Source organism: Rissa tridactyla, chromosome 5 (assembly GCF_028500815.1).
Source record: "Rissa tridactyla isolate bRisTri1 chromosome 5, bRisTri1.patW.cur.20221130, whole genome shotgun sequence".
Classification (NCBI taxonomy): Eukaryota; Metazoa; Chordata; class Aves; order Charadriiformes; family Laridae; genus Rissa; species Rissa tridactyla.
Window position 1 is genome coordinate 32853481 of NC_071470.1, and position 144179 is coordinate 32997659.

Consider the following 144179-nt stretch of genomic DNA (forward strand, 5'->3'; position numbering starts at 1 on the left):
CACCCTTCCTCTGAAACGGAGGTTACTTGATAGCCATTTACAACACTCAGTGCATTGACGTGCAAGAGTGCAGAGCATCGGTCACAGATTTCTGGAAGCGTACCCTCAGCCAAATCACAAACAAACTCCTGAGTAAATGTCTATCAGCCTTTTTCTCTTATAAGCTTCACCTAAAAATCATCTGAGATTGTGAAATGCTGCATTAAAGCTTACAGTTCCAGGCAGAGCCTCCTGCCGTTACAGCATTGAACTGTGTCACGGGAAAGGCTCATTTTTCACCCAGCCAATCTACCTTAGAGCACAAATGACAGACGTGGACTGATGGTGGCTACCTTGAATTTCTACATTGGTAGGTAATGTTGCTACTATGTGCACGTTTTATGACACCTCCTCCGGGCAGCAGTGTTTCGACTTCAAAGACAAAGTGTTTTTTTATATTTAAAGGTGCAGCTTTAAAGTCTTTCTTCTTAGGGGCTTTTTCTTGCGAGTTCCTTTCTCTTGTGACTCATTTCCACCTCCCCCAGAAGAAATTAATTGTTCTTCAGATGTACCTCCCCAATGTTTGTGGGGGCTGTTTTGCTAAAATCTCCTGTGTTTAACAACAGTGCCCTTAAAAAGAGCAAGAGAGGTTACTTCTAACCTATACGCACTAATAAGTGTACAACAAGAGCCAAAAGGATGAGGAGAGGTGGCATGTGAGTGGGAGTGAGTATTAATGCCTTTATTTTTTGTCAGCCTCCTTGTTTTCATTATAAGAGAGCCTTATGGACGTTTTTAGCTTTTTTCAGTGCTGTTATGCAGAAAATAAAGCAGCAATCATCTGGGCGCCAAATCCTGGGAGCGGTACTGAAGTTGGAAACCCACTGAACTGGATGGGAGAGTTTCTGCAGAAGACAGTGGAAGCTGCTGATATGGAGAGGGAGGGAATTATCTGTTACCTGTGTCAATGCCTGATAGAAAAAGGATAGGCTTAAAGTGCAAAGGTCCAGGTTAAACTTCCTTTCCCTCCGTCTCGGTGAAGCCAGTCACCTAGCGAGGCAATGGTGTTCCCATTGCTTGAGCATCAACTATCAGTGTCATCATCTACTTCACTGCAGCTGTCTCCTTCCACAGTAGTAAAGTTTCAGTACCAAGAAAGCAGCTAAAATGTCCCTTTAGGCAGGATACAAGAGAAGACTGAATTTTAGGAGTTACTGCCTGTTTTGCCAAGGCCCAGAGAAGGATTGGTGAGTACACAGCTACAGACTTGCACCAAACTGCACCAAGCTGGTTCTGCCGCTTTTGAGAAATTCCTGACTTTTTTCTCAGCCCTGTTCTTCTGGATTCACTCCATTCAAACTCTGACAGTTCCCTTTAGCTCTTTGCAGTTCCTCCCCCTCTTTTTTGCATTCACCTATCATCTCTCACTGCTTGAAACTTTTAACTCTTGTACTAGCGATGCAACCATACCCTTGTTGGACCATCACTACAAATCAGTCACCTGCAGACTTTCACTGCACTGTGATTTGTACCTTGCCCCTTAAACAAAAACCTGAAATGGCATTCTCCTCAGAAAAGAAAAAAAAAAGTCTTTCTTAGGCTCCTTGGAGAAAATTTGAAAACTTAAACTGAACAGGCACTTGCAGTTGGAGGACATGTTCTCCAGCTATATGGTCCAATCTCAGAGCACACCGGGTCCCTGAACTAAGAGCTGGGAACAGGGTGTCTGGATTGGGAACCCACAGGAGATGGCAATGCATGGCTTACCCTGCTGCCACCAAGCTGGAGAGCCTTGAGGACCATGGGAGCATGGGAATAGGTCTCTATTTTGGAGTCGTTGCTCCTTGAGGCTGTTGATAGCTAAGGTGCAAGAAGAGAATGGCTCGTCACACAGCAGTACCAGACCTGAGGAAGAAAAACCACTTAGCAGAGGATTAAAATTTTCTTTGAACATTTTTTCTCGAGAAAATTGCTCAGAGGCACAGGAAGCTAATGGCAGCAGACCCTGAGATGGCATCTTGGGCCAGTCCCTTAAACACTGCACAGACCTTCCTCAGGCCTTACATTCAGGGAAAATGATCTTCTCTAGACTTACCTAACAGTGAGCCAATACAGCGGGAGTCACAAATGGAAATGGCATTAAAAACCAATAATGAATAAAAACATTGAAAAACGTTCTTTAAAAAGATGCCAATTGCTTTCAATGATTAAATAAATAGCTGCAGTGCTATTATCTCTGCAGAAAAGGCATTTTGTATGGTAGTAATGGCAAATGCAAGGAATTAATGCAGGTACTAAAGTAGCTTTATTTACAGAGGTGAAACAGCCAGCTCTTAAAGGAGCGCTGCTATATAGATTGTGAAAAAAAGTCTGCTGCTAGAAGGAAGCACAAAATTGCATCCTGAAAATGAGAAGCACTCTGAAGGAGAAATTCATAGTAATGTAAACTGGAACTTTTCTTCAGAGAAACACTTAAAATGAAGCTGCTCCCTTCTCCTTCTTCTTCCCAAGCTGCTGACACACATAAAGAAGTGTGTTTGACCAGCAGTTTATTTGGAATGTTTTCTCCTTCCCTAACGAAAATGTGTTATTTCTCTAAACAATATGCCACTTAATACCAACAGAAGCCTCCTTAGCAGATAGGACATAGTTGCAAGGCTTCAATCCGTGCCAGGGTTTGGATCTAGGAAGAAAATCCTGCTAGACTCAAGTATTTACTTATTTAGTGATTCTTTCCAAGGTCATATTTTTAAGCTGTAGGGGAAACCATCCTGAAGAGTAAACTGAGTGACTGGGAAATTGAAGTACAGAAGCTTGCTGTGACCGAGTTAGTAATGCTCTCTTTAAACAGTGGCCCCACTGAAGAATTGAACTTAAGTGCCTCGGCACAGTAAAGCCTATGTGTTGTCTTTGGGAAGCATTTCCAGCTTAATAGGGACGAAGTTTCCTTTATGCCTGATGCAGCAGCACATTTCGTTTCACAAATTTCCTTTTCCACCCATTTAAGCAATTAACTTGGAATGAATGAGATGCCAGATGAATATTACTGCCTTAAGAATCAATAGCTGCTTCTGAGGTGGCTCTGGAGAAAAGAAGGGTCTATATTAGCCAGCTGTGCATTTTGCTGTCTTGCCAAAGCGACGCCACCTCAGCAATTACCTCAGAAGCACTGTACCCATACCCCTGTGTGCCCCATTTCAGCAGCAATTTGTACCCTCTTATTTTCCTCCTGCTCTGGCTCACGGGAGAGGAATGGTGACCTTTTGGGATGAGGGAGCAGAGTGGGGGCTGTGCTGGCTCTGTGCCTTGCCCCCTGCCCAGGGACGGGAGGCCCCAGGGGACATGCAGTGTGCAGCCCGGGCACTCGCACCCCGGGCATGGGCAGATAGCATGAGTTAAGATGGTGTTAATTACTCCCAGTGCCACCATCCAGCTTACAAGTCCTAGTGGCATCTTCTTACCTGGTAAAGCTGTCCCATGTGTAGTCACCAGCCATTTTGCTGCTTCCCACAGCTGGCGCGAAAAGGAAAGAGATAAAAAGTCCATTGTGGGTAAAGAAAAACCTAATGTCCCCTGGGATAACACAGGTACGCTTCCAGGTGCCTTGTTCAGCTCCCTGTCCTCATGCAGATTAACTTCTGATTCAATGAGTTGCCCCCTGCTCTTCAAAGGAAAAGAGCCAAACGGTGGTCCCCCTCTATGGTGCCTTCTAGCAATAGTGAGGGGCAGAACTGAATAAGGAATGATGTTTTGGTGCTAACAGCTCACTAAGCATGTCTAAAACACACTGATGAAAACAAGCGTAGAAAATTGTTGGCCCTAATAAAGCAATTCTGAGGCATGGAGCTGGAAACTCTTCCAGACCATCCGTCCCCAAAAGCCTTGTTAAATATCTTCCAATTGCAGAATATTTACTTCTGGAGATGCCTGACCTGGAAAGACAGGATCAGGTTAAACATGAGGCACTTGGAACAAGGGGCTTCACTCCAAGGCACCATCCCCACCCAGGCAATAAGGGACAGATTGGAAGGAGACGCTTACTTGCCAGATGAATATTTGCCAGCTGAATAGTTAAGGTCACGAGATGCTGTGATAAAACAGCAAATCTCCCCCTGCAATCTGTCAAGGTTGTTTTCAGCACGGGTCAGCACTGTCAGGCTGAATTTTCAAATGTGGGTTCTTACATTGCTCTTGCAAGACATTTGCTCGCCCGACTCAGGAAGCAGGTACTTCATCGCTGCGGTTATGTGATCTGCATGAGCAAAGCCTTGTATGTGCAGGAAAAGGGAACCTGTGCACTTCTGACAGTCCATCTTATGCAATGGGAACAATTCCCTTCCAGGCTGAAGAATATCCCCCTGTTCTTAAAAACTGGCCAAAGTGGTGAATGGGGTCAAGAGAGAGGGAAATCTGCAGCGAGGCTCAGCTGGGGTGGCTGCCTGCCACAGCGTAGCTGCACGGTGCTCCAAAGCAGGGCCTAGATGTACATCACTGGGCAAGTTCATGCAGGTCTGTGTCCCTTTGGGGAAGAAAGCAGGGACAATACCACTAGAAATGTTGCCACTGCAGCATTGTTGAATGCGGCCTAATTTATGGTGAAATGGGTGGCTGATTGAGCCCAGGGATTTTGGATTCATAAACTATCAGACAATAGTTGCTTAACCCAGGGCACAGTGATAGAAATGGGAATTGTGCGGATTTCAATTTAAGCATAAATCTATTTTTGCATTGGCTTCTTATTTTGACCTCTTAGGTTTGGCCGTCTGTCAGAAAGCACCACATCCGATCCTGCTAATTCCTTTCTTTAGGTCCTTCCTGTCAGAGAGCTGATGTGGTCTTGCTGAATTCTTGCACAAATTCACAATGTACAGTTTGCCCCTCTGGTATTAACAATAAGTTTCCTCCCTAACAAGGAAAACAGCAGCATTATAAACGTATGCCTTCATTTGCAAACAGGTATGCTGACACCTAGAAGTCTGGATTTTCGTTCCTACATGAAAGCAGTTGAGGTTTTTGGAGGTGTTGGGAACACAGGCTCTTATGAAGAGGCTTGACTTCAGGCATATAAGATAGAAAAAGTTGGCATATTGAACAAGAATAACATTTCATCGTAGAAAGTGAGAGCCCTGAAACTCCATGGAAATAACCTTAAAGCCCTTGTTGCTTAAAAACACTCCCTTCATGTGGAGTTTTTCTTCTGGTACTGTTTGAAATACCCTTAGTCTGGACTGAATTGTTTTCCCGCTTGAGGTTCAGGCTTTTTTTGGTTTTCTCCTGAAGGGAATTATTCCAGCACCAGGGCTGAATAAAATACAAGTGTGCCAGGTTGGCTTCAGTTTTGTTTTAACAAACACTTAAGTTATGCTTAATTTTATGTTTTTTACTTTGTAACTGTGATTTCTCAAACACTACAAAGCTATATTCATTTTAAACGAGCACTAAAGCAAAGCGATCCAACAAGGATATACAGATGTGTTTATGACAGAAGCGATGGCGTAAAATCAAGACTGACACAGCACCAAGAAATATCTAGGTGGTACTGGATGCAAGATCCTCTCCCACTCCCTCAGCCTGTAACTTATTGCTGCCACATCACTTCTGAGCAAGCTCAGACTGACAGAAGAGGAGTTGAGATGTTGAAACCTGGGTACCTTTTAGGTCAAAGTATCTTTTGTATCAAAGTATAAAATACATGCTAACAATTTTTTTCATATCCATAAGGAAAGTAAATGCATGCCTTGCTCTTGAGCTATGGGTTTAGGAACTAAAAAACTAATCCGAGAGGTACAAAACCAAAAACTATTAGAAAGGGTATGACATGATGTCTGGCAGTGTGAAGGCAGGCAGGAGCACAATTTCATACCCCGTTCAGCAGCACTTCTATTATTAAATCCTGACCTTCTTTTGAGTACAGGTTGCCAGCCTCCCCAAACCAACAGCTAAGGTGGGAATTCACTGAAGAGAGCAAACATTATTTCATGATTGGAGCTGTTAAAGACCTAGCATGTGAACTTGCAGGATCTTGAGTCTGTCCCATACCACCAGCTGTCCTTCGCAGAGGACAACCCTTCCACTTCCAGTCTGGACCCTGGACCCCATGCATGGGTGCTGACTTTGCTCCCAGTTTGCAAATATGTGTGCACATTTCTCGTGAATGATCAATGTTTTTTTCCTGAAAACCACTCCTAATTTGACCCTTTCTCAGGTAGAAATGTCAGGTGACACTACTCTTTCTGCCAAGGAGGCTTGTTATAAAGTGAAGATTTTCAAAAGCAGCTCTGATGGGGAAGAGGTATCATGGAGGAGCAATATTTTAATTCATAAGCAGCCATGGAATTCTATTTTCATAGCATGGGGATCCATACATCCATGTTGCATGATTCAAACTGTGAGACAATGGCCTTCACTGAAGATTTTAAAAATATGAATGACTTTTTTGTGACTCACAAATGTTCAGCAAGTTTTTCTTAAATCTCAGAACTGGTACTGAAAAATGGAGATCCCTAAAATATTTTCCATCTTCCCCCTTTTTTTTGAAAAAGAACTACTGCATACATTTTATTCATGACACAAATAATGCCCTGCTTCTCGTACAGACCATTGGTTTAGAAAGGTTTTATAAAACAATAAAATACACAGTCCATTTCTACCAATTGTGTGAGACACTGCAAAATGACCAGACAGCTTGTTTTACAAATGTGTAGGTTGATTAACATCTGTGCTAAAGCGTAGTAAACATATAATTTTAGTCATGAGTATGAAAACCAGATGTCCACATCTGTATTTCCAATTCTTTCCGAAACTTGTTATCTCCTAGCACTCATCATTTTGTATCTCACAGCTCCTATGCTTCATCCAACACAACAGATCTGAGTATCTTCACCCAACAGAGCTAACACCTGTTGAAGGAACATAAACTTTCACATCAGAGTTTGTGCTCCTAAAACACTTAATAAAGCTCAGCTGAAACATAAATCCAGACTTTGGACAGATGGCTGCTTCACATTAAAGTTTATTTTCCAGGAGTTTGCTGTACACTTTCCACGGATACTCAAAAGAGTAATTTCTTGATATTATGATGTTAGCCTGTCAGTGATCTTCAGAGTTTCCATCTCACTTGCCAAACCCTATGAATCCATTTAGCCTCCTGTTGACCTATGTTTGTGAACATTGCAGGGTGAATTTCATCACATTGCAGGGATTTACTATCCCCTGAGTTGCCAGTAGTAGTCTCTTGAGTTGTCCTATTTTAAAGCTACAAGGTTCACTCACAGTAAGAATAAACTGGGCTGAAAAACCTTATAAGTAATTTCTTCAAAACTCTTGAGAAAAGCATCCACCTTCCCAAGTCACTTGTTAACAAGATTGCTAGCCAGAATGCTTTTGATAGACAAAAATATTTTCTTTCCATTTGAAAATGAAAAAAGATTTGAAACTTTCCAATGTAAGTTCCAGCTATGGTTTTTCAGGATGGAATTTCTGACTGAATGACAAGACCAGCCCCTGCCTCCCCATCACGTCCCAGCACTGACAATAGCACAAAAGCAGGGAAAGACCTCACTTGCAACGACAGAGACCCAGGCCTTCAATCTGCCTAATTCAGATCAGGGTGTTAAGTCTAGATCATCTGCTTATCAGCTGACTATCAGCATTTCCTCCTCAATCCTTCCTGTTGAAATTGTTCCACTTTCTAAGATATAATTGAATTCTCATTGAGTGGAGAGATACAGACAAAGGGACCCAGGAAAAACAGAGAAACAAAGAAATTAATTTTTTTGGCACCAAACACGGCTAACTTTTGCCCCAGTGCCAACCTTGGGCCTTATTGCCTTTGCCTGAACATTTCTTTATATGGCATTTGGAAATAGAACGGATTCAAATGTTCTCTTAGATTTATTTATGTGGTGGTGTGGCATCATGGTACTGTCCGGAGGCACCAACAGAAGTGCATGGACTTGAGCCATCCTGGTGATTGACATCTCTGAGTAGATGTCTATTCAAACCTGCTGAGACCTTACCTGGATTTCAGAGGATTTGTCAGAAGCAGAGCTAAATGTCAAGGTAAGACTCACCAGGAATACAAGTCCTCACAGGTAGCTGAGTAGCTGAAGGAACTCAAATAAAAGCAACAAAAATGTAAAGATAGGCTGACAAGTTAAGAAAAGGATTGCAAAAGTTGCATTGGCTAGGAGACAACTGATGAGGGACATGCTTGTTCCAGTTTATTTGAGGCATGAAACACCAGCTAGCAAAAAGATTATTTGAAGATGAAAGAATTGTGAGGATTCCTTCTTACTGACAGCTCAGATCAAATGCATACTACCTATCAAAATGAAGTGTATAGAGACCAAAGAAACAAACAAAGTACGGGACAGCTAAGCAACAGAATAAGGAAGGCTGTTAGAAGAAAGAAGGCATATTCCTAAAAAGGTGAAGCTCTTCAAATGAGGAAAAAAGTAAAGAACAATCTCCAGTAGATTAAATATGGAGATGCAAAAAGACAAATCTAAAAAGGAGTTTGGGATCGACTTAAAATAGGCATTAAAATTATAAATAATTAATTACCTAATTATACTATGGATGCCTGGAACAGAATATGCAGACCAGTAGACAGTGAAGGTGTTAAAGTAGCAGTGGGAGAAGGTAACAGTGTAAAAGAGAAATAACTTTTTATTTTCCATTTTTATTCACCATGAGGCCTTAATGCATTCTTTGGCTACCTCAACTTCAAGTGTCAGAAATAGAACAAATTAAGAAATATCAGGAGAAACAAATTGGCAGCATCACATACTGTTCATCGAAGGGTTCTAAAGAAAGACAAGTTTGAAATAATGGATCTCCTGGCTGTGGTGTGTGATCTCTCATTTAGACCTGCTTTTGTATTAGAGAAAGGGAAAGTTGAGAAGCTGATGCCAATTTTTAATATAATTCTCCAAGCAGAAACACACAAGTTACAAATGTGTGCCAAGCAAGTTGGCAGAGTTTATAATAAAGAATAAGATCATGACGACACATGAATAAATAGCATTTATTCATTTATGGGGGAATAATCCAACCAGCTTTTGTGGCAGGAAGATTAAACCCACTAGTAGTCTTTGAAGGAGTCAGTGAGCACATAGAAAAGGGAGAATTGACTGATGGAGTCTAACCGGATTTCTTAAATGCAATCAGTAAAGTCCCTCACCAAAGCCTATTAGAGAACCTGCTGTGAGATAGGTAAGAATATACATACCTGACCCATAATGGTCAGTTCCTGAATGTTTGCCAGTAGACTTTCAACGTAATCTCTGCTTGTGCTCGACCTGTGCAACACATATATGAATGACCTTGATGTCTAGTGAAAGTACGAAGCTTGCTCACCAGCCTAGACAGAACCACTCAGGGTAAAAATGAAAGCTCACTATGAAGATTTGCAGAGGCAATAAATCAGCTCCACAATACTGACGAAAAAATGCCAGATGGAATTCAGCGTTGATAAATCAGAGGTAATGCACCTAAGAAAAAAAAACCCTCAATTAACATACATAATGATATGCTCTTCAGATGTGCTCTTAGCTATTACCCTTTAGGAAGGAGATCTTGGAAAGACAGTGGGCAGTTTATAAAAACTGTTCAGTAGCAGTCAAAAAAATCCCTTTTATTTGAATTTAAGAGCTATTTGGAGAGGAACAGAGAACAAAAAAGAAAATGTCCTTATGCTACTTTGTAAATCTATGGTGCAAACACATCTTGAACAGCGTATACTGTTCCAGATTCTCCATCTTGAAAAATGTGTGGTAAAAATTCTACTGTAGTTGCAAGTGAATGCAGGCAAACAAGACTTGCAGATGGACATCTCTTGTTAGACAAGCTAGAATCATAAAGAAGACATCAACACACTATTGAGCACACAAATCCTTTCTACATCTAAAATAAAAAAAGCATCAAAGAACTGTTGTGATCCAAAAGCCAGTTTAGTATTTCTAACTATAGAAGTAAATCTAATTCAAAATATTAACTATGGCTACCTAAAAACCTTGTCTTGCCTAACATGGAGCTAGAAAAGGTATAAAGAAGCTTCCAAGGTATGGTATGGAATCCATATAAGGATGGAATAAACAGCTCTGATTTATAAAATTGAGAGAGAAGTGGAGAAGGCAATTAGGAAACGACAGCTCACTCTTTTCTAATACAAGATTTAAGGAAGTCAGCCATGAAACTAGTAGGTGGCAGGTTGGAAACCAAGGGGAGGCATTTCCTTGTACAGCACTGAGTTAAGCTGTGGATCTCTTTGCCACAGGATGTGGTGGAGGCTAAAAGTCTACAAAGCTGCAAAAAGTGGCTAGACCAGATCGTAGAGGAAAAAACAACCAAATATTAACTGCAAAGACAGCAAACAGGTGCTTAGGAAATACATAGGTCACAAGTCCTAGAGCTTGAGGAACTTGCAGGGAAACACAGTGATTTTTTACTCGGTCTTTATACACACCCCCAGGCATCCATTTTTAGCCACTGGTAGGGTGACAGGATAGTGCGTACGGAAGATCGTTGCCCTGACTCATTACTGCTTGTTGTATGTTCTCAGACACCTGGGCTCAGCAGAATGTATCAAGATTAAGCTCAGGAAAGAGCCCTGACTTCACAGGTGGTGCAGTACAGGCAAAGTTCAGGCACTTCAGTGATTATGGCATGGAGGGGTATGAAGAGGAGGGGCAGTGGCCTGGTAGGTTGTAATGACCTTCATCCTGGTCCGAGCTCAGAGACAACTGCCACTGTGAGCTGAGGTGTGAAGGTGGATTAGGAAATGATGGTGGTCAGCTCAAGGGGGTCACAATGCCATTGTTAGGTAATCCAGGTGAGACGGGTGATGGCTTTCCCATGCCTGGGGTTCAGCATACAGTGCAGGTTACGGATGGTCAAAGGACTCCGTGCTGATGTCCCTGCTAACAAAACTTGTGGTTTTGAAGAGCAACACACCAACTCTGCTGCCAGACCTCTCCCATGGGGGGGATTTTATTCTTATTCAAGCACTGGTATAAAGCACAAGTGCTCTGGCTTTAGGAGGATTTCCTGATTCTCCTAATGATATATATTTTTTCAGAGGCCATTGTTCTTAAATGGAGTTCATTAAAATGAATCTGCAGGTAACTGTTCTGTTCAACTTTTTGACAAATGGCTCTAACTCAACATTTAACTCTGAAGGGGCCAGGAAATGAAAATATAGCCCCATTCCTCAATAATTATTAATTTCCTGTCACTATTTGCCTTACTTCAAGAAAGTTTGGAAAGTTCTAACAATCTTGTAAGGTTGATTAAAGAGTAATTTGGAAGCGGGGTGGGGGGAGGGAGGTGAAGGAAAAGGAGAGAAGACTATTTCTGAACACTAAAAATAGTTTCAAATTCCCGCCAAGAAATGACAAATTGTTATATACACAGTCAGACACAGAGATGTATATTTTGTTTTAAATTCCAATTTCAAAATGTGCTGCATAAAGAGAAACCACAAATTGAAACTCCATGTGCTCATATTGGCAACAACGCCAAACTTAGTTTTTTTTCTAAATATAGCCCACCCCAAATCCTACCTCAACCTTCCTCCACCTCCTGTCCCCTTTCATAAGTAAGAACACAGAGTGTTTTGGTTTCTCAGTGACTTTTTTCCTTTCCTGTGAATTACTAGTGGAGGGCCAAGCTCTCAGAACCTTAGTCAGGTAACGTTTCCATTGGTTTCAATGGGAGGTTTGCCCATGCGAGGTCTGCAGTATTTTTCCTGGTATTTATATGAAATTAAGGAATGTGTGACAGGAATGAGGAACAGTCTTGGCAAGAGAGTGAGAAGTAAACGCCATTTTGTAAAGGGACGGAGAGTAGGGAAGGAGGATAATGGTGTGAGGAGCCTATGTAAAACTTTACCCTTCCATCTTGGTAATTTCTCTCCTTTAAACAGAAAGACCTTTGAATCTGAGTCAAATATCTAAAGAAAATGAATTTTGAGGACTCATCCCAGGTCGTAGGGACCAAGCCACATCAAAAAACCCCAAATAAATCACCTCTAATTTAAGCAAAACTGTACCAGACACTAAAGACAAACCAGTCCTTTCAACTTCCAGAAGGGAAGTCAATATCAAAAGAGGAATCTGAAGTAGAAGCCTAGAAATGTAAATTTGTTGGTCTTTTCACACTCAAATTTTCTCACTTCTTACATTTCCTTTTACAAAAGAAGAATGTGGTCAGACTTGGAGGGAACGACTTAACAGCTTTTATTATCTCTTTGCCTATAGTTCTCCTATAGGTAACTGGAGAATCATTATAAAGAGAATTAAGCAGTGATGATGTGTCCCACTTTGCATGCTGTGGCTTGTAAGTTTTGACTCATGAGATGTTAATTTCTCAGCCTGATTACATGAAAATGTATACATACGAGCACTGATGAGGAAGAGAAGTGTCCTGCTGAAAGCTGAGTGGTGTTGACTTCCCTCCACTTCCGAGGAGCGTAAGAAAAAAAGGCTCCTGCCATGTTAAGTAATATTGCACATAGTAGAAAGTGTCCAATATATACAAAGGAGTCCTATCACCTCCGTTTTACTAGGTGGTGAGGTGGGACACAAAGAAATTAAATAACTTTGCTGTGAGGTTGTTTTGTGAGGATGGGTTTGGTCTCCATTTGGTCTATCCAGTGAAGGCAGCAGGGCTGAGAACGCTCAATGCTGTGTCAAAAGTTGGGTGGTGGAAGTGCCACAGTATTTGACTGTATGTAAAGACGCCATACCCATGCTCAAGAGGCCAACCTGGGTGGCTTGAGGCTTGTAGAGACTCTAATCAAAGTGAGACAGGAATCATACTGTGTTATAGGCAATTAGAGCTACTCCTCTGAAGGAAACGAGGTACTTCCTGTTATTGTCCTCAAACAAGCACCAGTGAAACACTAATTATTTGCAACAACATCACTAAGGAAAACCCCCCAAACCACTGGAACAATACAATGTAGAATAATGTGAATTAATTGTTATATTTAGTATCTCCATGAGAAATGCTTTGCTGACAGCTCTCTGAATCGCTCTGCCTGGAAACCACCTGAGCACTGCCTTATTTCTAGACATCTGTCACCACAATTATTAGCTAACAACACGCATAACATGAAAATAATTGTTCTATTTAGGGCAGGAAAAATAACTAATTGACTGACATGAAATTACATCAATATCATTATCTCCTGTTGACTTTTTGATAATCTGTTGAAGAACAGTTTGTGTTTTCCGGGGTGGAAAACTTAACTTGTTTCCTAGGAGGAACCCTACACCGAGAAGTTTTCCCTAATGGCTACCTAATTTTGCAAATTTAAGTTATAATGCTTTCCAAGCACTGTTGACATTTCATTACCTCTGTTTCTTTTTCCAAGCTTCAGTCTTCTGCAGAATGCAGACTGGTATATTCGGTATGGTAGTAGAATAACAGCTAAATACCTGAAATTCAGTTCACAGCCTTTCCAGATGAATTTTGAAGAGCTAGACTGGTTGGTACTAGATGATCTTTAAGGTCCCTTCCAACCCAAACCATTCTATGATTCTATGATTCTATAAAAATCATGTAGGACTGTGATAGCAACAGAAGCTACAAATAACTCTAAAATTCTGGCCTTTTCTGTTGTAATGCAGACTTTCTGGAGCCAGTCATTTTAATAATGTAAGTTTTTACTAAATGGTCATTTTTGTGAGAACCCTGCTACTCCCATGCTAGCTGAGGAACCCCCCAGTACAAAGAGTGTTAATGACCCAAGCATTGCTCTTCTGTGTTTGTGGGTCATTGTGAAATACCACTCCAACAATTCATGGACCTCAGAAGGTTTCCTATGTGATCAGTAGTTTGACATAGTGTAATGCCTGGGCGCCCAATCTAGGGTATTTTCTTGCCTCACTAGCCCAATTTTCAGAAATTGCCAAGTTGCTTCCCAATATCACATCTTTTTAATAATTTAAAAATACCATCCAAGCACTTTTGAAACAAATCTTTGGGAACACGGGGGCGTGTGTGAATATTTTCAAAGTTGTAGTTTGACTAACCCAGACGCTGCTTAGATCATCAAACAGGCATGCATTTGGGACACAGAGACCCTACAGTCCTGGCATATTCAGCCCAGAATCCTCATGGTTATGTGAATAATTATCCCTTCATACCGACCTAGAATTCTTGGACAGAATTAGCAATCACAGTAAGGGTGCTAAGAAATAATTTGTAGTGTACATCTGTTAGTGTCCCTTAGCCCAGCTGGAACTTACATGCATTCCTCCCTATCTTGGGTTTCTCAGATTGTGTTGATGTGTATTTAAGCTGCAGGAACATTTGAGGCAGTCAGGCAGGGGGGAGATACAAACTTCCCTGATATTTTGATTCCAAACCATGATCTCTTTTATCAGGATGGGAAGGAAAAGAAACTGTCAAATGTCATTTGGTCTCCTGTTCTCAGCTTGCCTGGCTAACTCAAGGTGTGGTGAGAGAAGTGTGTGAGAGCAATGCCACCACAAACATACAAGAACTAGTAGATCACCCAGACAAGTATTGTCCCCCAACTGGCATCCCACGCGAACACCTCATTGGGCTTATACTGATGATATCCCAACTGGATACAGCTGACACAGATTTTTTTGAACTGTGTCAGGCAAAAGAATAATTTCATGTTTTGCTTCATCTTGTCTCTGAGAATGAGAAATAAAGTCCCTAAGTCTTTTTGATTGCTAGTGCCTTCCTCTTCATTCTGCTCCTCTTTGCTGTTGCAACCCTGGGAAGAGGGTTGAGACCTGTTGAGAAGGTGTCATTCAAAGACATTAGTCATAAAGATGTAGGAAGGGGAGAGCAGGATGAAGTACCTCATATCTGGCCCTGCTTTGACCAGGAGGTTGGACTAGAGATCTCCTGATGTCCCTTCCAACCTGCAATAACCAATTATCCTGTAAGAGTGGGGAAGCCTGAACTTTCAAGCCTATTTTACTATTGAAGAAACAGTTTTCTTTTTCGGATGCGCAGCATTCAGTTTAGCCTCTTGACTTATGAGCACATCATATTTATGCTTAACATGCTTTCTCTCATTCACTCTTCCCCTCTCCTCTCCTTTACCTAAATGCCACAAACTCTTCCCACCCCATATATTTTAGTTTTACACCAGACTTATGCAGTTCAGCTGGGATTTACTTTGGACTGCTTCCAAATACACCCACACAATTCCTCTAAAAGTGATGAGGTTTAACCGAAGATGGAAGATGGACTTGGCAAGTCTGTGTTTCGAAGGGCTACTGATCCAAAATGCTTCAGGAGGAGACTTTAAGACACACAAATAAACCCATAAAGCAATAAAATATAAGTCTGTGAACAGTTTCTGTATTTAAATGTTTAGAAGAGTTGAAGCCGGTAGCTAAAACAACTTGTCTGAAAATGGCTACTTCTCCACCTGCAAACCAATATCAGTCAGTTTTATGGCAACTGACTGGCTACTCACAGGCTGTAACTATTCAGGGTTTTGTGATGTTGAAGACCTGCCATGTTTTTTCTTCAGAACAACAACATTGGAGCTGGGTTCAACAGGGTTACAGGCGGTCAAAGGAATCTTTAACACGTGGTTGACTAATTTTTTTCCATCTGTAGATGCATGCAACATCCTCTGGAGAGGCTGTGTTGTCCATAGATAAGGCTATGAGCCTAGAGACCTGGTTTTAACCTTGGCTCTCCTCTTGGCCTGCTCCACAGCCTTGACTGAGTTGTCTTTTTCCTCCATGCGTTAGTATATACCCTTCTAGAAAATCAGGGTCCACAGTACAGCCCTCCATTTTAGAAACGGTCAAAGAGGTACTGATGAGAACTGCAATGTAATGACTGGGATTTTGTTTCTGCCAGCACACTAATTCCAAAACCCACACCCAAACTCATGAAATTACCTTTTAAATGATGAGGCAGAATCATTCTTTTTTTTTTTTTTTTTTTTTTTTTCTTCTCTCCACAAAATACTCTCTGCATTTGCGTCCCTTGGGTAGCAACAGTGGAAAGTACTGGCAAGGAGAGCAACCAGTAGACAAGGCCTTATTTGCCCAAGTCTGAGGGCTTTGCCTGTGTCAGTGATGTAAAGATAGCAGTCTCCTTCGAGAGGTGTGGTTTATCAGAGGAGCTTTTGCAGTGTCTCAGATGTCAGGCTAATGGTCTCACATACAGATTCTGTAAGATTCCTTTCATTCATCCTGCCAAACAGGAGCTGTGCTTGTGATGCTTTCCCAAACTGAAGGGCATTGCTCCATGAATGCAAGCAATGTTAAAGCCTGAATAATGCACACAGTCTTCCATTTGCAAAATGCTTCCACCTCTCCCCTTGCCCTCCCCCACCATGTGGTTTAGCTTTTGGTGCTGCAATAGATACTCTGAATCAATGTTAGCTTTTTGAAAGATTAACATTGAACACTGAAAGTCTGAATCAAATCCAGCCACATTACAAGTACATTGTTTGATTTTTGGTTGTTTTGTTTGGTTTTTTTTTCCCCGGAAGTTTTATCACATATGAACCAGGTCTTTTGGCAGCATAGAGAAGCACGTCTGTTTTCTCACTTGGTGCCCCAAAGACATCCATGTACTAATCAATCCAAATAGCAAGCCAAAATCTCTATGAGAGAAGAGCATGTTGTTCAATGCATACGTTTGCCTCAGCTTTAGTGCACAAAAAGGTAAGCACTTAGAAATGGAAAGATGAAAGACACCAAAAATATCCAGGTCATACAGCTTACAGAGCTACATGAATTGTAATGACAACTTGTGGGAACTGTGAAGCACTGTCATGATCTGAGGTGTATTTCAGTTTTCAGTTCAATAAAATCCCAGCTTCTGCACAAGCAAAAACTTGTCCTTTTTACCAGGCTGTAATAAAATATTTGTGGTGGTTTTTATGGTGCAAGCCACCGTCCACTTAACACTATCTGAAGGCCATTGACCTCATTTCTTTCCTGAGTCAGACCACAACACATCTCCATACAAAGCTCCCAGAGCTCAAGACTGGTGCCAGACTGTCCACAAAGACACCCAAGGGCCAGGTTTGCTTGCTCAGAATGACCTGGTGGCATGGCATGGCATGGTCTGGAAACTACGCCATGCTATTTTCACCCCGATCAACTAGACACTTACACATCCAAATTATACGAAAGGGGAAATATAGGCGTCCAGATCGCTGAGTGTTAGCCTGGCTTCACCGAAGTTAATGTCTACATGCCCACATCTGTGAAACAGCCATCTGCAAATCTCGAAATCCACTAATCCTACCTGAAGTGTCAGCGTGAATTCATATGTCTATTGGGTGCTACTGTGAAGTTTCAATTTATATCATTCTCAGAAAGGACAGAGATTTGCTCTGGCTTCAGTTCCTTCAAGCACAGAAATGCTGAAGGCCGCAAGAACCCTTCAAAACCTCTATTGTTATCAAGACTGTCTCTCTGGCTATCTGAGAGCTGTGGTCTTGCAAACTTTGTGTGTGTGGATTAAAGAGGACCACACAAGTTTGGTCTTACCTTGCAGTGAAAGTCTGCATGATGTAGCTGTTCCCAGACCAAGCAAGTACTGGACTCATTCTTCCTCTTCTTGTCCCAGAGAGAGCCCAGAAAGATTGATCCAAGAGATGGCAGATGAAGTCAGTAGAGCCATTTTAGGGAACAGAGGGAGTTGTGGTTGATATCTTACCATGTCCGGTATTTTCTTAAACACGATAGAGCTGTATGACTCTATAGAGTCCTGCCCACATTTCTGGTGCTCATTACTTTTCATACAAACATAGGACAAGAGCATGATCTCCACAATACTGCACTTTCAGATAAAGAAATCAGGATAAATTAATCTCACACTAACTGGAGATTGCAAGGTTCTATGAAACTCACTTTGTTTTCCCTTAAGATGCTTCTTTTGCTAGTATCACGAGATGGCTGCACCCTTGGACATCTCAAATTTCCTTGCTTCTCATTTTACTGTTCAAGATCTTTTTGGATCATCTTCATGTTTAATCAATTTCAGGGACTCCCTCAAACATCCTAATCCCTCTTCACTCCATCTGTATGCTCTAATCTCTTTCTTCCCATGTATTTCCATGGAGGAAATTTCCATGGAGGCCTCTCTTTAACTTCTTTTCTTCCACAATGCCTTTATCCTTTGATCTATCCATCCATCACACAGAGTGTCAACTCCAGCAGGACCTGAGCAAAACTGGGGTGGAAGGAAAAGGAAACACTTTCAGTAGGTATAAATGGCTGTCATAAAACAGGACATTGGCCTACGGGCAACTGGAATGTGTTTATTCCATGAAGTGCCATGCAGAAATACCTGAGCTAGCTGGGAACATGCTAGTTCAGGTTACAGAAGCAAAGTGTACGCACATTAGCAGAAATACTGGAATAACTTGGGTGTGGCTTTCAGAGATTATCCTGTTCCACCCAAATAGAGAAGTACTGTGAAGCTGATGTAGCCAAAAAAGTGATCATTTCATTACACTTTTAAAGCCCAGAAGTTTTTTGAAAGTTTTGACTTGACTTTTCCTTAAAGAATTATTCATTATGAATAGTACATTTTGTACAAATGAAGTGTGTAGAGCAGCCGTGAAGATGCAACTGCTATTACTGCCCTCCATAGTGAGCCCAAGTATTCATGGTCGAGTTAGAGCAGAAGAAATAACAGTGGAAGGGCTGAGTTGAATATTTCTGCTTGTCTGGTCACCAGGAAAAGTGACTGGTGTAATTGAACAGAGGAGAATTAGGAAAAATAGTCTGCTGCTTCAAGTAGGCTACTGAGAATCAGGAGACTTCATTGCAGGACCTTACCACCGTAAATCACGGGAGCCCACTTCTCTCTCATATTCCTTTTGCATTAGCGGGGTTCCTCCCAACCTACATTCACGCTAAGAAAGTGGTGATCAGGAATTTAATCTCTTCATGCACATCCATCTGGATCTCTCTCAGAGATACTTACATAGCCCCATTACCATAGCTTTTCTCGTGAGTGTTTTTCTCACTGCCCCAGAAGGCAAATTTGATGACGTTTCCACATTCACTTTGGAAATGGCAGGAGTAGGAGACTTCACAGTTTGTCCAAGGAAGTCTGTGGAAGGTATTAAACCAAGGTCTCTCAAGTCTCAAATTAGCACTTCAGCGTCTATATGATCCTCCTTCTCTACCTCAGTTTGCCCTGGACAAAGGAAATCGGCTCCATTGAAGAACTAACATAACCACTGCAGACTCAGCTACGATAAATTAATAAAGCAATCACTCTGAAATAAGCACCTTTATTCTCAGGTAACACATTGGTCCAGGATGCTGGCCAGGAAGCATCATAGAGCACAGGTTTGTTGCTCAAAGTGTCAATGATTTCTTCCAGAGGCTGAGACATCCTCGCTGCCCGCACAAGAGACTCACCTACGGCCCATCAGCATGGAGATGCTGCATCTCCATCTTAAAAACATCGAGAAACAAGGGATACAGCTGCGATGGGGAAACGACCTCAACAGGATGAGGTTAATTTGGGTGGTGAGCTGAGATCATGAAGCCTGACCCAGCAGAAAGCTGCCTGTTAGCCATGCGGGCTGAGCTGATAGCCCCGTGCCGGGATGCAGAGCATCCATGTGCAGCAGCCGCTCAGCTCCGGACCAGGCTCACCTCCCTCCCGCAGCAGTTTGCACTTCACTGGCTGCACACACGTTAAAACTTCCTTTAGCTTCCAGAAAGAAGATAAACATGGCTTTCAATGCAGATTAAAACACACACGCACTTTTGAAACATGGTCGGTCATTACTAATTCATGGCTGCTGTCCAGCAAGCGGAGAAAAACATTTCCCCTCGTAGGTTTAGCAACAAAACCAAGGAAAAAAAAAAAATCAATGACTTATACTGTACACTAAAACAGCTTAAAACACAAACATTTCCAGAGTACAATATTTCAAGCAGTCTTGTAACCGGAGGAGCTATTTTTTAACTGGATTCCTACTTTTTACTACCAACAGCCTTGTCTTATTTGCAGAGGCTCTGCTAGCTGTCAGACATCCTGACTCCACTTAATAAACTCACTTAAAGCAGAACTTTCTTAAGTCACAGTGTAAGTACATAAATTAGTTGTTTCAGCGTTAGACCAACACACTTCTCTTTCTTCCCTCTCTCCCAAGCACTGAGCTACGACGAAGAAACTCAAGTCTCAAAAGAACCAACAGCTCATTAAGAAATGCTGCCATAACCTGACGTGCCTAATATACTGCAGCTCCCGTTGGCTTTGGTTGGAGCTTGCTTGTGGGTAAAACCGGGCAGAGTTTGGGTCCCTAGCTTTGGGTCCCCGAGTTTAGATCCCACTTTTGAAATGCTTTGTGTGCAGTGATCTCACACTGATGGAAATGCAGAGGTGACGCCAGGTCAGAGACAGATTTTGCATTAAGTGAAGCTTAATGCACCAGGAAGCTAAGAGACTCTCTAGTGTCTCACCAGATAAGCAGAAGCAGGGCATATTTCATTAGTGGGTGGATCTTAGTCTGGTTCCTTGTGAAAATGAAGCTCAAACAAACCTCATAGTCATGTCTCTGTCTCTGTCTGACCCTCCCTCATAACTCCTCCATCCATTGGCCAAATTTATTCACATTCAACAGAAAGAAATACATTGAAAAAGTAAATAAAACTGAAGGATATGGGCTGCCAAGCGGGAAAGAGATGCCAGAAGTCCTGCTGTCTCAGAAGAAGGCCACTTGACCTTTCAGTGTGTCCAAAAGGGGGAGGGATTTTAGCAATGTGGGCTCACACCTTCATAGGAAAAAAAATAAAAATGATGCAAAGCTGCAAGGCACTGGGCTCTGCTCATTTCTGTGCTTGCAATGGGTATCTGTCGCTGTTGCTACACAGAAGTCACTGCTGGGAAACCTGGAGGGACTTGCAGGGTTAGGTGACCGTGCACTTGGGTCTGCTAGTCCTTCTCTAGGGAGGGGACATGCATCATGGGAGCAACCTGCTCAATGGCCCCTTCTTGCCATGCCAGTTCCCATCCAGAGACAGGGCTGGTCTGACCTCCCAGGGCAGAGGCAAGTCAGAGGACACCCCTTTCCCAAGGCTGGCCTCTTTAACATCGGAACAGGGGGACAAGCGCCTTGCAGAGGTCCATCATGGGAGTGAGGCGGGTGTTGGGGACAGCCTCTAATCCTGTTCTCTGGTCCTTTGCCCTGCCCCGGCTGTCCCTTGGACGACCTCAGGAGCAACGCCAGGCTGGTGACGGCTGGTAGCTGGCAAAGCTTGGTGTTGCAAACACTGGGCTTCTCTCACCAGCTGCTACGTGTTGTACCTGGTGGCAGCTGCTATTTTTACATTAAAACTCATTTCTTGATAATAATCTCCGTGTTACATCTTGAAAACCAGATCTAGCCCTCTGGTAATTTGATCTTAATTAAACAATTTAGCTGTCAATCCTGTCCCTTTCTGGTAACCTGTGTATTGCAATGTTTGGTGTTAGTCAAACACAACACACATTTTATCAGCCCTGGTGTTGTAAATATAGCTCAATTTCTAGGCAGGTGCTGATAGTAAAGTTTGCCTTGCCCTTCCCTACCTCTCCCACTAAGCTGAGTCATAATAATGCACAGGGTTAGCCCAACTCCATCGCATGGTGTAATGCTCAGCAAGATTTGGCAGATAGGAGGCCTTACTAATCTTGTGAATCTCATCTTTCACGCTGAAGCAGTTGGCTGGGATACGTCTTTTTTTGTGTGTGTGTGTGTGTTTAAGTTATTGTATAATATGATCTTCCAAGTTACATAATGGTTTCTCTCTTCACTTGATGTCATCCGAGCCCTGCACAAGAATGCACACACATCACCTCTGACAGCTCATGAAGTCCTCCAGGGCCACTCTCCCCGTCCACCCAGCAGTTTCGAAAGGGCAAGGACTACAAATTCGTAGGCACGTGTTGCTTTCCAAAGAGTCAGCTTCACCTGTCTTGCATCACGTGCCATAACCTTCGGGAGAGTTCTTAGCAGGTTGTGACAAATTACAATGAGGTTATCAGCAGAAAGAGATATATTTTTTTCCCCTCCTGAATTAACTGGAGTTGCCAAAGGTATCTGGTTATGCTCTAAGATGAAAAAGCCACATTCACTGTGGGAATCAGGGTCTTGGACATGGGGAACGTCTGAGCCCAGGAGCCCAGGGGTTGTGGCCCACTCCAAAAAGGAGTTTTTTCACTCAAGACAAATTCTTGTGCTTATGGAAAAAATATGCCCCTGCAAACAGGGGGGAGCAGATGGGTGGCAGATGCTTCCTTCACTGGGTTGGTTCAGCAATACTTTGAATAAGGGCTGGGTGTAGTGGTAGCTGGAAACTCTCTGATGGTTTTTTGCTCACCAGAGTCCAGCCATTTTCCCCAAATCCGAGGTGGGTCATTGCTAAGCTCTTGCTGGACTCCAAGCAGATGGTTCCCAAGTGGCAGATGCAGATCTGGCATGGCACGGGTTGCCCATGGGGTGCGGACCACCAGTGCTTGCCCTGGCTTTGCCAGTCCATCTCTGAATGGGAGCCCCAGCCTGCCCAGCAGCAGTGCCAGCAGCCTCTCTTCAAAAACATAACAATTACTCATCACAAATAATTTTTCCAGAGACAGAGCTACAAATTACGTAGAGGGCAGTGAGAAGACTCAGTTCTATCTCAAATATTTTGTTTTTCCCTTTTTTGCCTCTATTTATTTTTCATTCTTTGCTGCAGTATTTCACTACTTTTTTTTTTGCAGTGGATGTTTCCTCTCCTCCCCTGCCTGCTTTCTTTCTCACAGTCTCTCCTAACCCAGTGACATTTGTGTTCAAATGTTCAAACCTACCATGCTCAAGAGGGCTCAGGAGCAGGGTAAACAAGTTTGCCTGTGTGTTTAGCATACAGCTCAATTATACATTTACAGTAGATATTCTGCTTTAATTTGCTTTTAAACAGCCCCTTCAAACAGCTCAGAGCTCTGGACATTGTTCTCTTAGGTGCATTACAAAACCATAATTAATTAGCTGGGCTCCCCTGTGGATTTTCTCAGATTTTACCCAATCTTCCCGCCAATTTTAATGACCTTCCCAGTCAGGGGCTTTACATCTGTAAATGCTGAGTGCCATTCAGCACTTAGTAAACAAGGGGTATCTGAGCAAAATAGCCAGAGCTTGAAATCAAACAGTTTACTTGTTTATACTACAGGAGACACTGTCGGTCTGGGTGGTTCTGAGCACCTGCCGTGCCATTTGATGACTGAATTTTGGCTTTCTGTCCCGTATCAAGAGAACTCAAGATTGATCTGTGTTACCCTTCCATAACGTTGGGATCGTGGGGAAATTCACACCGCAGGGCCCTGCTGTCCCACCCCCCCCTTCTCTGCCTTTTTAAAGCAAGAAACGGCACTTTGTTCATTGTCCATGTAAAACTTGCCGAGAGCTTTCCATAGAGAAATCAGCCAAGCAACTTTCAGCTGCTCCCTCTTCCTGCTGGCTTCAGGCCAACATTCCCCAGCAGGTGTCATATACCAGCAGATAAGAAGGAAGAGAAAGGAAAGAAAGAAAAATGGGCAACAAGAAAAGATTTGTTGGTCTATCGTGTGGGCAGGGCCCATGTACCACCTCACAGCACTCAATAACTCTTCAGATTTTTGCACACATGCTGCAAATGCAACTTGGATCTTCTCTCCATCTCGGAAGCCCACCTCATGTGGCTGCAAGGCAGTGAGTGCTGCCCATCCAGTGGAGGGCATCTTCGTATGGAAAGCAGCAGCCAGCTGGTGGCTGCACAGGACGGATGGAACCACTGGTTTTGTTTTGGTCAAAGTTGGATTTTAGGTGCTTCTTTTTCAGGCAGAAGGGGGGCCCAGTGTGTTGTGTACACAGCTGGAATAGAGCAGCTCAGGATCCAACTGTATTTTTTTGATGGATGTAGTACATGAGCAGAGGACAGGCACAGTTGCTTGGATGAAGGTTTGGTGTGAGCTGCACCAGAAAGAACTAGGCTGAAGAACCAGGAGGGCTGGGTTAGAGCACTGGCTTCACATGAGTGTAAAAGCCATGCCATGGAAATGTAAACAGAAGAGATGATTTTCTATGTGATGTCAAAGTTACATGCCATAACATGGCAAGCAGATTTTCTGTGTATTCTGAAATTCTACACACGTTTTCATAAAATAAGAAACTGTAGCAAGAATTTCCCTGTCTGGGGAACAGAGGGTGCACAACCAAAAGAAGTGCTTTTTAGTACTAATTAGAGGAGTCAGCGTAGAGCATGAAATAAAATTATCTCCCTGAGGTGTACAACCTGTTCTCACCAATATTAATTACAATTGCTCATGAATAAAGTGAACCAACGTCTGGTTTTAAGCGGACTGGTTTTAGATTAGTGTACAGTTCTTGCATGTTCAGGGTGCCTGTAGGTGCAGCTATATTAGTACAGCAAGAACAGTAGTGATGCAACCAGCCAGACTTCTTGGTCTGCTGCTTCTGTGGCAACTCGACAGCCTTCATGAGCCTTCATGTAAGAGCAGCTGTTCAAAGGGCTGAAAGCTGACTAAGACATAACCAGGCACCGCCGGACGTAAACTCACTAATAAAAGAAAAGTGATGAGGCAACAGTGCTCTGCCTGTGCCCCGGCTCTCCATCTGTAAAACAAGGATGATGGTATCTCCCTTATCTTGCAGGGGAGTTGTGAAGATACATCATATTAAAGGTGATTTAAGAGGTGCTTAGAGACTGGTGGGGAGAGGAGCAACGTAATTGCCTCAAAGAGCAAGGTTTTCTTGCTGCAGCTTTTAACTTTCAGATTAGAGCAGGGCAAAACCTCGTATAAACTGCTCCTTCAGGACTTTCCAACAGGAGAGGCTTTGGGCCCCTGCGCTCCTCCCAGGGTTGATATTAAGCCCATTGTTCATGTTTGTTGAGGCTGGAGTACCTTCTGGGAGATGTCACGCACCCCAGGTAGCTGGGTAAAGTGGTGGCCAACTAAAGGCACTGCTGGGACAGACAAGGCAACAATCCCTGGGGAGTGGGAGTACGGAGCCGTGCTCCTTAGCCCTTCGCTCGGCTGGAAATGAACTGGAGCATGCCAGGGAAGAGCCCGTGTCAGCACCATGATGGGCACAGTGGCTGACCATCATGCAAGTGCCATGCCATGGTCCAGGGGAAAGCACAGCTCTGTCTGGGGGAAGGTCACCCGTGTTTCAGATCAGCCCTCACCTTCAAAAAGGAGAGCATGAGGAGGAGAAACAAGTGATGAAAATTACTGGAGGTATTGAATGCTATTGCATAGCCTGTGGTGTTTTCAAAAGAAGCCTCACAGTCTTTCAACAGCAATAGACAATTAAAAAAATGTAAAGAAGAGTGCTTTAACCTGTGCTTTCTCAGACTAACTAGACAAAGTCAATACCTATGTCACAACCAACATATGGAAAGTCTGTTATTACATAGTGCATAGCTGACTTGTGGAACTGCTTGCTGAAGGATGCTAGTGCAGCCAAAAGCTGAGCAAGATTCAAACGAAAGCTGGGGGCCTCCAAGAGCAAGTCCCCTATCCAGGCATGAAACAGGAGGCGCTGGTGGTGGGAGCTGTCAGCAATCTGGCTGTGAACAGGTGAGGAGCCAAGATAAGGCTAGAACTATACATGCGTATGGGAGAACAGACTGGTCTCCTAAAGCCAAAAAGTTGTCTTAGTTATCCAAGAAGAGGTAGATTTGTTGTTTTACAGAACACCACCTCCCAGAACAGGGTTTTCTATGTCCATCTTCTCTGAGGTTCAATGCACCTTCCTCTGAAGATTTTGAGCCGAGAAAGCATCCTGTGGTGTGCCCAATACTTTTTCTCTGAAGCAACTCCTACTTGATGCTTCCATGCAAACCTCATGAAGTTCAAATGAGACACAGTGTGAAATGAAGCGTCTTTTAGAGTACCTGAGAAGATACAGTGGGGGGAAAAATGCAGAGATTAGTAGATTATTTTGCCCACTTCTGTTCTCTGTATCCAAAGAGCAATTGTTTTCTCTCTGTGATCTAAATTATTGATTTTGAATTATGAAGATATAATCAAAGATTAATAACAGACTGGCTTTAAGCAGTTATTTTCTTAATCAGTTGATATGGTGATTAAAACTCATTGGCTGCCAGAGGATTGCTGTCTGAGGTCAGTCCATTCACAGTCTGCAGCTAATGAAGAGCTAATAAAGACACTTTTCAGCAGCTCTCAAATGCCAGAACACCAAGGGTCTCTGCCGTGTGGGATTATTTTGCCAATGGTCACTTTTTCCCAGCCAGCCTGAGTGGTAGCCCCTTCACAACAACCATATTTATTGTTTTACCTTAGGACTGAGAAGGAGCAAAATCTGCAGATATTTTAGGTGACTGGAAACCTTAGTCGAGTCAGCATTTCAGAAACAGGTAAGAGCTGTCTGGTGGGGAGAGAAAATAGTTGCTGGGCCAGCCCAGGGTGCTGCAGCAATGCTGACCAAAGGGGCATGCACTGCATGCCCACAGTACTAGCACTCACAGTACCTGCAGTATACTAAACCCCACGTTTTTTATGATGTAAAGGTAACAGGGCAGGGTTGAGCTGTCTGTGCACAACCACATTAACCCTGCTAATGTCAGTGGAAGCAGGCCAGAGCCTGGTGTGGGAATTGGCCCATGCCAATGCTAACCAGAGCAGAATTTGGCCCAAGGAGAGACAGAGTTGCCCCATAAAGTTATGCAGATGTTTCCAGAATGGGATTTTTAAAATGAAGACAGCAGGTTTTTGAAGTTTTAAAAAGTCATTTCAGAGTGGTTAGGGCATTAACAAAGAGGGACCAGAGGATGGCACGAGTTTGCAGGTCAGGCAACTGGAGAGCCCTTCATGCCTGCTGTGAGCCATCTTCTTCCTGCTAAACTCAGCTCAGCCTTGATGGTCTGGCAGACCTGCCAGGTGCCCATTTCCACAGCCCTGGCAGGTCTAACCCTGGCTAAGCCTGAGTGGGTTCAGGCTCGTTTTTCCCTTGATATTCATCCACATGTGGGGTCTTGCATGAGGCAGATTTGACCACTGGTTCAGAAAACAGCTGCCACTCACAAGAGTTTGCTATGGATATAGCTCATCTCTTCAGAGTGAGCCAATAGCAGGCCTCTCTGCTGTTTAAGTCCCTTTCAGATGTGAAATTTTGCCGTGCAATTCTAGCAAATGGACACATGGAGTCTATTTTTAATTCTAAATAGCCTTACTTTGGGGTTGTTGCTTTTTTCCTCTATTTCCTTTCATCACAGCAAGGCGCTTATTAAGAACTTGTTTCTGCAGCAGGGCAGACTCATACAATTTAGATTTTATTTGTTGAAGAATAACCATCTGTCAACTACTGAGAAGGAGGAAAAGAATCTATCCCTGAAGATTTGGAGATCTGTGAGTCTTTAACTAAATTTCTGAACATGCCATATCTCAGAACAGGAACTGAAGTACCCTGGGAAATCAAACAGGAAAGTCAAGTAATAAAATGTTCAGAGAGGCGGCGTGTAAACGTGCAGCATGAGGGTGGAAGCACTTGCCCATAGAAAGCAAAGGGCTCGGGTTAATAATCAAAATGACCTCACAGTAATAAATTAGGCAAGAAAAGTGAAAGATGGAAAGGAAACTGCTCTTTAAATGCTCATTGTCAGAGAGCTGTTTAGCAGCTCTCAATGCAATCAGCAAGCACTCCCCGGTGCAGGTCTCTGGTTACCTGTTATGTTTGCGGCAAGCTCGCTGAAGGCTGTGCTGCAGAAACCACCAGAAAGGTCACCGTCTGTACACATATGGTGTGGTGGATATGTGAACTGCTCTGCATAATTACTCACCTTTTTTAATAAACTTCCCAGTCTCTGCTGAGACCTCCAGTGGCAGCACAAGAGGGACCTGCATCAATGTACACCAGGAACGGTGGCTGCTTTTACAGGCTCAGAAGGCTCCTTTGCTGATGTGTAACAGAGCTGCAGAGCCAAACGTGCATTTGCACTGGTCGTTGGGCTTGAGCCAATCCCACAGGCTGTCACGATCCACCCCTGCTGTTTGCAAAATTAGTCCTGTCCCACACATGGCTGGGAGGTGACGGGAGGTGGTAGGATGCAGCTTTAAATGCTGCTCTGTGGTTCCCCCAGAGTGTATGGCACGGGTCTGCAGACCCCATGTGCCTGCAGTTAGGAAAAGCTGAAGACAATTTTGAGAAGCTCTTTGATACCTGGGTGCCTGCAGTTTGACAGCTGCCAATGGAGGCAATGCAAACTCCCTCAGAAGCTCTTGCTTGTCCACAGGGGCTCCTGGGTCAGTGTCATTTGTTTGGCTTCCTATTGCTACAACAGATACACTAGCCTGAACGAAAAGAGCTCTACTCATGGAGAAATGGCGATGTTCCTCTTGCCCAGACTGAGGCCTATTACTCTAGAATCACAGAATAATAGAATCATGGAATCATGGAATGGTTTGGGTTAGAAGGGACCTTTAAAGATCATCTAGTTCTAACCCTCCTGCCCTGGGCAGGGACACCTCCCACTAAATGAGGTTGCTCAAAGCCCCATCCAGCCTGGCCTTGAACACTTCATATCCACAACTTCTCTGGGCAACCTGTTCCAGTGTCTCACTACCCTCACAGCAAAGAATTTCTTCCTAAATCCAAATCTGCCCTCTTTCAGTTTAAAATCGCTAGCCCTTGTCCTGTCACTACACTCCCTGATAAAGAGTTCCTCCCCATCTTTCCTGTAGTCCCCTGTTTAAGTACTGAAAGGCTGCTATAGGGTGTCCCTGGAGCCTTCTCTTCTCTAGGCTGAACAATCCCAACTCTCTCAGCCCTCCACAGGAGAGGTGTTACATCCTCTAATCATTTTTGTGGCCCTCCTCTGGATCGCCTCGAGCAGGTCCATGTCTTCCCTGTGCTGAGGGCTCTAGAGCTGGATGCAGTGCTCCAGGCAGGGTTTAACCTGAGGGGAGTAGAGAAGCAGAATCACCTCCACCAAACCGCTGGCCATGCTTCTTTGGATGCAGCCCAAGATATAGTTGGCTTTCTGGGCTCCTAGCGCACATTGCTGGTTCATATACAGTTTTCCATTCACCAATACCCGCAAGTCTTCCTCTGCAGGGCTGCTCTCAATCCACTCATCACCCAGCCTGTATTCGTGTTTGCGATTGCCCCAACCCAGACACAGGACCTTGCACTTAGCCTTGTTAAACTTCATCAAACTATCTTCAAACTATCAGTTTGAAGAGTTAGACATCCCTGCACCTGCTGTGCACTCTCCATCCTGATGTCTTCTGAGTCTTATCCACAGCCTTCGCTAGACACATAGGTGCTGTGTTACTGCCCAGTTCACATCCCAACCAATGCAACCCAAATGTGCCCATTTCCTGCTTTGGCGCCCTGAGCCCTGACCTGAGCCAATTCCTGGCTCTTGACCTTGGAGTACCTCAAGTCATTTGTGGGGGAATTGTCAAGCACACACAGTTGGAGGGTCAGCATCTGCTGCAGAAGCATTTCTGCTCTGGTCTCCAGGGTACTTGGTCCCTCTCCTCCAGCCACTCCTGTTTTCCTCTGGGAAGGCCTTTTCACTCCTCACCTCCCAGCTCAACATACTGTGGGTAGAGACAGCTGGAGGAGGAGGCAACGCCAGATGGTTTAGCAGATTATCCACAAGCGCACTCAGTGTCACACTTGCCCTGTGCACCATCCTTACTCACAGCTTCTTGCAAACCCTCAGGCATTGACCCTTCTTGGTGCTTGATTCAAAGATCACAAAATCTGTTCCCACCACACTTGGATCTTGAGGCAAGACCAGAGATCAAGCCAGATCAATGCTGTGTACGCTTACGCAGTTTCTAGGAAGTCTGAAGCCTCTGTAGGAAATCCATCTCCTCAGCGGCTGCTGAAATGTTGGAGTTCTCCCTTGTGGAAAGTCAACTTCTGTCTGCCCTTGGGTCTCACCATAAGAATAGCAATTGGCCTGTCTCACTTGCTCCAAACTCTCTACCACAAAGAAGTTCAAACATTTAGAGAGAGTCAGAGCTGGGCAGGCTTGCCCGCCCTCTTCTGCCTATGCAGCCCATCACTGATTATTTGCCAAGCACAGATGGGCTCAGAGGTTGTTCCCTTATAATCCAAATGGTATAGACAAAGGAGGGATTGCAATTTGGGGAACAACCGGTGCACCCAAGTCTGAGTAAGAGAGAACTATGAAAAAGATCATGGGCTTCTAAGAAGCAAAAAAAAATATCATGCCACACAAAGCTGAGTACCGGAAGCTGGGAAAGTACAGAAAAGGAAACATTGATATAGGCTTATCTCCCTCCCACTCCCCTCCCCTTACGAATGTCCCATGTGGCTACTGGGCTACATGGACCTTTGTCTGCTCTTATGTACCAACTGTGTTGGTGCCCCTCAAGAGTGAAATACATCCCCTTGGATTAAATGCCAGTGATGACATTCAGCTTCCTACTGAAAGCCAATGCAAGCTGCAAACCCAAGATTTCCTGCAGAAACAGGGGAGAGAACACTCCAGCCCGTGTGATTTGCAGTAGCTATGTGATTTCATTTTTAATTTCCTCTTCTCCATCCCATCTGAATTGTGTCTACAGCAAGCCTAAGGAGGCTCAACAAACCCTGAACTTGGAAAAGGAGGGAGATTAAGAGGATCAGGCACCTGGCTCAGAAGTGGTGGAGAAGCCTTGTGATGGGAGAGAAGGAGCCACTAGGGAAATTTTGATAAGAAACGGGATTAAATTACATCGGTTTGCATAGCTGGCCTGTGTCAGAACCTTGTCCTACGTAACACAGGGTAGACTACAGAGCAATGCAAAGAGCTGCTACGTCACCGCTCTTTTCTTCTTCCCACAGCAAGTCTCACCTGTCAGTCACCATAAATTGCCCGATTAGACATTTATTATCTGTTGGGGTTAAATGTGTTACTTTCATGCGCTAGCTGGAAGCTCATAATTAGCTCACACCTTCTTATCAGAGACCAGCTTCGTTTTCCTGTTGTTCTTACTTTTATAGCTGTTTTGCCTGCTGTAAATCTGTCTCCGCTGGGGATGCCTCATTTACATCCATTTATTGCAAGAAAGACTAAACTAAATTAACGTTAATTGACTCCAGTTCTGAGAAGTTTTAGTCACCATTTCCCATACAGGGCAGGAGAGTTTCTGACCATGCAGTTGCATGAACTTTAAAGACACTGGGCTAAATTCTGTCCTTTAGTAAGGCCATATCCACACAGAGTAATTTTTGTGCTTTAAAGTGCAGTTGCTTCAGTGTAAATTAGGGCAGAATCTACTCCACCACTAAGTTTTTCCAACATCTAATTAGAAAGCTACATGCTAAAACAATTCCCTCCTGCTAGGAAACTTTGGATCCATTTGAAGTTTGGAAAATATCTTGCTTTTATGTCTGGACTCTCTAGGGCTGTTAACATGTCCTGGGGCTGCCGAAATGACTTTTCAATTCCATACAATTGCACTGATGAAGTTAAGTTGTAATTATCTGCCTTATTTTCCATTTTCATGTTGCTTGCTCAATTTCTCACCATCCCTGCTGCTTTATATTCTGAAAATGTTGAAACAGAGGAGGGGAGAACTGGGCATGGCTCATTACTTGGATAACTCAGGTCTAGTCCAGAGTTATCTGCAAGAGATGCTAAGGGGTTTGGTCTTTTTTTTTTTTTTAGCTTTTCAAACAGGCTGTCGAGGGAACAGATTTTAGCCAATGTGTTTGTGCATCTTCCAAGCGTATTGGATGGGGGGATGCTTGAGGAATCGCTGTTGGTAGCGTCTGACTCCTCTCTCGAGGTATAGAGCAGCGCCCTGCATCTTGCCAAGCACGCTTACTCATGTCTCTGGGCTGCATTTTCCAATGCTCCTGCCATCCTCCCTCGCAGACATTTGCTGTCACCAACTGTTTAGTAAACCTCAGCATGGGCTTTGTTCTAGTAGATCTTGTAGGAGCCTAGAAAAGTCTCTCTTCATGTTTGGTTAGCACCAACAGTACCCTGAAGCCCACAGCATGCAGAGGTCATATTTCTAGGGAAGACAGCAAGATGTGAATCTTGCCATATCCACTTCACTGCCGACAAGAGGCCAACAGTTCCAGGTGCTCTGAGCACCTACAAGGTGAGTGAGCCATGGCGCTAATTGCCCAGTTAAGGAAGAGCATGATGGACACTGATGGGTGCATAGAGAACACCAATATGGCCAGATCCTGCACAGGGACAGATCTCATGTTTTGAAGACTGCAAAGACTAGGGCACAAGAAGACTTTTTAACCTGCTCCAGTTTTATTTTAACGAGGGACTTTCCTATCATGGAAAGAGCCTTCAGAGCCTGTGTACAGGATCTTCATGACTCTTCTTGAAAGCCTTGTAATGAATGATTGTGGCCATGGATATTTTGTTGAGCGGGCAGATCCTGGCAATAGATAGAGTTTTCAGAGTAAATGTGACCTTGGGTTTTGGGGGTGTTTGCTATAAAGAGTAGAGAGGTGTCAGATCATGCTATGAATACACCCCAGATTTTTAAATCAAGGTCTTTCTCAATAGCAAAGACAGGAATACCCAGTAACACGCTCAGCCAAACACACAAGCTAACAGACCCACCAACCTTTCATTGGGAGGGACTCTCCTGCAGAAAGATGATGCTTCAGTAAAAGTGAAAGCAACACTTTCCCATGGTAAAAAAACCAATTATTCACATTTAGGTAGAGAGCTGGAAATTGAGTGCTGGAGCGGTTTGGGTGCTCTTGGCAGTTTTTTTTTCTAAATGACTCAGCTGGCGTCTCTTCTCTTAAATCAGGCAAATTGCTTGGAATTCACTTTCTTTCATTTTTTGTCAAAGATATGTTTTAATCGGGAGTTTTCAGTTGCCCCATTTCTGGCAAAAAAAAAAAAATGTAGGGCAATAAACAAAGTTTCTTTATATTTTTCTGCAAGTTATCCATACTTTCCAAAGTTTCTCAACTTTGGAAAAATTACAGCTGCCAATAGGAAGGAAGAAGACAGAAAAAATGCTCAAAATTACTTATACTCTAGTGGACTATTTAAAACTGTGAAAAATACAAGGCATTTTTAAGACCTTTTCATTTCAAAGTATTCTGTTGGTATCCTGTGGGCCAGATTTTATTTTGCAAAACTGCTTATTCATTTTTTCACCATCTCCCTGTCTATAAGCCTTCTTTAAGTATTGAAAGGCCGCAATAAGCCCTCCTTGGAGCCTTCCCTTCTCCAGGGGGAACAATCCCAACTCTCTCAAACTTTCTTCACGGAAGAGGTGTTCCAGATGTCTGATCATTTTTGTGGCACTCCTCTGGACTCCTCTGTCTGCTAAAGGAGCATGGGAAAAGCAGCTTAATTAAGTCGTGCACATCTTTCAGGGCAACTGAAGTGGGAATAACATCAAGGGGGCACTCATGTCTCCTCACCTCTATGCACTCTGAGTAACTTGAAATGATGCCTTAACTCCCAAACATCTGAAGTGAACATTTTGCTTTCATCCCAAATATAAAAAGGCAGAGAATATAAATTTCCCAAAGAAGAAAGAGCTTTTGAAAATTAAAAATGAGATTTGTTTGGGCCAATAAAAATATGTTATTGTTTCCAAATCATTGAGAAAGAGCCCCTCCTGACAACATAAGATCATTTTTGACAAATCAAAATTTTCAGATAAACATATTAAATAAACTTCCCACACCGTCCGTCTGGTTCGTCTACCTACACCGTAAATTCTCCAGTGCTGTTCATGTCTTTCAGGATCTAGTAGAACCGGGCTATACCCTTCAAGCACTGCCAGAAATACCACTCCCAGATTGCTGGTGTAGCTATGGATGTGTTACAGCATGATGACCAGGCATTTGCTGTCAATCAGAAAGGAACAAGCTGGATTTATCAGGACATAGACAACTTAAGGACCTGACGCATGTGAGGTCACTGGAGGTCCATCCACACATACACGTTACAAGGGTGCAATCTGCAGCTTCTCTGCCTTTTCCCTGGAATGGCGGGACAGGAATTGCCCTGGATTTGAAGTGGCGTTTCTAGGAGTGGAGACTACTAATTCCCTTGAATGTCAAATATAACCATTCCCCACTCAACCCCAGAACACAAAGCTGATTCCCTTTGCACCAGAGGAAATGCATTTTTGCCTCACAAAAGGAAGAAGAATTGGCTTCCCAAGTTATAAGTATTTTGGACACTTGTTAACTATTCTCCCCAAAGAACTGATGCCAAGATTTTTTTTATTTTTTTTTTTAGGAGGAGAACAGCAGCCTTTTACACTCTTATGAACAGCTGTACAAAAATATAATTAACTGTTCCCTGAGCTGTTGACAGCTGGCAGCACCATTTCATGGTGAAACATCAAAACTATAGTAATTCTGTCTCCTAAAGGGCAGGTAAACTGTAACAATTAGGAGCTTTTAAAAAAGTTGTTCTCCTTTTTGGATAGAGTGAGCGTACATTTTAATTTACCCTTGCAGACTTTGCCTTGTCCCCTCCTGAAATAAGAAGGAAGATCAGGAACAGCACACTACTTTCTAGAGTAATCACTGCCTGCAGCCCATTGTGGGATATCATGGGACGGTAGTGGATTTCACAGCCAGCAAAAAGCTGAAGGACACTGCTTTTATTATCAGTTAGGGAGAACATCTGTCCCAGTCCTTTGCCTTGTCAGGGTAATTATTCCAATCATACAGGAAAAACAAACTCCCCCATTGAAAACAACTGGATAAGAAACTAAGAGGCAAAACAGAATTCTTTGTCTGCCACGTAGGACATCTGATATCCTGCTGCCTGAGAAGAGTCTCTCATGAAAAACAAAAAAGAAGAGGGAGAAAAGAGCAACTTGGATTCTCCTCTCCTTTAGACTGGGTTGGCTGGGAGATGTTCTGGTGCAATCTTTCTCAGCAACTCTTTAAAAGAAAAGATTTTCTGCTAGATATCAAAAAAGACAGATTTCTTTTCAAACCAGCCTCTGAAACTGTGAAAACATGTGTTTTCCCATGTGCAAACAGCAAACATACCTTGCAACGTTCAAATCAGGTGGCTGAATGTACACTTGCCCAGTGTGTGCATAGAAATTCCTGCCTGAAGAATGTCTCCAGGTGGCTCATCTAAGGTTACGTACAGAAAACATGGTCCTTACTTCATTCATTTTATAGGTATGGATAATCTCCACCCTCAGCCAGAAAGTAGTATTGTCTGAAGACAAGGGCTGTGCACAACGCACTACCACCATTGCTCCAGCTGGGATGTTCCAGGTCCTTGGATAGGGAAAATTTGTAATGCCTGACAGGGACCAGAGAAAGGGAAAGGTCATTTGAGGGAATCCCTGGAATTACCCCATATCAGGTAAATCCAAGAAATGACTCATACAAGACCTTTTCATCCTTTTCTCATTGCTACTTCTGTTCTCCAGAAAGAAGCTGGACTCTAGACAGGAAACCACTGAAGGCTTCTCATACCCTCTGCTCCCCAGTTACATAACTGAAGAGATTTACAAGCAATAAAACCTTTTATCATCATAGGTGCATCCATGAGTTCCTTCCCAAGCATACAAAGCTTGCTTATGACCATCTGCAACTTTACACCTGTAGGAAAGGACAATTTTTCTGGAACAGGAGGGGAAAAGCCCGACGGAGGCCAAACCAAGCCAAATGCTTAGGATGACACTTATTTCCTATTAGTGAGGAAATCCACCAAGCTTTGTTAGCTAGAAAGATCCAGGTCCCTAGATGCTGCGTGCAAGAGTTTCCACATCTGTGCAGAGCAATGGGATAGAGGCCAGGAGGGTCCAGGGATTAGCGCCGGAGGATCTGGAAGACACAGGCTGTGTGTCCTCTGCTGTTGTGGGCTGCCTGCCTCCCCTCTGACCAGCACCTCATCTTCATCTCCCCTCAACAGCCTCACCATGCATTGCTGGTGTCAAACAGGTATCCACAAATGCTTGTTCCAGTGCAACAGAGCTCTTTGTAGCTTAGCTTGAGCCAAACTGGAAAAAAAGAAACTATTTGAGACAGAAGGGAAGTGTGCTCGTGGGGAGGCTGTAACCTTGTGTGACTTTCTTGTGCAGAGAAGCCTTTGGATATTGTCACTCTTCTCCTCAGAGTGGGGCCAGTCAGGTTGCTTTAGCACACCAAAAGGAATACATTTGAGACTGATGAAATGTGATGTATACTCAGACCATCATGGCTCTAAGATGAGACTGTAAGGGAGATATCAGCTTTTCTGTAAGCTCACAAACCCTTCCGCAGGGCACTAATGATGGTCCTGAATCCATATAGTGCTGATTGGACCATAGAAGTATCCTCAAAATATTTTCATACTTGCCTTTCCCCTTCTCCTTCCTCAGATAAATTTAATCCCACGACCTTTCAGGAGACATTGCTGATCTCAGGCACTGTTCAGCAGTTTAAAAAGTGTTGAGCCATCATGTCTTCTGCACACCAGGACTTCCTTCTAGCAGGGTGCTGCCAATTGCTGGTGCAGTTTCCTGGTTGAGTTTTAGATCATAAAAGCAGGTATTTATTTTTTTGGAAATGCCATTAAAAAACTTTACCTTCACACCAGGCAAGCAAAGGTTGAAATCAGGTTAGACTGTGCATAATTTCATACTTATGTTCCTAATTGTGTTTTTGCAATGTTTCACATTACAGTTTTTCCTTGTGTCCTAAGCCTCTTTCACTTGATAAATATACTTGTATTATGAAACTGCCCACTTTGTACATTCTTTTTCACTTTCTTCTCTCACATCAAAGCCAATATAAATAAAGAATAAATTGTTGAGCTAACAAAACTCTTAAGAGAATACACTTTTTCCCCTAGAGCTGTAAAGATTTCCAATACCCTAGCAGAAATGTCTTAGATCAGTAACTGTTAATGGAATAAAACAGTGTCAAAAGGTAAACGTAATTGTTTGATAAGTCAGGTTGACTGTGCCTTTCTGGACCGTGTCTCTTGCCTGTCTGCTTTTGTTTTGTTAAGATTAGCTGTTCTCAGTTCAAGGGAGTAGCCAGAAAATGAATTTTGTATACACAGCTCTGTTTGCAACTTCCAACCCCTGCACTTTTTCACTTTAGCACGGCTAGCACGTATCCTGCTTCCCAGCAGCTTTCACAATGTGCCCTTGCACAATCTCTAAATCAGTTCTTGCGGGTGCCACACTGAGTGAACCTCAAAAGATGAGCCAGTGAAAGCCATGCAGCCAAAACACTTGAAAAGCATCAAAAATTAGCAGCTCAACAACTCCAGCAGGTTGGACAACAGTCTGACCTTTGTCATAAGGAAAACCAGGGAGTTATCAAGCAAACTTTTATGATGGTTTCTGTAATAGTCCTTGTGATACCTATTTTCTCCCAGGAGCAGTTTGTGGCCTGCTAGGGCTGAGGACTGCAATCCTGAGTCTCAGGATTTTATGTCTGAGCTCCAAATAATCTAGCTGTCTCATTTTAAACACAGATTGGTGACAACCAAAATTTTTTGGGAAAAGCCAGTCTCACAAGATATTAACCCTAGGCTAGGGAAGGACCCTGAGTGCAGTTTTTGCCTTTCCCAGTGTTCAAGAAGACAGGTCTCACGGGATGACCTGTGAGGGTGGATTTTCTCCAACTGGAATGGATGCTTTGCCAACACAATACCTTTGCAGACCAACATTTCACACAGCCTGTAGATACCTTGGTGTTGAGAAAGATCTAGATTCATAAATGGGCAGAAAAACATTAGGTATATCAACAGTTAAATGGGAACTAACAGACTTTTGAAGATCTAAGTTTTGGCTCTGGGCACCTAAAATGCCTGTTGTGTTAAAGTCTCTGCAGATTTTTCCATTTTTCCACCTCTGTCTGATGTAGCTGCTGGACAAATATGACGTTCAGTTGTTGGCACCAGTCAGGCTGCTGTTATCGTGCACCACTGCTGGGGTGGAGAGTGGTCGGAGGGAAGCAATCAGGACCTCTGCGAGGGAGGCACAGGCAGAGTACTGTATGTAAGGAGAAGTCGGTAAACAAATACTTATTTTGTTGTGAAACAAACTCCAATTAAAGACGCATGGGTAAGCAGTCAGAGGGTTCACACAGGAGAATCAATATTCTTGATTCCCCAAGAAAACACTGAAAGAATGGGATAAAGTTAAACAGGGGGAATTGCAGAGGTCGGTTTGGAAAGGTTTGCTGACTGTGAAGTCTGTATTATAATCTGTGCGGAGCTTGCACAAATCTAATCTACTGTCAAATATCCCTGTGCGCATAGTTACACAGCACTGCTAGGGCTAGAAAACTCTCTAACCATGTTCAACCCACATGGTTAAATCTTGGTTAAGTACTCCAAGTTAAACACAGGCTCTGAATAGGGGTCTATGTGCTTGTGCTGTGCTCCTGTCTGTAAAAATTCACAGAGCTGCTGCTACATGCAAAAATGCCTGTAGCAGAAGGGGGACCTTTCACAAGGAAATCCTGAAAAAAATGAAGAACGTGTCTAGGTGTTACACATATGATGCTTCTCTGGTTCTAGAACTTTTACTATCTCAAGAAAAACCTAAACAATACTGGAATACAAGTATTGAGAGGATTCCCAGCCAACAATATCAGAGCTTGCTCACCCAAATCTCGGGGGTCTCCATTGCTAAAGTCATCCACTTCATTAAGGGAGGTCTGCGAGTGAGCACACGACATCTTTTACATTCCCTTTGCCTGACAATCTCTAGCTCTCTATCAGAAGTTTTCTTTCTTTATGAATACATGCTACTTCAGCTGTGCCTGATGAAACCCTTCAATATCCCACGAAATCTGCACTCATTTTGTGGTTTGTAGGGTTTTTTTTTTGGTCCAGTTCTTCATCAGCTTTTGAAACAGCCAGAGAGAGTGTTTACATTTTAAAGGCATTTACTTCTCTGTCACAATCAGTTAGAAGTTTGTTAGAATCATAGAATTGCCTAGGTTGGAAGGGACCTTTCAGGTCATCTAGTCCAACCATCAACCTAACTCTGACAGAAACCATATCTCCAAGCACTATGTCTACCTCCAGGGGTGGTGCCTCAACCACTTCCCTGGGCAGCCTGTTTACTACTTTCCTTTGATGGTGTGTCCTCTTGTTTGCGGGCCGTTCATGTGTTTGCAAGAGCCACAGCATCCCTGTGTGGAGCAGAGACCGGCATGTGAAGGCAGTTCTCAGCTTGTGCAACACAAAGGCAATGGTTGCCTGGGTTGGGACTTTTTGGTATTGCAGAAAGAAGCTGCTATTGTGCTCTATGTAATCATGCCCTGTTGGGTGAATGCATGCCAGTCCTCATTAATGATGTTACTGTTACATTACGCTAATTGTATCTTTGAAGCTCTGTAATTCTGATTTTGCTGAACAGCTCAATAAAAAAGTTAATTAAAAAAAGCTGTTCTCTGAAAAGGGCAAGAGACTTGCTCTCTCAGGAGCTAGGGAAAGTAACAAAGGAAAAGCTTCATCTGTACTTTCTAATTGATCTTAGACATAAAGACAAGTTATTAATTAATTAATGCTGCTTCAGATGATCTGAGAGTACATGAGCAGGAGCTAGGCTGTGGACAACAGGAGGTAGGAGCAAGAAGGAGCAGAATTTCCCTCTTGGCTTCACCCTCCACAGTAATCCTTTAATTAGGAAAAATTATGGTTGTATACTCCCCAAGATTGCTTAGAGAGCAGATTTTATAGGTTTCAAGAAGGTGATGACTTGAAGCTGTTGCAAGATGTGACAGAAAGATGTCCAACACAGACATGCTCTGCAGAGGTAAGGGAACACTGGGAGACTTCCGCTTTCTTCTGGATGGGGACTCTCAGGGGGAGTTCAGCCTTACCGCAGATTTCTTGTGCAAGAGCAGCCAAGTCTTTAAAGCCTATTTCTAGAAGGATATTTAGTCACACAAATAAGTTCTCTGGTCTAGGTTTCAGTGTCTCCCACTGTCTCAAAACTCTGTAAAATGAGGCTTTTCCACCCCATTTATCTCATCGCATCTATTTTGGCAACAATCTCTGGAGGGCAGGAATGGCCTTTCTACATGTATAACTGACTACTGAAGTAAGAAATAATAACTTGATGGGAAAGTTAAGAAGTTACATAGAATACACTCTTTCCATTGTAAGACTTCTGAAACCTTTCCAAATTTTGCTTTTTGTTGGTTTTTTTTTTTTTTTTGTGTTGAGAAACGTTCTTCTTCCCACACGTTCAGTTTAGTTCTTGGTCTGCAGCTCTGAGCGCTGCTATGAAGTTCGAATGGCTCTTGCTGGTCAGAGCCTTTGGGGCTTCTGTCTTTCTGTCATTTCATGTGTCATGCAGACAACTGAAACCCGCAGCAATAAAAACTTCACAGTACAACAAAACCCCCATGTGGCTGATGTATGCCACATGGTGTATTCTGTTTGTTACTGGTCACACTTGGAAATTATTCAGTTTCTTTTTGCCACCCAGTCCCATTGTATAAAGCAACATTTTCCTGTTTGAAGTCCAGTGTGTTTTTTGGAAAAAATGAGGCATTTATCTTGGGTGAGGTAACAAACGTCATTGGAGAATATAACTAATTTTGCAGAGACATAGCTGTTATCTGCATCTGTGATTTTCCTCCTTTTTTTCAGGCATTGGACCCATAATGTTTGTGGCCATACAGACACATAAAATAAGTAAAGCCAATCAACAGATATTGGTTGTCTTTAAGAATATTTTAAAACCTTCAATTAAAATCCAGTGACGTGCATGATATTTTTCCATGACCTAAGGGTCCACCACATACAAAAATATTTATCATGTCTTTTGCACAAACTATCCTACATGGAATAGCTTGTGCTGCTAACAATGGAGAATGCGTGTAAGAATAAAATGTAGCTACTAGCTAACAAGTCTCAGGAGACAGGCCAAAATGTTTTCTGTTTTTCGGGGTTTGTTGTGTTTTTTTTTTTTAGTTTTGACACAAACAGCAATTTTAGTGAGCTGAGTCCAAATGTATTCTCAGATGGGAAGAAAGGACTGATTGATGGTGGTAAAATATTAAACTGTTCAAGGTCCCTGCTTCACAGTATACAAAATCAGTCACATCAGCTCATGTTTCACTTTTTATGTCTTTTCTATGAAAAAGACACAAAAAAATCCGATGAGCATAGGCCAAAGCTCCACCAAGCTGACAGATCAACTAGCTTCCTCAACGTGCAATTACTTACACGTTTATCATAAGAAAAAGACACTTTTAGATAACATGTAAGGGGTCAGAATGGAAATTGGGTGTGAGTTTGTTCTAATGGTGTGAAGCACAGCTCCTGCACAGCTCCACACATTAAGGCAACGGGCACTGATGTCTAATTGCGTTACCTTGCTTATGGCTTCTAGAGGCCAATTTAGTCATCAAAAGTCACCAGGGGCTGTGTAACTTCAAGCCTTATTGACATGGACACACTTTGTGTTTACAGGTGAAGATGTGTACAAAGGTGTTGATTAAGAGCTAGAGAGGTAGCTGAGGCGGTGCTGAGGATTGTAACGGAATTAAGGTTTAAATAACAATACTCCACGTTCCTGACACCTACTGCAGCTTTATGTTAGACTGGCTGCTCTTGTTACTGAGAGACATTAGGGGTATAAGCAGGATCCCTGGCTACAGTCTTACCTGGGTAAGCTGGGCTCAGGAAACCGTGTGCATTGACCACTAGATTGTATGTGGTAACTTTGGTCCTGAGGACGCATTCATGTCACAGATTTGTGCTTTGCAAACTCCGCTGAGCTAAGCTCAGACATACTCATTTCTCCTTTCCTTCCCTATTAACCCAGGTGTATTTTGAAGGCCAAGACAATAAAAGCATTCCTACTGTTGCAAAGATCCATATGGGAAGGAAATTTCTCCCAGGCTGAGTGTGATCAGACTGTTTGCCTGGCTTGTGTCAACAATGTTTCTGTGCTTGGGCCTGGCAGCCTGAGCAGCAAGCGATGCCAAAACAGTTTTGACCACTACACTCAAAAACTCCAAAGGACAATTCTTCTCCACTGAGAACAATGGCCAGAGCTTGACAGCCATTACTCACAAAAGCTCCTGGGCTCTGGTATATCCAGAACTTGTTGGCATTTTGCAGTATTGCGGAGGCATCAAGTTGCCCTCTGGTTTTTAGGGTTACAGTGAATTTAAGAAACCACAAATGAAGACGAACTCATAGAGGCCGATACCAAAATACTCGCCAGCAGCATTCCAGACAGCGTTTTTCATGTGCTGTGTTTAATACAACCTCGCAGCGTCTTGGAAGCTATGGGGAGGGCACAGGCACTGCTGTGTTAAGTTGCTCTTAGATGGGAACAGTCTAGTTCCCATCTACGGTCTAGAACAGTCTAGTCTTCTCAGCCATGGCTCAGTAGTCCTGGAAGGCAGGTGGGGGCGTGTGCAGCACTTCTTTTGTTGATGAGGACATTTGTAATTGGAGAGAGTGAGATTAAGGTTACAAGGTGCAAACACAGAATAATGACAAGATGAAGTTCTCCAGCACACACTGCCTGAGTTGTTATGAATTACAGGCTAGAAGGGTAGCTTCTAGAAGGGCAGCTCGATAGCTGCAAATTGACAGTTGGCTAGAAAAAGTGATGCTGGGATGTCACACATATCTGATAAAATGCACTCAACTTTGTCTTCCCCTTTAGAAGACTGATAAGGGCTCATGACTTATTGTAACATACTACTTGAATTACCATAATTTTATCCACAAATCAGGATCCAATTGTGAAAGGCACAATTTGAGACCTATAATACAAGAGCTGTTCTTCTTCTCAAACGAGTCACACTGGGTGTGTGAGGTTGACACAGATGGAAGAAGACGGGCAAGGACAAAACCTCAGCGGGATCAGGAATGGTCTCTACCTTCCAGTAGCTCAACTGTAAAGAGCTACTGCAAAGTAGCTCAACTGCAAAGCTGCGCGTGGCAGCCCCATGAATGTTTGTGGATCCCTTCTCCCAGGTAGGACAAAGTAAGGGGCCTCTTGGAAAAGTGTAGGTAGAGGTATTGGAAAGTGTAGTCAAGCCTGGAAGCTCACAAAAAAGAAGCTGAACACCGTCGCACTGTAGCATCCTCACTCAAAATGGTGCTCTCTTGTAAAAGGATGCAGGTAATCACTTGCAACTACCACCCATTCAAGCTGAAATCACTTTTTTCCCCTCAGCACTAAATGAGAATTAGGTTTTTTTTTTTTATTTTATTTTTATTTTCTATTTATAAATTCAGGCCAAAATTAATAGGTCAGATTAGAGCCAGAAATGAAACACAGTCAGTCAGGTGGTCAGGCTGCCATGGCAATCCATTAAAGACTTGTGTCCCTGCTCTACCAGAAATGCAGTTTTGCAGGGGATGCAGGGATCAAGAAAAATTGCATGTTCCTGACTGAAAAGCTTTGCTAATTATCCCCCTCTGTAAAGAGGAAAGAATATTAAAAAGGCCGCTAACCAGGTTCATGTACCTAGCTTGTATAAGCTATGTTGTTTAGAAATGGCAATATCCAATTTCAGAAAACATAGAAAGGAAAGAACAGAAAACAACTGCTGTTTATAAAGCTGGAAAGGATGACACAGCCCATGGACATGTCTGTGTTGGAGCAGGGGCACAGAGGGCAATGTAATCCTTGCGGATGGGTGCTGAAGGGAATCATACCTGCCTGCCCCCTGCATAAGCACAAACCTGCTTCTGTTTGCCCTGGTTAGCAATTTTATCTGGAACACCAGAGAACTGTAATGGCGTAGAGTCATTTCTCCCCAGGCATTTAGGGCAGATATTAGGAAAAGTTTAAATACACTTAAAATTAGAAGAAACAGGCTTGTGACATCTCCTTCTCTGGAACAGGTTGTATTTGTCAGGGATACAGGAAGATTTCACAGTGTTTCATTCTTCCCTCAATTTCTAGGATCCCGTGATTTCAATAGTCATTCAAGTTTTGTAATGTCGTCTGAAGTAGCCAACTGTTTTGAAAGTTTCCAATACAGAAATCACTTATGATTACAAAAGGACTGAAGGCTAGGAGAGAATTGCATCATCAGGGCTTGGAGTGCAACCATCGCACTGAGTCCTTACCAAAGAGCGGCGTTCTCCTAGACAGCCTTAAATGGCCTGTGCTCATAGCCAAATTCGAGCTGACACCTTGGGCCAGAGCCTGCCCTGCCGCTTGATAGCAATAACCCAGTGGCGAGCTGGATTCTCTGCCATAGGGGAGTCGAAGCACCCATGCCCGCTAAGCGCCAACCAGCAGTGTAGGAAAGAATATTCTTCCATTCATTAACTGTTCCTAAATTTTCCAGTGCAGTGTTTCTTGTTCCTTTCTCCAAAGCCCCAGTGAAACGCAGGCTGTTGGGAAGAAGAGACACCTGGGCTGGCATAACAGGGCATCTCCTGCGTACTTCTACCATGTTGCTTGAAAGACATTTGGTACATGGAGATGATGCAGACACATGGAAAGGGTTCAGATGACTCACAGGCCATTTAAAAAAGTTTTGCAACCCACATGTGTTCCTGTTGCTGAAAGACACCGCGTGCCAGCAAATAAGTACCCCAAAATGGAGACCACAGATAAAATAAATCCTGCTCACGAGTGAGATGGCACAGGCATGGGGCAGTTGGAACTTTGGAAGTGCTGCACCAATGCTGTCCTCTGAGAGCTGCTTTCTTTAACAGAGGTTTCAGAGCAGCTCATGGACCACCTCTCAAAGCAGCATCTCCAGTGCAGGCTCTGGTACCTGCAGACTCTCCCCAGCACAGTCTCCAGAAAGTTTTCCTCTATAATAGACGGATTTTAAGCACAGACACCTCTGGGTCAGTCACCTTGAGCAGAAAAGCCAATTGCTGTCCTTGATCTTGAATTTCATTCCCATCTTCAATGCAAGATACACGTGTAGTAAGGATACAAGCTACCTTTCCCACTTTCTTTCAGGAGACAGAGGAAAATGTATTTTCTCTCTCCTCAGACCCCATCCCCTCCTTTTCTTTTGCTTCAGCTGCTCTTGGTTTTCTTTAATAGCTTCACTTTGTTATAAACTCAGCTGCCAAGCTGGTTTGGAGCACTGTAACCTCTTGTAGGCCAGGTCAGAGCAGAAGGTCTGCCCTGCTTCATGACATAAACATTGTAGTCTGGTTTTGTTGTTGTTGTTTGTTCCCCCCCCCACCAAGATTGCGTTTTGTGGGTTTTTCTTTTCTTAAGCAATGAAGAAAACTATTCCCAGAGGTGGTGGTGACAGCTAGCTTGAAAACTGCCTGGTCATCACTTTAGTGCCCAGTTGATAGAAGAGCACATCACCTCAGCTTTGTAAGGGCAAGAGCTCATTGCATGTCCTCAGGTGGTGGCCCTTTTCTCTGCCTGTCTGTCATCTTCCAGTGACAGATCTGACATACATGGCCACAGGCAGCCAAACTGCAGTCTTCAGCACATGTTTGGTCTGGCAATCACAAGGCTAGTCAGGTGAAGGAGTCTCGCTCTCTCACGCTTTCCTGTGTCACAGGTGAATTCATGTTCTGTGATCACACAGAAGTGTTTGTTATCTGAGCAAAGGTTTGGGGCCTCTGCCAGAGGTGGTCACCTAAATGCGCAAAACACCTTTGTTCTGCAAGAAGTTCTTTGAAGTAGGGTTGTTCGCCACATGTGTGGTGCAAATGGGTGCCTTAGCATCCACACAGGCTTCCTCCTGGACTGGGCAGGACCTGCTTCCAAATTGAGCGGGTTCCCGATTTGCTATCTGGCATGGAGGTGAGCTCCAGCTTGATAGCTGGAAGAGGGTAGATGTATGCAATTGTGGTGCCCTACTTTTTGTATGCAGTCTTTATGTGAGCAAATAAGGAATTTTATTTGCTGTGCCTAGTCAGTCCTCTATCTATTTGTGATTCAGACTCTCACTCAGAAAGAATCCCATCGAGACATCCAACTCCCCTGAAACGGGACGTACGCAGGGTCCACTTAACTGTTCAGATAGATAAAACCCAGGCTGCACAAGTGCAAATTCAGGGATAGCTTTCCAATTCTCAGCAACCCAGCTTAGAGGAACTTTTCAGAAGAGATCTGCACCCCTTATTATGACAATTCGGGCCAGGTTTTCAGCAGAGATCAGGCTCTGGTTTGCTGGCTCTCAACTCTGGCCAGTTGTTTTGCTGCTTAGATGAGAACTGAACAGATCTGAAGATCTGATCTTCAGCAAAATACCACGTTTTAGGGATTGCACATTGTAGGCATCGCAGTCATCTGGTGCTTGCCAGACTGTAAGTAATCATGCCAGCAGCTAGCAAGCTGTCAGTTACTAGCGTACGCTGCAAATCCATCAGGAATTGTTTATATTTCACAAAGGGATGGATAGAGAGAAGATTCATTTTATTTCCTTTTAAAAAGTGTGTGTGTGTGTGTGTGCACGCGTGCATATGGCAGAGGGTCAAGATAATTTTAGAGACAGATTTCTCAACGGGATCCTTTATGGAGGTAGTCCTGTTGGAGTTAACAGCCCCTTGCCTTGGCACGGCCCCTGCTCATGTGGCTGGAGCTGCAGAGGAGGGCTCCTTCCCCAGGCTGAACCTCGCAGTGGGTGCTCTGAGCTCTGCTCAAGCTACACAAACCTACTTCCCAGCGCCGGGAACACTGCTGAGGCCTTATCTTCATCCCTCTGACATTTATGTGGCTCTGTTGTGCTTCTGGAAAACATGATTCCTTTCCCATACCCCAAATCATAAGCCTGGGATACAGGTCCCATAAATATTAATCCAACCAAGGAACGCCAGGGCTAGATCATATCCTTATCCAGCACTGTTTTCACTGGATCTGATGCCTGGGCATTAGTCTGTGTCATGAACTCAGACGCAAACTCACTTCCAAAGTGTTGTCAACCAGAGGGGAAGGGCTCTGTGGGGAGTCTGGTGCTCAGGATCTGCACTGTCTCTCTCTCATTAGGTATGTATGGACAGGCACAGGCTGGATCCAGGCGCACACATCAGTAACACAGCGGGAGAGCATTTCAGAAACTGAGGAGTCAAAATGATAATTTTCAGAGAACCACAGAATCATGAAATGGTTTGGGTTGGAAGGGACCTTTAAAGATCATCTCGTTATAATCCCCCTGCCATGGGCAGGGACACCTCCCACTAGACCAGGCTGCTCAAAGCCCCATCCAGCCTGGTCTTGGACTCTTCCAGGGATGGGGCATCCACAGCTTCTCTGGGAAACCTGTTCCAGTGCCTCACCACCCTCATAGTGAAGAATTTCTTCCTAATATCTAATCTAAATCTCCCCTCTTTCAGTTTAAAACCATTACCCCTTGTCCTAGCACTACATGCACTTGTAAAAAGTCCCTCCCCAGCTTTCCTGTAGGCCCCCTTCAGGGACTGGAAGGCTGCTATAAGGACTCCCCAGAGCCTTCACTTCTTCAGGCTGAACAACCCCAACTCTCTCAGCCTGTTCTCATAGGAGAGGTGCTCCAGCCCTCTGGTCATCTTCATGACCCTCCTCTGGACCCCCTCGAGTAGGTTCATGTCTTTCCCGTGCTGAGGGCTCCAAAGCTGGACTAAGTACTCCAGGTGGGGTCTCACCAGAGTGTAGTAGAGGGGCAGAATCACCGCCCTCAACCTGTTCGCCACGCTTGTTTTGATGCAGCCCAGGATGCGGTTGGCTTTCTGGGCTGCAAGCATTACACAACACAGCTTTTCATCCACCAGTATCCTCAAGTCCTTCTCAGCAGGGCTGTTCTCAGTCCCTTCATCCCTCAGCCTCTATTGATACCGAGGCTTGCCCAGACCCAGGCACCGGACCCTGCGCTTGGCCTTGTTGAACCTCATGAGGTTCACACGGGCCCGCCTCTCAAGCCTGTCCAGGTCCCTCTGGATGGCATCGCTCCCCTCTACCATGTCAACCGCACCACACAGCTTGGTGTTGTCAGCAAACTTGCTGAGGGTGCACTCAATCCCACTGTCTATGTTGCTGACAAACATGTTAAATAATGCTGGTCTGAGACCCCTGAGAAATGCCACTTGTCATTGTCACCACTTGTCATTGTCTCCGCTTGGACATCGAGCAATTGACCACAACTCTTTGAGTGTGACCGTCCAGCCACATCCTTATCCACTGAGTGGTCCATCCATCAAATTCATGTCTCTCTAACTTAGAGATAAGTATGTCATGCTGGACAGTGTCAAATGCTTTGCAGAAGTCCATTTTTGTCATTCCTTCAGTGGTCAAGATCATGGGCAAGGATTCAGGTGTCTCATCAGTTCTTTGCTGCTGTGTGGTGAGCTTAAAAAAATGCAAAGATGTACAATACACCTGGGCCAAAGTATTGAAGCTTCTAGAACTGTAGGTGATGATCTTTGCACACTTCCTCCTTCTTTCCAGGGCCAGGGGAAAAAGGTATTTTGGAAAAAATATGAAAATCTCACAAGAAATAATAGAGCAGGTAACAAGAGCCACATGGTCTGTTGATGACTGAGATTTTTGGTTAGAGCTGCTCTTATCACTGCACACTGTTGCGCTGAGAAAGTTAAATCCGTGGAGCTGGAGGGGCTGCTGGGAGAGTCAGCAGTTTATTTTTGGCACTCTCTAGGAAAGTGAATTTGCAGCTTTTTACTTCTTCAGGACGCAACTGAGCAAACAAAGTGGAACTTGAACCACTTTTAGGCCTTTTAAAATCATACAGAGAGGTGCTTTTCAAATCGGGCACTGCACATTACTTAAGGCAGATTAGCCGGTTTTGGGTGAATCGGGGGGGTTTACGCAAGCTTACATTTTCAACAGAGTACAGGAGATTTTGTACTGATTCCTCCTTCCATTAAGGATCTAGTTTTCAGCAGAGGAAAGGGAGGAGGGGAAGAAAACCAACACACCCATAAAGCAAAAGCTTTTACCTCACGCCTGATGCTGCAGCTGCAACCAGCAACGTTTTTCCCCAGATTGCTGTCAGGACGCCCCGTGGGAGTTGTAGGTCAGGTGTTTCAGACCACCTTTCTTCACCTTGGCCCAGGCTGCGGCTCCCCTTGCACACTTCAGCATCCAGCCCTCCCCTTGCCCAGAGGCATCCTGCTCCTGCCAGCTGTTCATAACCCTTTTTCTGAGCTCCAGACCCAGCTCTGATTTACACTGGGGTTGCTCCACGCCAGGCTTGCAGAGGGCAACACAGAGCAATAACTGGGAAAGGCAGCTGGCAGGCAAAATCAGGTCAATAATTAAGACTGGAGAAACCCCCACTTGCTGAAGTTGGTTGTGCTACACAAACACCAACTGCCTGGCCTCGGGGCTCTCCTGTACAATGGCAGGCCAACAGGAGTCAATGAGGCCGGCTCCTTTGATCCCAATTTCTCAGCAGCTGTGCAAGTCATGGCCTTTACATGGCTTGCTGCTGACTCACGGTAACTCGCTGCACACTGGTACTATAAAGCCTTGGAGGGCAGAAATTAAGTTTGCACTCACTTTAAGACCCTATTATGCCCTGGGAGCAGTGTGAAGAGGCTTTTGTACAACCTGGAGTCAGGTTCATTATATTTGCATCCTACTATAATATAAATTAGCACTATTTTAGCATAGTCATTGTTTACATGAAATGACAATAAATTTAGGTACTAAATTTATAATTAAGGGCCAGCAAGCTAGTTAATTAATCTTATATCTAATTAGCCAACAATAAATTACCCAAGCAGGACTACAAATCTATTCATCAAGCTCCAACAACTGCGTGCATAAAGACCTGTCCCGTGTTGTTGGGAGCTCTTGATGCCATTTGGCTGCCCTTTGTCTCCCCGGCCGCCCCAATGCCCCACCTTCGGGGCTTCTGTCTGGTTGAAAGCTCCTTTGGGCAGAGATCACGTCTTTGAAGTGGCTTAGATCCTCCTAGTACAAAGTTTGGGGCCTTCATGAAAGTCATCAATTTTACTGAAATTTAATGCAGGATGAATAGTGTGTTTAACCCCATCACTGGTCTCAGTAAGGAGCTTTAAAGTGCCTTTTTTTACAGGGTGGTTAGTAATGTCATGTGCTAAAGAGCTGTGCACATGACAAGGATGACCAGCTACTGGTATACAGGCAGATTACACTCAGAAAATCACTGTGGAGTTGGTTTTTAACAGGTTGATGCCTCTTTCATTGGAATTACAGGCTCCACAGTATGCTACATAATGTGGATTGCAAGTTCTGAAATGTTTTTGGATTTTTTTTAAGGCAAGCTAAGCAGGGCTACACTTAGCAGGCAGACAAGACCAGGCAACGCAGCTAAACGTCACAGAGGTACAGTTCTTTCAAGTAGCTCCTAAAGCTTACTTTCACAGGAGCTGCCAATACAAAGAGGGATTTGTGACTACAGTTGAGTTAAGGAGCATAAAAAGTACATGATGTCTCTATGAAAATTACAGTGTCTTAGCTGTGGTTGGCTTAAGGGTTGGCTTAATACAAAACGCTGTACCAAAGCCAAGCTGTGTCCTGAGGCTCTGTGTTAAAACACACAGAGCAAACAATGAGAAGAGATAAAGCCTGTCCCAAGAGCTGCATGCATGACCACAAATGTGTTTTGTGGCAGCTCAAGGATGGTGCTTTTGTTAACCTACTAAAGGCTGCAAGGGTACATGTGGCCCTAAAAGGAGGGCACGTACCCACTTGGGCAAAGTCTTGGCTCTAAGAAAGCCAATGGGAGATTTGCCACTGGCTCCCACAAAGCCCTTCTTGTCCGTTACTGCATCCCTCTTTGGATGACCATGGGCCAGTGTCTCAGCTGGTACAAAAGCTTCCCTGCATTTACCGACTTTCACTGACTGATTCCAGTTGAGCATATGGTCTGCTGAACACCATCTTCCCTGGGCAAAAATGCATACGTGCACTAGCAAAACTCATGGGTACAACCCTTAAAGTCTCCTCAAATAAGGCCCCCAGAAGCCAATAAATGATGTGGTTTATTAGGCAACTTTAGAAAAACCCAGACAAAGGGAGATTGCCTTTAGTTGGCCCATCCTCTGAGCATCTGAGGGAAGACTTAGTAACTGCATCAACAGGCCGGTCTCCTGGATGCTATTAATGATGCACCTCCACTAACTTCAATTTTCTCTGGCAGAGAACCGGGAACCGTACACCAAATGCACTTGAGGGCATTATCCATCTTGCAATTTGCAAAGGTGTTCATGATTATTTATTTTACAAATCTTCGTTATCATGGAAGTCATGTATAGAAGCGGAGCTTTGCCAATGCTTAGCAAATCCCTGCACCGAAGTAAATTTGCACAAGAGTAGCATAATACAGAGTAAACAAAGCATGGCATGAAGCCATGGGGCTGAATGTTTCCAAAAGAGGTATCTTTGTGGGCAGACATGGAATAAGATGACATGAAAGAAGACATAAAACTGGAGCAGAATAAGGAAGAGCCAAAATTCCGCCTCAATTTAGCCTCATTATTTCAAGCAGACATTTGGAAATGATGGAGTCAGTTTGAAGATCATGAGATTAAAAATAATCCAGGTTCTTCATCTTTCCGAGATGGCATTTTCTGTTTGTCTTTAGCCTGCTTTGAAACAAAACCTGTCTTGCACAATGACGTGACTTCAGGGCAGACCTTTGAGAACATGAGATATCATGAAATGAGACAGAGCGTGGTGAAAACGTGGAGTACCTGCACGTGGCTCCGAGGAGAGTGAGTCACAGCAGAGAGGTTGGGAAGAAGCTGCAAAAGGAAGCCAAAGAGGGAGCAAAAAGCTTCAGAGCTTCCAAATGGAGAAAAACTGAAAAACATTTGTATTTTAGGCAGAAGTAAGGGCGGGTCGAGCCCAATGGAGACCTGTATTGCCACTGTCCTCTTCTAGGTCCTCTTACTGTACCTGTCCTTAGCAATAGGAGTGATCAGAAAGCTTCTACTATGTTTTCAGGAGTAAATTCAAAGAAATGTACTTTACAACAACGCATTTTGTGAGTAGCTCTCTTCACCTGTTGAATTAAAATCTGATTCCACCAACTATCAACAAAAAATGAAGGCCAAAGTTCACCACTCTGGGACCCAACTGATAAACAAAGACTCCTTGAGGCCATCGGCTGTTCAGAGTTTGTGAGAGTATCCTTTTCCCAAAGTAACCGTATCACATCTTTGCCTGTTCTTAAAATCGTATTTGAACCAGCCCTTTTGGAAATTCTTGAGATGCTTGGTTATGCTTTGTTTACTCTCAATTTGGAAGAAAAAACAGTGCAATACAAGTGGAGTTCTAGCTGAGTCAAAAACACAGGGAGCAGACTGCCCCATTCATGGTTTTCAACCCGATTTGGCAGATTCAGGGCATTCAGATAAATCTCTGGAAAAAAAATCTGATATGAAAGCAAAGCTGCAATGAATTCAGTACTGAATCTCTTCTCAGCCTCATGGGCCCAGCACTTCAGGCCTGGGTTTCTGTTTTTAGGGTGAACCCTAATTCCTCCACTTTCAGAGTCAGCCCATTCCAATTCTGGCTCTCCATCTAAGCACTTCAACCCTCCTTGGAAACATCATACTTTCTCTCAGGGGCATGCATTGCTTACGGAGATTTTCTCTGACTAGTTATAGGACGGTAACAAATGGAAACCTACATGTCGTTTTACTCTTTTAGGAGGCACAATTTATTTGCTTCCTTAAGAAAACAAATGCTGACATATCACTTCATTTATCCAGAGTTTGGAACACTGAAATCTGCGGTAACCATTTTTTTTGCCCACTTTCAGAAATATTTTGCAATACATACACCTACTCATTAGATTTCAAAAAATTTCGCCAAACTCACCCACTCGCTAGATTAAAAAAAAAGTCCATTTCAACCCAAATCCACAACATGATAACAGGCTTTTAAACAAATAAGCACATTTCTTAAAAGAATCCGTATCTGCTAAATCACTTGTACAGCAGTGCGGTAAATCAGCCCACAGACTAAGTGATACTTGATAGAATAGACTAGCTGGATATAAAAGCTTAAGTTTCTCATATGCAGCCAGCACTAATGTTTGCAAAGCCAAGATTTGCTGTTTAACATTTTGAATGTGCTCTCCAGTTTGACTTTCTCGCTGTTGCAAGCACCTCATGTCAGCATTCCTTGGAGTCTGCATAATGTACATATACGCTGATCTTTAACCTCTGTGTCATCACCCAGACCAAAATCAATAGGGGGATATGACACTGGTGGGACCATTTGCCCATAGTAGTTCAAACAGACAGATGGGCTGTTGTACGAGCATGGGGCCAAAGAAATCTGGAGTCGGTCGAGGGGGTTTTATTTTTTCAGAGCGTGAAATGAAGGTCTCAGAAACTGGATGCAGAAGGAGATGTACTGTAATCTTTGCACCTTGAGGTACGGCAAGAGGGTTGCCTGCCTTTGGGCTTTGCTGTTTTCTGTCTTTTTATTGTACGAATTCCCCCATGATTCACATAAATATCACGTTCTCTCTTGGACTAAACTAGCTCATGAATAATAAAAGAAAACAGCAGTTACCCTCCATGGTGCCTGTAAAATTCTTTGTCCTCGTCCTAAGGGACTGTAACCGTTTTCTCCCAGCTTTCCCCCCCAGGGTATGAAATGTGGTTAGACATTCAGAGCCTGGCTGCTGCTCGCTTGCCAGCCTTGCAGAGGGATTGGGCAGCTATACACTGGATTAACTCTGATGGTAGGTGGGTGGAGGTGACATTAAAATGGGGCTCCCAATGACACAGCTGCACGTGAGGCCATGCACCAGCGCGTCGCTGCAGAAGGCACCCACTTGCCAAAATTCAAGTCTTTGAGTTCCTCAAGCATTGTGAGAGATGCACAGGGTGAAGTTGGGAGCCCCAGTGTTTGGGGGAGCGGAGGTGCTTGGAAGGACCGGCAGAGCCCATGCAATGCCAGCCCTAGGGAAAGGCAGCTTCACTCCTCCTTGTACCTGGACAGTGCTGCAAAACATGGTGCCTTCCTATGCTGTCGTTGTCCTGGCTCTGAGTTTCTGCTGGGTCTGAGCTCCTGGTTTGCAGCAGTGCGTTTCCCCTCCTCTGAGCGGGGCTGTAGGGACCAAAGCACAAAGGTGCACAAAGCAGCCCGGTGCATTAACGCCTGAAATGTTGTACAGTTGGAGAGCTACTGCCATTTCCCTCTCTCTGTATTTCTTTCATGCCCATAGTAGTCCATGACTGAAAATCAGGCAGACGTGTTCAACTGTAAAAATAAAAATATTTTTAGTTCACATTTTTGCAAATGCCTTTTTTCCCCCAAAACCAGTGTATAAATCTCTGTAATGCAGCCTACTAAGTATTTCCCTTTCATTCTATACTATCACAACACCTTAGAAAGATGGGATGAAAATGACAGACTGCACTTTAGGAATAGGCCGCTATTCCCAGGCAAACTGATCTTTAAAAAAATATCATAATGAAATCAATATGTATTATTACACATAATGAAGCAAAATGTATATTTTTACATATTAACTCTATTTGCTTTTACTCTTTATATGTAGTCATAAAAATATTTATTTTTGTGCTTAGAATAACAAAATGAAAGCTCAGTGTTCAGGCTTTATCTGGCTGGCACTTATTATTCCCATATGTTAGGGCAACAACCAGATTGCTCTGCCAGTTAATTCTGTGACTCTTTCTCCGCCTTTTCATCTGATCCAGCAAAGATTATTTTCTTTTGCAGATATTATTGCAAAGAGGTGACCGATTGCCACTGGGCACAGTTTTAAAAAAGAAAGGATCAATTAAGTTTATTCTTCTTGTGAGAAAAAATGCACATTTTCTCAGAACATTAAATTCCATCTGAGGACCAGAGATGAGGAATAAAGATGCTTTCAATATTTTACACAAGACTCCCTGTTTTCAATAGCAATGCTGTATTTGGATTTTTACTCTGGCAAGAAGTCCCACTCCCAGCTCTGCTCACTGAAAGTGATGGCAAAATATCCTATTGACTCTGATGGAGCAGGGATCAGAGACAACAGGGCAAACCTGGAAGATGAACCTGATCTAGCTGAAGATGTCACTGCTTGTTGCAGTGGGGATTGGACCAGATGACCTTTAAAGGTCCCTTCCAACCCAAACTATTCTATGATTCTACGATTTTGTGAGTTGATAAGATCAATCTTTTTATCCCTGATATGTCTGAATCATCTACCATTTATGTGTGCAAGGCGTTTTTGCACTGTGGTTTGTCTGAATGCACCACTAATCTGTCTGTAGTGAGCTTTTGGAGGTGCACCACCACCACTCTCGCTATGTTCAGTTAGAGGCAGAGAGCAGGTTCTGCAGAGCAATTTAAGGAAGGAGGAACATACGGTCATGATCTGAATTAAAGACTGCACTCCTTCTCCTCCCAAGGCACAGTATATCACAATGTGTCTTTGTCTGCATGCCTGCAACATGTCAGGAACGTACAACTGATACACTACCCATAAAAATGAGTAAGTGAGGGAATGGTTCTTCATCAGCCCTTCAGGGGCAGCTGACTACATCAAATAAGACCTACAGAAGTATGTCTGTAGCTCAGTCACAAACCTCTTCCTGGCAGGGTTAGTTAGTTTGCACTGAGCTCCATGACAATTTGCTTGGACATTTACTATGCCTCATCCTGCCAGTGCAAGCCAGACAGCCACCCGTTATCACCATGCCAGTGCTAGTGTAGCCCTGAACAATATTTGAGTCTGAAGACTGAAACCTGTATTTTTTCTCTTGAGACCTCTGAGATGTCCCTTCAGCAGGACCTGAAAACACTTCTCAGCTTCCATGACCAGCAGCGCCCACACTTGTCTTACTTACTGGTGGGACAAGGCGTGGCCATGCACTGGTGCCCACCATCATACTTTGGTCTATCCATGGGGATGGAAGGAGTCTTGGTGTACGCTGGCCAATTCCCTGAGCTGGCATTTGGGGGTCATGGCTATGGGACGCATAGCAATGGCATCCATGGCTACAGGATAATACCTTACCCTTATCTCAGCCATCATCCCGGGGAGTCTGCTGGAGAGTTGGAGCAGGAAAATCACCAGTGTCAATGTCTTGTGTATATAGTTATGCACCAAGGGGAAACACCAAGGTCAGATTTCCCAGACAACCACGGACCCGGCCATGGAGCCCCCCTCTCAACATGTGCAGGTGGGCAGGAGCGGGGCAATGCAGTAGAGCTCCGATGCACACACCAGCTACAAGCAGAAATTGCCTCTTCATTTTCAGCAGTGCCTCCACAACACAAATACTGAGGACATGCGGAGCAAGCTGGAGTCAGTGGGTGAGAAAAGGACAGAGAGGGGAGGGAGTTCATGGGAAACAGAGTAAGCAAAATGCTTCCCTTGGAAAGGCATCGTAACTGCTATGATAACGAAGATATGATACTTCAGATATCAACAGGCTACCACAGGATCCTGGAAAAACTGCACAGCTTCTCTGCTGCAGAACTGTTCATTCACAAAATAGTGTTTCTTCCTCATTATCAGGTTTACAGATAGTTTCCGTACTGTTAGAACTCCACTAACCAGCAGTGTGAGACTTTCACAGCTGCAGCTGCTCAGGCAGAATCAGGTATCCCAACATAAAGGGACCTTATGTACATATTTCATTCCCTTCCCCTGATGGAGTAACTAGAGCAATATAAGCAACTTTATATTGACATAATTCATCCCCGTTGGGGGTGTTATATCATGTTAGAGAGATTTAGATGGTTAATGTGATAAAACTTATGAATAGAGAAGCTAGTAGGATCTTGAATTAGTTTTTTTACTCCTTGCACTCTACATGACTCACAGTAACTCAAGCTTGTAAGAATAACAGAGTATAAATTGGCCAAGACTAAGCCTCTTTGCTGGTACAGATCAGTTTTTAACTACCTGCGTGCACAAACCTTCCACAACCACAAAATTCCTATACAAGGATAACAGTTTTGCTCCTAAGTAATGTATCATCTACTGCGAGCACCACATATATGTCAAACTTTCCAAAGGAAACCAGTGATTCTGGATTCTTTTATACCTAAATGCCTGTCCGGAGAAAACTTATAAGGTATCTTAAATGGGAACTACTATTTGTAAGGAAAAGAGTGATAAGGATGCAATCTCTGAAAGATTGTTCTGCAGAGGGTCATTCTCTTATCTTTAGGACATTCTTGTGAAAGAGAAAGGGGTAAAAAAAAGTGCCAAGGAAGAAGGAAAGAGATCTAACAGCCAATAGGGAATGATGAACAGAAAGGGTGAGAAAGGACAGTCTTGGAAAGGGGCTAGAAAGTAAAAGACAACAAAGGGGGGAAAAAACAGAGGAAGGCGAGGGGGAGGGGATGGGGAGAGGAGAATGTGTGAAACAAAGGTGAAAGAAAGGAAAGACGAAATGAAAGTGAGAAGGCAAGAAAAGCCACGGTCGAGTGCTGAGATGAGTACGTTCAGTTCCTATTTTTTTTATACATTTATATTCCAGCCAGTGTTTAGTAAGTGTTTCTAAAGGCTGTGATTTATTATAATTTTTCCTTTTCAGTCCTGCAGAGGAAGGGGCAAAGGCCAGGAGGGGGCTGGATTCTTTGCCTAGGGCATGGCTGCTCCTCAGGCTGGCCCTGAATTCAGAAAAGTGCTAATGCTCCCTGGAGCTGGAATGCAATTAATTTTCTATGGCACAATGTTCCAAACAGAGCATATTTGGGGAGGCTCAGGTTTGTGATTCTAGGCTACCCTTAGCCTATCTGTGCAAATTGGAGCTGCGACACCAGCTCTCCACATCGGGTTATTATTTTACACTTGGGAAACCAGCACATCTGGGATTTTTGACCTGAAAATGTTTGTTTGCATGACATTTCTTTAAGTGAAGAGGGCGAGCATCTCATTTTACCCACGTAAGTACTCCACTTGTCAGCCTGGCCAGAGTCCACTCAAGTCGGCAGCAAAAATCTCCTCTGACTTATCTCCCACTACTTTTTTTTTTTAATTTTTATTTAAACTTTGTAAAGGTCAACTTTGCGGGATCTTTTTTTCACAAACACTGAGCAGAGACACTGGATGATTTAGAATAATCAGTTTAAAACCACATGTGACACGTAGCTGTAGCAGCATACTTTTTCCATGACAGCTTGTTGTGTGTCACAGGAACATTTGTCACTGATCACTCAATTATCCACAAATTACAGCTTAACTTCATTTACACTATTTCCTGCTAAAAATCAGGACAGCCTCCTGAAGCCAATAGGCCCCATCTCCTGTTGTGCCATTGCAATCTGTAGATTATTGATAACTGAGGAGAATTTAACCCACGCTTATAAATATCTTTGCTTTAAGACACTTTGCTCCTATCTCGCAGTAATGCCAATGCTTTTTGACTGCTACACACTTCAGAAAGCTTCAGGATTTTCTAGTTAGAAACTTGTTTTTTTCATCAGTGGCCAGAATTTTGAAAAGGGAATTTTCAAAAGAATTCCATTTTTCTCTTGCCATGTTTACACCCTCTCTCTGAAGCTGGAAATCTGGTCCTTGCACACATCTCCCACCTGCACTGCTGGTGCAGCTATTCCCTGTCTGCTGGGGGATGCATGGGGGCATGGGAGGGTGACAGGGTTGTCCTGGATAGTGCAGGGGTTACACACAGCTTATATGTGGCAACACTTACAGGAAAGCTAGAGTTACCAGACTCACAGATGGGTTCGGGCTTTGCTTTGTGCTCCGGTTAGAGCTTGCTTTGAGGTTCCTGGGAACCTCAAGTAGATAGGCTGATGTTTCCAAAGCCTTTCTGTATCCTTTTTGACCACCTCATGTTACAAATGAAATAGAACAACTCAGATTTAAAATATTTTAAAAGTACAAACATACATCTTTTGCCCAGGGTAAGAGGGCAAGCAGAGCCTCATGTCTGCTACTTTTAGCGAGGGTAATGCCTCTGAAGAAGGAGCAATGCTCTCATTTTGGGAACCTGGTCTAAAACCTTTCCGAAGCAGTAGCCAGTACCAAAGAATTAGTTGTTACCTCTGGACACCTATGCCACCTTTTGCTGACTCAATTAGAAAAAGAAGAAATGATTGACCGTAGCAGGACTCAGCCCATTCCAACCCCCATTGTTTAATAAATAATTGAAAATGGTTGTACCAGGGAAGTATGACTTCATGGTATTTGAATAAGATATGTTACCCAGTGGAGGCTGATGGAAAAAAGATAAAATATGCTGAATACTATATATTTAGACTATTGTTTGGTAGGTGAAATAATATTTCCTTGTGAGTCACTGACTTTGCTTGTGGATCAATGCTGCTGTACAGAGGCAATAACTTTGCGTGTAGCGCAGCTTCCCCTTGGTTGACTCCTCAGGAGAGAGGATTTGAATAATCTCTTTGCTGGCACGAACACGCTGGCAAAAGCAGGAGCTCCCAAACTGAGCTCCCTGATTCACCGGTGATGCAAACATTGCTTTGAGAGGATGTAGCAGAAGCCAGGGTTTTAGTTTGGGGAAGGGGCTGTGCGCAGGGAGGATGGGAAGACCAGCCTCATCTGGGAAGCTGGAGGGTCCCTGTTCTCTGCTAAGGGACCCAGAAGTGCACTTGGTGCTCACAGGGACACTCTCTGCTCCTTCTGCCACCAACTGTTACCCAGGCACATGCAGGGCTGAAGCCCCAGTCTGGACAGTTGCCCTCTGCTATCCCTACCAGAGCTGCTTAAATGGGGAACAGCAGAAATTGTCCCTCAAATCCAACTGGTGGGAGGCTTTGCAACTTGGGAAATCCAGCTTGGATTCTTCCTACCACCACTGCACTGCGAGAAGGCTAGGTGTTGGATGGAGATACCTTCCTATCTTCTCCCAGGCAATGTGTTACAGCTGCCCAGGTTGCAAAACCCTTTAGAAGGCTGCTGGACCAGCAAACTTTTTTCTTTTTTCTTCCTTAAACCTAGAAGATTGAGGTCAAAAGGCCAGTAGGTGAGCCAGCCCCAGCCCTCACCGTTCTCCTTATGGAGGAACAGCTTTTCCACCCTGGCTTGTGGATGACACTATACACTCTTCAAGTCCAGGGAAGGGGGTCAGCACCTTCCCTCTGTTTTGACTGCGGGTGGCAGTGGGAGCATTGGCAGCCTGGCGATGCTCATCACTGCACCTGAGGAGGTCTGAGCTGTTGCTGATCTAACGTGACCACTCTGCTGAAAGCAAGTGACCCAGAACAGAGGTTCGGGGCTGGCTGTGGGGACAGTGGGTGGCTAATTGTTGACACACAGCCCTTTTCTCTGGCTCAGCTTGGGCTTTGGGCCTGAAGGTGCACAGTGCGTGGTATCAGCTGAAGGGTGAGTGCAAAAGCTTTGAAAGGAGCAAAGGAAGTCAGGCAGGGAGCCTCCATAAATCTATCAGAAAGTTAAATACTGTAAAATCTCCATGTTGTTTACCAGCTGTGCCTACGATGAAGACAAAAATAATCCTGGTGAAATACGACCTTTGATGAGCAAGGTGGAGAAATTAGGCCAAGCAGGTTTTTGCTTGGCTGAAACCATAAGCTGGGGATGGACAGAAATAAAATTATCTTCCAAAAATATATTGGTCCGAGGACTCTGCAGAAAGCTGCTGTTCAGCAGCCTGCAGCCAACTTGCTGCACTTGCAAACCTTCCTTGCATTGAGAGAGGAACGCGCAGCGCGCAAGCACAGAATAGGAGCAATTGCCTGCTCCACGAGCTGGGTTTTGATGCTTAAATTACATTACAGGGCATGCTTTGGCAGGGCTTTCCTCTGTGACCTTGGGGAAGCCCTTCCGTCGGTTCAGACTCAGTTATCTCCACCTGCAAAACAGGGCACAGTCACTTCTATGCTGCGGGTGTGATACCCGGCATGCCCTGTTCGCGTTTTGCAGATGGCGGGGTGTTTCAGGGTGTCCCTACTGGCACACGCAGCTGCACACCCAGGTCAGCGTGCACTTGTCGTCTCTGCCTTTGCACGAGGGGTCACGGGATTGCAGTGGGACTCCCGAGCATCATCTGTGCACCTCAACGGTGTCGGGGCAAAGCACAGAGCCAGGGCTCGCCGCGTAGGCAGTGGGGGTGGGCACCCTGTGCTTTGGAGGGGAAGAGAGGTTAGATCTATGAAAACAAACCCTGGCTCTATTTATTTACAGCAGCAATGTGTCCTCCTGAGACTGGCATCAGCCCATGTGTCCCGTGGTGTCCCACGAGGATCCTGCGCTCAGCCTGAGGTCACAGTGCTGGGTCTTGGTGCCTCCAAACCCCGTATTAGCGCTGCTGAAGCTCAGGCTGGCCTGAGGGGGAACCGAGGCTGAGTGTGTTCGTCTATAATTAATGGGTAAAAGGATCCTCAGAAGAACTTGTAATAAGGAAAAAATGCCACCACAGAAAATATGCATAAATAGCTAGTCAGCAATTTTGGATGGGAAAGGCAGTCCCTGCCTTCTCTAAGCCCATTTGTGGGGGCCACTGACCTTAGCAAAGGTGTCCCAGTCTGAAACAGGTGAAGAAGAGATCACACGCTCTCTGGATACTATTTCATGTTTGACAACAAAATTCCCCGGACACCAGGCTTTGCTGCAAGCAGCAGTTTCGCAGGGTCTGGAGATAAGAGAGCATTCGGAGGGTTAAATCATCCAAAGGGTCACATGATTTTATGCCTGTGGGCGGTTTGTTCCAAAGATCAGCTGTTCTCAAAGCAAAAGTAAACTCCCAGTGTTTATTATGAGTCACTTAAGCAAGCAAATTATTAGTAGAATCTCATCTGTGGTTATGCGAGTTGGGACCTGAGGTGAAGGTTAATTATTTTTTTCCCCTTAAAAAAAAAATAAATAAAAGAGAAAAAGAACTGGTTGCCAACCTCTGAGGTGCTTTAGCAACCATCACAGGAAGATGATGCCTGCACCTATCCCAGAGACGCTCAGCCTGGGCCTCTCTGGGTGCTCCCGGAGCTCTCGGTGATGCTGAGTTACAGACGACATGGAGCTGGTTTTGCACGCCGGGGGCTCAGCCCAAAGCCCACTGACAGCCCAAAGAGTCTTTTCATTCCCTTCAAGGGGCCCCGAGTTGGGCTGCGTGTGAATGGCCGAGGTCCGCAGCGGGCAGCAAGGGCCGGTGCACAATGCCTGCCCTCCCGCTGCCCCTGACCTCCCGCCGGAGCTGGGCCACCACCGCCCTGCCGCTTTCAGAGTCCCCTCGCCTGGCAGGGTGGTTCACCGGTAATTGCTGCCAGTTCTTTCTCAGGGCAGCACCTCGTACGTAACCGGGGCTGGGATGCCGGGGTCTGCTCGAGGACCAAGAGCACGAAAGCAGACTAGGAGCTGAGAGGGGATGGGGGGGCATTTCCTTCCCTCCCCCCCACCGTGAGTGTATTTCATTCCGTGAGAGGGTCCTCTCCATTGAAAAGGAAGAAACAACCCCCTGGGGACCTAGCCTTTTCCCAACTGGTGCCTGATGAGGTTGGCGCTGCTGGGGTCCCTCCTGTCACGAGGCCTTCCCTGCCTCCAGCCCTGAGCCACAGCTCATTTGGGTATCTCCGGCATCATTGCAGACCCCAGCATGGCAGCATCCCGGTTCCTTTGATTTGCTGGGGCAACCAACAGCTATTAAACTTGTCCTAATGCTGGCCTCATGCGTGGGTGCTACACAGACTCGAAACATCTGGAGGGAGGCTCTTGTGGGGTGGAGATGGCACTGAGAGCAACCCCAGGGTTGCTGTGAGGTACTGAGGGCCTCTCAGCCCTTAGCGTGACCAACATGGGTGGGAGGAGGATGTAGACAGGCAAAGATGCTCTAAAGAGTCTGGACACCCCTCCAAGGGCCAGAGGGGACCTGGGTCTCATCAGCTGGTTTGCTGGAGAGGCAGAGAGATTGTGGGGTTGGGATGAGTTATGGTACCATAATAGAGGGAAGAAGGAAGAGGCCACATGGGCACATCCCATGCAGGAGACGTGAAGTTTGACAGATCTGTCCAGACTGTGCAAGTTTGCCCGGCGCAGTGCTTACCCTCAGTGCTCAATAAATAAACAACAATAAAACAATGTAGATGTTTTCTGCATAAGGTAATAGAGTATAGGTCTCTTGAGTCAAATCTGGAGGCAGTTTAACAAGGCTCTTTGGAGCAGTGGCTCTGTGTTGCTCTCTGTTTGTAGAGCACCATGGTGCTATTCACATGATTTTTAATGCAATAAAATTACACAATAATGCAATACAATAATAATAAATTAGAACAGAGACAGTTCTCAGCCATACCAAATGAGGAAAGGCAAGGTTTCACTCTTGCAATCCCAACTCATTCCATAACCCTAGGCAAATTGGTAGATTTTTAAAAGCAGCCTTGCTTTTTTTTTTTTTTTTTTTAAACTTTCAGTGTGCCTTTTTAAGGCACTCTGGAGTCACAGCGCTCTTTGGGAAAACAGCATCTTAGCATCCTTGTGCTTTGCTTCCCTCACTACTGAAGGCTGCAGAGAGAATTCTAACTCCACCAATGCACATGGGAGGTGTGGAGTGGAGTGTTAAATTGAGGCTTTGCAATTCATTTTCCTGAGGTCCAGCAGGAACCACTCAGCAGGAAATAGGCGCCAGGTCTGTCCTGGGAGACAAGGTAAGGAACATGAGTTCCCGGGAGCACAAAGCTGGTGAGGAGCAGGCAAAATGTCCTTGCAGCCCAGCTATGGAGCAGCATGCAGCCCTTTGAGCAGCCCTCTCCTCAGTGTCCCAGGGAGTTACAGCTCTTTACTTTTCCTGATCGCTTTCTGCCAGCAGCGTAAATTCCTCGCTGCGATTGCCGGGAGCAGTGGGGAACCTGTCAGCTCCCGGCCCGCATACCGTGGCCTTCACATTCAGAGAGACGCTCCCCGCCCTCCCTCCTCTCCGGCTCCCTAAAATGTCTCTATCTCAAGGAAAGGCAGTTTAGCACATCGGCAGTCATGTTCAAATTCCAAGGCTAAGCACGCAGCCTGGGAGAGAGAGAGGGGGGCAAAAAAAAAAAAATCAGGTGCTTCTCAAAAACAATCAACCTGATTCACATGCAGCTCAGCAGCTTTTTTGATGGCTCAATTCCAGATTTCACAGCTATTCAATAGTTCTCTTGTGTAGCTGATCCTTGTCTTAGAATTCAGCACAACTCAATCCATTTTCCCTTTTCTTTCTATAAACACCCCCCTCCTCCTCTTCCCCTCCCTTCATTTTCTTGATTTACATCTCTAGGGAGATGGGAATGTGAGGGAGAAGCTTGTAGCCTTCCTTCCTGGGGGGCCTTGAACTGGTGTCCCCTGTCTCAGGTTCCCATTATCCTCGCTGCGCAAGCCGCAGCCCCTCTGCACTCCAGCCCTACTCAATTGGAATTTAAATGCTTCATGATTGTTGTCTCACAGAATAGGAAAGTGCTGCATTAAAGAGTAAATTACAGCAGACAAGTAACTGCCTTGGGAAGGAGTGTGAAAGGAGAGATGAGCCCAGCACAATGACAGTTTGCAAAAGAGTTTTTTTCCAAAGATGAAACAATCTTCCTGGGACAGTCTCATAAGGGTAAATATGACGCGGACAGCATGGATACGGGCTTTGTCTTGGAGGAGAAGTGAAGAGTGCTCAGCCTGGAGCAGGCCCACAATATGCAGCTTGGACACAGATATGAATTGTGTCCCAGAGCCAAGAGCGTGGCTGGATCTGGGCTTGACGTTCGGTCTCATATGTGGGCTGGATCTGGATAGTTTCGCTGGGATCCAAACTACTAGGCAGCTTCTAAGGAAGTGAGCAGAAGAGGTTTCCTCATCTCCTTGATTTTGCTGTTTTCTAAGCACAATCAGAGTTTAGAGTTTACTTGTGGTATCTCCCATCCTTGCTGAGACCACCCAGAGACCATCATGCTCTCTTTATCCACTCTGTGGTGATGATCATTCATTGTCTAAACAATCTAGTTGCTCCATTAGGACCCTTGCCCCTTTCCTGCACCGTGAACTGTAGGAAATCAGAATGGAAAATAAATTGCCAAGATGTCTTATTGGTTCTAGAGATGTTTCTATACACTTTTACATGATTTTATATGCTTTAGGTCCAGGCCTGTATTTTTTTCCACTCAAAATAGACCCACTAGCATCAGCCCCAAAGCCCAAACGTTCTTGTGCTCTCCAAGAGCAGGCATTTGCTCCTCTTCCCTCGTGTTGTATGGCACTGGATATGTCTCATGTTGGGGCAAAGAGAAACAAGCCGCTTTCTCCAATCCTAAGGCCAGGTATCTGCACCAGACCTATTTCTGCCTAATCCTGCCTCTATGTTAGTCATCACTCGGCCAGACACAGCAGATTCCGAGATAGTTTTTCAGGTGAGATCTCTATGAGAACAAGATGCTGAGCTGACTCAACATGGAGGTACCTATACCCTTAGGAAAGATCTATTTTCTCCCCTGAAGGGCAAAATGTGCTCTGCTGGTGGTGGAAAGCGTCCTGTGACTTCCTATGAGTGATAAGGACTCTGACAGATACATCACTCAGCTGTGCGAGGTGGGGTTTCTCCAGCAGGAAAGACAGAAGAGAAAGGCTTTGACATTTGAGGAAAACACAGGAAACTGTTAAAATTATGGTTAACGTTCATCCAGAGCATCTAAGGGAGGAGCAAAAATGAATTAGTCTCAGTGACTCAGCCACAGTGCCAAGATCTGGGACAGACACCAGCCACACAAAAAGGGAGCAAACTTCAAGTATGTACCCTTGAGAGATACCGACAGCATCTGTCTCCTTCACATTTAGGTCACCTTTGCAGAGCCTGTCACATTAATAGAAGATTCATGAATTAAACCAGCCAGGTGGTGTAAAGCATAGGTCACAGAAGCCCCAGGAAAAGCATAAAAAATGGCATGTTCACTGAGATAAGAGAAAAAAGATCAGGACAGTTTCTCTCCCCTTTGCTCAGCAGCATATGCCTTTCAAACTGTTCGTTGAAGTAAGGTGCCATGGACACATAGGAAAATAATGCACAAATATGACTAAAAAAAATTAAAAAAACCCAACGTGCACACACACGTATGCACGCAGGCACACAGTCCTTTCCCCTCCGAGATTGCAGGCATACACTTTTCCCTGAGCTGGCTCCGAGTGACTGCTGTTTAATTACTCCTCTGGAACCACTGTAGCAAATGCTGGCCAACATTTTTTTTTTTCTTTTTCATTTGAAACAACATGTGAGAGATGCCCCTTGGCTCAGTGTTGACAATTAATGTCTCACGCTGAAATACATTTTTGTAAGGTCGCTGTATTATTTTTTTTAGTGGCCATTCTGAAATGAGGCTTTTCAAATGGCCTCCATCAGGACTCTGTTACCTCCCCATACCTTTGCATGTTGTGAACCCCAGTATCCCAATAAAACTGGTTCAAGGAATGAACGCAGTCTGTTGTTACCAGTGAGAACATTCTGTATTTCATTTATAAGAGGGTCTACTTTTAGAGCCCGCAACCAGGGGCTCTGCAATGCACATCAGGATTTGATGAAGTCCCATGGAAATGACAGTGTTTTGTCCTTCTAAACCCAAGTCTGCTTTTCACATAAGTCCCCAGGGAGAGAATAATTAAAAAAAAAAAAAAAGCCTTGTCCTAATCAGGTGCTCTATATCTTTGACTTGCCAGGCTCAGCACTGTGTTGATTCAGGGCCTTGTGGCCCAAACCAAATGCCACTGAAAACAATAGGAAAACTGGGCTTTGGATCAACACATGCACAATGCAAAATACTTTGGTCTGAGGGCCTTTGAGGACACCCAGCATGGTGCCATCAGAGCGCTGGCATCATAGCAGAAGCCTTCAGCTGGCTTGGGGGGTGCCAGCAGCCCTCCACAGCCACCCCGCAGACCTGCTCCCTTGTCCCACAGCACACGGGGCTCTGGTGCGAGGCCACAGGTGAAGAACGTCCTGTAGGGCTTTGGTGAGCCACGCATCTCCCAAGGAGACATGGGTCATGAGAGGCACCAGCCAGGAGAACGTCGAGGGATGGGGACACACTAGACAAGTCCTCTTCTCATTCTCTTCAGACATTTTCTCCTGGCATCTGCCAGACAAGAAACCAGCTTTAGGGGTTACCCTGAGTGGCTGGTCATGTTTTTTCAGCAGACCTGTGGCTGTATCCTTTGAGTAGGTGAGCCCTGGCTGTGGGTCATGAGAGGACAGCTGATGGTGCACAGAGCTGGGGCAGAGAGGGAACAGAAGCAGGATTATGAGCACCAAAATCCCTCTTCCCCACATAAAACAAGGGCCAAACTCCTCTGCTAACAGAGTCTCCAGCTCCCATGCACCCCTTCTCCTCCCTCAGTGCATGCAAGTGGTCCCTAAACTTCCCTCACCACCATAAAAAGTGCCACGTCCTTTTAGGTGTGCCCTGACTTCAGCACTTGCCCAGTTGCTTCCGTACTGCAGGACTTCTGCTTGCTAAGGGCAAGCAATTAGCACAGGTGTCAATTAAAACTGTCTCTGCCTCCAGATCCCCACTAGCACCGAGAACATTGGCAAAGACGTGCCACATCTTCAGTTGTGTCTGCTTCTCCCTTGCAGGCAAATGCAAACACCAGGCTCCCAAGCACCAGCCCTCACTTTGAATTTCTCTGCTTTGGCTGCTTGTCTTCCAGCTCTTTAGCATGTCTTGAATGTGGCTTATTGTCTACTAATAAAGAAAAGAGAGTTGCTCTCCAGCAATGGCAAGGTCCCAGCTTTCGTGCCCTGCTGCAGAGCCAATTCCTGTCAGGGAAAGCAGCTATCACTGGAGGTTTTAAATAAACCGGTGCTCCCCCCAAACACCCTTCTGTTATATAATGCTCTCCTTCCCCTCCTCTTAATGAAAACAACCAAGTAACTGTCTATTTTTACCATGGTAGGGATGGATCCAGGAGCCCTAACTTGTACATGTCCGTCTGGAAACCAGTGGGAGTTCTGCCTGCATGGGAAAGCGCGGCAGGACCACGATCAGCAGTGACGGACACGGTATAGCGCTCCCTGCTTCAGTCTAAGGCCAGAAAAACACGGTCCACAATGTAGTACACATTTCACAAGTGACATTTGGTGTTAGCCAAAATATACATCAATATGACGGAGGCGTATAGTAAAAGGCACATTCCTTTACCACACTATTACTGTAATATCTCAATGCCTCCACATTAATTTGTTCCCAGGAAATTCCATCATCACTATTTCAAGCCTGTGGCTGTTCAAGCCACTTAGGATGATGGGAAATTACCCTACTCAGGAAAATAGAATAATAAAAAGAGTGATTAAATTTGCCTTCATCCTTAGTCTGCACACCATTATCAGTTTCTGGCAAAATATTTTTCAGTGTACAAGGATTCCAATTATGCTCTTAATAAAGTACGAAAAATCAGCTGAAAGGGAAGGTTTTCCTACAAAGTCCAAAATAAGAGTAATACCGCCCCCCAAGAAATTCCCACAATAAAATATTTAGAAAAAAGTTTATTAAAAGGGACATTTTTCTCCACAAGGCCTGGCAGTGGAAACATTCAGGTCATCTGGCCATTGGGTCCAACAGCAACCAGCACTGACTGCTCCTAAAGAAAGCAATTGTGGACTGATCTGCTGTGGAAAAAATGTCCTTCTCAGCTTCGTAATTGGAGAATGTGTTATCTTAAACCTTGATTCATGAAGGTTCCCAGCTCTTCCAAGATGCCTTGTGCGTCCAGCCCTTACTGCTCCAGGAGTTATGGATGACAACAGTCCTGTCCAATACATCCGTAAACATACATAAATAGATTTAAACTTAACGCGGCATAGATCTTGCTGCCAGTGATTTTATATGCCAGTAGTTTCATAGTCAAATAAATATCTCATTCTGTAATACCTTTATTGACCAGCAATCATGCTACTAAAAATCTCAAGCATATCTGAAAGTTAAAAGATTTATTCTGCCACATCTATTTGAGTTTAGAACCAGAGGAAAACAGGTTTGGCTTGGGTTTTGGGATGCAGCACCAAAATGTGCAATGTTTTTGCTCAAATTCCCCAGTACTGAAGTCTTTGCTGCGTGTGAGTAGGCTTGCTGTTCCCAAGGAGTCAGGGTCTCCATCTTTTCTGCCCACCCTTGGGTGTGATGGGGACCCGCAGCTTGGTATACAGCTGCCCAAATTCTGACAACACTTTTTGTGCCATTTTTTGAAACTGGTCCATGGCAGTGGGCAGCAATCTGCATCACCATGGGGCAGAGCTGTAGAGGTAATCATGTTTGTGGTTGAGCTATGGAGGTCTGGGATGGAGTACCGTCGACCAGGCAAGGCTGGCTCACAGTGAAAATCCTACAGCGCTCCCAGGCCACAGCTCCCATCATTCATATCAGGCAGAGCCTTCCCATACAGAGGCTTACCAGTTGGGAATGTCCCCATGAGCCAAACAGCTTTGAGTAACTTGCTGCCCATTTTAGGATTCACCTTAGACTAGTCTGAGCCACCTCTGGAAGTGTCTTCTTTCACTATCTGCCAAGAGAAGAAGCCACCACAACTAGTTTAGATTAGGCGTGAACTTGTAGGTGGACACATTTCATGGGAGATAGGGCCCATGCATGACACTGCAGCCTTGTGCTAGCATCCTATCCCAGCACGTGCCTTGGAACATCCTGCTGTCCCACCTATGTCTCACCCACCTGCTGGGAAGATGTGTAATGGAGATTACCAAAGAGTCTGTTCTCACATTCCCTGTGTCAATGTGCCTATCTTCTATTTTTTAAAAGCATGGCTATTTTTACATGGAAAAATGGGGCTGAAAACACATTCTGCCTTTGCCAGTGACTCTGACCCTTCATGGGCACTATTATTGGTGCATTTGCTGGGGTCCTGCCTTCACATGGAGCATCACAGACGCAGGAGGTAACTCTGAATGAAGGTGCCCAATGCGCTCATCAGTACCGCTGATTACTGGGCACAGAAAACCTTTGTACGCACACTAGGAGACTGGGGATGAGTACAGGAAAATAAGGTTTCCAGTCAGTGGCATCTTTTTGCCTTCTAGGATTTGTGTGTGTATCAGCATGTTAATATAAACCCTGAAAGAAGCAGTGGGCAGCTGGGAAATGAGAGGCTGTAGTTAGATATTAAGAAGTTTTAAATAAGAATGTGCATATGAATCTGCTCAGTTAGTGTTTCTTTGGCTTTTGCTTTGCGCCTGGAGTGAGCTATGTGCGTTGTATCTCCCAAACTCCCTGTGTCCTGCTCTGTACTGTCGTGCTGCTCCTATATTCCATTATAATGACATTTGGGAAAACAGCGGAGGAGCAGAAGAAATGGATATATGGAGGGAACGTTAAATAAATCTGAAAATCTGAAATACAGAGCACTTTCTTCCTACTGTACTGCCAGTCAATACAGTCCAAAAAATTACCTGCTCAGTATTGACACTGAGATGACTACAGTTACATTTATAATTAAGATCATCTGAATAGCTGCCTTTCTAGTGTGGTCACAGAACTAAAAACTCAAAATACAAAAATATAAGTTGGTGTTTTCCTGAAACAGAACTGGCTTTGTTGTTTTCAGAATGAAATGAAACACTGGAAAAAAAAATTTTGGATGAAATTCACTCAAAGCAGAGTCAAACGTATTCAAAATCCCAACCCAAACTAAATGTTCATTTCCTGACATTATATTTAACCTTTAAAATAAAGAAAACACAGGTAGTCATCCAAATGAAATTTTTCAAATGAGACATTTTATTTTGAACTTATCTGAACAACTATTTTTCAAATTTCTTTTTTCCAGCCAAGCTATTCATTGACTCTTAACACACTGTGTTGACCTGACGTTGCAAATTCGGTCACCTAAGGCAGTCAGCAACAGTTATCTGCCCTCTTAACAAATTCCTTTGTTTAGCCATGTATGACCTTCCCTCTCTCATCCAGTGGTGTGTGAAGGATGACACCATTCCTGGTTGGGGGATGCTCTAAATGGAGAAGTAAAAGGGCACTGTGAACATGACATTTTTATGATTTAAGCCAAATGCTGCTGAATATAGTGGGAGTCTTTCCACTGATTTTTCGTGCACTCTGCATCAGGCTGTTATTTTGGACGCGGCACCTTTGCTTTGTTAATAACCATGATGGTAGCAGGGTGAGTCTCTGCAGTTCCTGCAAACACACCTCCACGCAAACACTGCTCTCTAGCACGGGGGTTCAGACCTTTGATTTGTTTATTTTTTACAATGTACCTGCCTTTTTACCTTTCTTAGCAATCGCTCCTTGAACAGAGGCTATATGAACAGTCGGCAGCAGAACCAGCCTCCTGGGTGGTGGGCTCCCATCTTGCCCAGCCATGGCCATGGCTGCAGCTCTCCTCCCAGCTCAGGTGAGACAAGCGGTCCCATACCTGGTAAAGCTTCCCTGGACTTGGACCATGCTTTTGCCACCTCTCAGATTTCACACTGGTGAAGCAGAGTCTGGATTAAAACACCATTATTGCCATGGGTGCACAACATAAGAGGAAATTGAGGTGCAGAGGCTGCATGACTTCTCCAGGCTGATGAACGAAGTTGCAATCAGACACGTGAATAACTGAGGTCAGCTTTCATATCAGCATATCACATATACAGTTTTTTGTCATGAGCCTTGAACACAGTTAGCCAGCCAGCCATAAAATGGGACTGAGTTATTGCCACTGTTAGAGGTATATTTGCTTGTGAGTTACTGTGTCATTTTTAACGCAAAATTCAACACCTGAAGGAAAAAAAAACCATCCACCAACAAACACAGAGGACTGATTTTAGATGTGCAGTCTTACTTAAAGATTCTTTCCATCAAATTGTCACCAAATCCTCTCTGCTCAGTGCTGTCAGTTGGTTATTTCAGGTCCTATATTACCTTCCTTTTTCATTTTTTAAATCCTTCTTCCTGTCTTCTGATTTATTGTCTTTAACCTTCACAGACCTTTTCTGCCTAACCAAGAATATTGTATGCCTTAAATCTAAGGCTTACAAAATGCTTGGAAGTGATTTAAGAATCTGACTTATTACTCATTTCATGGGCTAGAAAATTGGGTCTTTTCTCTCTCTCCACATCAGAGGACATGCTGCTGGAGACAGACACTGAGCAGTGAGAGGAGACCCGTGTTTTAAGCAGGCCAGGGTCTCTGCTCTGCACAGTATATGCATTAATAACCACAAAAGTAACCCTGCACTACATAATGAACATGTGGAAGCAGTTTTACTACTTAGATAGGATCTCGGAGCCAAAGAAGTTGTCTGATTTGTCAGCATCTGGGAAGCAGCTCCATTGAGACATGACTGTATTAGTCCTAGCTATGTATTCAGCCTTATTAAAGACTTATGCTTTAAGTCTGCCTCTAATAAAAACCTGCTTTGCTAGGAGTTGGGCTTCCCTACCGTACACGAGTCACCTATTTTAAAAGGAGGGTTAGCAGCATTTGCTACTGAACTGATAAAACACTTCAAGCTCTTAACCCACCTGCTTATTCTTCAACAATGCATATGAGCTTAGCTGTGTTTGCTAAAAAATAAGCAGCTGTGGTCTCTGTCAGGAAGACCAAATGTAAGCCACTGGCAAACCGTAGCGTGACCGCAGTGCAGAGTCAGAGAGGAGAGACCAGTGGTCCTCTCTGAAGTGGGCCAGATGATGACAGCTCTTCTAAGGGGGAAGAAACGTGGAAGTTCGCTGGTATCCAAGGACCAGAGGGCTTTATTAATTAGGTGCTTTGTGTATCTGGCTATCAGGCGGGTGCCTGCCTTCCCCAGCAGCATTTGAAGCCCGCAAGCTATAGCTGGAGACAGAAGCACTATGCAATGGTGGGTGAAGCCACCGCTGATATCCTGGCTAGCTTTCCAGCTGGTGTGTAAAACCCCTTTTTTAAGTGGAGCTGCAATGATTTATATTTACTGGAAATTCAGTTTGAGGTTATCCAGTGGAAGCCAGGTCTGATATGTGTCGGTTTTGCTGAGAGCTATTATTCCTCTGACACGGCTTGCTGCCTGGATTTAGTTCCTCATGTGTTCTTGGTTTATGTTTCATGGCCAAACTGGCCTCAATCACTCGAGGCCAAAAAGAAGATTAGAAAGATTGACGTCTGCTAATGGCTGCTTGGTGGTTTTTCTGGGGTACTTTATCAACCTTGTCACAAGCAATAATAGGAAGGAGAAGAATCCTAAAGGTCTTGGAGATCCTGTGAACCTAATTCCTCTCTGACAATGGCTGCAGCCATTTCCCCATGCCTCAATCACCTCTGCTGTGCCAAAGGCTGGCTTCCGAGTTTGCTTTTCCCTCCTTGCTCTCCAGCAGCTCCCGTGGAGAGGCTGGAAGCTGCTGGAACTCCAGTTCAGAGGCTGCTGATTAATGCCAGTTTCTCCGCCAACAGGCGTGCGCCATTCACATTCAAATATTGCATCGCTGCTCAGCAGACAAGAGACACGGGCTGAAGGAAACACTGAGGACCCTTGTGGCAGCGTCTGCCGGAGTCCTGTTTATGTAAAGTTTGCCAACAACAGCCCTCACAAAGACTCCAGAGCATTTTCTTTGCTCTGGGGATTAGTTTGGAGACTCAGCTGGGAAAATGGACCTCTCTCCTCTCCCCCGTGTGATGCCCCTTGAGTCTTGAAGACGTCTAGGGTATTTTGCACAGCGTAATGAGATATTCTCCTCCAATACACTGGATTTGTTGAAATGTGTCTGGCAGGACAGCAGAGATAGTTTTCTTTGCTCAGAGAGGAACACTCTGTGTGTCAGGAGCTCAACCAGGGTAGATGGCCAGATATTGCACATTGACATCGAGGCATAAGCCTGGAAGAAGAGATTTGACTGCTAAGAGGACTTTGCAGTCAATTAAAAAGAGGACAAGGGGGAATACCGCTCAGGAACCCTCAAATACACTTTTTCTCCTGAGGTCTCAAATTCTTTCCTTCCTTTCTCAGGCATGCTCATAGCCTGCTCTGCCCAGACAGGGGTTTAGGTTTTAAGAAGGGGCATCCTGTCCTATGAGGACCGTTGTGGCTCTCCAAATTGCAGGGGTTCAAGGTTTTGTTCAAGGCTAAAAGTGAACTGTGTTATGGAGGCAGATATCTGGGACACGTTTTGGTGGCCTGGGGCTCTCCCGAGGTCCAGCAGCACCAGAGGGAGGTCCTGGAGCTGTCACAGGACACATGAACTAAGACCTTGACCCTTGGCCAGTGGGACCAGGCACCCAAAGGGACTTATCTGCTGGGGAGAGGAGACAGTGAGAACTTACAATAAAGGGCCAGAAAAAAATAAGCTGGGTTGGGGGACGCTGCCCTCCTAGGTGGGGGGGGGGGGAAGGGGCAGGGACCTTCATCCCAGTGTCACCACCATAGTTAGGTTCCAGGGAGGCACAAAGGCTGCTCTCTTCCCAGCTCCTTCTGTTTGCGACACTTGCATCAGAGAAGCAAAAATGAGCTTCTGTCTTTTAAGATAAAAGGGATATCAGCTTTCATGGGTTTTTTCTCTTATTGTCAGAAATCAGGTCAAGGGGCTGGGTTAAACAATTGCTGTCCAGCCTTTCCTCCAAGGTAAGAGCAATTTAACTCTCTTTGCTCTGCACTGCCTTTTCTCAGGTTACTTGTCATGGTGGGGAGGAGGACACAGAAGCTGCTTGGCCATACTGGAGGACAGTTTATGCCTTCCTCACACTTTTATTTTAACTCTGAGTTGGTACCCTGTCTCTGAGTTTTTACACCTCAGGTTAACACTGGGAGAAAACAATAGCCAGATTTTTACAGTATGTAAATACTTCTAATTCACAGGAGAGATTCCATCCTTGTGAAGACCACTCTGCCAGTTATTACTTTGGAGTGTTATATCAAACTGTGAGGCTCACAGGAACAAGGACAAGTGAAGATTGTCTCAAAAGACAGGATATCCATTTAGCTTCACTGTATTCCCAGAATCCTGTTAACCTGGGTGAGATGAAATCCGTATCTGAGCCAGAGAGTTACTCCCTCTCTGTAGGCTCCAGCCAATCTCCTGAGCCTTCGTTGTTCAGAGAGGGGGAACGTGAGTCAAGTTGTTCTCATTTTTTTAATTTGCAAAAAGCTAATTCTGACTGAGAATCGGAAATGTAGGCATTCCTTCTGCAAGTCTTCATCACTCAGGGCTCCAAAATTGTTAGTAGCAAAGGTCTCTTGTCCAGCCACAGGTTTGATGCCACATCACTGAATCCCCTGCTGAAATTATCAGTCTCATGGCTGGACCTAAACATCTTGCTCATCCCCACTGCCCTGGCAAGATTCACACTTGAGCAAGGCATCCAAGATGCTTCGGAGCTGGGGTGCAAGTGCTGGGCTCAGTCACTGCTTCTGTGAGAGGTATTAAACAGTACCAAGAGCCTGCAGGAAGCCAGTAGTAAAGTGCAGGCTGCAGGAAACTCAGATTTGTTTTTGAATCAGATCTGTACCTGTCCATCTGGCAAGACTGAAACTGATTCCAGCTCGGGGGATTATCCTATCCCCGCTCCAGTGGTTTTCAGTGTTGTTTTGAACTCAGGTTTGAGTGGAAGAAAATTAAGCATCAGAGAAGGGGAGGTGCTGCTGCAGGAAGAAATGAAATGTCATTCTTCCCACCCCAATGCCTAGCTCATCCTGGATAAACAAAGCCCAAGATGTACATATTGAGATTACATTTGTCTTATCTGTGATCAGGCATTGCTGGAAACAGAACTTGTGAAACAACAGTGAGAGAATAACAATTTTCACTGGTAGGGAACAAGCTGTTCTTTGAGTGTATAGGGGATTTTGACAGTCTCATCAACAGAAAGAGTCTATTATAAATGCTGCCCGATTCCTAGTACATACAGCCCAGACCTGCTGTGGGACCTGGCTCGGGCGCAGTAGGAGGGAAAAGCCTCCACGTGCCTCACAATTCCATCAGATGCCTATCTGCATCTTCAGGCACCTAAATATCATTAGCAATCTGGCTATGCCTCCCTCCATGCCTCGTTTTCAAGTGTGATAAACAGAGCATCCTATCCATGGGCTGCTGAAGGAAAAAATGTGCTGAAGGCCAGAAGGTGCTCAGATGCTTTGGTGACAGAGACAGCACCAAGTGCCTTGGGTGCCGAGGAAGTCATCAAGGAGGGCTAGGTTTCTGCACGGGTAGATGGGACAGACTCATCCGTGTGCCCTGGTCTGTGCCCCATGGCAGGGGGCTGAGGTGTGCGGGCTGCATGCAGGGCACACAACAGTGTGCCCAAGGAGACAGCAGCAGCACCAGAACTTCTCACAAAATCCAGTACCGATCTCTGTGCCCGCCACATCCCTCCCACCTCAGGGAGGGGAGAAACCCACGGAGGCTGGGGAAGCATGGCAGTGGGTACCACAATGGAAGTGCATCCTTCTCACCTGGAGTTGCAGCAGTATGAGCTCTGGGGTCTCTCTTCCCACCATTTCTACCTTGCAGTGGGGAGCACAAGCCGCATTTTCCTCCAGTAGGCTGAAGATAGAGAGCTGGATGTGCAGAGTCCCCACAGCATCGCTTGGCTCTCTATTAACTTTATGTTGTTTGCTACTATACTGGGACCATTGCCTGGCTTGGTTTGAACCCTGCTGCTGTTTTCCTGGATCATATTAGTAGCAGTGTTACCAAAACACTGTGTTATGAGAGCCCGAGCTGTCAGATGTGCCTGATTTGTGTTCAGCACAACTCCGGATGGGCACAAGGCTACGCACGAGCAGATCCTATTGCAAGATTGGGGTCTTGGAGCGTGCAAGTGTGTGTGTACCTAAGGGTTCATGTATTTAGAGAAATAATGTTTCCCCTCTGTCCAAGGCCAAGAGACTGAAATCCAAGCAAGCCTAAACTTCTTTACCATTGACGCCATAACAACATTTGAGGTTTAGAAAAGAAGCGGAAAATATGTGTTTCTCTAGTAAGGGAATTGTAATAAGATCTTAGCCTTGAAATAACACGCTTTTTCATGCAGCAGCAAGCTCTGCAACGCTTCCGCCTCCTCGAGATTTGTGAGGAGAGATGTGCCCCAAAGAATGCTAGTTATTCCGAACGGGGAGAAAACGCAGCTGAGGGTGAATGGAAAGACATCCAGGAAAAACAGAGAAGCACTGCTGTTCTATTCTCCTCCCAGCTCCCACCTCCCTCCCTCAGCTCGAGCAGAAGCGTAACACAGCAGCCTGGCGGGGTTCATAGAAGCACTTAAAAAGAGTGAGACTGCAGCACAGAGAGGAGGAGAAAGGGAGTTATGGGTTATGCAGGACCTGGCAGCAGTAGAGAGGCATGAACCCCCACTGTGAGAGATGGCAGGTGGCTCGCTCTGGGCCAGTGCTGCAGCAGAGCTGGCCTGTGAAGTGTTGCACCTTGCACACAGACCTCTGCTTCTCTTTCCTTCGTGGATGATGCATTTAGGCATCCTGTAAGCTTTAAGAGCTTCTGTCCCAGACAGCTGGTTGTCCTGACCTACACCTACTTGTCTCTGGCCCACAGGGACCAGAGTTGTGTGTCCCTGTGTGTGGATGATGCCAGGACTGAGGTTGCCTCCCAGGGCTTAGCAGCCGCTGGATCCATTGAAATGCAACTCCAGGTGGAAGTTGTGGAGCAAGAAGACAGCATAGGAGACTCCAAATAACCTCTCACTCGCTCCTTCATGTCTGTCCAGGGGGAATATTTCTCCCAGGATGGGTTTCCTTCAATTGCACTTCAGAGTACAAAGGCTGCAGCTGTCCTTAGTACTCATGGAGAGCAATTAAAGGCCAGAAAGGGTCCCCTCCACATTTCCCATTCTTAAAAAACCCTGTGTAATCTGGGCTGTCATCCACAAGCTCCGCATCATATATTCAGTGATATCAAAGCTTACAACACAGGTTTGACATCTGGGGTTGCAAGAGATAGATGACATCTGGGGTTGCAAGAGATAGATGACATCTGGGGTTGCAAGAGATAGCTCAATGAGAAACATCAGTTCAGTGCTTGATTATTATAGAAGGAATAGAGGACAGAGAATAAAATATTATTTCTCCATGATCAATCTATAGTGTGCCAGCACTTTTGCACAGTCTTTATTTCCCTTTCTCAGAAAAAAAACATAGCACAGCTGTAGAAGATACAGAGAGGCAACAGATATTGTCAAAGGTCTGGACTAGTATCTATACAAAGAATAATTAGAGTAGGACGATTCATCCAGAAAAATAAAAAATGGAAAGAGGATATGAAACCAAAAGTATGATAGAGAAGGTAAGAAACAACTGTTTGTCATCCGTCCACCACAAGGGCACCACATGAAACCAGCTGGGGTGTTTGAAGAAGGCTGAGATGGTGGTCTACTAACTGAGTAGTTAAGCTCTGCAGTGCCTTGTCAGAGGATGAAGGACTGGGTGCTGATGGTTTATGTGGGCTCAAGTCCACGTCAATATTCCATTAGGCAGCACCATGGAAAAGAAATTCATTGAGGAGTAAGAAATGCTGAAAGACTTGCGCTGGATTCAGGAACCACAAATCACTCGTTGCTTGGAAAGTGTCTGGAGTAAAGTATCATTATATGCTCACCTGTTCTTTTGCTGATTCCCAGGCATTTCTTGTCCAAGCCAGGACATTTTGTCAAGTCGATCTTCGGTTTGACCAAGCACCACAGTCCTCGCGTCAGGTCATGGCTATCTGCAGAACCCCTTGTGCAGAATGTGGTCACACCTCTTATTCCCAATACAAGTGGACACCTCTGCCTAAATGTGAGCTTGGCTTAAGCACTTAAAAAAGTAAAATGTTTCCAGTCCTGATGGGTGTAGGGAAAAGCCCAGATATGAAGGAATAGGAAAACGAAAGCAATGTCAACTGCTTGTGTTTCAGAAAAATCGGTGTCTGGGGAATGGAGCCAGGCTGGTGGGAAACATAGTAAAAACCCATTCTGAATGAATATATCAACAAAGGTACACAAGCGAGTATTGTCAGATAGGGCGGTGACTCCAAGTGTTTGCAGGGCAGCAGCCTGGTATCTGAAGAAAACGCAATAGCAGTAAATTCTTCTGAGGACCATGCAATGCCTTGGCTGCATATGAACTGAGAGCTGGCATAAAGGTTGAGAACGGTGTGAATTTTAGAATTTAGCTCTAAATGGAGATTCCTCTGAAGTCTGGTGGAAGACTAGTCTTGAGATTATGTTACCTATTTTAGGGATTTGAGTCCAGCTATTCATGCAGAGCAGAGAATTAAGATCTGGAGCCTCCTCTGACTTATCATGGGGATGAAGCCAATGCTCCAGACACAACTCAACCAGAACCACTGTGTTGTTACTTGGAAATTGGCCAGGTTTGCAGCTGAGGCATTATCAGAATGCGCTGTCTGTGAGCAAGATCAGCCTGAATCTTTGACATTACAATGAAAGCTGAATATCAAACAGAGGTTAGTCTGGATTTCATTACAAAACCATGCATTTCATTAGGGCTAATCAAGGAGACAGGCTGAGACCTCAGTGCCTGGGATCTTGACCGTGCGGGTAGCTACCATAGGACAGATATACGACATACATACAGCATGACTGGTATCAACACAGCTCATCCCAGCATGCCAGGCCAAGTGATTGATGCAAATTTCACTGCTTGGTGATAGAGCTGTCTCTGTGGTGAAAAATCCAGGGAAGGCTCAAGATGCTGACCATTCAGACACTGAGCAGAAGTTTCCTCTTGCTGCATGTTAGCCATCTAAAACTTCGGTGCCAGATCCTAGCTGCTCACCTAGGAGCTTTCTACAGGCAGAAAAAAAGCATTTCTGGGGAGTGATAATTTCACTTATCTTTGACAGTTGTTTTAAGATGCTGTTCAGCCTCTGGACACTGCGGCATCCGAGACAACAAGTTTAGACTAGACTTCCACGTTAGATGAGATAAATTCCTCACAAGAGTTCTTGAATTTTTATTCTGTCTTCAAATCTATTGCTGACAGCTCAAATATTTCCCTGCAAACTTTCCTTTCTCTACAGTTTAAGGGAAAAAAAACTTCACTGTTCTAACTTAGCAGAGACTTGAGCAGGTATGGATTTGTAGAGTAAATCCTTATTCAAGTTTCAATCAAATTTTGAATAAAGCGGCTAAAACCAGGCAGTGATAAAATGATGACAGTCACCATTCCTTTCACCAGTGATGGAGTATTGCATGTAAGAGGACTTAGTTTTCATAAGTTCTTCCTAATTACAGTTATTATATTATTAAATCTCTGTTCTTTTGGGATACAAGTGATAAAATTTAATGGAATTTCTGTAGCGGTCACAGTTGCTAAATCTGAAAGACAAGTCACTGTAACTGTGAGGGATGTGCTAACTGCTGGCCTGATCCTGCCACCCAGTGTGCATGATATTTTTTTGCTTGAATATTCCCATTAATCTCAGTGGTGCTATTTACTTGCAGGAGTATCACAGGTTCACACCAGCCTTCAGAAACATGGCAGGCATTTGATGCGTTCAGCCACTAATTCTGCAAAGGGAATTAGGACAGATCTTCTGATGGAGAATATGGATTTTTTTCAGTACTTTGTTAATAAGTGTGTTCTCACATATTCATCAGCCATGGGACTGGGTATAAACACTTACCCACGGGTAATTCTAATGGATAGTGAGATTTTTAATTAACATCTGGAAAGAATTTTGAACTATTTCTCATGACAGATATGCAATTTAGGGCAGAAGGCAGCTGAATTTTGTTCCCCTTCTGTATGTTTAATAAGAAAATTTTGTCCCTGAAACAAGTGGATGAGAAAACAAATCCTCAAACAGTAGATTTCCACTCATAGCCTACGAAATATGCTCATTTACTGGTAGATGTGCAAAGTATCTATATATTGTTTATTGCCCCCTTGCAGAAAGTGGTCATGCATGTCTGGAGTAAATAATTTGGATTTTCAAATATAACAATCTAAAAAGGCAACGTGCAGGATTTTTTAAAAAACGCTCTGTTGTACACGTGCAAACTTATATACTTTGCTGCTCTTGCAGGGGTGTAGCTGAGGACAGAAAGTTATCCTTTGAGTTTGGGTGGTTTTGTGAAATATGTTTGAAAAACCCCACAATATGCCTCCTAGAGTCATAAGTCAGTGGTTGGGTGACTGGTTTGAATTAGGACAATGAACAAAGACAAACGAAACATAATCCTGCACGTCTGTACATTCTGGAGGCTTTCCTCTTCATTTGGTGTCAGTACTGAACCAAAAGTATTTAGAGAGGCAATATTATTGAACACAACAAATAGGAAGCAAAGCATAATTTTTGTTAGGGGGTAAGTCATCCCTTAGGCAAAAGCATTCCATCAGTCTTACTGCATTTCACTGCACTGAACTATGGTTAATTTGTGGTCGGAAAAAATAGAGGCACTGTGGTTATTGAAAATTATATACTGTGTTTCCAGTTTAAAAAGAAACAAAAGGCATGTGTTGTAAATATAAACTTTTTTTCTTTAATTTTCAAAACAAAAGTCTATTTGAATGGTCAGTTTGGGTTCTATTGGGCATCTATAGTAACTATGCTATTTCAGTGCCCATTTAGGAAAAATTTCTCCAGTGGGAAAAAGAAAATCAGTATGGTTGAAGAATTGGCAGCTACAAGATAACTGTGTTCTTGTGTCGAGCTCTTTACAATGGTTACAATATTTGCTCCCCGATGGTAAAACTAGAAAAAGAACATTCCTCTTTTGAGCAATGACAACTATTACCCATTAGAATAAAATGCCAACACAAATGTTGGAATCTCCCATCATTTGGGATCTTCAGCTCAGGAGCATAGCTTTTTCCAAAGGATATATGCCAAACATTACAGGCTTGAGGCAGTAATTGCTTGTTAAGGCTTGTTTCTTAGGAGGTCAGGCTAAGTGATCAAAACGATGGTTTCAACCTTAAGATTTTTGGCTTCGGGATTGCCACTTGGGACATGTTTTTTATATAGTTGGGCCTTGACCATCGGAACTTCCTTAACATCGATATGTAATTTTGGTGGTGTTCTGTGTATATTTTGCTTTCAAAAGATTGTTTTTTCTGCAAATCACTGAGCCCTGAATATTGCCTGCTGTTTGTCCAAGAGAGATAATCGGGTAGTCAGAAATGAAAGATTCTCTTATTCCTGATGCAGCATTTCCAAATGAGGAAAGCTTCATTTTCCAAGGGGGTGATATGAATGTTGCCAGCTTGAGTAACACACTGAGGACCTCCAAACCCAAAGGCCTGTGTTTCTGGGGACTGAACGAAGAAGTCCTGGTAGCTTGGTGGTATGGAAGGCAGAGGTCCTCTGTGGACACAGGAGGGATGATGGAGGATTTTGTACTACTAGAGTAACTGGCTGCTGGGCTGAGATCGTAGAATCATAGAATGGGTTGGAAGGGACCTTTAAAGGTCATCTAGTCTAACCCCCTCTGCAATGAGCAGGGACATCTTCAGCAGGGACAGCTTCAGGTTGCTCAGAGCCCAGTCTAGCCTGACCTTGTATGTTTCCAGAGGTGGTGCATCTACCACCTCTTTGGGCAATCCGTTCCAGTGTTTCACCACCCTCATTGTAAAAAATTTCCTCCTTATATCTAGTCTAAGCGTACCCTCTTTCAGTTTAAAACCATTACCCCATTATTGCAACAAGCCCTGCTAAAAAATTTGTCCCCATCTTTCTTATAAGCCCTCCTTTATGTACTGAAAGGCCACAATAAGCACACACCACCCTCCCTGCCCCTGATCCCGAGCCTTCTCTTCTCCAGGCTCAACAACCCCAACTCCTTCAGCCTTTCCTCACAGCAGAGGTTCTCCAGCCCTCTGACCATCTTTGTGGCCCTCCTCTGGACTTGCTCCAACAGGTCCATGCCTTTCCTGTGCTAAGGGCTCCAGAGCTGAACGCAGTAACTCCAGGTGGGGTCTCACCAGAGCAGAGTGAAGGGGCAGAATCACCTCCCTCAACCTGTTCACCACGCTTGTTTTGATGCAGCCCAGGATACAGTTGGCTTTCTGAGCTGCGAGTGCACATTGACGAGTCATGCCCAGCTTTTCATCCACCAGCACCCCCAAGTCCTTCTCAGCAGGGCTGTTCTCAATCCCTTTGTCCCCCAGCCAGTATTGATACTGGGGCTTGGCGCAACCCAGGTGCATGGCCTTGCACTTGGCCTCGTTGAACCTCATGAGGGTCACACGGGCCCACTTCTTGAGCCTGTCATGGTCTCTCTGGATGGTATCCCGTCCTTCAGGTGTGTCAACCACACCACTCAGCTTGGTGTCATCTGCAAACTTGCTGAGGGTGCTCTAAACAAGTGCAAAGCTGAATCTGCATCTTCCTCCTGTCAATGGGTGGTCGCAAATCTACACATCTAGTGGCTTTTTTGGGTAAAATGTCCCTGCCTCCAAAAGCGACCTTGAAGCAGGAATTTTGAACATGTCGCAAGCCTGTTTTGCCCAATTTTGTGCAGCTTCTGGGTCCCCAGGGCTGTAATCAGCATGTCAGTTTGCCCTGGGGAGTGCGCTCATATTATATTGATAGGTCTGCAGTTGGGCATTAATAACAACTGTTGCTGGTTCAGCCAGGGCTAGAAACAATGGAAAAAATCTCATGATAAACTCTCAAAATTTGGCTGCAATTTTGCAAGCACAAGTAGTTTTGGAAACTTCAGATAAGCTTCCAAAGCTTTGGATTCAGGTCCAAACAAAACCCAAACTCTACAATTATGAGGCTTGTGCATCACTAACACGTACTCCTGTATTTACCTCCATTAGGAAATATTAAACATTTTATGGATTTTTGCATGCCCCAGTTGGTTGTCTGTGCCAGCTGGGTTTGTTATAGTCCCTCTGCCTTTGCAACTATATAGACATCAATAAAAATGAATAAAGCTGGGCAGCCAGATTCTAATTTATGCTGATCATGTTGGATGGCTCAGGGCAGTTCAGCACACATGCTTAGCCAGTGACCTTTCACACTCCCCTTCTAGATCAAAGCACTTTATTCGTCCACTTCCAGGAAAATCACAAAGACAAAATTCCTATTCAGCACGCCTTTATTAATCTACAAAAGGGCCAAATCCTGATGCCTTTAATCTGCTCCTACTCACCACTGCCATGGTTTAAAGAGTGAAGCATTGCCTTCAGAGTTTTGGACCCAAAATCAGTATGTAGAATGGCCAAACTCTCGGTGGATATAAAGGAAGATGGGATCATGGCTTTCAGACAGGATCTCTATATCTCTCAATATTCCCTTGAGGCCAAAACTTCACTCTGTGAATTTGATAAATCCTGAGCGAAAGTTAGATTTCCCTGATTATTTTTTTACTTCGCTGTTTTCAGCTGAATACTCACGGTCTTCTTGCAGAAATTTGTTGTACCGGGTTTTTCCTGGTTTGGGCATTTATCACCAGGTGACCCTCGGAGAGGTACACAGGGCTGAGCAGGTTCTCAGTGCTTGATAGGATCTAATTAGATAATGCCTAATCTAGGTTTCTGATAATACAGATTGCTCCAAAACTAAGTGCATTCAGATAATTTCTACCAGTGTTCACGCAAGATCTATTCGTTGCAATCTGTTCGGGTCTCTGAGTCTCATTCTCAGGCTGTAACAGGCGAACTCCCACAAAACTCACTTCCAATTTACAACTGTGTCAGTGAAAGGAGAACCAGGGCATCTGATACACACACATGAGAATAAAAAACATTTTCAGCGATGGCGGATTGGTCACAATTTCAATTTTCCTCCTCCTGATTAATTTCCATACTTCTAAAAAGACAAACTTCTGTTCACTCCTTATGGTTTATGTTTGCTTGTGTTTGATACTATTTAAATGCACTTTAAAATATCAAGCAAACTCAGTTTCTTTCTGGTGCTGAGCTTCCTCTTGAAGCAATGTTCTCAGTCTGACTAAATCCCAATTAAAAAAATATGCACAATGCAACTTTTTATTTTTATTTTTTATTTTTTCATCAGTTCCAGCAGCAGTTAGTAATCACTCCAAGCACAGAAGAATTGGTTAAAAGCATTGCAATGAATCTATTTCCCTCTAGAGAACATCTGGGTTTCTACTGAGCACCTTTTCGCAATGATTTCTGCTTTCCACAGAAATGTCTGTTTTAATTAAAAACTTAAATAAATTTAAATAAAATTTAAAATTAAATATTATAACTAATATTATAGCTAATACTTGGAACAGATGACAAACTTGATATTTGAATCCTGCTAAAAATATCAAGATTTTCCCCAGTAATCATGTTTTTGAGGATAGCTCAGGGAATTTCTCTTTTATGAATGTTTCACCTGGCACACAATATGCCAGCTGAAAGCCAACTGATAGTTAGTGATAATTATCCAAGATTGAAATTTCTGCCCATATTAATTTTTAATGATGGTTTTGAAATATTAAAAGCAAGGAAATGGGCAGATCAGATGACAGATTCATAACCCAGATGTGATGCCACAGACAGGTTTAATAAAATGAAGATGAATACATGCTTTTAATGAGCTAGGACAGGGCTAATATGTTAATGAAACATCAATTTTTAGACATCTGACCAGAGAGAAGTTCCTTCCTCCTGCTAGAGTTTAGATCGAAGTTCAGTTGCAGGTGTTTATCACGCACTTTACAGAATTAGATAACAAGAGGAGGATCTCTTGGTTCACTGTTGCCATGCCTCTCTGGAGCAGTGACATTTTCCTACAGACCACCAAAGACCACTGACCTCAGCACATGCTCAGGATGCTCCAAGGGCGGTCATTTTACATGTCAGAGCTCTTCTAAGGGGCCTGCAATGGCTCTGAGGGGTGTGAAAAAATAAAAATTTACTAGGCATAAATGCACACTAGTACAAATGGTGCAACATTAAACTGCTAGAGTCACAGCGAGTCAACATATGCGCAGACATACTGAGCTGAAAGGCTGTTATTTCATCTTTAGCTCATACTCTTGTGCCTGGCTTTTGAAAATACACCATTATGTACAAGTTTGTGCATGCATGGATTTTTGCATCACTTTGCAGTCACTGTAGCCCTTTGTCCTCTCATGGCCACAGTCACAGTTCTCCACATGGGATCTGTAGGATGGCCTGCAGGACGGACGTATGCTCTCATTTGGTTTTTGGGTACTCGCATTGTGAATAATTACTTTTGTTAATATAAAATGTCCTTGAATCAGTAGATGCTGCTGCAATCCCATTCTACCCTTATAGCAACCATCTCAAAAACTTTTGCCTCAAACACGCGTGCCAACAAAAGCCAATGTGACGTTTAAAGAGCTCTGGCCACTCTGAGAGTTCTGTAGGTGCAGTTGCAGGCACTGAAAGCAGAAGGATGTTTCTAACCCCCAGCTAATTCCATTACTTCACTATTTTGCTTGCCTTGCCTCTCTCTGTGTCTTTCCCAGAGCAAGAAGGGCACAGCAAGGCTAGAAAAGAGTATTCCTGATGCAACCACATGTATTTGCCATATAGCCTTGACAAACTGCTTCCTTAGCCTGGGTCCCACTCAAATTCAGGTGGACTTGCTGAGACATAACTCCAGTTTCTGAACGGCTTTGAGCTCCTTGCTGCCAGATAGCTTGTTTCAGACAAGTGCTAAAAAGAACCATGTTACTACTCCAGGTCAGGCCAAAGCGTTTGGCAGCACAGTGAGTGATTTCCAGCCCATTGGCCTGGCTCGCACAATCTGAGTGCAATTCAGCATCTCCTGGCAGGACGCTCACACTGTTGCCTGCCTATGGGTTTGTGCCAACTAGATGCTTCATTCCTGTAGAGGACGAAAGGGGGCTATGTACCAAGTAGATGTTTCAGCTTTGAAAGCCCACTGCTTTCTTTGTTTTACTTATAATGATTTTCATGTTATGGCTTATTTGCCTGAAGGACAGCACGATGATCGTAATCTCTTTGGGAATGATGCAGAGAAGTTCATTATTAGTGAGCTTCTGGAAACACAGCTCTTTGGTAAGAAGACGGCCATGAGAAATCTTGCAGCGAGTCAGCAATGGGTGTCCCTTATAAACAACTCCCTGGCCTCAGAAAAGTGATGTCAGGCATTAGAAACCCAAAGGGGGATCTCTGCAGGAACAAGAGTCGCAGTTCCCTTCTGGACCCTTTCCATCTGAATGAGGAAAACTGCAAACAAAGCATCTGCAAGAGAAAAATCTGGTTTAAGCAATTAAAGTTCATGTTGCACTTTGTTATCAGCCATAAAACTGATCGTATTTGTGCAGGGCATGGGGTAAAACTGTCACCTTTTAACCTCAATTGGCAAGCTAGAGCTAGGGACGGGAACGCACAGCACTGGCAAGTCTAAGACTCCCGCTACGCCATCAGATGGTATTATCAGCTGATGAAGTTCTTCCATGAATGCTGGAGTTTTCCCAGCAGACAAGCGTTCAACTAGCTGCAGCAACAGTCAAAGGAGATGTCCTACAGGAGGGAAAAAGCCTCTTATGTTCTCATGATTCAGTAACGATGAACAGAGTAACTAGAGGGATGCTGCTATTACAGGCATTTTTCCAGTTTCTGTGCAATGTTCATATGCTCCAGAGATGCTGTGCACTCTGCAGGCAGGGACACGCTGCTGCAAACCCGAATGGAAGACGCATGTTCCTGAGTTTTATCTAACATCTAGCCTTGCTTTGATGCTATCTCAGAAGGGGAAGGTCAGGGCAAATTGCTATCTTTTCCCAACAAATTAGGCAGACAAACAAAGTCCTGCAATACTAGTTGGCAAAGAACACTGCCTCTTTAAAGTCAGCTTGCTGCAGCAGGATGGATCCGCTGCTTACATTGGCAATGCTGCCAGCTCCTGAGCTGATGAGGAGGTCTGGGCTGAGCAGCTCCGAGTGCCGCAGAGCTGATAGGAGCTGAGGCCGTGACCCATGCAGCTCAGCGGCAAACATGTGAGGCAAAAGTCCCTTTTGGCCCAGGCTTTGAGTGATTATAGAGCTTTAGCCTTGAGGTTCAGACTGAGCATGACAGCCAAGGCCAGTTGGCAGAATAGCTGAAGCACTGGGGACCCAACCTGTAAATCAAAGAAGAGCTGAAGAGAAGGGGGAAGGAGAAGGCCTTCATTTTCACCCCTGAGGGGCTGATGGTCTCTTTTCAGCTCTTTGGTGCCATGCAGCAGACACATCCACGGGACTCACTGTGCTGCCCCTCAGGACTATTTGTCCCTGGTCACTGTGGTCATCTCACACCATGTCCTCTCCGTCTGTCCCCTTCCTTGTGTGACCTGGCACCGATGGCACTGTCATACCACATGACACAGCGCTGCTGCTGGCAGAGGATACGCTCACATCACTCAACTGGCACGCTGCGGGGTAAGCCCCACTTTCCCATGTCTGAGCCTCACCCGTTTTCCAAAATCAGTAAGGACACACGGTATGGCAAGTCACGAGGGGAGATGCAGTAACATCACTATTAAAAATGTGAAATAGTCAGCAGGAAGTTAAAAGAAAAGTGAGGAGCCAGATAGCTTTCCAGGGAAAGTCAAAGGATAAGTATGAACGTGTTTATTTATTTATATCTTTGTGCCTATATATTGATTTATTTGCATCTATGTAGAAGACAAGGATGGTTTTAGAAAAGGATTTGCAAACATCCTGTATTTTCTCTGCTGTGCTGTTTCCTCAGATAATGTGACTGACTGATGTGCAGGGGTTGCTACACATCTATTCCCTATTGCAGACAGAGCTATTACTTAGGTAATCAATATTTAATCTCTATTAGGAGGAGTCATTTTTAAGCCTACTTTAAAAAGCACATCTGCAGCACTTGATATAAATCATAGCCATGCAAAGCTGTGCTGGCCTCAGTCTTCTGTATCACAAGGGGGGAAAAGGAAGAAAAGAAACCCAAGAAACTTTGATAGCTCTGACTATTTCAGGCAATGGAGTAAGTCCAAAATAGCACAGACTTGACTCACACCCTGATTTTTGTGAGGGTGGTAGAGAACATGGAGAAAGGGTATCAGCGTCTGTCCTGAGGTCAGTCAGAAGCTGCAGCCAGAGCTGCAATGATCCCTCTCTCCTCTGCTCTCAAAAAGAAGGCTTGGTCAAAGCTGAAACATTTTGCAGAGATATGTCAGTTCATGGCTGGAAGGGCTTAGGACAGGCTGACAGAGACAGGCTCAACTGCTAGAGGCTGACTAGGAATGTGGAGAATCAGATTTAATCCTTTCTCTGACTAATTTGGATTGATCCAGGATGAAGATGCTGGTCTGGGACAAGTAGAGGAGGAATTTGAATCAGTTCTGATCGGACCTTTCTTGTTTCTTATTCAAGGTCTAGTTTCAAAGCAGCCCCAGGAGACTGAGTCACCAGGTTTTTGAAACACACCCAGCATGCCGCATACCAAGGGAGAAAATGTGAAACTTCCCTGCCCCAGTGGCCAGACTGGTCCCAGTTCAAGTGGTGCTTACAGCAGTGTGCACTTAGGGTGTTTCTCCCTGGCCTCCCACCTCTGTGCACCACCCCCGCTGCCTCGAGGGAGCACGAGGACTCCCAGCCTCTCCCTTTCAAAGGCCTCCATCATCACATAGCAATACAGATTTTTATGCTGAAGTGCTCTTTTTCAGCGCTCAGAGCTATACAGGAGGTGAATTCAGTAGGAACTAGACGGTATAACTTTCCTGGCTTTGAAGTGAAAGTTGTGCCAATTCTAACAATATTTGAAGAAATCAAGAAAAAGGCAAGGGTGAGACATGTACCTGTGTGCCCAGCACTGAAATATACCCAACACACCAATTTTCCTACCTCCTGCAATGATATAAACTTGTGACTGTTCTCCCCAGCTGCTAACTGCTCTCATAGAAATACATACAGGATTGGGACACCTTTAACAGGGAAGAGTCATTTTGTTTGGATGTGACTTGGCTAAAGACTTTGAGAAAACGTTTAGGTATTCAGCATAAAGAAAAGCTGGGGGGGGAGGGGGACACGGGAGGCTGTGATTTATCAAAAATAAACACTGAGTCAACACAGCTTCATTATTTGCAGTCACGGTTCATGGCCAGCAGAATGCACCAGGCACACAAAGGGCACGCTGGCCCAAGGCTGCCAAAAGTTAATATTGTGCAATAATTCTGCAGGTGTGGAATAGCAAACTAGTCTGAAAACCTATGCTCAGTCCAGCAGAGATTGATATCAGCAGAGAGAATGAGCACAGAACAGCATCAGAAGGCGATATGTAGTCCGCTCATGTTAAAAAAACCCACAACATTTATGCCCTTGGTTTTGTTTGCTTCCAAGTCTGTCCTTTCTGACTGTCACCAAATGCATTGTGGCTTGCTTCTGGGCTCCTCTTTGGAGAGGACATCAGCACTTCCCAGAAAAAAAAAATAAATAAAAATGCTCAGTGTGACTGAGGGAATAATTTATTCCAGGATCTGCTCCTCACAGGCAGCACAGATGTGCCAGGGTTGGCTCTGGGTTACAAACAGCAGGGACGCAGGTTTTTCTTCTCCTAAGGGAGCTAACTCTGTAATGCGCCGACTGCTGTGGTGGCCGCATACCCTCCCTGGCATGAGTCGAAGACAGTATCTTGACTTATTTCAAGACTAATGCTGTGTGCTTACTGGTTTAATCAGCCTGAAGTGCCAGTCCAGTATGTTAATGAACCTGAAGGCTTCTGTCACGACAGTTCAAAGCCTGATAATGTCTGTGGAATTATCTTATGTCTGACAGGTGCCCCTTCCAGGAGCTGCAGGGGAAAATGCGAGAAACACACAACAAGCGCTCATGAAATAATTTATGCACAAGAAAAGCTTCAACTCTCTTTGCTGGTGGGAGTTTCCTGCTCAGATTTGTAGGAGTTTGTATCCCCTCTGAAAAGGAATATTTTGACTCTTACCTGCTGTGGATGTTCTCATTAAATAATGAATATGCCTCGTTTTAAATTTGCCTGAAATAAGACAGTTTCACTTCTCCTGCTGGAGAGAGGATGTGAGAACAAAACACCCCCGACAGAACTTAACCACCTTTTTTAATTTCTCCTGGAAAACACTGGGATACTGAGGCTGAAGCAGGTTTAAGAAAGTGATGAAACAAGATGTTTGAATAAAGCTGTGATGGTGGAAATCACTTGCAGAACTGACGGAAAATAGGTAGAAACCAAAATCTTCACTTGCTCTTTGGATTTTTCAATATCAAAGATTCCTTCTGTGTTTGGCTTAAGATTGAAGGCTTGTTCATATTTCATAAAACATAGCTTGTGCCCACCTTCTTCAAGCAGTTTGTTTTAAATTCAGAGCTCTGTGTTGGGACACATTATTTATGGCTGCAGTATCAAGACGGATCTTAGCAACATCTCCTCCTATCCTCCTACAAATGACAAATATTTGTAAAATGGTTTAAATTGTGTACACAGAGATGCTAGATTAATAGACACAAGACAGCAGCAGCTGAGCTTTTCCAGTGATGTCTGCACAGTAGTTTTGTGCTGTAACGCCGTGATGCACAGCCTTGCTCCAGAATTCGCTGTTCCAGGCTTCTGCTCCAAACAGGGCTGTAAATAACTATTTCAATGGCTTAGTTTTAATTAACCGTTTTCCCAAGGAAGATTCCAAATAATAAAAGTGCAGGCCATGGATATCAATTTCCAGGTTTTGCAGTATTATGTAACTCTCTGCCTATTTTTGTGGGGTTTTCCAACTTTCCCTAATCCCATCTAAATGATCAATATATTTTTTTTCAGCCCTAACTCTTAAGTGACTCTCTCTAAAACCTATGTAATGCCCAATATGTTTTGTTCCTATTTGGGGGTTTATTTTATTTCAGACAAAAAAGCAATTTCAGTAAAGTTGAAATGTATGGTTTTGGTTTCAGGGCTACCTCTCTCTGACATAAAACTACTAAGCCTTTATTGAAATATATATGATTCTACCATAAACGCCCCCTTTATAGAATGCACCTGGCGAATATAATAGAAAACATATTTGTTTCTCATAAGAAACCGAGGAACTGTTCTGTAATAATATATAGTCTATTTGATATATAAAAGGTCATAATTTTACACAAAGAAAAATGCAGGCACAGTAAAAAGTAACATTAAAAAATGTAGCTGCACATCTCACACATCTGCTTTTGTATTACAGTAAGAGCAGATGACTTGCATACAGCATGCTCTGATAACAGAAAGAGAGACTGAAATAACGTCTCTATACCTTACCGGCCCTCAGATTTAGCATTTCCCAGTCCATTACAATTTAACCTCACAGGCTCTTGGGAGATAAAAACACAATTCCCATTTTTTTAGGCGGGGAGAAGTGAGGCACAGGATGGATAAATGCATTTCCAAATGCCACACAGGAAGCCCGCAAGAGAGCTGGAGCAAACCCTGGTTTGCTGAGTGTAAGATCAAGTTCAAAAAGCTTTGTCTGAACGGTTGCACAAAACATACTGTGTATTAGGACCTCCAGGAGACCACACGCTACCTGACAGCGCAGGAGCATGAACTACTCCATAGGAGAATACAAACCTGTTTTACATGTAAAGTGAAGTCTGTCGGATGTAATGTCTCCTGTGTCCCTGTGAGCAAGTCCTGACCCTGGATGTGAAGCACCAACAAGGAGGAGCCAGATCCTCTGCATTCCTGCAGCAAGTCTAAAGGATCACCCTTCCTCCCCCTCCCACCGCCCCCATACAGAGGGATCACAACAACCTCTGAGATATTCTTCACCTAATGTGCACTTAAAGAAATGCAGATCCTACATGTATGACATGTATGACAGCTCTTACAGTGTGACATGCACCCTGGCTGGGCTCCTGCCTTTTTGAGCCTCTTTTTATTAAGACCAGTGGTGAAATTCCCACTGATGGGCTCACACTTGCCCTTAAGGCTTAGAGGATAATTTATGTCAGATCCAAATTAAGGGATTCAGGAGCCACAGCACTTACTATTGAGAAACCAGTATTTCAGGCATATTTGGCCTCTCAGCAGAGCCCAAAGCTCCACTCCTGGGCTTCCTTGCAGTGCTAGGGAACACTGGGTGCTCACGGCCCATCCTAGGAGACATCCCTGCCTCTGGGGGAGACTGTCCCACCATGCCAAAATAGCACATGGCTCTAGAGAGAACAGGATTTTCTAGTGAGTGATGATATTACTCACCTGATGTAGTTGAAGATGTTTCAGCTCATTGCAGGGGAGCCTGGATTAGATGACCTTTAAAGGTCCCTTCCAACCCAAACTCTTCTATAATTCTGTAAATAAGATGGGCTGTACCTGCCTTTCAAGGGCTGTTTTAGTATTTTGTGTTGACCAGCGTTTGGAAAAAAGTCAGACTCTTAAGTCCTGTGGGAAGTTGCTCAACCCAGGTCTGGACAGCCACACTCACTACCCGTTTTCCAGTCCAGCAAAACCTTCTTTTGAAGGCAGTGACATAATTTCAACAGATGGGGCTAAAGTTTCTTCCCTACCTGAAACATCAGTGAAGGAGATACCTTTCCCAGCGCTGTGCATACCAGTAATAGGAAATACTGCCTTCTTTAGGTTGCTGACTGCAGGTGATCTGGATGCATGAGCAGAGACATATTTTCATTATGGTTTTGCTCTCCTCTTTGAACTCTCTTCATGCTTACTCTCATCTTGAAACTTTTTGGTTCCTTTCCTTTGCAAATCTTTCACATTTCCAAAATCAGATTAATAAGAGAATTATGCTCTTTAGATAAAAATCCTTGCATATAGAAATGGCAGAAAAATATGAAAAAACAGTATGTACTAGCAGTTGAAGCAGGATGAGATTGTCGGAGTTGGACTCCAGGGTTCAATATTTCAATGTTCAGCACTGTTGCTGTGTAAACCACTCAACAACTCTGTGCCTTGCTTTATTTCTCTGTGAATTCGTGCATAAAATGTTATTATTCATTTCCTTCTCTTATTTTTTTTACTGAACTCTGGCTGTTCTTTGCACCACACTAAACACAATTTCTGCTCACAGGAAACACAATCTGGCAAGCGGTATTGTTCATTGAGACAAAGCTGTGGGTATGCAGGTGATAAAGGTTAGGGCAAGTAGTGCATCTTCCTGTTTCTTGTCATGGAATCACAGAATCACAGAATGGTTAGAGTTGGAAGGGACCTTAAAGATCATCTAGTTCCAACCCCCCTGCCCTGGGCAGGGACACATCCCAGTAAACCAGGTTGCTCGAACCCCCATCCAGCCTGGCCTTGAACACTTCCAGGGATGGGGCATCCACAACTTCCCTGGGCAACCTGTTCCAGTGTCTCAACACCCTCACAGTAAAGAATTTCTTCCTAATATCTAATATAAACACATACTTTTTCTTCTTTAAAGAGAACACTTTAGGAAATATAACAATGAAGATATCACCATTGTCATCACAGTGTGGACTGTCTTGAGGAATGTGTGCAGCTCCTATTGACATGGGCTAGGCTTCTCATGGTCATTGGTGCTTACCTCTTCGAGACACCCCTAAGAGGTAAGGAAGCGTTATGACTGGCCGGTAAGTACAGGGGCTGGGTTTCCCAAGGCTAAGGGACTTGCTCAAGGTTACCTAGAAAGCCTGTGGCAGAGCAGAGATTTAAGCCATCAAGCGTAGGGTGCTGCCTTCACTCCCTTTGGTCATAGGAGCTATGTACTGTATAGGAGGGGAGGTGGCTGAATTGGAGACAGTAGCCTGCTCGTTGCACTGGGTCGTCAGATTTCAGGTCACCGGACCTGAAAAAGTTTCAGTGTCAACAGCAGTGCGGCAAAACGAGAGCAGAGCTGAGTGTCATGAAAGCCTCATGGCATAGCATTATGGGGAAGGGTGGCTCTTACTCATGGGGTATGGCTGACATGCAGCATTGCCAGCTTGTTGCAGGCCAGGATTAGGAGCAAGATTTTCCTCACTCCTGCCCCATTTGTAGAACAGTGAACTTGGCTCGACAAGGAAGAGATTGGTTCTCTTTTTTTTTTTTTTTTTTGTTGTTGCTTTAGTTTTTTGGTATCGTTGCTTTTGACTCCAGAAGTGTAATAAGCAACAGTTTGCAACGGTGCATCAAATATGCTGGGGTTGTTTACAACTTTTTACAGAAAAAATGTTTTCCTTCAATCAAGACACTTCCTTTTCTTAAAGAAAATAAACAACTCCAGCGCCAAGCTCGTCAGCTAATGGTGTCTCCAGAAGCTGAGGGCTTCATGGAGAAAAGCTTGGTGGGGACCACAAGGTCTCTGCACACCGGACAGAGCTGCCTGCCCCGGGGGCAGCTGGAATAGGCAGGCTGCCTTGCGCTGTAGTCAGCTGGGGGATCGCCCTGCTCAGGTCCTGGCCCGAGGGGCTCTTCACTCCAGCTGCTCTTCTTTTTTCTTCCCTCTCGCTAGCCGATTTATCTCCCTCCCCTCCGTATCTCTGCCCCTTCCTTTGTTTTTCCTTTAAGCTAATCCCTTCCTGCTTTTTCCCTGGCCCCTTCTGTGTTACATATACACACACACTTTTCTATCCAGGGAGGTTAATTTAGATTAAGGGAAGGGACGGATTTAAGAAAGAATAGCTCTCCCAGAAAAACTCCACGTGGAGATGCCCTAATTCTGGAATGAAAGCATCTTCCAATGAACACGATCCGTTGTATATAGCAAATTAAACCAATTCCGTTTGAAATCATTCTGCTAGGATTGCAAGTGCTCATCTGATTATGCTCCGATTTAATTGGGAACATCTCCTCATGCCAAATTTGCCATAAAGACAAGATCCTGTTCCCTTCCCAGGCATGCACGGATACCTCTCCCAGACCATCCAAAGAAAGCAATACATCTGCCACCCAACCAACCATGAAGAAATCAGGGAGCTAACATAATATTTGCAAGCCAAACTCTGCTCACTCTTCTGCAGTACTCCTTTGTCTGTTTAGACTGCTAACTCCAGGGTGACAAAACTTTCTCCCTCTGTTTTTTATGTGGTGCCTGGCACAGAGAGATCCTAGCCTTCATTGTACGGTCATGGCACAGCAAACAAAGGAATCAGCAGAAAGCGTTGCTGTGCTTTCACAAGTGCCTCCCAGTCCCATGCAATCTTAACTCCCTTTGACATCTGCAGGGCAGCAGTTTTCACCCCACCCAAATTTAGGAATCAAATTTAGCCAGCTGCTCTCCGGAAACCTCCTCCACAGAAAACTGGGAGAAATGGGCTCCTCCAGAGAAATGAGAGAAATGGTTCAGAGCAGGAAATCATGACCTGACCCCTGGCAGATTTTCTCCTTGATAAATTCTGGAGCCACAGTACCAACTGCCTCAGTCAAGTGCCTCAGATTGGTTTTCTGAATACACCCACAGGAACCTTCACCCAACGCAGAGGAAATTTTATGAAGATCAATGAAAACAGCACAAAGATGATGGGTAGAGGTGGGGTGAGAAGAGAACACACCTAGAATATTTTGTGGAGCAAAGCCAGGGAGAAACATAGAAGTTGAACTGAGCAAAGATGGGGATCCAGCTAGACCAGGTAAGTCTGCAGGCAGTGAAGAGCCCCATGGCTGCTCAGTGGCTCACAGAGCGGCCACTCCACATTTCAGTGGTGTTTGGATGAAAATTTTGGTCTTCCTACTCCAAAAGTACAACTTTGTGCTGCACACAAGCAGACAACCTCCGTGCAACACTGGGCACTATTGCACAGTGCTCCCGGCCCCAGCATTTTAGCTGTCTCATGGAGATTTTTGGCTAATTATTTGAAGCATTTGGACATCCTGGATGGACAGCTGCAGCTTCAATGGACTAGAGCTGCACAGAGTTTTCTGGACATGGCTATTTTTCCCATTGTGCTGGTTCAGTTGAACATGTGTTTTGAATATGTAAACGTGCTCAGAAAATGGGACCTTGATTACAAACCGAAGCCAAGCTCCCCATGAAGTCTTCCACGGTCACTCATCATCGTGCTCCTTGCACTGAGACAACACGTGTCCATCAAGGCCAGAAACAACACCCATGAACTGGAGGCATGCATCACCTTGCAGGCAGTGGTGACTGTGTCCATGGGTGCCTGAACAGCTTTGGAAGGCAATCCAGAGGCCAAGCTCAGCCTCTAAGGCAACAGTGTTTGGATGAGTCTTTGTCTTTTGCAGCAATCTGGCATTATGATCCCTGAAATTAAGATTTCCAGCTAACTGAGTTTTGTTTGTGTATCAGTTTGCCTATCTGTAGATGATAATTGCTACTTGCAATGTAGGAAGCACGCCATGCAAATAAGAGCACATTCTTCTACCCGTGTAAATCTATTTCCTGAACTTTTGCATGACATGGGTTACAGTCTGCTTCGAAATTTCCCTCCAATGCTCACAAGAACACTACTAAGCCTGAACGCTGGCTGGAAAGCTGGCCAGACCTCTCTTTAGCATTGAGAAATCCACTGAAGTTCCAGATTTAAGGAGGGAGACAGGAAATGACCTGTAGCAACAACAAACATTGACACTAATTTCAGCTGAAAGGAGACACTGGCCGAATATCCGCGCAAACTCATTTCCTCTCCTCCAGCTGTTGCAGGCTTTAGTTCAGCTGAACTGGATTTCAGGGCTGTGGTGAGACGTGTTGGTCACATCTATGCTTGTAAACTAAACAAGAGCACAGCATGGTCTGCACTCGTGTCCTAGCCCACTTTATTTTTTGGCCCAGGCACAGCAGCCGGCAGCAGGGAGAGGTTGTCCACTTGGTTTCTCCAGGGTTTCTTGGGAACGGTGGCTCCTCAGCAGCCCAATCTATCATGCTTGGTGGCCCCAGAGGTCCCACCCCAGACACACATCCCTCTTCTCTCCGATGCATTCACCTTTCTGCTCTCTGAACTGTCTCTTACAGAATGTTAAGCCAATGTTGCCCGTGACCTCATGGACAAATTCATATGTTGGTGGCCCCAAGTGAGATACTGATTTCAGAGTCTCAGAGTGCAAGGCATTGGATTTGCCCTGTGCAACTGAGGCAAAATCAAACCAATATTTTCCTGAAAAAAATTCCATGCAAGCACAATACGTTTAGGAACAGCAAAGTGGATGCCCACAATTCAGAAGCTATGCGCCATGTCCTACAGTCATTACTTGCTGCTATTAAGACAGAGAAACTTGTAAGCAACTCAGGTGCAATTCTGAATAGCCCTCTGGTTTATTGCAGGTGTTAAATGCCCAGTCCAATACTTCTATTACCAGTCCAATATTGCTAAGACTTTAGGCATTAAGGCCAGATAAATTATTGGAAAACAGTACAGAGTTCATCTGTCTATAAATTGACTGTCCCCTTATTATATTTTTTTAAAGGGATTTTGCACAAGAAAATGATGAACATGGAAGAAGCAGGAACCTCAAGCAATTGTGTTTGAGCTAAGGGAGCTGTGAGGCTTTCCTCATAGCTAGCCATGAAGCCCAGAAAGTCCAGCAATCCTTCCTCATACAATAGATACAGAGATCGCTCGTCCTTGGCCCAAAAGAGGCCTACAGATGGCTGCTGCTGGCTTTTCTCTTGGTCTAGGCTCTTATAAAACTTCCACAGATGTTTGCCTTGGGGTTGAAGCTTCTTCTCAAGGAGCTCAGTGCAAGCAGCTCTCACAGCACGTTGCCAGAGTGGGCTGCTCTGCTGAGCTGACAGAAAGTTTCTCTGGATATTTTTATTATTTGCAGGGCAATTTTCTCATGAATTAAAATGTATGACTGAACTTGTTTATGTTACATCGTGGACGGGGATAAAACCGCCTATGCAGTTTCTCCTGCTCTGTTACATATATGTACCAAACAGGCGCTTTGGAAAATCCCACCCTGAAACTGGAGCTATAAAGTTAACAGTTAATCTCAGGGGACTAATCTTCAGCTGGTGTCAATCGGCATCACCTCAACATGTGCTGGCTCAGGATCTGGCCCCAGGATTGGGGGGTCACCGTGCAGCAGAGGACCAGAAAAGGGCCCAGAAAAGGGCCTAGAAAAGAAGACACTGCTGCCATGGGGACCATCCGAGCTGCCGGAGGGGTTGGCAGGTCCCATGCCAGGCCTGGAGCTGCGTGGAAATCAGGTGCCTTTTTATCGCTGAAAATATTTGAGGGGCAAAAAAATTAAAATGGCAATGCTGCTTCTGCTGTGGGTGGCAGCATCTGCTTCATCTCCCCAGAATAGCTCAGTGGTTTCTGGGGTTGCCTTTCCTTTGCTGTCCCCATCAGTAGTGTGTGTTTTCTGTTGGGAAAGAGAAAGAAATGAGAGAGGCTGGTCTGGGGGTGGGAGAGGTCGCTCATTTAATCTTGCTCTTAATCCCTTTTCTTCTGCAGACTTCCTGCGTGTCTGTAAAAGCAGATCTAACCAAGGAACAAGGCACCTCTAATATTATCCTTTAGAGGATGGTGTCTCAGTTGCCCCGCTGTGAGCTGAGCGAGACCTATCGAACCTCCTGTGCCTGCAGTGAGGAAGGCAAAAGTAGCGGCATCCCACTTTTCAAAGTATTTTTGAACATGTTTTTTTCCTCCCGTATTTCAGGCAGTAAGGCATTAAAAAAGAAGCTTTGTTTTCCACGCAGTTTCACACTTCAAATTTCTTTTTTTTCTATTTTTTCCAGTAAGTTTAAAGTAACGGCAGTTTTCTCTAAGGGTTTAGAAATCTTTTGCATCCTTTTCTCAGCAGCAGGCAAAGTAGGGTGAGGGAGTAATGAGCAGAAAAAAAGTAGCAATTTGAAAAGAAGGAAGGAAGGGCGAAAGGAAAGAAGAAAGGGAAGAAAATCTAACTCATTTTAAAATGGCTTTTCAAAAAATCTCAACTTTTTTTGTAAAAATTAAAAACATAATTGACAGACATTTATTCTGGAAAATATTTCATTATTAGTGAATCACATCTTAAGTACCCTTGTAGTCAAAAACATTTGCTTCCATCCTTATTTATTTCTGCACGAAATAAAGCTGAGACACGGGACATCACTTTGATGGAAGGCATTTTCTGAAATCTGTGTACTGCTTAAATTCCAATCCGGATCTGTTTTAGACTTACCCAAATTGAACGAAACCTGCAAAGTGTCTGTATTTCACCCATCACTGCCGTTAATCCCTCTTTTCTTCTGCTCACAAAAGAATAAAGGTTCAGTCTGTGTCCCTGGGAGGTGTCAGAAGGACAAACCCCCTCCTTATCCCAGTTTTAATTTTTTTCAAGGAGATTCAGCTCCCAAGATGCTCAGGTATTGTTGGATGGACTTTCCAAAGGACTCTGAGCACATGGAGGTGTGTGCCTTCCCTTGCAGCTGCTATGCATGTGCATAGCAACTCCCTAGCCATCTATGCTGCTAGTAGCCTTTTTGACTGCAATTTAAAATATGAATATCTGGGATGCAGACAGTGGTCCTAAACCTGTCTCCGTGCCAAGGCAGGCCTGGCCTGCCTCCCCCCATGGATGCCAAGGTGTGAGCAGGACCAGTGCAAAGCAATGTCCCCCTCTGCACTCGCCAGCCGCTGGCAGGATCGTCTCTGCCCTGAGCTGTGGGAGGCATTTTTGTCTTCAATAGCCTTTAAATAATTTTTCTTCCATGAATATGCCTGGTAGCCCTGTGGCAAAGAGTTCCCCCTCTTAACTACACACTGGGGAAAATGGCTCTTCTTTTGTTTCTTTTTTTCTCTGAACTTGCCACTAAGTAGTTTCATCTGACATCCCCTAGCTCTTGTATTAGAAGAGACACCAAACACTCATCTTCTATTCATATTTTCCAGCCTACTCGTGATCTCTATCATGTCCCCTTCAGCAGTGTCTTTCCCAGCCTGAAGAATCTGAGCTTATTTAATTGCTCTCCTAGTCTGTTTGAGAGCCGAATTATTCTGTTTAATTATCTGTTTAGTCTATTCTAAACCTATTGTTAGGGTTCGATGGCCAGGAGCCACCCTGGTGTCTGGTCTGTACTAGACTGCTTTATGGGACCCACCAAGAAGGAGATTCTCTGGATAGGCATAGCAGAGCCTGGATTCATCCCATGGCATTTTGGATGCCAAAGCCCACTCTGAACTGCTGTCTAAGGATGCCAGTCCCACTCATTGACTTGACAGGCAGGCTAAAATGGCTATTTTCCTCACGCAGTCTGATAATAAGAATGTCAAAAATGATGAATCTGGGCCCATGAAACACCTCTACCCCATCAAATGGGAGCGAGCAGTGAAAAATGGTTTTGTGAAGAGGTGTGGCCCTGGGACTGTGGCAGAACAGGGAGCAGACCAAAGCAGGATGCCCTTCCCTTGCTCTCCGGTCATCATCCTTTGGCCATTTTTGCCCCAGTCTTGTTCATCCCACTAGGGTCAACATCCCACGATCTTATAGGTGACTCTGGTGCTGGGGTGACTCCTCGCTGGTGGGGTGCTATGAGCCTCTTCACAGCATACAGCACCAGACCACACTGCTATTTGTTTTTTTTTTCTTTCCTAGCTCTAATTAATTCAGTCTTGTTCATTTATAATCTTATTAAGTGCCATGTGATAATAAACAGTGGGAGGAAAGACTCGCTGGAGCGGAGGCAGGAGGGCTCAGCATCCCACAGAAGCTTTGCAGAATCGAGCCTCTAAGTGGTTGCATTTCAGCGACGATCCAGCTTATTCAACCCGTGAAACGTATTCCAGAAACGCACGCCTGCAGATGTCTCTCGTACGCACCGCCTCACCGGTCATCATAAAAAACTTCTATGCTTTCTTTTCATCTATACCAGATGGTGGCTGTGACACTGGGGGCCTGTCTTTTTTCCCTGCCATCCGTGCAGACCTTGGCAGAGTGAAGAAGAAAGGTACTTCTACCTTGGATAGACCTGCCAAACCCGCCCCGAAGACCTCACACCCTGCTCCTGCTAATTGCACCAACATTGTCTTGCCGCATGAACCATTCCAGCTCTCTGTTTTCTTTCAAAGTATATTTGTTTTATATCTGACATGTTTATATATGTTAACTGTTTGCTATAGATATCTGTCAGCTTCAACTGGCAAAACCGAAAAAAAAAAAAAAAGAAAGAAAGAGAGGGGTTGGCTCTACGCCAGAGGTATGTTTCTTAAAAGCACTTTGCTTTTTGTCACATGGTTTTGCATAGAAAGAGAAACGAGGAGAGGGAGGGTGGACTGGCAAAGGATATTATGCTTTAAATACTGTGAAAGAATTTCATACAAAAATGTACTCTACTTTTCAGATATTAGCCTAAGCACCATAAAAACTTATTTTATAGTCCTAGAAATGATACACAAACATTGGTATACTGTTTGTCATAAAAACTGCTCTAAAGAGGGAATCGCGCATTATGCTTTTCAAAATATGACATTTATGAGCTGCCTTTGATTGTTACCAGAATGTTTTTTAATGAAATAGAAAATGTGTGTGTGTGTACATGTGCGCGCGTGTGTTGTGTGTGTGTTTGTATGTATGTACAATAAGGGCATGTGTCGCTGACAGAGAGACATCTTCCAAAAAAATGCTCTTTACACAGGCCAGAGGTTTTCATCTTTCTCCCTTTCAAAGAACGAAGACTATAACCCTGCCTGCCAGTCAGAGAAAAGGCAGAAATGTCCATGTCTTTATACCTGGGGAGAAATCAGCACCATTTCCTGGGATATTTTTTCTTTCTTCATTTGCTTTCAAGCAAGAATACAGGCTGGTGCTGTGCAATATCCTCTTCCCTTTGAGATACAACCGCACCGCTTCAGGATGAAGGTGGAGACACATGAATCTCTCCCCATGCCAAAGATGTTGGCTCAGGTTTCTCTTGTAATGTTGTTTAAAAAGGGCTTAAATTGGAATTACATGATGCTTATGCCTTCTGCTAGTCCCTACCCACAGTGCCTAATTGCTCACAGTGATGGGATTCATTGCCTCCTGGGCATTTTTTACTTTGTGAGGCGAACAAGCTTGTCGGGATGACACATTTTTTTCTACTGGGCCATTTCACCACCCTCCCTGCCCAAAAGCCAGGTGAGGAGTCAGATGGTGACTCATCCTATGCACTCTTGCTTTTAAAAATGTCTGAGGTTTTTCCGAAGAGGCAGCTTTGTCTCCGTAAGAGCTAGGATTAGGATTCCCTACATCATTTTCCAGAGAAGGCTGGTTTTCAGGTCTTTTTTATTTTATTGCGTGGGGCTACCCCTCACAGGGCAGAAAGTTGCCAAGCCTTAGCAAACAGATTCAACCGTCCTTCATTTATGATCAGGGCAGGGCTGAGCCCAAGCTAATGACCCAAAATGAGACACAAATTATTGCTGCTTGGGCACAGAGCCTTATTAATGCAGCCTTGCAGCGTCTGACCCATTAGCGGCGGGTGCTTGAGCTGAAATTGGACCAGTTTAAAAGAAATGATCGAAGACTTTGCGCCTGCAGTTACGGAGCGAGGAGTCCAGATGCCTGGGATCTGTTTGTGCCTGTTATATGCCACTCAGTGATTTATTAGCAGGACTGTGGACACAGACCATACTGGGCAACCCCTTCTTAGATCTTGGGCTACAGATAGCAGGGAAGGCAGACAGACTGTTTGCAAGGAAATCAAAAGCGCTTTGAGTCTTAACTGCTCCATGAATCATCTCACAAAATGAATATGGTACAGCAAACTGTTGCCCTGCAGACAAATTTAATACAAAATGACTGTATAAAGCACCAATGTTTATACACAAGGCTGATGTGGGTTGAAGGGCTGTTTGAAATGGCTGTGGCTAGTTATGTAATTATTTGAGAACAGTATAGCACAATAAGTGAATATAAACATTGAAGAAGACAGTATGAGTTCACTGGATGCTTACATGAATCCGTCATCTTTATTACAAACGTCTCTCTTCAAATACAAACCATGTACTCCGTGGCCAAGAAATCATAGGTGTCCAGTTGTGTTTGATGGGGAAAAAAAGACGATGAATGGGCAGTGGGAAAAGAACTCACCTATGAGTGGAAGGACTGTTGGGCATTTGGTGTTTGCCTGCTGCAAAGCCAGCTCTTTGGACAATGCCTTGATGTCCAGTGGATTTGGCACCAGGTTTGCATCCGACTGTGCGCACCTAGCTTGTCCTAGCATATAAGATGAGCTCTACAGCAACGTATGGAAATAATCGGTATGTGAGGTAGAAAGAGCTAGTAATGGATGTGTGTGGGTAATGGGTGGGTAAACCATGTGAACTTCACAAACTTCACAATATCATGAAGAATGAAAAACAGGCAATGCATCCTTATGGGCAACTGGTGACAGGTCTGCTCTAGTAATTTATGTGACAAGTAGGTTGCTTTTTCCATTTGATGTGGTATCAACCAGAATGGCAGAAATTATGATGTGAAATCTTTTGGAAAGATAGCAACTAAGAAAGATAATCTTGTGGTTAGGGAATCTGACTGCCTTCCCAGAGAGGGTTTCTTTTCAACCAGACATATGTCTGATAAAACACTCACTCTCTCAGTGGTTTATTTCTCCACTAGTAAATTAAGGATATATACTAAAAATATGTTTTTTCTTACTGTTTTCTATTCAGACTGAAAGTTCTTCAGGGGGAAACTTTGTGCTTTCACCTGACATGTGGGGTCATGTTTCACAGGAAGCCTCTATGCTCAAAAGATCAATAAGTATACGTCACAATTTTCTTCTGACCCCTCTTTAGCTAAAATCATGGGGGTTTATGCAAAAAAACCCCAAGTAATTTAGTTTAGTTTTCTTCCCAAAGGCAGCCCCTTTCTTTGTGTCTGCATGATACGCTATGTGTGAATCGCAGCCTGCCATTCAACAAAGCAAAGGGATATGGTTTAAATAATGATTACAGTAGCATAGCTTCTCCTCTCTTCAAAATCAAGTATGCTATAATCCAACACTGGTGTAATTCCTGGCAGGTCTGAAACTATGTGAGAGTTAATGTATACGACTGAGTGCAAATAAGGCATACTCAGGGTCTCTGTCTGGAAAAGTTAACTTAGGATAGGTATTTTCTGGACCAGGGCTTGCATTTGTCAGTGAGCTTATCTGTCTTTTAAACAACAAATGAAGCAGAGCAGTTGGAAGAAGAAAAAAAACGACGAAGGAAAACGAGGTGGTTTCAAGACTGATAAGTCAATTTCTTTCTTATTTTTTATTTATTTATTGCACAGTGCAGTATCTCCCCTGCTAAATGTAGAAACATGAGAAGAGTGGTATCTACATCAGTAAGCTGGTAACATCTGTAAAAGGGAAAAGTGAGGCTGGGAATGAGGGTCCCAACCCACTTTGCCAATGGCTGGTTTGTTGTCACAGAAATCCGAGGTCACTGTGACCTTACATCACTAGGAGGAACTGGGTTATTCTCAAGGATTCCCAAGAAAATTCACAGCAGATACTCCACTTAGAAGAAAACATCCAGAGTAGGAACCAGCTCACCGTGTGTCCGGGGCTGAAGGCATCCAGGTTTGTCTATACATTGCTGAGCTGCTGTTTTCAGAGAGAGCAGCCATCTGACCTCCAGCAGCAGTAATGAGGCTTCCTTTGCAGCCTCCGTCACGGAGGCAATCTCGGAGCCTTCCCAGGCAAAAATGGTCTTGACATGACTTCACTGTACGAAAAAGTTCAGAAGGTTTTGTTTTCTCTCCAAGGCAGATCCAAAACACATTTTGAAACCTTGAAAGTCATCGTAAAATGGATTCATTGTCTTCTTGCCAGCTCCAGTCAGCTGGTTGGGCTGCAGATTAAAAAAAGAGTTGAGTTGCTGTAAAACACCCAAAACAGAGGAGAGCACGATTTTGTTTGCAGTGACCCAAACTTCTAAAACTCTTCTTGAATTGAAAACCCACTAGGGACTGTTCTCAATTAATGGGACATTTGTGAGTGCAACCACATATAGACAAGTTGGGGCTAGTCCTAGTCTGTGCTGCAACGGGGCAGCTGCTTTGAATTCAGTTACATTAAAGTGGCTGAAGGCAGAACTGGTCCTGCTGGGGATGGAGATGCAAAGATCCTACCATGCAGTCGGCACAGAGCCACAGAGACCGCTGCAAGTCATTCGAGAAGCTCAAGGAATGAGGTTTGCCCCCGAAGGAGCCTTTGTCCTCTGCCTGCGCCAGGGCATGGGAATGCAGTCTGCCCTTTGCAGAATAACCCGTTACAGCAGGACAAACGCTTTTGGCCTCTGCATGCATTCCCAGGAGGATGTCCTCATGCTGACATCTGGGAGTAGTCTCTCCTCAAGGTTTTTTGTGGGGACTATTTCAATATCTTCATCTGTTACTCAGCACAGAGAGTTCAGAGATGCCCTTTGCCAGCCTTATCCTGTCTGTGATGTTGGCACTTTTTTCCTCCCCTTCAAACTGGGAACTAAAAATGAAATTTAAGGAAGAATTGACCCCTATCACCTTTACAGTAGTTTTAATATACTGGGATCTCAGTAGATTTCTCAAGGCTTTAAACCGGCATTATTGAGAGCTAAATAAATCCCTGAGAACAGAGCTGATGATTCTACTGGAATGGGGAGCGTTACCCTTATTTTAACACAGGTTTCTAAAACAAAGACAACCATATGCTTAGAGCTGAATAAGGCTGTTGTTACCCAGAAAGAGACCTTGCTTCCAAGGCTTACACCATGTTTTCTTAAATTTTCGAAGGACAAAACCCAGCTATTTTAATGAACCTAACTCAATAATTCCTAATCCTAAAGTTAAACACTAACAGTGAGGCTCAAAAACTGGCCTCCCAAGTTTCAAAACACAAGTCATGACCAGAACCCATTGGTAAACATTCCTGAAAATAAGTTTTGTTTTGTTTTCCCCCTCATGCTCTGCTGAACCTTGGAAAAACTAACTCACTCCTAATATTAATCCTAGTATAAACAGATTAGAAGCTCCCCTTCCCCCTGCCCTGCAAAAAATAATGCCTGTGAAAAGACATTTTTTCACATCAATGAAACCTCAACATTTATCTATTTTGTGGACTCCTTAAAAGCAAATTATCTCTTATTTTCTTATTTTGAAGCCTGAGACAAAAGTTTAATGGGTTATAACAAAGGTGATGTTTTGGGGTTGGTTTTTTTTTGCATACTTTTGATTAACAAAATTTGTGACTTCATCAAAAATAGCAGCTTCAGCCCTTTTCCTCCTGAAATGAGGGGGTGCCAAGCATCCAGCCACAGCTATCTCCCCGTTCCTTTTGCAGTAGCAGTGTGTGATCACAACCCACTAGGAGTATGTTGAACGAATGCTGGGGAAGAGTGGTTTGATCCAGACATCTGAGCTACGGTTTGAATCTTCATAATCAAGGTGTTCTTTCAGTAGCTTCTATGGACTCTGCATCTGGCATTTTTTTCTGTGCTCTCCCGCCTTTAAGGCAACGCTAATGCCAATGGAAAGAGGCAGCATTCACCCTTACAGATCTTGTACCCAAATTCTGGTGCTATACAGAAAGTCCCTTCCCATCTGAGTGCAGTGTGATTCCTGTGGCCTTTAGTGCATATAATTCCTATGGCTTGGGCTCGGTACATTTACCTAAGGTATCAGGTGAGGTACTATCCAGGGAAATAAAAAAACCCCAGCTTTATCACATTGAAAATACCGTCAGAAAAAGTTTCTCATAAGAAGCTGAAGTTATTGGAGGGAGTACTGATTTGCTTGTGTTGATCAGATTCCCCCCAAGTTATCTAACGCGCCTCCCCGTATCACACATGACTGTTACAAATCTCAGATAACAGCATGTGCTCCAGATTTACAGCCAAAAATGGACATCTTGGGGTATGGAGAACTGCAGTTTATGAACATTTGGTTTTATGTTGGGTCAGACAGAGTTAAAGACAATCTTGGAGCATAGATTGGGCCATCTGTTATCAAGGGAATGGCTGATCAGAAAGTGTTTGTACTTTAACACTTCAGGCTCAACACCTGCAAATGCCAAAGCTTGGAAGTGACTTTATTTGTGCATGTGAGGAATCGACTTTATTTGTGCATGTGAAGATGTTGTCCACAGATATAAACTGTGGAAGTTGGGTGTCTTTGAATTAGGAAGGTGGCTGGGCAAGGCAAGGCACTGAGGCAGGAAAAAGAAGGAAAGAATGAAGGAAAAAGAAAAAAGAGAAAGAGAGAGAGAAAAGAAATGAAAGAAAGATGGATAGAAGGAAAGACGGATGGAAAAATATCTGTTATAGAGGAAAACGCTGCCAAGGCATTAGAAGTTTTGACAGATTCTGGGAGGTGCCAGACCGTCCCCTAGGCCAATATTTGTGGGTCTCACCTCCTCCTCCTGAATCCATGTGCTGGACACAATGACAACACTTGCAGAAGAACAACTCAATGTGCATGTGCGTGTCGCAGTCTGGCAGGGAGTACTCATTTCCTGAGTGCATTATATGCAGTTTCTTCAGAGTTATGCCATCAAGTGTAAAATCCTCTAGCACACAACAGCCTCTGAAGGAAGGGTAGTAACCTTCTGCTCTTCTGTAACGTTTGCCGCTCAAGCAGCTTAAAATGTTTTTGAAAAGAAGGTGAGGTTTGTTATGCCAGTAAGGTTATTGGGAGTGGTGTGGGGGACAGAGAATAAATATCTAATTAATTTAAAGAAGTGTCCCAACACCAGTGGCATTAATATTCTTGCGAGTAGTTTTTCATAGCAGGCTTTCTGCCGGAGAACCAAGAACCAGGAAACAGCCTTCAAAAATTTCCCCTCCCTGCATGGCCTGACTCTGACTCCCCCCATGTGATTTTTTTCCCTTTTACTGTGCAATTCAGGACAGTATCATGCTCATAAAGAATGTGTGCTTAAGTGTCTTAATACATTTAAGCATCATACTAAGCAGAGATGGCTCTAATCACGCTTGTGCTCTAATGCTGACAAGGGCTGCCACAGGATTTTTCATAGTTTTACCCTTGCATTTACCCTTGCAAAATATTATGGCCCATTGAACAGCCTAAGGTTTCCTTCTCGATGTAATGCTGCAAATTGCACAACAGTAATGATTGATGAAATTACCAGTCCGCATCAATAAATCGTAGTGCAACAAACAACATTATTAACCCCATAGTAATCTACTCCTTGTCACTTTTACAAAGCCTCCATAGAGGAGTTTCCAAACTGTTCTTCATGTGCCATTAGATGTACATGAGTCACTTTGACTGGGAGATGCTGTTTCTGGTTGTGGTACCAGCCAAAGACCTTTCATTTCAGATACAGCACCAACAATCTCTCTCCTCACCCTCACATGTGTGTGGAAAGCAGCTCCCCATATTTAACAGAAGTCCAAGCCTGGGCTTCTCCTCCCACTGGAAGCACTGGATCATGTTCTAAAAGGTACCAGAAGTACTATTTATCTTTCACTTTAAAAAATCCCATTGTTACAGAATATGAGAGGAAACCACCCCGAAGACCATTAGGAGACAATGCCTCCTTCAGCCACCTGTGTCTACTTGGCTTTAATCAGGGGCTCCTATTTTAGTTTTTCCAGGAGGTCTCTGCAGGACCACAGGACAGCCCTGTTTGGATGGTTAACATGAGTCTCCCTCTTCAACAGTGTGGATTGTTCCTAGGGGACCAATGAATATTTAGTGTAAACCTTGAAGAACAGGAAAACAGCAACGGGAGTCCTTACTGCTTGCTGTTCATTACTTGCTCCTTACTTAAAAAGAGTTAGAAATGTGCTTTAATCTCTTGGGATACGTAAAAGTAGCAGTCAAATGCCTGGCAGCTAGAAACACAAAAGTGATGATGGAAGCAATTTTTAAGCAGAAAATTATTTAATAACTTCGCTGAATTCCCTTTTCTATGCACCATAAAGGAGTGATGGGTGGGAGCTGAACAAAGCCATGCTCACAACAGAGAGAGAACAGAAGAGTGTGGGCCTTTGACAAGTTGAAGAGATATTTATTACTTTAATGTCTTTAAAATGTCTTTTAGCCTCCACTTTTCAGGTATTCCAAAATATAAATCAGTGTGTGTTTACGTTGCTGATCAACCATGGAAGGCACTAGAATTAGTATCATAAAGTGATTTTATTTGTGAGGTTATAGACCCTGCCTTTCTGCACAGCCCTGATCCAACACTGGTGATTAGAGGTTTGTAGGGTTTTCATCAGCTGGGTGGGCACCTCGTGGGGGCTGCTTAGCTCAATTCTGGAAGGCCTAATTTCTCTGCACTGGCTACAGTCCTAGTCAGCCTCCTAATTCAGCATCCTAAATGACCTCCAGAAGACACTCGCTTTTCAGCATTGGCACAAAATCCTAATTTTTGCATCCAAATTGGGCACCCCTGACCAGTGATGCATATATCTCCTTAAGTGATTCCAAACCTGGAGCAGCTCCATAACTAGAAGTGTACAACAGAGATTTATGCACAGAAGCCTGGCTGGCTGGATATGATTTTTATGCTTCAGCAGAACATGCAAGGAATATGGGATGTCCCCATTAAATGCTCATGCTCCGTACTGCTACTGATTTGCTGCTGGCCAGAACTACAGGAGTCTCATCACAGTAAGTCACCCTCTCTCCTTGTCTGCAGACTCAGCTACACGGTCAGCTTTGGGATGACATCGGTAAAATATACTAGACGTTTCTAAAAAAATATTAGGTGATATGATGTCTAGTGAATCTCAGTCTGGTGGGTGAACAACAGATAGTGGCAAAGTGGAAAACGGGGGGGTTCCATGGGTATAAGTGACCAAGGTCACTGCATGGGCAGATGACATTCCTGAGCACTGATATACATATTTGGTATTTGCAAAAGGCCAACTTTGAGATCAGACTGCTCCCAAGTACAGTTTGCATGAATTTAGAGCTGAGGAGTGAGACATGCAATTAAGAGTGCTACAGATACAGATTGATAACAAACTCTGCATCAGCTGCACAGATGCCTGTAATCAACGTCATCAAAGCCCAGGAACTCTCACCACCCTCTAGACACCCATGCATCACCATGGTTTGCATGAGGCCTACGAAGACACCTTTTAATTGAGGTCATGCTCAACACAGCTGGTCCATCACTGAATATGTAGCAACTGTTGCAAGTGTGTGTGTGTGTGTGCACATGTGTATGTGTGTAAGGATCTGTAGGTGACCAGCTGTGTGCCTGCATCTTCAGGAAGCTCGAGCTTTTGGATAATTAGAACTCAAAATGCTCCCATTTGTAGTGTTGTTAGACAGGTGGATCCCAAGGACTCCTCTCTCTGTTCACTGCAGACCCTGAAGGTTTTCCCAGATGTTTTTTATCACATCTGATGGTACCAAAAGCCATGGAGGTGTCTGGTCCAGGATCCCCATCTCACTATGACCTGAAGATGAGGGGAGAGATGTTTGCCTTGGGAGACAACCCAAAGATGAGATCAAGTCACTATGACTGTCCTCAGACCTTGCACTAAGTTTGAGTCAAAGACAGATGCTGACAGTATCTGTTTTTTGCATGCTAGACTTGTGGTTAGAGGCTTCCCAGGAAGCAGGAGATTTGGGTCTGCCAAGCTGGGCCTAACCATGAGACTCCACAGCATTTGGGGAAGGGGACAAGGCCTGCTGGGGGGCAGCTCATGACTCCAGAAGGAAAGGAGGCCTGAAGGAACAGGCATTACTTCCATGTGAGGCAACACAAGACAAATCCTTTAGGATTCACACCAAGGAAAATACTTACCCTGTCAGCACCTTTCTGTTTGCAGTCTCTGTTAGAGGCACTTCTCCCTCCTTACCATTATACTTATGTGTGAGGAAGATACAGCTAATATAACACTATGCTTGCTAAAACCAAGAATGCCCTATTAAGCCCTGTATCTGTTCTTTTAAAACTGTTTTACAGAACCAGCTTTAGGAAAGATATGTTAGATACCTATTTACAGGCTGAGGCTTTTTAAAAGTGTAAACGGTCCCATAGCTTTTCTGGAAGAACAAAACAGACATTAAAATATTCCATGAAGATAAGCAACTCTGCTGGCTTTGCATGCTGGATTAGTGTTTTTATGGTTTCCACACATCTTTTATCTCCTGTGCAGAGGCATGAGTCATGCATTTTTTATTGAAGAAGTGCATATTATTAAAGTGGTGTAGTTCTATAGTAAAAACACTTTCACAAGAGAGTAGAGCATGGGAATGAGTAAGAAACTTTTAACCAAGCGGTTTTTATTTCCTCCTCTGAATAAGCATTGCAGCCTCTAAGGGTATGATCTGGAGGTCTACACGGTAACAGGGCTGTTTCTTTGTCCTCTAGTCCATCCTTTTTTAACCAGACAGCAATTTTGCGCACATCCGACTTCATGGCCTCAGCACAGGAGCAGAGCATGCCTGGTTCAGCCACCACCCGAGTCATTAGCAGGCCAGGTCTGTCCCTCAGTGACCCAGAGGAGGATATGCTGTTATTTGTGTGGCACATGAAACAGTGCCAGCCTCACAGCCTGCTTTCTTTTGTGTCCTCTGCCACCACTGCGGCTGCAGCCAGGAGTGCCCTCGATTGCACACGTGCTTGTCACAACCCTGCAAATAAACAGCCTTTGCTGGGAAGGGTGCTAACACCCAGCCTGTCTACGCTATTAGATAACTGTGCCTGAGGTTTTGTTACAATGCAGCTATCCTGCAAGCCACAGCGTGGTCAAGTGGATCAACTTGAACTTAGCTTCAGCTGTGTCCCTGAACCACGCAGGGCTTTGCTCTACAGAGCGTGTGATCCAGGGGCACAGTTAAAGCACGCTTCAGTCCATCTTGGAGGAGGTGTATCCCAGGGTCGTTGGGTTTCTCTCCCAGAAAAGTGTGAGCATACAGAGTTGGTGGGAATGAGCGGTGCAGGGAAAATCCCCTGGATTGAAGCAACATGCTGCTGATAGTGGTGGTGACTCACAAAAGCTGGACACCCCTGCTCCTGCCTCCCACCCACGCCAGCGGTCTGATCATCCCAAGCACCAGGCTCCAGTCATCAAAGGATTTAAGGTTTCTTTCTCAGCTTTGCTAATGTGCGGATGTGGCACACAGCTTCAGTCCCAGCAGGGCTGCAAGTATCTGTGCAAAGGAGATAAACTGGCTTGCCATGACTCTCACCACTGTGAGGCAGACAGGATGACTCCAGGATTTCTGATTTAATGGTGAATGTTGTACTGAAGCCATCAGCGGGCTGATGTCTCTGCTGAATGAGATGCTGGGCCTCTGCGGCTTGCCCGTCCACGGTGCAAAACTGCTGCACCAGCTGTAACGGCTCCCAGAAAAGAGCTGCTGGACACCAGGGGCTGAAGCGGTTTCTGTTGATTGTTAAACATATTTAAATGCAAGATAAAAAATGATGGATCGGTGGAATTTGGGCTGGTGTTGCTCACGGTACCAAAGGCTAACAACATTATATCTGGAGAACGCACTCTTTTGCGAATAGCTTTTAAGTGAATACAAGGAACATGGGAAAGGAGACAAGAAGTATTTGGGCCAAGGAGGGAGTGCTGTGAAGCACAGAAAAGGTCCTGTGAGAGTCTGAAGTTCAAACAAAAACAGAGAGACAAAGCATCCCCTTCTCAGTTGACTGTGACAGTGGCACAGCCCTACTGACTCCAGGATCATTAGTCCTTATCCACATTAATACAAAAGGTTCAGGGGACAGGATTTCAGACCACCAAGTAGTTATATCCTATTGTCTGTGGTAATGTGATATTTGTTTGAATATGAAAACTGGTCTTATAGCATAAGAGATCTTATTGCTAAGACCGTCTACTGTGAATGAGGCAAATTGTATAAATGAAATGGTAACCTTTTTACTCTCACTGCTTTCTTTGCTAAAATAGATAAACAGCACAACATTTCAATATCACGGACTTGTTTTTTAGCAAGACAGTTCTCGCGCAATGCCGGAAACGTGAGGCTGGTCCCAAGTCAGGATTCAAGAGGTGGAAGGAGACATCACCTACAGCCACACATGGCCCTCGACTGAACAAAGTGTGAACTTTGCGCACATCCAGAGCTTGCTGATGCTGTAGTGACAGCCATTTCCCATTGATCCCAGATGCAAGACCTCTGCATGGACCTCAGTTTGGTCGCCTTCTCTGAATTTTATTTTTATTTTAAATCAGTTTTAACAGGCATGAAGAGATTCACAAAAAAAGTTTGCCCTTAGGCTTGTTTGTCTTCCCTGAGAGTCTTCTATATTCCAGCTATGTTCCCCAGGGGAGCTGAGGGAGCGTTTACATTTGTTTGGAAGAGAAATGAAGATTACAGATTTTTAAAGTAGTGTTTATCCCACCCTCACTCTAAGGGGAAACAAACACATGCATCAAACACATTGACGTTAGGTTTTCATCCCTCTGCAGAATGACTCTAACTGCTCTTCAGCAGATGTGCTTATAATTAGCGAACACTGTGAAATGCCAAGACTAATTTAATACTGCGTAATACTGACAGCCACTCAGCAGGAGACCCACAGGTGTGCACAGAGAGTGGAGCTCTGATTTGGTTGCAGAAGAACTTTAAAGAAAATCAAACCCTAAAAAAGTGAATTTGTCCTAAGTCCAAAACACCCCTTAGATTTGTTAAGACTCAAGCAGACAGCAGGTACCTTATTCATGTCCATGAATATAATGAAAAAACTTGTGGGGTTTTGCAAAATTTTGTCACCAGCTGCACCTGAAGGCAGGCAGAAGCTCACTTTGGATCAAACTCTCTATCCCAAACTCAAAAGTTGCAAATCCACAAGAACCCCCTGAGATTTCATGCTGCAGAGGAGTCACCCAGAGCAATTGACTAGCTCTGGAGAAGCTTTTGGATGATCAGCGCTAATGGCATGACCAGTCAACATGGGCCGTTATAAACTCCTGGAGAATATGCTGATTTCCTATTCCTGGCAGTGTCAGGGCTCAGATGAGGTTTTGGGGAAAAGAATATGGAACTGTCACTTGTTGGGTGGCTACTCCTACTGAGTGAAGACATCCAGACATACTTGTGCTGTCCAGAGAGCACATGGGCATGGGATCAACGGTTCATTCCTTTTGGTCTCAGTAAAAAGTTAGGTGCCCAAACCAGGAGCCCAAGCACTCTATTGGGTTTGGATCTCAGCAATTCTAAGAGATCTGCTTTCTTCCACATCAGTTTCCAGGTTTTTTTGGTACAGCAATAGCCAGGTTTATACACTGCCCTTCACATGTCTTTGTCTAGGATCAACCTTCAACAACATATTTCCAATACCTCAGTAACATCTTCCTTTATTAAAAGTTTGGGAGAAAGGGAGAGGTATTTGGTTTATATCAGTTCTGTCCTGCTGTTTTAAATCTCAATTCCAGATGAAACCAGTCTGGATAAATGTACATAAATGACAAACAATCCCTCTTCTCTTACAAACTCTTGCTCCAGCTCCAATGGCCTTTGCATGTGATACATATGTGGAATTCAGTTGCTTAAATGTGGTAACCTAGTGCCTTTGAGACACCTCTTGTAGCTCACCTGACCTCCATCTGCCCCTCCAGAAGAGCACGGACTCCTGTAGGTCCTGTGTGACACTGCCCAAGCCTATGTGGGCATCTTACAGATCCTAAGCTGTCTCAAACGGCACTCGATGACTGTATTTGGAAAATCAAATCATGGCCACAGTTTTCAGGGTTGCCCTATCATCCTTGAAGAGACAAGCTGCAACAAATAGTGTTGGAACATGTCTGTTCCCAGGCAGTGTTAACTGGTGGGGTTTTTTTGGATTTTTGCTGCTTTTAGGAAGCAAAACAACACACATTGGTGAGTAAAGTATTTTATCAACTAAAAATGTTAAACATGTTTTTTGGCTCTTAAAGGTCCTGCTTGTACACCCTAAAGCTTATCTATTTTTTCCAGTCATACCAATTATTCTAGTAGGAGATACTACTAAAAACTTGGTTTTTCTTCTCATGGTGAGTGGAAATGACAAACAGTGATACTTTGCCCACACGAAGCAGCTCAGGAAGATGAGATAGGGTTTTAACATTCTCTCTAAAACTTTCATCTCTTGCCTTGCATAAAACATCTGAAAGAGAAGAAGGAACTCATAAAGAACATGAAATAATTCTTGAGAATAACTTTTTTTAAAAAATAATTTAAGATTTATACAATGTTAGCTCCAACCAAGCTGAGCTCTGGTTTGAAGAATGATAATTTGGCAAAGCAAATTTATCCAACAGGGATATATATCAGATGATGGAAGGGACTCTGAGCAGCCTGATCTAGTTGAAGATGTCCCTGCTCATTGCAGGGGGGCTGGACTAGATGACCTTTAAAGGTCCCTTCCAACCCAAACTATTCTATGACTCTAAAATTCTATTCTATGATTTATGTCCCAGAAATTGTTTTTCAGAGTTATTTTGGAGACATTACCACTTGTTTCTCTCAGCCTCTGACCCTCAGCACCCAATGCACACTTTGTGATTGCACACACAAATGATGGCATCTTCCTTCGTGTTCTACCTCTACTTGTGAGTGTACCTAGCTTGAATATTTGAATGCAGGAAATGACACATCTGCATGTGACTGTTTAGGGAAGTGAACATAAAAGAAGCATGAGTACTCTGGATTAAAAATATGTGTAACTTTATGCAGTTACAAAAGAAACTTGGCGTATTTTCCTGCCTCAGCTGATCTTCTGCTAGCCTTTCTGAAGAATATTGTGGGCCAGTTCCCATTTTCTGGACAAAAAGATAGGGAAAAGAGTTCTAAATACGTTGGCTGTGAAACCTGAAATGATGTAAAATTTGCCTGGTCTTGAGTTTTGTTTGAAACTTAGCTCATTTTCCCTCAAGCATTTTCTCCAGTTCCCACCCTTTCTCCAACAAATACGGTTGGGCCAAGCTGTAGTGAACTTGGACAATTTATGTCTCTGCATCAGTTCTGTGCAGAACTCTGTGACTTCAGATGGTTTTGACATGAAACCAGATGAAGAATTTCCTCAGTCCCAAAGCTTAGCATGCAATTCAGAGCCGGAACCCATGTGGATTGAAACTAGAGCAAATGGTTTTGTAATCCTCTTCAAAGAGAAACAACCAAGCAGAGCAGAAGTTCTGTTAATGGTTCAAGGAAAGTCTGTTGATTAATGACCTCAGACTATTTACAAACAAAAATAACTGGAAATGAGTTCAAAAGGGGTGTCACTTTCCTGTCACTCAGGGAATTTTGACTAAAATATGGACACGTTGACAATTGCGTAACTTGGATAGGAAGGTCTGTCATTGATTTTTCTATATTCCCATGCTGTTGCAAACAGAATTATGCCACGTAAAGTGTTATGATGTCCTAATGAATTTTTCAGAACACAGCAACGACTCTAGGCAAAGTTGTGGTACTTGGAAATATATGGTACTAGACTGGTACTAGTATTTTTATCCCACTTTTGGCTTTTGCTTCACAGAATTTGCTTGGAAATGACCTTGCCACTTCTGGCATTAAGATTTTTAAATGTGGCTTGTGGAATAACCAATAAAGAAATGCAATTAACCAATTATAGTGTTGAACACATGGCAAATCATGTAAGAAACCTCAACTCTCCAGATAATACTAAGGAGTAATGTATGAGCAATACGTTAACTTCTGGGACTCTTTAGTTCTAAGAGCAGTAGATCTAGGTCTGGTCCCTGACATTTTCATTTCTACTCATTTTTCTTCTTTTTGGCTGTAAACTGTATTTTTGAACTGCTGTCAAAGCTAATGATGGGTATCACTTTATGCCAGTGTGAGGCCTGGTCACTTTTGTGGCTAATGGAAGACCTTTTAAGCACTTTAGCATTCAGATCTATTCCTTGCTTTGTGCAACTTAAACTAGACCCTTGGGATAGGAAGCTTTGGGCAGAACTAGGATAAAAGAAAAGTTGACTGTAAACTGCAAAAAGCATGGAGGGGTGTTGGTGAGAGTAAGGAAAAAGGGAGAGAAGGATTGAGGATACGTCAGAAATATAAATGGACTTCAGTTCTCTAACACTGTTGGTGTTTCTTCTGGCTTTTTATCTCTTTGAAACAATATGTTCTGTAAACTCCAGTTTGTTGTAAGCTGTTGATCTTGGCAGAGAAACCTTGTCTTTGAGTCGCTTGCATGAAAGCTGAGTTACTCATTATGGAGAGCTCTTCATACCTCCTGTGAAGGTTTCATGAGCCATTATGGATCGCCAGTAATGAGGGAGCGGCATACCAACAGCATTCATGTGCTGGTGCTGTAGTTGCTGACCACTGCCCTGAGGAAGTAACCAGCAGAAGGGGAAAACTGTGTTTTTTCTGCCTTTCCTTGTCCTGAGCCATGCAGCAGCGGGGTGTTGATCAAGAACCGAGCCTATGGTGTGGCTGTGGTTCATTTGACAGCACGGACCAAAATTGAGTTTTTAAGGTTTATGAAAATGCCCAAGCAAAACAAAATGACAGCAAGAAAAAGTGCCTAAGTTAAATGAGTCATAGCATAACAAAACAAAAGACTGCGCTGTTAGATTTATTTTGCAGTTTCTCTCTGCATGGTATTTTAATTGCTTAAACTTTAATATGTACATATTTATGTACACATTGAATATTTGAGATCCAGTATTAGGCTACCTCAGCAATACAGCTCCAAATTCCCTGTGGCTTGATTTTTCTATTTAATGTGTGCATTTCTAGGATATTTTAAATTATTTTAGTTTGCTGATCAGGATGAGATTAAGAGGTGTCTTTGTCACGGACCATAGCTGCGGGTAAAGGCAATGCGTATAAGAAGGTTCAGTCCTCTAATTACACAGACAAGCATGACAGGGTCCAGTGGTTGCAAGCTGAAGTCAGGAAAAAGCTGAGTAGGAAATAAAATATAATTTTTTTACACTGAGCATAATTAGATATTGGAACAGTTTCCTGAGGATGGAGGTAAATTCTCTCTTCTCAGGACCAGACCCCTTTCTGAAAGAAATGCTGTGACTCAGCTCTCAGCTGCTGGCTCTAAGCAAGGAACCACACTAGGACAAATTTCTGAACGGTTAGTGCTGCTTGTCCTTTTTAAATTTCAGTTTAATGTGCAATTCCTCTGCATGAAAATTACAATGAGATGAGGAAATGCCAGGGACAATATAAGGGAACCTAATTCTCACTTGGCTGTAACCTTCCTACTGGAAAGACTTGTTGAGGAACAGCTATAGGGTACATCTGAACATACTGGTGGCAATAGAGAGGGAACTCGCTGCAAGCAAAAGCACCAGGAGAAGGTGAAACTGTGTGAGATAACCTGCACATCAGAAAGCAGAGGAGAGAAACGTCTGGAAGCCTCTGAAGAGGAAATGAGAAAGAATCAGGACTCCTACTCCGTATAGAGTGTAAAATTAAAAGATGGGAACATTTCTCATTATGTGGCAATAATTCCATCATTTTTGTGGTTTATGAAGTCACCAGAGTTCTGTGAGGGGTTTAACGCCTCATAATTCACAGATGCCTGTAGGGTGTGCGTGTGCCTGTGTCTGTGCGACGCTGTTTTCCACGTGCGAGTTGCTCCATCGGTCTGTTTGGGTGGCAGCACGAACCGAGCAGCTGGGGGATGCCTTTGGGAGGTGGCTGTCCCATGGCCCGCCGGGGAACATGCCTTGCCGTGCCTCAGTGATCACATCAAGGAGGAAAGGCTGGTCCACAGCGGACCACGTTGGACAGGCCACATCAGTGCTGGCTCTTTGTCAATTGGTTGCATATCTCAGCAGCATCCACTATTCCCTTGGCAATAGCTGAAGTTACATTGCACATGTGAACACTAGGCTCAAAGCCACTTTTGGCTATGTTGCTTTAAGTCCCGTCTTCTCTATGGCACCAGGGATGGTGAATGTACAAAGGTTTGGGGGTGTGTTTGAACATGCGCCGAAGGGTGAGATGTCTCTGTTGAACTGAAACGGTGCTGGGAACTCCCAGAAATCAAAAGTTATACCATGATGTTTCTAACATACCTAGTTCCAGAAATGAAAGGGAAAATGGGAGCCCAAACACTGAGCACGTTGAAGATTCAGAGACGGATCCAGAGACTTATTCATCATTCAGCTTAGTGGCTAAAAGACAATCTCATGCTTTTGTAGATCCTGAGCTCTTTCCCATAATGCTTTAGTTGCAGGCACGAAATGGAGTAGCCCAACAGTTGCTCTAACATGCCCTGAATGCAAAAGGCCTTAGGAAGTTATCAAGCACAGTATTTTCTAGGACAGAAGGATACCTTGCCCTGCCCTGTAGGATGGGGAAAGGCTCAGAGACTCCAGAGCTCCTGAGCATTGAGACTTCTCCAGCGCCACATGGATTCTACAGGAAACTTGGGGCAACTAAGAAACCGGCACGATACAAAGTTTCTCTCATCTATTTGAGTACCATGTTTTCCTTTGGATCAGAATTCAGTTTTTTAATGCTTAATGACAGAAGGATCGCAGTCGTTTTTTCCACCCTTTTTATCATTCAAGCTGTCCAACGTTCAGTAAAAGCTTGTTAACTCATTTTGATAAGGGGAATTCCCACGGCCCCTATCTCACAAAGAGAATAGCAATTCCCATTGATAAAGTGCTGTGGGATCATATTCCTGACTGCTGCTTTTTAGCAGCTTTCGGAATTGTCTGCACAATCGAGATAAATATTCCTTTTTACCTCCAAGGTTTACCAACGTATTTCTGAGAAGGGGGTACAGTTCCATATTAAAACAGGAATAGGAATGTCAAAGCCACACTAAATTATGCTCTTCTCTACCATTCTTATGAATTAATTACTGACTGAATTAGCGAGGGACTCCTGTTATCCACTCCCGACATTCACTCAGGTTTACAGGAGAAGGAGGCAACGCATATTGCTACGGACTGACCAGCTGAAGACATTTTATGAAGCAACTCAAAATGAGAGGGTAGGTGTGTTTGGTGAGCTGCAACATTTGGGTGCTTACTGGGTTTTGGCTGACAGCCTCACCATTTAGTATAACCCTAAAGAAATCAACAGCTTCTTTCATTGGAGGTGACTACTGATAAAGTCTAGGGGTTTAGTGCCATTGGTAAATGCCACTTGAGCATCTTCTCTCTTGCTGGGGTGGATGAATTAATTTGACGAATTTCAAACCCACCTGAAAACTCAGTATGAGATGCTGGGGAGCATTTTACCATGAAGGGATTGAAAATGGGGAGAAAAGAAAAATAAAAAAAGGGTTAAAGACAGGGCAGAGAGAAAAATGAACACAAAAATAAATACTCCAGTGATAAAATGCAGCACGTGTGAACGTGAGTATGACATCTACTGCTACTACTACTTCAGTTTTGGAGGAGTCTTTCTATTCCTAATTCAAAAGAAAGTTTTCCGTTTAGTAAGGAAAAAATCAAACACGAACCCTGCCAAGACATTAAAAAAAAAAGCTTAAAACGTACAAGGAAATAAATTTTCTAAACTTCATCTATAAGAATGAAGTAAAAATTCAAAAATACTCTTGTGCCTTGGGATTTGACCATTGCAGTATAGAAATAGTTTGCATCTCAAGGCATACATGTGCTTAATCTTAAGCACACCCCGAGGGTCCTTACTTTGGGACACAATAAGGAGAGAGGGACAAGTCTGAGCCAGACCTACACACCCCTGGCAGACATCCCATCTTGGCAGCAAGCTTGCAGGTGTGAAGCAAGAGTGTTTTAATCTGATGTGTGAGTGTCCGCACAGCTCAGGCCCATTTGTTTCTCATCACATCACAAGCCTGTTGAATAGTCCATGGATCGACCAGGATACAAACATTCAAATTCATACTCGGGAAGAGAGCAGCTAGATGCCTAATGTTTCTGCAAACGGGGACATTTAAATGGGTGCCCAGCTACTGCAAGACACAGTCCTCTTTATTCCTTTGTTCTGAAAGTATTTGTTAGTGGTTTTAGCGTTTGGATTATTTGCACCAGAAAATTAAGGTTTTTAACCTCCAAATAAGATGGGGATGGGGGAAGTTCTTTGAAAATGCTCATGCTGTGAATAGACCATTTTGCGTGATTTCAGTTTCTTAAAAAAATAAAATATTTGGGTTTGATATAGTCTGTCTTCTTCTTTTTCTCCATTGTTATCCTCTCTTTTTCCTTTTCTCAGCTAAGAGAAGGAAAAAGGATAGATAAGGAAAGGTATAAAAAAGGGAAATGTGCATTTTCTTCATAGGAAAAGAAGAAAAAAGGAGAAAAAATGAAGAATGGAAAATGAAAGTCAACATTTGAATTTGAGAACATTATAGATTAAAACCTTTGATTTCACATTGTTTTCAGATGTTTTATCCAAGAAATAGAAAAAAAAAAGCTACATTTCCCAAGAAAAGTTCTATCACAATTGCAAAGCTATTTTTCATCAAAAGCAGACATTGCTAATGAAAAACGCTCCAGCAAACTCTGCAGAAAGGCATTCTGCAGTTGCCTTACACTTGCAGCAGCCAGCTTACCTCCATTTCAGATCACGTGTAGATTGTCATCAGCCCAAAAATCAGGTTTTGCCCCTGAAAATTTACTTCCTAGTCCATGGGAAGAGCGAGGGTGTTTGCAGAAAGCAACTGGCTGTGGATAGCTCTGTTTCTGCTCAGCTGCACCAAGTGATCGTTTCTGAAAACTCACCTGCTCTGCATTGAGGCCAAGTCTGCCAATTTTGGGCACTCAGGACCTGCTGTTCCTCTTGTCCTTTGGGAGGATAAAATTGTAATATCAAAACAGGTTAATGAAATTCTTGTGTTCAAGTCCTCTTTAGATAAATGGTCACACACTCTTATTTCTTATCTTTTAGAGAACAAGGTGAGATAAATGCCCTATGCTCAGCCAGACTTTGATTTTAACCATGTCTTTAGGTCTTTGTGAATTGCCTTGAAAAGGCAGATTATAAATCTCATGGAGAAATGCTCTGCTTTGAAGGTCTTCTGCTAGAACTTCAGAAAAGATGATCAGCTTCTGATCTGGATAGCTTTAAATCTTAAAACCCCCTGAGGGTTTTAGGCATAAGAATAAACCGTGGTCATACCCATAACCAGCCCTGCACTTCTCTGCCTCAGTTTCCCTATTCACAGAGCTGTCACCAGGCAAAAACTCAAGCTGAAGAACATTAGAGAAGACAATTTAACACCCTGTCTTTTGTCTTTACCAACTTCAAGGACCACCGGGAATGGTATTATTTTGTCGTCTGGAGAAATGGCAACTGAGTGAACGCGTATAACAAGTTGGTTGGTTGCATGATGATTTCTTTTGCATTCATGTAATCCTGCCACAGGTTATCTGTTCTTACAAGGAATTCATCCTGAAATTTATCCTCCTTTGAAGAAGCTAGCCATTAATGATCATTGCCAAATTGCTTCAAAGACACTTTTAACTTGCATTTGCATTCTCGCTCGATTGCTTTTAGGTCTCCTTAAAGCAGCAGAGTGCTAAGAGCGTGTAGGCAAAACAGATGGATATGGGTGTCATGGTGTTTTCAAAAAGATGCAGGCTTTTGTAGAAGGTAAGTCCTCAAGTCCCCTGCAACGGGGATTCATAAGCTTTTGCTACCACTGAAAGCCAAAGGCACCACAATACTGTGCCGAAGCCAGCACGCACCCCCTCCCTGGGTGCCAAAACCCACTGCTCCCTGGCCCAAGGACCCTCTACCTTTACGAGTCTTCTGAAATGCAAACTTTTCAAACCCTCGGCCCACGATTCCCCCAAAAGGCCAGCGCGTGACGGCTCAGCCCTCTGACAGCCTGTCCACCAACACATTTGCAGACAGGCTGCAGCTGGGGTCCGTGCGGAGCCGTCCTGGGTGGGAGGCCACCACCGCCCCCGAGGCAGCCTGCGTTGGGGAGCAGGGACCTCTGCTTCCACCCTCCTCTTTGTTTATCAATTCCTAGCTAATGAGCCCTTCTCCTCACAAAAGAAAGTTATCCGGAGTGATAGTAAAGATGAGAGCCGCAGTAAACCAGTGAGAGAGCAGTGGGGAAATGTTTGAACTTGGGGTCTTCAGCCCGGCTAAGTGGAGGGGAGAGTGTTGTGGCAGTGAAAGGACTATTAAAAATACAAAGTACAGACTCTCTGGGGCCTCAGATGTTGTTTTACCCCATGAAACATGATTTCTTATTTTTAAATAGCTGTCATGCTTGTTAGTTTAATTTATCCCTTCTCAGCTGCAAACTACAACATTTTACGAGCCTGACTGAGGGCATTTTCACACAGGCTCTGTGGCTTTGTGCACAGCCCTGCCAGACTCAGGCTGGGCTAAGCCAGAGTCATATTTTGTATTGAGTTATACCCCTGCAGCCCCGCTCACACCAGCCCAGAGCCCAGCGCAAAGCCCATGAGGTTACTCAGCTCTTTATAAAGGGTTTTGGAGAGGAAACACCTTGAAACCAGCCTGTGGTGTAGGTTCCCTGGTGGTATCAGAGACTCCAGGAGGATGATGCTACTGTGTTTGTTTTTTTATTTTGCTCAGCAGTTCTGTTTCGCGCTGGATTTTTGGAGTGGTCAGATAATCAGGTCTGCTTTCAAAAGTGACTGCAAACTCTACATTACCCACAAAGCTTGTCTGGTTAGAAGGGGCAAAGGCAGGGAGACACTAAGGGCTTGTGTTAGGAGCAGAGTGCATGTTGGGAGCAGAGACACATGTTCTTGCTTGGTTTCAGCTGGTGTCTAGACACGCATGGACAGTGCTATGTCTATGTTGACAATAGCAAAGCCAATCGTTAACATGCTTACCACTAATGCAGAGAAACAATCCCTGGGAGCAGACCCAGGTGAGCTTGAAAGCTCCCGAAATGTGTGCAGCTTATCTCCTCTGTGCACGGACTGAGCTGCTTGGATCCGCTCTAGTGGACCCAGCCTCATGGATCCCAGGCATGTGTATATTATTTTCTACTCTATGCTGTCAATGTGCCTGAAATATTTTGTCCCAAGTGGCACAGGAGGACTGTGGCTGAGGCAGGAGCTTGAACTCTTGAGTCTTTCAAATCCTGCCTGGATCCTCCCTTCTCGCTCCGTTCTTGCAGTAGGTGTCTGTTTTCAAAGGGAGCTAACACAACTGTCAGCAGTTACCCTGCTGAACTTCACTTCCAGCAGGCAGACGGGAGTGATGGGCAGAAGTACTCGCTGCCTTCAACTTCCCCTGTGCAAAACATGGGCCATGTTTGCAAATGAGCCAAAACTGTCTTGATTTGGTGCAGAACGCTGGGCAGATAAAAGTTTTCTCAAGAAAAACTCATAGCTTGAGCTGCAGGAATGATACAGGCTGCGACTGAGTCTAATTAGAAGGGCAAACGAAACGAGAAGTTCCTCCCCGTACTCTGCCTGGTTAAGGCCCATACGTCTGACCTTAGCTTTTTATCAGCCTGAGATTCATTCAACAAATCTAAACCCACTTTCCAGGGCGGGTGTAGGATTAGACACAGAGGAGCCAGAACTGTTGGCTATGATCAATAATCTGATTGTCAGTTCCTAGGTTTTCGCAAAACATACATTGCTTTATGTGAAGCAAAACCAGAAGCAGATCTTTTTGTAATACATGGGAGGGCTTTACAGGGAGTCTTCCTTCAGGCAGACACAGGCAGGAGGTATCTGGAAATCTGGAAGACATGAGAATGAAACGATGACTGATAGAGAAAGAGAGACCACAGAAGACATCTGTAAGCCTAACCACATGAGAGACCCAGAGGCAACTTCAAAACCGCTAGTACAGCCACTCTAGGACAGCTTCATTGAAGCAACATGCTACAGAAATATCATTCGGGGCTTTGTATTGATACAGGATGATGACTGCAGTATGGGGAAAACAACCCATCTGGACTGAATGAAGTGATAAACACAGAGCGGTTTTATCTGCTTATGGCACTGCCAAGGCTCTAGAGCCAACCGTCTGGGTTTGCAGTGTTTTGATTCAATTCAACCTTGATCGCATCCGCTTTGCTCCCATGCTGCCAGGAAATCGGTATTAAGACACAGAGGTCATAGGGAAAGGTATGAAGTTCAACGGTTCTTGGATTTTGGGTGTTCCCTAGTGCAAAGGTGAAAAGCCTTGAAAATGGGAAGGGTGTTGAAATGCTTTGTGAATGTAATGATGGCTTGGCATCGTTCCGTTGGAATGGAGATATTCCACTCATCCACTTATATCAGTAATAAGGTGTTTTAATGCAGGCCCTTGAGAAATGTAGGAAAAAAAAAAAAGATAAAAATCTAGTACATAACTGGCTTTAGGAAAGAAACCTAAAGCTTGGAGCATCCCCAAATTACTTAAATCTTCAGCTAAACCTCGTAAGATGGATGACTTTGTTTACCTCGCCAGGTGAACCACTCTAAGGCTCTCTGAGGAGGGGGAAACCAGCACTCTCTGTAGCTTGCATCAGTTCCCAAGAGCTCGGTGGAAAGAGTGGGAAGTGAAAGAGTTTGTTAAGTAGCAATTCTCTCTGCAATGTCATTCATTCATCAGGAAGAAATAGCTAGGTGGAATAATCGGCTTTTGATGCATCTTTTGGTTTAGCATTTATTGCCTCGTCTCCAAACAATAAGGGGGCAACACCACACACCGCTGCACACTGGTGGCATGTTTAACTGAGGCCGGGGCATTACCTGCAAGAAAGGGAGGTCTCTGATAAACCCGGTGCACCTGAATGAAGGACAGTGTCAGGGGCTGTGAATATGGAGGATTTCACAAGAATATATATCTCAAAATACTTTCAAATAATGCCTCGCCGAAAGCGAGAGGCAGCGAAATATTTTCCATCAGTCTTCGTAGGTGTTAGATGAAATCCTTACACAACAGGGGGGATGGCTGCAGGAGAACGTGCTGTTGGTGAAATACGGCCCTGTTTCAGCTGTGATGAGGGCCAGCCAGGATGTCTCCTCCAGCTCCAAAGGCTCTGAAACAGGTCCCACAGCACCACATCGTCTCAGCAAAGCACTAAGTGGCCGTGATACCCTATACAGAACATCTGCTTGGCAGCCTTTTACTATCACACAGTTACTAATAGGGACTGTCTTGTAATTAAGGGATGGCTGTACGGAGCATGTAGCCAGTCAATAGTTTTCCTAAACAGCCTGTCTCTTGGAAGAAGGCTACATAATGAACAAGTGTCAGTAGGTCATGAGTTAGAAACAGATTTTGTCTTGCTGGGAAAAGTTATGTTTAACAATCATTCATTAGGTGTCCCAGATGGATGCCGCCGGGCAGAAGGATGGGGGGGGAGATCACCACAGCACTATCCCAAGCGACCCTACAAGAGCAGAAATATCAGCAAATGGTTATTGCCTTTTTATTCCTCCATTTCATAGCTGACTGTGTATATTCTAGTGAAAAATGCCATGATCTCCCTTGTAAAAATGGTGATGATTTTTGCTGTTGCTTTTGCTTAGGCATCCTGCAACTGGTACTTTTTTGGCGATCGATGTGATAACCCCAGCTGGGTAGTGCCTCATGACCTTTTCAGCATGGTCAGTTGGGATATAAAACATACCCAGTCCATGAAAAAAAAAAATTAGTTCCTTTCCAGATCAACATTGGGGCTCCCTGCGGTTTTAAAATGCTTTCACCTACTCATTTATATGGACATTTTTCAGCCCAGAGCAAACCACAAAATTAAAAGGAGAAACTTCTCCAGAGTAATTAGAGTTGGGTTTATGAACTGCGGTGTCCGTTTGCTGTGGATTATGGGTGAGACAATGCACAGGAAACTTCCACAATGTATGATTCACAAAAAACCCACACACATTTGAATTTGTACGGAATTCAAACACACCTTTTACTAATCTGCATATCATTACAGTGTTTTGCTCAGAAAAAAAAATATGACAACTGGGGAACGTATGGGGTGAAGCAACCCACTGTGTATGGTGCCGAGATGTGAGGTGGCAGCAACCAGGGTGTATGTGGGTTACCACAGGAGTTCACCCAACCACTTCTGGAGGGCCTGTCTTTTCTTCCCCTCAGATTTTGCAGTCATAAATAAGACCCTATTTGGACATCTGTTCATGCCTGCAGGTAGTCCCTTGCCCATCACAGGTGGGAAGGTTGGGGTAACGTGTGGACAGAGATCACAGATACGTCAGTGAGCATGGTGGGAGGCAGGCCATGTTTGTTCTGCTGGTTTGCAGGGGGAGGACGCTAGGCTGGTGAGTTGTCAGGTTCCCAACACCCTCATGAGCATAGGTTGGGGTCTGCAGGGAGCTCTGGTGTCTTCCCTAGGATCCTCCTCCAAGCAGCCAAAGCAGGAGTCAATTGGCCACAGTGTAGCTCCAAGCTCACCCGTAAAGCAGAAGAAAAAGGTATTTCTAGGGCAAGGTGAAGTGGACACCTGAAATAGACATAAATGCCCATTTCTCTGCATGAAGTACAAAGGCAGTCTAGAGCTGTTACATCATGTATATACCTTTATATTTTCCACAGTAAAAGTTAGGTGTGATAAATCCCTCTCTCATGGCTCAGTCTATTAAAGGACTCAAACAGATGAAATTTAAACAGATATTCTGCCTAAGGTCTGCTTTAAGTATTTATTTTCCTCTTCCTCACCTGGGAATCTAATCTCAGATGCCCATTGACCCAACTAATTCCCACCTTGACAAGGCAGCTATATACATCCCCCAACTGTAGTCAAAGTAGTTTAATTAACAGTAGGATTGGCCCACTCTTAGATATATTGGATCCACTGGATGTAGACAGGCACTTTTGGGGGTGAATAGACAGAAGAAAGAACACCTCTACAATGTTGTCCCCTCAGGCTGTGATGTCTCAGAAGCCCCTGTGCTTGGGTGGCAGGAGACAGCAGAGAAATGTGGTAGAAGCTCCTTTCTGTAGCTTAGTCCTACTCGCTTTACAAATATGTGCCAGAAGGCAATGAACCCTGGTGCAGGGCACAGTCCCGCGTGTGGGTAGGTGGGTGCAGATGTCATGAAGAGTCACCTGGGAGACACTGGTGTTGTCTCATGTTGTCCCAGGGTGGAGTGTGAAGGGTCTGAGGAACCTGAGATAGGCAAAGCTGAACAAGTTTCCCTGGAAAATGTATTTCATCTTAGCTCACTGTCCATTCTTGCAGTGAAGAAGAAAGTCAACTTTGTGGACAATCCAAAATAAATGCTGGATGTTGCCAGCTAGTTTGACCTTCAGTTTTTAAGCTGGTAAGATCACCTCCAAAAATTGTGCTAGGAGAGCTCCAGCATTGCTAACGTGGCTGTGTCTGTCAATCAGATCCTCACAGAATTCCCATGCTTTTTCATCTGCACAGTATTTTGCTGCAATTTTCTCGATTTTACAGACAGGAAATAGAGATTTATGACAATTGAGCATGAAATTCAAGTGTGCCCAAGTGCCGTGCACTACGGCACGGGGATCCCTGTGCTGGAATATAATGATGACTCCGGGGGTTTGGTGCTCATGCCAGTGCCCACCGGACTGCCAGTCTGTCGTTGGCCTTAAGAAAATCCCCAGTGAGTAACAAATTCACTCTGCGTGTCACCATAAAACATATTGGCCCCAGATGAGTGGAGCTTTGCTAAACCAGGCGTGTGTTCGGCTTTTCGTCCTCATCCCTCCCCGCTGCGAGAGCAAGTGGAGGGCAGGGAAGGGAGTGGGGAGTCAGAGCTCAGATGGGACGAGGCAAGGCGACGCTCTCCAGGTTATTATTGTCCTAGTAATTAGAGCGATAGGAATCCCCCTTATTCCCAGGATGCTTACACAGAAGCTGTTTGTATTCTGCAAACCTCCCCAGGTACTCAGAGTGGATTTACCTAGCGTGAGGTAATTTGTAACCCTGTTGTCTGTGTATTTACTTTGGGCAGTGCACGCTCTAAAAGGGAGTAAAAAATCTCAGGGATGGGGGAGATGAAGGAGGAGGGATTCTTTGCCCTGATGAATTGAAGTGTTGTTTGAAAGAGGCAGACAGGATTCCCGATATTGCTTCAAGTTTGGAGGCCACAGCCGGGAGGGGGAGGGGGAAAGGACAAGTCCTTTAATGAGAAAAGGTTGGGGTTTTTTTCTTCAACACCCCCCCCCCTTTTTTTTTTTGCTAGCAATTTTAATTATCACTAAAACCTCCAGCCCATTCAGGCTCTTGAGAATACAGTTGGGCTCTCAGCTGAGGTCTGCATTTATTAAGATCCCCCCGTTAGGCTGGGAATGCGGGCTGGTTTCTGTAGTGGTGTCACCGCCGGTGTTACGGGTCTCCTGGTTCTCACATTACGCACCACGGACTCCACCACTCCGCATTAGCGAGGCCCAATTAAACCAAGCAGTTGATTAAACAAGCCAATCAGGGTAATTAGTTTAATCAGATTCCCTTGGTAGCCAGCACTGAACTGCTTGTAAAAGGCAGTTGAAGAATGAAGTGCACCTACTTAAGCTCCTATTTTATTTTATTTTTTTATGCCTGAGGTAATTAGAATTACCCATGGCAAGCCGAAAATCCAAAGGCCCAAATGGGGAGCGGGGAGGACGATTAATGAAGGCGATGATGTGTGAAGCAAACAGAAAGGAAGACAGGATGTGTGGTAAACAAATGGAGAGGAGGCAGCCCTCTGGAAAGGGGCACAATGCGCAGCCTCTCCGCCCTGCTCAATGGCTCTGTCTGAAGTGGCCGGAGACGCCGGGGCTTTCAGGGGAGAGAGGGTCACGTTCCTCCTCTCTCCCCGGTGCCACCTCTGCTGCCCAACCTTGCATGGGAAGGCTGGGAGAAATGGGAGGTTTTTTGCAGCTGGCTGCTGCCGATGGGCATCCCGCGCCGTCCCACATCTGCTTCTTTTGCATCCTTTTTGGTACAGAATTGAGTGCTGCTGTGAGAGAGGGGACAGCCCCATGAGTTGGATGGGTCGGGTCTCCCTGGACCTTCTCCTCCTCCCAGGAATGCTGGGCAGAGGGATGGGACAGCTGGCCACTCTACGCTATGGGTCCACATTTCCGAGGCTGCCTTTCTGTTTTGACAAGGGCTACAGCTCTCATTTTGGCTTGCTAATTTTACCTGCCTGTCAGATGCTGAAATTATGCAGAAAAAGCTGAAGCTGAACGTTTTCCAGTGTCTTTGTCTCACTCAACAAAGCCCAGGTTTTTGACTTTGTGTCCCTGCTCGGGATAAAAGTAAATTTTGTGGCTTCAGTTTGTCAGCTGCCCAGAGTTACCAGGGAAAGGAATCAGGAGACAGGGATTTCCGTTCTGCTTCTGCCACAGACTCACCATTTGTCGGCAACTGAAGAGGGTGCATAGGGAAGAGCAAAATTTCAGGATAACATGCAGTGGTGCTAACCCAGAAAATCCTCCCCGCCCCGCTCCAGCAGTCTGGGACTTGGGACTTCTGGGAGCTTTTTATTTAATGGTGGTATGTTCTTCTTGAATAGTCCTCAGTGATTTTTTTTTCACTGTATTTAAATGCTTTTAAAACTTGCTTGCTGCACACACTGCTCCTGCAGCAGGGGGTTCCATGACCGAACCACGCGTGAGGCGAAGAGCTGTCTCCTTTAGCTCGTTCTGATCTGAGCAAACCCAAGAGGGTTTTTTTGTGATCTCAGTCCCTGAAGAAAAGTCATTCTCTACCTCTGGCCATACTTCTGCCATGTCATTTCTGAGGTGGCCAGACCCAAACTGCTTACAGTATTCAAAACTTGGGTGCTGTCTGAATTTGTGCAAATGAATGTCATAATGATGCTTTCTGTTATGTTCCTACTGATTTTTCTGAATGGGACTATACTCTTGGCCTCAGTAACCTACTGTAGCAATGAGTTTCACAAGCCAACTAAGCAGTGTGGACATGCTGATCATCTGTTATTACTCTCAGAAACTCAGAGATGGAACAAGAAGGTCTTACACTGTTGTTCAAGGCCATGGATTACAAGTAGTATGTTGCCATAAAGCATCCAAACCTGTCTACTCCATCTGTTTATGCTCAGGTCATTGTGTTGCAATGTGCTAAATTAGCCCCAGCTGTCCACAATGAAAAAGAAAAGAAAGAATATGACAATATACCCATAGCCTTGCTCTTCCCCTTGGTCTGCAGAAATCCCTGGGACCATCAATCTTGAATTGCTAATACTCTTCTAAATGGATACTTTTTTCATTTAAAGCCCCCATCCAATCTAATCTCACTCCACTTACAGCACCATACATTTATAAAGCTTTCCCAATATATTTAATGAGTGGCCAGAGCCTATCACCCCCAAAAGGTTATAAGGAAAGTTCTCTGAAATAGACACTTTCTATTCTCCTAGCTCATTATTTCCTCACACAATAATTTTCAGAGCTATATCAAATACATTACCCAAAGATATTCTTGCAAAGCACTTACAGTAATTACTTTTACCTACTACACTGCGGTGTAGCACTCAGAAGAGCTAATTTCCCCAGCAGCTTTTACCTATCAGCAGAGGAAAACAACCAGGCACCACCAGGCTGACTGTTGAAGCCTGATAAAATTGAATAATTAAATGTTCTTGGCTTGTTTTACTGTGGAAGTGTTTTGGGTTGGTACACTCTTTTAAAAACCTTTGTCCGCTTATGCCCTTCTGGTTATTGCAGGGAGAGAAGTGCTTGTAAAGGTTTCATCCAAGCCTTCCAAGAAGGAAACCAGACTTGGATGTGCCATAACCAGACAAATCTATCTTGCACCTTAGGTCGGTCTGTCCCAGGCACATAAACTGTGCCCAGCCTTCCCACGAAGGACAGCAGTCAGTCCTTGACCCTGAGACCAAGCGGCACAGGCAGCCAGCCAGGGTGGTTTTTATGGCATGGGACATAAATGGGATCGGTGGTGAATACCCAGCAGAGTGGCAGGGAACATTTAAAGATGCAAAGCCTGCTGAGGTAGGCTTGCAGAACTGTGAAGAACAAAAAAAGCCAAATCTGAGGAATCGCATCAGTTCTTGGAGAGAACCATTCCTAGAACTATCCCCTGGTTTGATTTCAGAGAGACCTGGCTGCAGCAGTCCAAACCATACAGGGAGCAAGCTAATAACAAGGCAAGCCTTCTCAGTTATCGGTTTATTAATGTAGATGCACCCAGACAAAATGCTCAAGGCATGGGATAGAATGGTAGGTAATGTAGGAAGACATACAAATGGGTCACAAGGGAAAGGAAAATGTTTTTCCACCCAAAGTGATTTACTCTGACCAGGTAGATCTCATCTTTAGATCTTTGGATGTATCCAAAGGTTGTTAATTTTTTTAATGATCTGGGAAAGTAGAGGGCACGAGTAACACCACGAAAACAGATGACTTCATTAAGAGTTGGCTGAGTCAATGTTTTTTTTCCCCCAGGAGGCCAATAGATTTCATTAGGAAGCAGGAAATGGCTCAGAGAGCAGCTACGAGCTTTTCATTCCAGGTGGAGGTGGAAAGGATCAAGAATGGGTGGTGGAGTTGGGGACACAGCCGCAAAAGACCATGCGACGTGGCTGGGAGTGTGGGTCACGGGCGGCCACAGTTGACCGAGCTCAGATAGAGGCGATGTGCCTACAGCCTCAGCCCCACCACTGAAATCGTTTAAGTGTGCAGCTCTGCCAGGAGGGACGTCCTGGTAAAGCAGGTCCCCAGGCAGGAGCTCTTGTGGAGAGGTCAGACTCCCCTGTTACTAGGCAGTTTAAGGTATTTTGCATGTATCCTTCAACACGTAGGTGGTATTTGACTGAAGTTTTTTGGACTGACCTTTTAAACTCCTCAGTGCTTACGTGTGTTTGGCGCTAGGGTTTTCCCTCTGGTGGTTACAGAAATGGTGTTCACAAAACCCCTGAAATTTGAATCCCGGTCCTAATTCCTCGAACTGTCTCAGTCTAGATTTTGGTTCTGTGTTTGAAATAAATTTTAAGTCTCCCAGCGCTCCCTTTGAAAACACATGCAAAATCCTCCGTCCCCGGGAACATCTGCGCTGGAATGGCCGTAGCAGGCATGCTGTACAGTACCGTGTGTCAGCTTTACAAATTCCCATTAATCCCACCACCGTGCTGGGTTTTACCCATACGAAGACAACCGCCTATGCGGCAACGCTAGCAAGCCACTCCTGACCTCGTCCTTGTAACCCACAATGTAGACGAGATATCTGTGATGCTGAGAGAATGAAACGCTTCAGTTTTACATGAAAAAAGGGTATTCAGGCTTCTAGGCCCAGGAGTACAAATTATTAATCACTCCTCACAAGGAATCTGCAGATGGATGTTTAGCACTATTCACCGCAACATAACTGCAAATCAATTAGTTCATTTTGTCCTACCCTGAGGCTGTCTGGCAGACAATAGCAATGTCTTGTGCAAACGCTTTTATAAAGAAGACACAGGGGGAAGGAACCACAAAGGCCATTGGTTCTAACGAGCAATTAGGAAAGTGTGCAGGGCTCGCTTTCTTTTTTTTCCTTCTTCCCCCTTTCTTTCTTCAATTCATTCCGAGGCTCTAATTCTGAAAATGATGCTTTTCTTCCCGACTTCCTGTTTGTCAAATGAAGTGCTAATCAGCGGCTTACAGCTCTCTAGCCAGCAAGGGGAGGATGAGGTAAGAAGGAGTTGGGAAAAGTGGAGAGCCAGGGAACAATGCGGGGGAAACAATGCTCACTTATGCTCTTCAGGCCTTCTGGGCAATGGGGGCTGCACGCAACTCCCAGGAAAAATAACCTGCCCTAAAACACTTGGTTGCGATACTCAGAGGAAGGAAAGCCCTTGCTTCAGGGAAGGCGGTGAGCGCTACCCAAGCGCGTCTGGTTCCCCACTGATACGCCTGAAATGCCTTCCCTTCATCCCTGTGCTAGCAGTAGGGAAAGGAAACCAATTCCAGACTGGGGTGACCCCATCTGCCCTCCGAAGGGGATGGAGAGTCCATGGTAGACACTCCTAACACAGACAACTTGTTGCATGCCTGAATTTAGGAGTGGTAGAGTCCGGCTTGGCCAAGCTACCTTCACCTGCGACTGTACTTGGGAAGAGCTCAATGAGAGGAGCCCCGAGGTGCGTCCACTGAGGACAGACAGGCCTTGCTCATGTACCGCAAGCAGTCCCTGCTTCTCTGGTAAAGACGGACGCAGAGCAAATAGAGTATCACACCGCAGATTTGCTTTTAAACTTCTGTAAGGCTATCAGACCCACCAGTGAATTAAAAGTAGAATTCCTGCCGGAGAGATGAGCCACCTGAAGGATATGTCCTGCTCAGGAGAGCAGCCTTTAGGGTTCTCTTCCCTTTGCCTTTCAGGTGCCCTTCTGTCACGGTGCTTGCAAAGTGCTCCCAACAGCAGACCGCAATGCCTGCCGGGGGCAGACCTTCCTGATTTCCCATGGCCTTGTTTCTCTGCTCTCTTACATTTCATCTGCCTGTACTGTGAATTTCAGGGACTGTGGGGGTCTGTGGCAGCTTGTAGAGCCTAATAAAGTGGGACTGAGCCTTGATTGGAACACTTAGGTGTTATTGCAATATAAATGTCTGGAATAGTGACTAGGCATTACTGATGTACGCTGGATACCCAGAGACTGGCTGGGATGGGGATCCCTAGGCACATTCTCACCTCTGAGCATCGCACTGTGCTGAACTGGGGCCTAACGGACTGCAGTTTGTCTGGCAGTCCTCTCTGCTCGGCGCAGACTAGAGATTGCTGATGCCTGCAATCAGATATCCACAGATATTTATATGTATCATATAAAACCTACATATTTACTTGCGTGCTGCCAGTCATGTTTTTCTTCTTGCTTTCTGTGAGCATTCATATGGGTGATGACCGGGATTTTCTGTACACAAGCAGTTAAAGCTATGCAAATAGTATTTGCATGAAGCTTGAGCAATATATGCAGCCATCTGGAAAGTCTGTTCCAGACCAGTCCCCACTGGCATCACCTTGCTCTGAAGGTGTACGTGCTCTCCATGTGGCTGTCTAGTTAGCAGAGCCGGTTATTTGACTTGTGGTTTCTGGACAGCTTTCGTAGTACTACCTTTGCTTTTTCTTCTTCTTCTTTTTTTTTTCCTTGCCACTGCTTGAACTTTGTTGCTTGTCAAGTGACTGCCTGGTGGCTTGTAGGAAATTTGTAGGAAATTTCAATGTCACTCCTTTTGTAGAAATGCCTCCTCTGCAAGATCTGCTCTAACAATTGAAGTTGTCTGGGAGCATCAGTGAAAAGGCAGGTACCAAACTGTGTATCAGTAAGTCCAGGGCTTCAGCATATGAACTAGGTGGGATTTGCTTTTTTCATGTGATATCCTCTAAGACTGTTTATTATTATTATTTCCTCAGGGACACAATTTATGGCATGTATCTTTTTGGCTCCTACTGTGTGAGTCACATTTCTTAGCGCATTTATTCTTGTAACCTCTGTGTCGGATAAGGACATCCTATTTTGCCGTTTTACTAGAAGAACCATGAGAAAATCGTTCAATAACTCTTATGAGTACAGCTGGGCAAAATTTTCCGTGCAAATATTTTGTTTGCCAAAACTGCATTTCTGATCAACTGAAGCTGCCTGTGCTTTTAAATCTCTTGACGTAAAGGCGCATAATGTTTTAAGCCAAAAAGAAAAAGGAAAATTTCTGAGAAGAGTTTGGCATTCACTAAAAATGGTAGATAAATCCGTAAGTTAGCTAATCTTATTTTTTTAAAAAAGGGGAGAAAAGATAAAGAGAGACAGTTCTATGAGCTTTGCCATCATCCAGCTGAGTTAACAGGACTACCTGGTGCCAGAAGGGATGGTCACGTTCACCTGTACTTACTAAATCTTGCTGCTTCCCTTCTCTGATGCCAGTGCTCATTTGACCTCACTGTACATCTACCCCACAAAAATACTAACCCTACCAAAGCACCACCACTAGTAAATGGCTTGGGGCAAGTGGGAACAATCAGCAAGGGTGAGGCTGGAATGAAGCCATCTCTCTTGGTGGCATCTTGCAGCTGAATATACCTTTGGCTCCTCACAAAATCCTTTTCATTTCTACCTATCTGAAGACTGTAAAAATCGCTATGAAAAATCTCACCTAAATAATATTTTAAATGCTTCAGTAGTAAGCCTGGTAGATCCAGGTAGTGCAAGTCCTCTGTCCCCTTGGCACCTAAATGCTCTGAAATGTTTCAGCATTTTTCTCAAAGTAGCCAGAAGATGTTTGGCACAGCAAGGTCTTAAACAATGAACTTCTAAATCTTGGATTGGTCCCCAAACCACTGATCATATTTTCTCCCTGTCAGACTCTTAAAATCCACAGACTCAGGAGGTCTAAAGAGAAATTAAATAGTGCAGGAATGAAGGAATGCTCCCTAAATCTCTCCTGTATTTCACCCATCTCATTAACTTCATGTTGGAAACGCTTTGCTGAAATGATAGAATGGAGGATTCCACCTTTAATGTGCTGCTGGTTAAAAACTATGTTGCTTTTAACAGTTGAGCATTTGTTTCTGTCGATAACATTTTAAGAGATAGACAGGAGTTACCTGGGCAAAAGAAGACCCTTTCCCTGAGTTTGATTGAAAAGCCACTGAAGTCATACACATTTAACCTAACTCTGTCAGGCTTTGTGTCGGGTTTGAGCAGATACAGGCTTCAAACCTCAATGGTAACAGATCTTGCTTTCTTGTCGTCAATGACCTGAGCTCAACCACAGTCTGAAATAATGCGAGAGAGGTCTTTTTTGTGTAGCCCACCTGCATCTCCCACATGAGAGCCTGTCACCCTCCCAGATCCAGGGGATCAGTGCTCTCGACGCCTAGTGCTGCAACCAAGCAGAGAGGTAGAGAAAGCAAGTCCTCTACTGCCTGTAGGGTTTTTACTGTCACCAGATTTCCACAAAGGAAAAGTCAAGGCTGGTCATGACAAAACATCTATTGCCCCTGAAGCTGCTGATTCACCCAGACTAAAGCGTGCTGTGGAGGTGGCTGAGTTTCAAGAGGGCTTTGACGGCACCAGAGCATGCTCCTGATGGAGCTGCACTTGCCAGGCAGGCTTCAGCCCTTGCCTAGTGCCTTTGGTGGCTAGTTTGGCAGGGTGCTGGTCACCTTGGACCTCCCAGGTCTGGGAATTATAGTGGCATGATGCTCCTGAGCTTCTCAGGGAGCCAGACCCAGGCCAGTCTGATAGAGGCCAACAGGCATGTCCAAAGCAGAGGGGTCTGAGGCCTCAGCTGGCCTTGCTCAGACTATCCCCAAACCGGGAATTGCCGCAGGGTTGAGCAGAGAAAAGTCATTTCCTCTTGTGCAAAATTTCAGAAGGTCTGATTTTCATCCCACATCTGAATTAAAAAAAAAAAAAAGCTTTGAAAAAAAGACAGCTTTTGAAATCATGAATCCCATTTCCGTCTCAACTCAAATAAACAGATTACACCCAAAGAAGGAAGGGAAACATTAAAAAAAAAGGAAGGGGCAAAGAAAAAAATGGGAGAAGTCAAATAAATGAAGCTTCCTCCAAGCCCCAGTAATAAACCTGTAAACCAGCTCCATCCAGGCATGTATGATCCTTCTCGGAGAATTGCTCCAGAGACCGCATCCATTTGGCAGGACCAGAGCTGGATGCAGCGCACAGGAGTCCCTGTGGAAGAGTGCATTGGCTCTCCTTTCCTTTGGAAGGAGTCCATGGTATCCCTACATCCTTGAGGATCGCCATCTCAGTGGACGTCTACTAGACTTCCCGTCCTCCTGGATGTGGCCAAAGCTTGGAGTTCTCTCCCCTGTGGGAGAATGTGGGTAGGGGGGTGTGAAGGTGTAGGAGGTGTGAAGGAAGTCTGCCAGCATCAGGGAGAAGGGCCATCACCCCTGTTACCACCTCTAGCAGCTCTGACGACCCTGCACCTCCTGCTTGCCCTCAGCAGCCTCCTCCCTCTCTGGTCAGGCTTGTTTCTCTGGAGTCTCCCGGTTGGCAAATGGCTTGCATTCAGGCACAGTCAGTATAAGTTAATCAGCACATTTAATACATTAGCATGCACGTATTTATCTGCATCCACTGAGCTTTGTAAGCTGCAACTCTTGTAGCTCAGGCTGGAAAATTAGTTTCACAGCTGCGGAGGGTAGCTGTTCATTTATTTACAGTCCTTGGAGACCTCACTGAATGCAACGGCACAAAACAAAACGAGGCCTCTAATCCAAAAGCCAGGAAGCTTAAGCACCTGTAGAAACAGTTTTGCATTCCAAGGGGCAAATTATCTCTAATCTTGTTAAATGACTGCACTGCGAAACAATCGCAAAATGCTTTCTTCGATGGCCCATAACCAAACACGAGGGGTCCATTACTGCTCCGTGTGAGGGAGAGCCAGTAATCCTACAGGAGGACACAGCTGATCGCAAAACAAGGGCTGCAGTCAAAAATAAAGAAGAAACGAAATAAAGCTTGAACTGTTTGAGAACGGATGCTTCCAATTTTCTAAATTACAATAGCAACTTGTTGCCAAGCAATTACAGTGTTTCATCTGTTTTTTCCTGCTTTGCCCCCCACCTCATTTGTTTTTCTTCAGCAGATGCTGTTTCTGAACTTTGTCATTCATGTCCCTTTCTCCACCCCCTGTAATTTACAATTGATAATGAGCCACCACCCAGACACTGCCACTAAAAAAAAAAAAAAAAAAAAGGAAAAGTGAGATGCCTTTGTGCTTGTTCTCACTCTGACCCGGGAAAAGCACCTTTGCCAGTCATTTTAAATCACTGCTTTTTTAAGCAGGCTGCTGGATTTTTTTTCTCACTGTCCAGGCTGATGCTGCATATAACTTTGACAAACTACTGACAACTATTCATTGCACCTGTGAAAAAGAAACTGAAAAAATAGTCATTATGCTCTATGAAACTCCAAAGGTAATTAAAGTCTGCAAATCTCCTACAAATTAAAATAAGTGCTTAGTTCAAACAGGGCTCTCAGGAGTGCTGGAGCCAGACTCTCTGCGGGTATGCTGCTTTCTCTGAGGATGGACTTGGTTTTGTGACAGGGCAGTAAGCGTGGACAGCTCGTTACTCCCGGAGTAAATTCAGATCTGGAGAGGGTGCACCAGTGTGCATCCAGCCTTGGGTGAGGGGGATGGCACTGGGGACACCCTGACAGGGTATGCCCAAGCCCAGCACCCTGCCCGTCAGCGGGGTCCCAGCAAGATGTATAAACTGGGCTGTGGCATAGCACTGCAACCAGAAAATCAGATTTTCAAAGGCAAGTTTCCCCTCCGTGGAGCAGACCCGCCGACTGCTCAGTGCTGTAGGGACAGGGGACAGGGACCCACCCGGAGTAGACAGTGGGAAAGCTGTGGGCTGCCGGTCTCCCTCCGTACTTCCTCATCTAACTGGGCAGATAGCAAGCTTTGGGGATGCACCTTCTTCCACTTTTCTATACTCTTCCGCTTCCTTTTAGGGGAGTGTCCACACCTTGAAAATGTGTAGGAACTCAGGCTGAGAGGACTGACTGCTTCCCTGGAGGAGTACCACCAGCCAGGAATACCTCATTTCTGGGCAGCCCTATACAGCGTGGAAGGAGACATCAGTGACTATCACACCCTACTGAAGTCATTTTGGAGAGTTATTCACTTTCTTTCTGGACAAACCAGCACTTTTCTCCCCTGTCCCAGCACGGTGCGCAGGGAGATCATCGGGTGTAGACATGACTCCTCCTACAGCTCTTCAGCTCTGTCTGCTTGTTAAAACTGAGGGTCTGTTCCTTTTGCTATCTGCTAAAAGATGTAGCCACAAGGACAGATTTCTCTGTCTTTTGAGTCATTGGTCTTCCAAAGTTCCTGCAATGCAGAAACACTGGGAGTAGTTTCTGCGAAGAAATGGTGAGCTAAATGAGGCTAACGGCGTTCATGTCTCTTGGAACTGGCTTGGCTGAGCTGTTGGAAATGAAATCAGTGAAGCTTTATCGATCTACATCACCTGGGGTTTAAACCCAAGAGCAACCAGACTTTACATACTCAAAGTATTAACCTCCAAATTAACAACGAGTGGGTTACGTGGAGGGGATACGGCCCTTCTCGGCCCACTGGTGGATGTTGGAGGCACCAGCAAGGTGTGGGCGTGAAGCAGGAAAGCTGGGCAGAGGAAGGGAATATGGAAAGGAAGCAATTACATCCAGCACATCTGCTGTGCAGCACTTGAACTCACTTTCAGTTTTCAAACAGGCTAAATTTGCACGCACCCAACCCACACAGCTGACTCTGTTTTAAGCCCATCCTTGCTTTAAGTGGAATAATGAGGTGGGTTTTAACCCCATATGGCCTTCAGAGCCTCTGTTTAGCTCCTGGATCCCTTGTCTCCAGCTGCGGGAATCTACTTTTATGCAAGACTGAGATCCTATGTAAAGTTTAAGAACAGATTAAATCGTCTTTACAGATGTAGCTGGGGCAGACAACAGCCTGCTAAACCCAGGCTTCTGCCTCTCCACAGTTTCCCAGAGCCTTCAGACTGGCCCTATGGCTCTTTTCACTTTTTCCTCCCCTTTTCTGCCTCTTTTCATGTTATTCCCCATTTTCTTAAAGGACCTGAGAGCTAATAGATCACTTCAAAATGAATGCAATCGCTCCCCAGCAGTGAGATGCTGTGTTTCCTCTACACCGAATCTATGCACTGTTCCCCTAGATAAACAGCACCAAATGTCATCTGAGAATCACATCCTGCTTTCATTCTCTTCCCTCGTATTCGAGGCTCTAGCTTTGTGTGAGAGTGATTCACTTTCTCACTGAATGCAGAGTGAAAGACCATTTTCAGCACTCTCCCAACACCCATGCACAACCAGCTATTCATTTCCAATGATCATTTGTATTTCTTTTGGAAGACCTTAAACACCACAGGGGATAAAAGGAAAACCATTCAAGTGAAAATAAGACTGGCAAAGATAATACATTGCCCTGCTGTCAGTGCTTGAATACATATTAATACTTTTTTTGCCTGGTTTTGTAACATAGTTGGGATTTGTATGTGTCTCGGTGTGTGCATGTGTGTGTGTATTTGCTGTTTTTCTTAAATAACTATTCAGCCATGTAGCCAATTTTAACTAAGCTTTTGAGGATCTCGGAGATATTAAGTGCCTACAAGTTCTTGGAAAACAGATGCTCGAGAAGAAGAAAGAGACAGCAGTGCCAGGAGAAGATGCAGAGTGAGCAGAGCCCTTATTAAACACTAGAAACTCTGCACAGTAACTCATGCTACAGATACTGAATCCAAAACCCAGGGTTAGGCTACCTAAAGACCAGATCTCTGCTGTTTAGAGGAAACTTTTCTAATAACACAGTAACTGTGGCTCCAACCCAGGCCCTTAGGTATGAGCAGCATGTTACTGTGCCGCCCAAGCTACATAGATGAAACCAGATTTTAATTCCAAAAGCCACAGTGTGATCCCTGGTTCCCTCAAGTACCAGAAGGAGGAAGTGAGCTTGGCCAGTTATTCTCATATGGCAGACGTGTTGGGGGAGAAAGCAAAGCTCCACGCTCCTTGTCCATGTACATAACGTGGGGCAAGGTTGCTTATTCATGCAGGCACTGAAAGCCAGCCCCTAGTAGGTCCTGAGCTGTATTTTTTGTCAGATCTAGATAAAGGGATAAGATATTTCACACTGATTACATCAGCCCAAGAGGACAAACATCATATTAAACACAAAATGCCAGGTTACCTTGATCTGCAGTACTTCTGTCATATGGCAGGAGCCATAAGCAAGGGATTTTTAACAGAGGGCTGTGCATGTCTGTCCCTTTTTCATTAATGGTGGGTCAATGAAGCAGAAATAGAAGTGAACCAAGGACATGGTGACATTGGTGAATGCAGAAGATGCTGGATGTATCTTAGTGCAGAAATATTGTAACATTTATGCATGGTATTTGACTTCCTCAAAGAAGAGGAGGTAGGAAATTTAGAGGTGTCATTGGAGATAGCAATGGAGTTCAGTGGGGGAACTGAAGGCTTGCTGGACATGCACGGAGCCTGCATGGACAGCTCAGGTTTTTCAGGCATCTGCTGGACAAGGCACTTGGAAAGGTAAACTACTGGTTCATTGCAGTGGCTTGTAGAAGTAAGTAAACGAAGTAAGGTTGAGGAAAAGACTGGCAGACAAGCAACAGGGCTGAGGAAGAGGTCCACTGCATTGCAGAAAGGGGAGGAGAAAGATTCAGGGAAGACAAGAGCAAGTAATTCAACAAAAAAAGAAGATAAAATGGAGCTATCCAGGGATCCACAAGGCTACGAAGAGGTAAGAGGTAAAACACAAGGGAGAAGGGATAGATGAGTATGCACTGGTCCACTCACCTGCAGGAAGGAGAAAGAGTACGACTGATTCATACCAGTCCCAAAAAGGCAGGAGATGGGAGGGTCCTTGCCAAGAAGAGCTGACAGACCTGTCTTTGGAAAGGGTCCAGAGGAGAGTGGGTAGTCCAATGTGTATTTGGAAGCTAAAGCAAGTTCACAAAGAACTGGAGGGGGAATCAAGGATAGTTATGCCCACTTAGGAGACACATTCAAAGAAATGAGTCTTGGATGAGTCTTTCAGCTTTTCAAAAGGGCAGGTGAAGTCATTACATGGAGGTCAGCAAGGGCCTCAAATATTCATCAGGAAGGATGGTTTTGGGACAGCCGATTATGGGAAATTACTAATGAAAAAGAGATTCAGAGGATTGATTTCACCTCAGTAAAGAGACTAATATTGTAGGATTAAAACTAGCGTGTATGAAGCTCTCGTGAGTGCAAATGAGAAACGAGGGAGCACATTTGGGAGAAATCCATGTAATCCTTACACCTGGATTCAGCACAGAGGAAGAGGAGATTCAGGGCATAAGGGAAAAAATGGTGTGTACTGGGATGTGAGAGAGTAGAATGGATTCTGTGGAAAGGACGAATTATTGTTGCCAGTAATAATCAAATAGGCAATTTTATAATAAGTAAATTTTGTCTAATGCAGGTGGAAAAATTATATTGGCCAGGAAAAAGCAATGAAACATTTGTCTACTGATTAAAGAGGCATTAGCAATAAAATGGAGGAACTTGAACTACCAATGCAGGATGTAAGACAGGATATTATAAGGCTAATGGAAATATGGTGGAATAGCCATCGTATCTGGAACGCAGGAAATGAGGGATAGGCACTGGTCAGGAGAGAGAGAAACAAAGATTGGAGGGTGAAGTAGTGCTGTATGATAATGGTAGGAGACACTGACAAGAAATAAGAACTGGCTGCATGGGCAGAGCAAAATACATGTGGGTCAAATTGATATAGGGTAAGCTGGCTAATGACATTCAAGCTGACTCATGCTAGGAATATCCTATATGTTCCCAGGCTAGACTGTAAGCTAAGGATTTCTTTCATGTAAGATCTGTAACTTAGGTTCAAAGGGGCAAATTTAAATTAATTTGAGGAATTAGCTGTAAAACCCACAGGATTGAAGATGTGCAGGATATTTCTCAGGCAAAGGTGGAAAAAACCCTTTACTCTTGTACCCTGCTCAGGATAGGGATGAATAATGCAGAGGAAGGCTCCAGACTGAACCAAGTGCAAGATCCACTTTGAACAGGATGTTTGGCGAGGGCAGAGTGAAAGGTTACAAGGGCTCAAAACCAGACCTGACCAGCAGAAGAAGCCACATCTTAGAGGTCAGAAAGAATAGAGGACTTGTCAGAACCACCAACTGTCAAGCTGAGTTAAACCTTGCAAAGGAAATTAAAATCAAAACCAGAAGGTTTTTCAGCTAGATGAACGGGAGAGAACAACTCAGCGAGAGCAAAGAGATTAAAAATATGGCACCAAAACTGAACAAATGCTTTGCCTCGGGGTGCAGTTCTGTGAGATGGGGAGAGATGGCTTAAGAGATTACTTATCCCTGCCAGCAAGAAGAGGCTCTGCTATGCTTTCCCATCTCCCCACCATGGTCACATA